The sequence below is a fragment of the Schistocerca americana genome, chromosome 5 (assembly GCF_021461395.2).
Source record: "Schistocerca americana isolate TAMUIC-IGC-003095 chromosome 5, iqSchAmer2.1, whole genome shotgun sequence".
NCBI classification, from domain to species: domain Eukaryota; kingdom Metazoa; phylum Arthropoda; class Insecta; order Orthoptera; family Acrididae; genus Schistocerca; species Schistocerca americana.
Window position 1 is genome coordinate 678,389,147 of NC_060123.1, and position 144,179 is coordinate 678,533,325.

General features: G+C 39.6%; 3 protein-coding genes across 4 annotated transcripts; 2 read left to right on the plus strand and 1 right to left on the minus strand.

The window, feature by feature from the left end:
- The first annotated feature begins 814 nt into the window (after positions 1-814).
- On the plus strand, positions 815-17,563 carry LOC124615734 (adenylate kinase isoenzyme 6). The gene is made up of 4 exons (XM_047143809.1): positions 815-983; positions 1,061-1,212; positions 4,960-5,105; positions 16,817-17,563. Exons 1-4 carry the CDS (start codon positions 941-943, stop codon positions 16,998-17,000), a joined length of 525 nt encoding a protein of 174 aa, XP_046999765.1. The 5' UTR covers positions 815-940; the 3' UTR covers positions 17,001-17,563.
- An 8,358-nt stretch (positions 17,564-25,921) lies between these two features.
- LOC124616151 (iron-sulfur cluster co-chaperone protein HscB) lies at positions 25,922-65,279 on the minus strand. 2 transcript variants are annotated; one of them, XM_047144431.1, is made up of 5 exons: positions 64,538-65,279; positions 64,165-64,418; positions 33,297-33,494; positions 26,567-26,600; positions 25,922-26,195 (listed from the first exon to the last, which is right to left on the minus strand). In XM_047144431.1, the coding sequence occupies exons 1-3, from the start codon at positions 64,886-64,888 to the stop codon at positions 33,368-33,370; spliced, it is 732 nt and encodes a 243-aa protein (XP_047000387.1). In that variant the 5' UTR covers positions 64,889-65,279; the 3' UTR covers positions 25,922-26,195; positions 26,567-26,600; positions 33,297-33,367. The 2 variants fall into 2 exon arrangements, with proteins under 2 accessions (XP_047000387.1, XP_047000386.1); XM_047144430.1 differs by lacking the exon at positions 26,567-26,600 and having other exon boundaries at positions 64,538-65,278.
- Positions 65,280-95,520: 30,241 nt separating this feature from the next.
- LOC124615577 (protein disulfide-isomerase A3) lies at positions 95,521-134,164 on the plus strand. Its single transcript, XM_047143561.1, has 10 exons — positions 95,521-95,805; positions 95,929-96,016; positions 96,143-96,263; positions 96,350-96,575; positions 96,685-96,801; positions 99,691-99,791; positions 99,954-100,149; positions 109,680-109,911; positions 133,100-133,234; positions 133,332-134,164. The coding sequence occupies exons 1-10, from the start codon at positions 95,534-95,536 to the stop codon at positions 133,434-133,436; spliced, it is 1,593 nt and encodes a 530-aa protein (XP_046999517.1). The 5' UTR covers positions 95,521-95,533; the 3' UTR covers positions 133,437-134,164.
- Positions 134,165-144,179: the final 10,015 nt, after the last annotated feature.

The window sequence follows — 144,179 nt, forward strand, 5'->3', positions numbered from 1 at the left end:
GTGAGGACAGGGCGTGAGTCATGCTTGGGTAGCTTAGTTGGTAGAGCACTTGCTCACGAAAGGTAAAGGTCCTGATTTCGAGTCTCATAGAATATCTGGGAAGTTCTAGTATTGTGATAGTACATTCTACAGTTCAACTCTAATTGGGCCTTGTTAGGAATCACGTACTGTATTATGATTTCGTTATTGTGCTTAGCCCTTTGCACTAAACTGTCCGCAACAAATTTTATTCTTATTATTAGCGATTTCCTGTTTGGCGTAGTGTGCACCACTCGTATTTCCTCTGTTAAAAAACTTAAGTAGCTGCCTTCTTACGTCGATCGCTGTATTCCTTGCTCTTAATGTTCCGAAAACATGTATGACTCCAAAACATTTCAGCATATTAACTTTCTAGACCACTGACGTGTATTTGCCACTTTAAAATCGACGGCGCACAATTAGCTTACATATGAGAGGCACGTTTCGTGCTTCAGGTTTGCGGCCTTTTCTGTTCACACGCCCCGATTTATCTGCCCAAATACCGTTGATACTCACAGATTTTAGCGATTTTTCTCAACCAACCAATTCCAGGTTTACACACGACACGTAGCGGCTTGAGCAGACATTCATGCAGACAGACCGTTGGGTGGTAAATTTCCATTGAAAATAACGACTACGTATTTCCGCGTCTTCGTAATCTGCACTAGCGTCTAGATACTCAATTAATATTTTCAATGAGGCTACCATAACAAAATGGCTAGGAAAAAGTCCTTATGCATGGAACAATCACTATCTCTAGTAATCTGTATATTAATTATACTATCTTTGCATTGGTTTCACGCACGTGTTGCGTGACGTAACAGAGGATTTGTTTTTATGTAGTTTTAGTACATGTGTCTCTATGTGGACGCATTTGTGTTCTGGAGGGAAATAGCAATAAATCTTCGAAAAGATAATTACTATGGCTAATGAAAAGAGAGCTATGCCTAATATACTTGTCACTGGTATGTGTCACTGTTTTCTTATATTAGCAAAACTGACCTCTTTTAGGAAACTACACAGTTTGTTTTGTTTTTAACAGGGACTCCTGGTGTTGGAAAGTCAACACTTTGCCAACAATTGCAGGAACGCACTGGTTTTGAATGGTTGGACGTAGGTAATATTGCGAAGGAATTTGAATGCTTTGATGGTTTTGACGAAGTATATGGATGTCCAATACTCGATGAAGAGAGGGTGAGTTTCAAAAGCGAAAAAACAACGTGAAGTGAGTTGAACAATGCAATTTAACTTTAGTTTGTGTTTTGGTTGTTATTGAAAAAAGCAATTAACGAACAAATCTTTGGAAAGCATTTTATGATGTCGCTGCGTGGAGTTCGGTTTATTTGGCTCGCTATGAAATTTTTTGTTTTGTAATTTACTGTCAGATTTCGCATATTATCGGTTTCGGTTGTCACTGTCAGCTATTTTTGTATCATGTTTACACCAGTTTGGGTTATTGCACATTGAAGAACATGTCTTGTAACACGCTACCTAGAGTAAGTTTTGACAACATGCTTGAATTAATAAATGGATACCTAGGTATTCATTATCTGACTATGAAGATTTATGATCAGCGAATATGTTGGTGTGTATATAAAGCTATACAGGAATGCATTAGCATATTATAATTGCTCTACAGTTACAACAGAATTTCCCTTGATAGGTCTAGTGTCAGAATACATAGGTGCCTGTATTATGTTATTGTCAACAGTCTAGCACCAGTTGCATCTACACCCATACTCTGCAAACACTGGGAAGTGCAATGCAAAAGGTATCTTTCATTGTACTGTAATTAGTCAAATCTTGTCTTCGCGATCCCTGTGAGAGCTATATTTGTTGTCCATGATTCACGACTTGAAGTTAGTTCTTTATACATTCGTAGCAGATTTTCATCGTATAGTCTCCGTCCTCAAAGTGATTGCTAGTACAGGTTTCTCAGCCTCTCTGTGGCATTCTCCCATGGGTCAAACAAACATATGACCATTGATGCAGCCCTACTTCGTATACATCGATATCCCCTGTTCGTCCTATTTGGTATGGTTCCCTCACACTTTAACAGTATTCAAGGATAGATTGTATGAGTATATTGTAAGCAGTGTTATTTGTAGATTAATTGCATTTCTCCTAATATTCTACCAATGGACTGAAGTCTTTCAGGGCTTTACATATGACTGACTGTGATTGTTCCACTTCATATCCTAAGTATTTGTGAGAGTTAACAGATTCATTGATTCTGTATCCATCAGTTACTATGTTTTTCCCATTTGTGAAATGTACAGTTTTACATTTCTGTGCTTTTAAAGTAAGTTTCCAATCTTTGCACCAATTTGAAGTATTTTTTTGCAGTTATTTCCAGCTTCATAATAGATGACTGCATCATCTTTGATAATTCTGACATTGCTAGTGATGATAATTTCTGAAACTTCATTAATATACAACTTGAAAAGCAAGGATCCCATCTTGCCAGGGTCGCACTTGAAGTCTCCTCCTTCTTGTGTCAATTACTACATTCGAGACAACATATGTCCTCCCTAGCAGGAAATTCTCAGTCCAGTCGCAAAGTTCACTGGATGCTCCATGTGATCGTACTTTTGATAAGTATAGTACCGAGGCAAATGCTTTTAGGAAGCAAAATAAAATAAAATAAAACTAAACGTCTACCTGAGTGCCTTGCTCCGCCGCTTTCAGGATGTGATGTGAGAAAAGTAGTTCAGTTTTGCATGACTGATGTTTTCAGAATCCATTCTGTTTGAGATGGAGGTCTTTATGTTTGAGGTACCTGATTACATTTCAGTTGAGACTGTGTTCTGAGATTCTACAACAAATGGATATCAAGGATATTGAACAGTAGTTTTGTGTGTCACTTATGCTACCCTTATTGTAGATGGGTGTGAGCTATGCTTACTTCTAAGCAGTGAACAGTTTTTTTTTGTTTGATGGATCTATAGTAGATTTTGGTTATAAGTGGGGGTAACACAGCAACAAATTGTTGTCGCTGGTACCAGTTTGTATGTCAACGTCCTCAGCAGAGTTCGTCTTTTTTGCTGCCATTGGATCTTATACGGGATGTTCAAAAATTTAGTGCCCGAACAGGGATGATGATAGTGATAAAAACAAATATGTTTTGTAAAGCAACCACATGTTTGAAATATTGCTGGAATACTGAGTATGCTGGTGGTTATTGAGTTAGATTGAGACTAAAACTGGTTTTTTTATTTATATTTTATTTATGTATTTTTTGTGACTAATGTGTTACAATATGTGTTCAAAGTGAGTACCATTAACCCCAGTGCAGAGCCAATTTTGAGGTGAGGGGCCCCCTGTTTATATGATCTGTATTTGTGTGGCTGCTGTAAGAATTCTTCAAACCAAATGTGCTTCCAGGTCAACAGGGGTAGAATACACTTCGTCTTTCAGAGAAAGAAATCTAATGGGGGTCTTGCAGGTCATTTTGCATGTTCTCCCCAGCCGATCCACTGATTGCCAGAAGTTCTGCTTATTACTGCTTAGACTGGTTCTGCGAAGTGCACTGGCCCCCCATCATGCTGAAACCACATCCTATAACGTCGGCCTGTGAGCTTCAAACAACACTCTTATACCTTGCCAACCTGAGCTGACCAGTTAACATGTAAGGCCCAAATAAGTAGTCGCCCATGATACCACCCCACATATTTACTGCAGAACGTCTCTGATGACGTTGCACAACTGCAATACATGGGTTTGTAGACGATAAGGATGAAGCAGCTGTTCACACAACACATCCCATATTGAGCTATGCTGAATACCAAGCACAGCAGCAATTCTTCGTGCACTTGCCGCTGGATTGTTCTCAAAGTGTAACAGTACTTCTACCTCAATATTATGTGTATGCACTGTCCTTAGTCTGCCTGCATCAGCTCTGCCTACCATCACTGTGCTGGTATTTCCAAGTCTAGCATGGTCTGCAGTAAATGTCTGACAATGTGGACATCTGTATGCAGGGAAACATTCATGGTACATTCTCTTGGCCTTTGGAGTTTTGCCTTCGGCTGCATCATAAAAAACAGTGCATGTTTCACAGTTCTCCCCATGTATAGTGCTGCGTGTTGACCCTGCAAGTGTCATGCAGGCACTAACACTACCCACTGTTCACTGATTGACTGTCAAAGAGCACGAGATCACAACATACTATGTATCTCAAATTAAGATTTGGTGTAAAACACTAGACAAGACTTATATCGTCTCCACTCATGAATTACCTACATATGCTCAGTGCACACGCAATATGGGTTTCATACTAACGATTACAAAAGAACTGCTCAGTATTCAGATAACAGTCGCGAGCCTTCTGTGCGAGTTTGAATAAAGTTAAACATGTCCCCACTGGTATAGCACTTCTGTATTTTGTATTTTCCTTTACTATCCATGGCCCAACAAGATGATTTATTACTTCAAAATAATGAGTACAGTTATTAAACATCTTCCACCACACTCACATTTGGATTATGCAAAAGGTGTTAACTATCTCAGTATGTGAGCTTCTTTCTACGATTTTGTCTTTGTTTCGAAATTACCGGCTGCAGTGACAGTCGCTGTTGGCAGAGCATACATCTTGATCACTGGAACATTGTATGTAGTTTTGTCTAGGCCTAAATGGATCATGTGTGCACACTGGTCGAAAAAGAGGGGTGCACAAACGTATGTGCTTCTTCCTGTACATTAGGCAAACATAGGCGAAAGGCAATGAGGCAGAGGCACACAGGTGTAAATGCACCGTAACGGTGAACTTCGGGAACACCATGTGTTACCAACTGTATAATAGAGCAGACACGTATTACTAAAAATTTTGTACCTCTAATTCATCATACTACTTTTGTCTTTTTTTTTTTTTTTTTTTTTTTTTTTTTCCCCTTCTTCTGTGAACTTCTAAATTGATAAGTAACATCTTTATTTCTTTATTAGGTGCTGGATGAAATGGAAGATAAAATGGCAGAAGGTGGAAAAATTGTGGACTATCATAGTTGTGATTTCTTCCCAGAAAGATGGTTTGACATAGTATTTGTATTGAGAACAGACAACACTGTTCTATATGATCGTTTGGTCCAGCGGTAAGTATGCAGCAGAAAGAAAGTTAGTTCTCTTTTTTATGTCATGATTTCTATATATAAATGCTGAGTAGTGGTCAATGATGACTCATGAAAAGCAGAATAATCTCTTAAGCCATTGAGATTACTACACACTACAGTGAAGAAGAGTATCTTTGAAAGGTATGGCGTGTAACTGCAACTAGAAACTCACAAATTAATTTTAATTGGGTATTTCACATCTACTGCTGGCAGCATTAATGGATTCATCTCTACCCACCTGTTCTCTGTTGTCATGTACGTACCTTCCATTAGGTCATCATCATGATCTTTTCATCTTTTGAAATTGAGTAAAGAGTTTCCTCTGTCCATTTACCATCCATTCACCTGATTACATAATATACTCACCTAAATTTCATTTTCACCAGTTATAGCTAAGTCAGGGGCATTAAACATCAAAACACAATAATTCAAGGATTTGTTGCCCTCTGTTTTAGATTTTCACAAAACTTTGCACATTTGCTGATACTTATATCATAGGAACCTCTGCAAAACCTTTTAGGTCTCAGACTACAACTTTATTTTATATCAAATTTTACATGTAATGGTATTCTGATAACTGAGTTCTGCAAGAATGTCAATGCAAAATGGTACTTATCTGAGTTACGGGCATTTATATAGATATTTATGAAGCTTTTGGTTCAGTTATTGAAGCAGTAAAGCACAAAGAAAAATTTAAAAAAATGTTAATGTATGTCAGTCTTCAATTTCAGAAAAATTATGAATGTGGAAAAATGCTTATATCACATTTCTCCAACTTGCTGGGAATCAAAATCCTTTTTGTTGTGATAGAAAAGGGTCGTTTAAAGTAAGTTCATCCACTCACTGCCTCAGCTGCAAGGGTATCAAATTAGCACATTTAAGTATAATGCATTCTAGGCAGGCAAGTTAACTTTGTGTGAAAATGTATTTCCTTTCATTTGACTAATTCAATAATTTTTTAAAGACTATAACATGTGTGATTTGTGTGTTCAGCCAATCACCTGCTCACAGTGATAAAAAAGTGTTCGTAGGCAGCAGCAGCATGTTTGAAACCTTCTTGATGTGCGACCCTATCATTCCGCTTGTGTGAAGTATGTTTTAAGTGAATTAGTGCTCAGTTAGCTGCGATGGAAAATGTGAATTCATGCAATGTTGGAAAATTGCTAAAAACACCATGTCATTTGACAATCTGTACCTTAGTAAAAACACTACAAAAAATCGAAGAGCTGAGCAAAGACCAGGGAGATTCGATATTGCTGCGATCCAGTGTAAGCTTTCCAGAAGATCAAGAAAGTGCTGCAATATGTGGACATCACAGATACTGTTACTTAAAAGTTTTTGAAAGTCATCAAAGAATTTGTTGTAATCCTTTCAAAAAGCACAGACAAACAGCTAAAAAATTCTTTGAGGTCAGTTTGCTTGTCTTATCGTGTTACATGATTGGTGGAAGTAGACGCCCAAAGCGGCCTTGCCATGTCCACTGCATCAGCCGATCATCTTTCGCCGACTTTACTATAGTCAAAAGTAGAGGTCTGTGTGGGCAAGAAAAATGCTATCTGCAGAACTCTTATCTGCATCTGCAGTTTAGTAAAGCAATTTAATCTGCTACTGCTGTGGCAAAAAGACTTGTACCTGGCCCGAATTGTCAGCTTCTGAAGTACCTGGCCCGAATTGTCAGCTTCTGAACTCTGCACTCATTTGATTGAATCAAGGCTCGACATTTTCAGTGATACATTAAATTTAAACATTCATTATTATTTCCCCTATTTTCATAAGAGTGGCACAAAGTGTATTTGTTCATTATTTACGTAGAAATCAATTTGACGAGATGAAATTTTATGCCAAATGTTTAACATTTTATGCACAGGATTCATAATTTAGATAACTATATTGTAATATCACATGGCTTGCCACATTACTGATATGGTTGGCAAGTAATAACGTACTGTCAATTATTGTTGTGACGGATTGTCACAAATGAATTCCAAACAGGTGGTAAATGATATGATCATTGCACGCATAAAATGTAAGAATTGAAATATATGTACAGTTAAAATGAACACTTACCTTTTGTTGTCTGGGTGTATACACTCAGAGACAACCAGGAAAACTCAGGAATTGTTTCATCTGAGAGAAAACTGGGAAAAATCCAGGAATTTTTCATTTTTTGAATCTTCAGTTACATTTTTGTAATTTGGCTGGTATAAGAACTGACATTCTAACCAAGAATTTTTTTGTATCCTGCTACTGCAGAACTGTGTCACAACAATAAAACTTAAAACTAGAAAAACTGAAGTTACAAAGGAAATTTGCCATTTACAACAACAAAACACAGTGCACATACAAGTATTTGCCAACAGCAAAATGTGTCAAAGGCTTTAGGACAAAGACAGTGGAATACTTCATAACAACAAACTGCTTCCAACGAGTGTGACATCACAAGTGTTTACATTAAGTTCATTTGAGCAGTTGACAGCAGGCTTATGTGTGTGTGCAGAGTTGAATTCAGGGTGTATACGACCCGGGAGATCCGGGAAAAGCCCGGGAATTTTTTAGAATTCCGGGAATTTTTCATTGTTTTAGTTTTCAGTTAAATTTTTGTAGTTTTGACTGGTAAGAACCGATACTGTAACAAAGGATGTTACTGTGTCCCACTACTGCAGCATTAAAACATGAACGAGAGAAAAAAACGAAAATAAAACTTAAATTGCAAAGGAAATGCGCCATATATAACAACACCGTGCCCATACAAGCGTCTGTGAACAGAAAAATGTGTTAAAGGCTTTCGGAAGACTATGCAATGCTTCATAACAACAAATTGCCTCCGATGAGTGAGCCGACGTAACTGTTTACATTAAACTCATTTAATCAGTTACGAGTGGGCTCATGCACACGCGCAGTTGAGCCATGTAGGAGTAGTATCTTATCCCTCTTCTGGCTACAGAAATGTGGCCGTTGGCTGAGTAAGTAGCAGTAGCAACAACCAGCCACATGGTACCCGGAAAAATTTTACTGGCGCGCCCAAGCCGCCTGATTCACGCGTGTGCAGCAGGTCTGGATCTAGTGGGGGGTGACGGCAAACCGGGGTATCTGAACCGAGTCTCCAAGTGACCCGTGTTTACATTTAGTGATTTTTGTGTTTCCTCTTTGTTTACTCATCTCACGTCAAATGAAAACAAGACGGATTTCTGTGGCTGGGAGCTATCAAGCGAAATAAAATACATTCACATAATTACGGAAGGCTAAAATATGTTACTAGTTTCAGATTTTATTTTATTTCCACCTTTCTGACAGTCAAGCATTAATGGCCTTGCACAACAATAAAGTTAGTTTTGTCGGTTTGCTAAAGAAATTTGGCTTTTATTAAGCTTTCCTGCTGAGGCAGTCTATTTATTTGAAATGAAGTGTTTAATTCCACACTATTGACTAATTTCATCTGTTCGCTGCGTTTCAAGTGCAGGTTTTCATCTTCTAGCACATATGGCATTATGCCATAATAAAGAACAAAACATGAGATAATACAGTACCGGTACTCCAAGAAAATTGACGTCCCGAAAACTACATTGAAAGCTTCATATCAGGTCAAGGCCTACGTCGTTAGGAATCTGGACATACGAATGGGCACTGCAAGGCGAACTACGCATTTTAGTATGGTTCATGAAATTCCGATGCTCTTTGAGTATCCTCTGATGTCGTATTTCTTTTATGAGATAATTTAAGATTTTTTAATGTTTTACACGTACGAACATGTGGGCTTCCTATGTCACCGTAGCTGCGGACGCTCGATGACACCTCTTATCTGGCAACTGCTGAAATGAATCTATTTCTAACAGGTCTCGGGAAAATATTGCAAATTGTTGTCCTAAAAGCGTTATTTTCAAAGTAAATTTCCTTTTACGCAAGATGAACGATGTGCGAGAGAGTACGATGAATTTCTTAAATCACAGAGAGTTTGCTCTCTTTTAAAAATCAGCTCTTTGATGACGAGCCATTTAGAAGAATTTCAAGCCCAGAAGATCAGAGATTTATGTCGGTATCAAAAATTTTACTGGCGTATTTGTGTGATGTATCTTAAAGTGTAACACGCGCTAAACAGATCAATATTATATGTGAAAGCTTAGCTTCTCTTGTAGCTTATTAATCTTAGAGACAAATATTATATGCGAAAGCTTTGCTTTTCTTCTAACGACACTATGTATGTTAATTTAAACCATTAACTTTTCCTGTTGGTGGAATTCGAGTTTATACTTTCGTAATACGAAAATATTCAGCGTACATGTTGGTGCACGTCAAAGATCTTTCCAAAACGTGCTTTTCCCCCCTGAGTTTCGTTTTCTAAAGTGCTGGGAAATTGTACGTTGCTGTATAAAACCATATTCCTTCAAAGGATAAGTTTTACAGTTCCGAGGGAAAGTATACTGTCACTTAACACGGAAAAAGTGTATTTTCACCCGAGAGAAAATGTATTTTTAACCGGGAGATCCGGGAAAATTACGGGAATTTTTTTTTCCTTGTCCACGTATACACCCTGTGAGTTGCATGTGACCAGTACCTTCTCCCGATCCTGGCTACTTTGAGTGTGGCTGTTAGCTGTATCAGCAGTAGCAACAAGCATCCAGATGTGATACAGAAATTTTTTTCTGGCATGTCCAAGTAGCCAGATTCGCATGTGTGCAGATTAGTGGGGTGTTGGTAGTCTCCACATGACCGATGTTTATGTTCAGTGATTTTGCTGTTTCTTATTTGTTCACAGTTCTCATGTCAAATGAAAACAAAATGGATTCCTGTTGCCAGGAGCTATCAAGGAAATTTAAATACATTTGTATAATTATGGAAGGCTAAAATATTTCAGTTTTCTGATTTTATTTTATTTACACGTTTTTGGCAGTCGAGCGTTGATCGCCGTGCAGAATAATAGTTTTTTTGTCAGTTTTCTAAATAAATGTCACTTTTGTTCATCTTTTCTGCAGAGGCTGTCAGTTTATCAGAAACTGTTTCATTTCTCATTGTTGGCTAGTTTAAACTGTACACAGAATTTCAAGTGCACATTTTCATCTTCTGGCGTATGTGGCATTATGCCATATTAAAGAACCAAACATGAGATAATACAGTACTGGTACTCCAAGAAAATATGCATCTCAAAATTGCACTGAGAAGCTAAATATCAGGTTGCAGCCTAATTCATTGTGAATCTGGACATATGAATGTGCACTTTAAGCTGAATTATGCATTTTAAAATGGTTTACAAAATTCTAATGTCCTTAGAGTTTCCTTTACTATCCTATTTCTTTTATGATGTAATGTAAGATCTCTTAATGCTATATGTGTATGAACGTACGGGCTTCCTCTATCATTGTAGCTGCCCATGCGCAGTAACGCCTGTTTTCTGGTACACTCTAGCAACTGCTGAAATGAAGCTATTTCTTAACAGTTTGCAGGAAAATATTGCGAATGGTGCTTTGAAAAGCATTACTTTCAAAGTAAATTTACTTTTATGCAAGATTAAATTATGTTATTGTGAGAATGGACAGTGAATTTCTTAAATCACAAAGCATTTGACTCTAATTTAAAACTTAACGCTTTGAGGACGAGCCACTTAGAAAAATTTCGAGCTCAGAAGACCAGACATCAATGTCATCATTTGAAATTTTACTGGCACATTTGTGTGAGGTATCTTAAAGTATAACACGTGCAAAAAAGACCAATATTATACGTGAAAGCTTAGCTTTTCTTGTGGATTCCCTGTGTACATTAATTCAAACTATTAACTTTCCTATTTTTATGTTTATGCTACATAACAATGATGTTGCTATTGGCTAACTACATCACGTGTCCTAAGTTCTGAATATCTGCTGTCATTGGAGGGTGATATGATGTTTTGTGAGCTATGATTGGCATAAAAAAGTGTATTGCAGTCTTGATTTCAGTGCTTCGGAAACTAACATGCTATGTTTGGTGGAATTTGAATTTATACTTTCATAAGATGAAAATTTGCAGGGTATCATAATATAAAAATATGCAGGATAAATGTGCATTTTAAACCAGGAAATCTGGGACATTCTTTTTTTTTTTCATGTCTGTGTATACAACCTGGTTATAAAACTTTTTCTTTGCCGTGACTATGGGTCAGAGTGTAAGTACATTTATAGATATTGATATAACCAGTCTAACACTTGTGATGTAGGCTGTTGTTGGGAATACAACTTGAAGTACTGTTCAGTAGAAACTCTTTCTCATAGCACTGTTCAAAGGCGAAGTTCACAGACACAAGCAAGGATTTGCTGATTAACTTGAAGAGACTAACTGTTTGTCTTTAACTTGGTTTTTGCCAGACAGGGTACTCGTCTGCTAACTGTGGACTAGGCATTAACTGGATTGTGGTCTGGCATAGAACTATCCAAATGTCCATGTGTTGGTCTGTTTGAAGACAGGCCCACTTCTGTGGGCATGTCTTGCTACTTTCGCCTCATTGATGTGGCCAGTGACGCTCTGAGAGTGAAGATCATCTTTGAGGTGTCAATAGCAAGTGCCAGCACTATGCCTATTGACTACACCACAATTACTGAAATACATTTTGCGAAGCCCCCAGGGAGCTAGCTGCTCGTGGGTTTGCGCTTGGTTACCACAGGGCCCCAGCCTTTGCAGCATCTTTTCCCTTCTGTGCTGCATGTCTATCCTCTTGCTATCCTTTTTGCCCTCCCTTTGGGAACATGTCTAGGATGTTGTTGGAAATGTGTTTTGCACATTCAGTCAATATCAGAACAGTCTTTCGCTGTCTTTCATTTCTTCTTTCTTTTTTTGTTCCCCTTATTTGTACAACTTTTTGCACTCTTCAGCAAAATAATAAAAAAAGGTGTCCTGAGCAATTTGCATGTGGATAATTTGAAGTAAAGTTGACCAAAACATAGATGTTCGAAAAAAAAAGTGAAATTCAACGTTTTATATGTCTCGAAGTAATTGCGAGATGCCCTCGATACTTGGCATGTAGTAACTTATCAGTACAAAGTTTTTGCATATAAAATTTCATTCTCCTACTGCTTGCCAAGGGTTTACAAATTCAGGGCTAAATTGATGATTTTTCTAAAGAGGCCAGAAATGTCGTCGATGATGTTGACCCACAGTCAGGCAATATTTTTTAAGAGAATAAACCGCCATGTGACTATATTACTGTATTTGTCTTCTGTACTATCTAGATTTTGCCTTTCTGTCATCAAGTACAGTACTAAAAGTTATTAGGTCATTAACATGTGCCGGCTGCTGTGGCCCAGCGCCTCAGTCCGGAACCGCGCTGCTGCTGCGGTCACAGGTTCGAATCCTGCCTCGGGCGTTGATGTGTGTGATGACCTTAGGTTAGTTAGGCTTAATTAATTCTAAATCTGGGGGCTGATGACCTCAGATGTTAAGTCCCATAGTGCTTAGAACCATTTTTAACATGTCATATATCTGTTAAGGCAGCAATACAGAGTCAAATAGCTGTTTTTATTCTCTTCAAAAATGTTTGATTTGGCTCACTTTTACAAAAAGACTTTTCTGCAAACTATTTTAAACGGTTTTTATTAGAAAGATTATGTTCTAGATCACCTGAAAAACTATATTTGGTTTTGCCGTGCAAGCATACAAGGCCCTAAAGAAGAACGACAAGGTGGAAGTGCACTGAAAATCAGCCCATATTCCGTGAGAACCTGTGGTAAAAAAAAAGTAGCCCATGGCTGCTGTTGCACAACTATCGGGCAGGTCCCTATGGTGATGGGAATGCTTGTTTTCTTATTTAAAACCAAACCAACAGTGGTTTAGCCACTATGGACCATACCAACACATTTATACGATTTTTCATGTGTACACTTATGTTCCACATTAGCAGTAAACTTTGCTAATACTAAGTATGCTATACCTTAAACCAGAATTAAATCGGTATGTATTCAATTCTACATACTGGTTGATCATGAAACTTTAACAATGTTCGTTGGAAATATGTGCAGTTGTTCATGCAATATTTCATCAAAATCCATTATGGTTATGCGGGAACCTCTAGGGCACTTGACCCTACAGGAAGATAATATTGTCAGTCTGCACTAATTTGTCTGGCAATACAGAGCTCCTCTCAGACGGTGCAGTGGATGCTGAAATATAATGTTCAGGATCTTTATAAATTATTTATACAAAAGTAACCTTTAATTGTGAAAATTGTTTGATACAGCACTGAATGAAGTAAATCTTAAAGTTTTGGTCATTCCCCCTCTCCCCACCCCCCTTTCCCAACACTGTTAGTTTCCAACATACCTGCTAGGTAGGTGGTATGCACAAATGATTTACTCCAACAGTCATCATTGAGTTGTATAACAGTGCAGAGTGTGCACAATGTTGTTTAGCTTTCTTGAAACCAAATCCACTACTACAGTTCTGAGACAATTAAAGATAGCGTGTTTATTCTTTCACTTATGGGAAACATCAGTGAGCTGCAACGTTGGAAAACACAAGCAGTTGCCACCATCTACACATAAAGATTTGCTTTGTAGGATTTGCCTTGAAATTGATTACAGGTGGGACATTTGTCATGCTACGAAAGGTAGCTACATTGAACATTGTAAATAAAACTTGGAAGATATACTGCAGTCAGTGCTGTATCAAACATTTTTGCAAGTTATTTACCTTTTTCACTATTAAAAGTTAGTTTTATATAATTAAGTTATAAACACCCTGTATAAAGCATACCAGTTTGGAAAGAGATGTATCTACGTTTTACACCACACCACCAGGCTATCGTGTTCCAGTTTTCCACAGATTAGAGTTTGCTGTTGATATATTTCAAAATTTCCTCTTCGGAAATGCCAGTGTCTCTTGCGGATTCTTCCTCCAACAAATCTTCAGATTCACCAAAAAAAAACCATAAAGTTTCTGTTCCTTTGCAGGAATGTTAGATGTGATCTACTCGTTATATTTGAGTTGTGGAAACTTCCTTGCAGCATAATTCCCAGCGTGCTTTAGAACTTAATATTTCTTGGCTCTGCCAAGAAGTTTTAAGCTTTCGTATTTAGGATTAAAAAACATTTGTTGCATTGTTATTGTTTCCCAAATGTTGATTAAATATGATTTTATAGTCTTTACACCAAAAGTGTAATGGAACAAACCACTGACTTGTAAGAGGCAGATGCCGTAAATTGCCCCAACAGTGCAATGTTCTTTTTGGTATAACTGATCAGCTTCTGCATGACCGGTATCAAAGACAGCGAGCCTAAACTCTCATAGGTTTGAAAATTCAATAATGTCACTGCAGCACTCATCTTGGACTGGAGCACCCATGTTGGTCTGTAGCTGGAGCACTTGGTAAAAAACATGCAACTTGGTAAACAACTTGGGAGAAGTCACAAGCATTGGAGACATAGTTCACGGCCACATCCATATCCTGAGCAACGTTCGGAAAATGGCACGAAGGCGATGTGGCCTTTCTTCTGACAGGCATTACAAGTAACCTAGTGTCTAGGGCACGCCAAATGTTTCTGCTGGACAAAACAGAAAGGACAAGATGAAAATGGAAGAACGTTGTTGCTGGTGCTGTGGCGGTTGCAGATGCTTGGGCTGGCCTTGCCCGTCGCTGGGCCTGCATGTTTACTGTCACCACTACCGCTTCTTTGTGCAAGCTATCTGTTGTGGTAGTGGGCACATCTTGTGACACGACTGCCACATGACCCCACGATTCAGTTTGGTCGCCCACTGCCAAGAAACTTCAAAACATTATTCTGTTTGCAAAACTTTGCAATTAGGTTTTTCATAGTGTAAACCCTTCTGGCACACTTCCTTGTCTGGAGCTAAACTGGTAATTGTGTTGCACATCATAGTCTGCATGAGAGCCATTACAGGCATCAGTAACTAATCGACACTTGCAGCTAAGGCTGTGAAGTTCAGCCAGGCCCTGTGTGACTGGTTTGGTTTTTTTGTGGCATTGGTAGGGTTCAACTCGCTCTACTATGATAGATGTTTGTTTGCGATGGTAGTTGGACAATCAGCTGTACATGTGATCAAAGTAAGAGCTGCCAGTTCTTGTAAAGGAAGCTTCCCAATCCTTGACTGAATCATCATACGGAGGAAAAGTAGATGGAGAAACTGGTAGAACAGTACCTTGTCTTTTAATGGAAGCTGACAAAGTGGTCACTGCTGAAGAAAGCTATTCAATCATGGCCAGTAGCACAGCATCCATAATGACTAAACCTGATGAAACTGCACATAAAGACTATACGGAAATCATTCCAAATTTGTCGCCAATCGTTTAGTAACCAAGTAATACACAAATCCAATCAAAGTAATACAAATACGTCGTTTTTCATAAACCTCTGAACAATAACAGAAATAAGCCTCTCGCGACTCCACATGTAACAAGAAACAGAACGACTGATGTGAGTGGTACAAACTGAAAGAACAGAGAGACCATCAGTCAGCAGTGCTCTGTGTGTGTGTGTGTGTGTGTGTGTGTGTGTGTGTGTGTGTGTGTGTGTGTAGTGGGTCATCGGCAGACGACGGGGCGCAGACTGTGCTGTGCGCTCACCTCTTACAGGTGGCCTCCAGCAGCAGGCCCATGCTGATACAGTTGGCAACTGATTCGAGCACACACACAATGTGACACCACACTTGGCACACTAACACTCACTTGCACTAGTAGCATGATACAGCACATGGCACTCACTGCACTGTACTTTGGCTTCATATCAGTAAGGAAGTGTGCCATCTTTGGAAATTTTGAAAGATAAAATGTCTTTGCTGACAAGATGCTGTAACTTTCACATCTGTCTTACTAGTCAGTTATTCACCTCTGCTCCCCTCCTCCCAGCACAGCCTCCCGATGCTGCACGTAACAGCCCTATCCTGTCACTATCACATCCCTGCATGCACTCACAGGCAGCAGTATTACGTTGTCCAACTTTACAGACTTTATCAAGTTTTAAGTCCTAGTTTTGTGTCCAGTGTAAGAATACGCTTTTTTTACGTGCATAATGAGCCACTGTATCTTTGATTTTCTTCTTGTTGTCAAATGCTTACCATGTTTCTGTCAAATCAACAATTTAAATTTGGTTTCATGGAATAGAGTGAAATCTTCTTGTCTCACCTTACATGAAATTAGGTCCATGGTGTTCATTTTACTAAAGCATACTCACCAGTGTTTGATATAGTCACTCAGTAACTGCAACGTGTTCACTGACAGCAGCAAAAGCTTGGCAAATCACAGGTAGCCAGTGGCCAGGGTTGGCATCCAGAATGTGTCCCCATAAACTGTCCGAAAGATAAGGGTGCAGCAGCCTCAGTCACTAGATGCAGCCATCTGCACAGCCATCTGTGAACACTGTGACAGTGGCCAGAAATGGATCGATTTCATCACAAGTCTGATGCTGTAGTAGTGCAGCTTTTGGATGCCCATTAGTAATCTTAAGCCAAACTTGTTTTTCAGTAACCATTAGTTATTGAGATTCTTAGGGACTCTGTCCTGTGTCCAGGGAACCTCTATTTTTTTTTATGACTTTTGAGCTTTAAGTAGCATATTAATGCCACTTATATGTGTGCCTAATTTTTATTAGCGATTATGTCCTCGAATTTTCATCATAGTTATATACAAACACAAAAGGTATTTAATTGTAGGTATGTATCACTTAACAATGTTTTCAAACCATATTGTGGCTAAGATGGCTTTTTTTGTCATGTTCTAGTGGATACAGTGGAAAGAAACTGGAAGACAATATACAGTGTGAAATATTTCAAACAATACTGGATGAAGCATTGGGTTCCTACAAAGAAGACATTGTGCATGCATTGCCAAGTAATAGTGCTGATGACATGGAGAACAATGTAGAAAAGATCTTGCAGTGGCTGGAACACTGGAGAAATAGTTGAAAGTAAAACTATGATGATGTACTGACACTATCATTTTGAAAGTGTTAGAACAGTAAGATCAGTGTATTATAGTGGTACTGTGATGACAATATTTGAAGTGCCAGTGCATACTCTGCCAGGACGTGTAATGCAAGCCATTTCAGTGTAGTTCCAGTGTTATGCTCTCAAGTTGTTCTGTTATATTCTGTGCTCTGTTTCATTCTGTTGACGTGAAATACAGTGATTATTATGATTAACTATTGTGAGAAAGTATTGTACATTGACAAATTTTAAACAGTTTATAATATTGCAGTAACCTTTTGAAGAACCGATTCTGTGTTTTAAAGAGCCATAAAACCAAGTGTGGGAGATAAAAGAATCATTTTATGTCTTGTATTGGTACTAAGCTTATAAATGTTCAGCTATGATAGTCATAATAGTGCACCCTCCCCTGAGGGGAAGGGGGAAGAGAGAGAATTGTGCATACGTCATTCTGGCATTAAAAACATTTACTTGATTTTCACGTATGTAAAACGAAGTTTTGATCAGTATACTGTAAACAATAAATTGAATCCGCATAAACATTTTAATCTGCATCAGAGCCCTCTTCAGTGTGTCTTTCAGGCAATGCTTCATGCATAGTTCCATCACTCAACAGACCATGGTAATGTTTGCCGTATTCCCTTTTGAATGTGAGCAAATATTCAGTTTTCACTGTTGCAATCTGATGTTTCTCCGTGTGTACTTTGGGCATATATATGTATGCCATAGGTGTTTCCTTTATTTTCAAGGCAACTTCAGTAATGGCTCCATCAAAATTCTGTCTTATAAAAGAGTGAGGTTTGTATCTGTCATAGTGGGGTACACAGCATAGTGTAGAGTTTGTAGCTGACCATCTGGTAACCCATAAAGTTGAGGAACATCATCTTCAGTGCAGAGTGGCTGATGAAAATAAGAGGATTCCTCCTCACCTTTCAATGATTTGTGCCCATCTTCAGGGAGATACTGTGGCAAATACTTCCATTTCTTCTATATATTAGAGTGAATAGAATCACACACTATATCTGAGAGACCTATAAATGAGTTTCATGATCTTTTTGTGTCAGCTGCTTCTCCTCCTCTGCTAGTGAATTACATGCAGAACATTTGACACCTTGTACATTGAAGTAATATTCAGGCTGGAATTGAGATACTTCTAGCTATAGTTGTGTGATTCAAGTGAAGGATAACTCAATATGTGCTGGATTCCATCTCCACTCACAAAAAATTTGTGATGTGTGAAATGTGATCAAAAATACCATCTAAGTGTTTCGAAGAAACATCTCTCTCCACAGTTTATCACATTCAAGGTAGACATGAAAAAAAAAATTACTTAAAAAAATATTTTTTCTAGATGAGGGAATAGAACTTAAATTTCTTCAATTTTATATATTCCCTGTTATTCGATCTCTGCACATGGTTTGCAACAAACTGGAGCTGTTGGTTTGAATTTCCATCTTAAAAGCAATGTGTATCTTGATTCAGTGGTCTGCATCAAATAAGAGACAGTCATTTCTTCCCGTTTTCCATTGTTCCAACTAAATCAAAGGCAGTTTACTTTTTTTTTTGCTAGATGTGTTTCACTTCTTTTGTTTATGAACATTCTTCAGTATAACAAACACAAACACACACACAAATTTCAAGCTTTCGCAACCCAAGGTTGCTTCATTAGGAAAGAGGGAAGGAGAGGGAAAGACGAAAGGATGTGGGTTTTAAGGGAGAGGGTAAGGAGTCATTCAAATCCCGGGAGCGGAAAGACTTACCTTGGGGGGGAAAAAGGGACACACACACACACATATCCATCTGCACATAACAGACACAAGCAGACGTGTGTGTGTGTGTGTGTGTGTGTGTGTGTGTGTGTGTGTGTGTGTTATACTATGATATATTTTCTCATATTATTTTGTATTTCCCACATTACAAACAAGTTTTGTGAGGTTCGATTTCAAATGTTGCTAGTCTGTCATCCTGGAGATGTGTTTATTAGGTCTCCTTAATCCAGACAGCCAATTTTAGTAATCTCCCCCCCCCCCCCCCCCTACCCCCCCTCTCCGGCAGGTGGCAGTCTGTCTTTTCCTACATTGTTGATATTCCTATCTGGAATTTCCATTGCTTAATTTATTCTTTCTTTTTGTAATTTTTATACTGAGAATTGAAATAAATTATTTATATTTTTGTATGATATAATTGTACCATTGCAGTGCAGCGACCAAATCTGAGCAGAGGTCTGGTTACTGCACTGGAAGCTATAGCACAGATAATGCTTTACAGATTACCACAGAGAGTACAGTGAATTTAGCTGCAATGACACTAAAGAGTACAGCCATCCCTTGAATATATGGGAGTTAGAACATGCCTCATCTATGATTTGTAATACAATGGGAAAGCCAGATAAAGTGCTTTTTGGTGTAGATCTTTGAACCCATAAAGTTGTCCATCACCATCAGTGTGGTTTCTGAAAGGTTCAAAAGCAATTTATGGTATAGTGTCCAGCCAGGAGCCCCTTCAATACTCCATATTTACAGACAACTTCTTAATCTGATTTTGGAATGATTTCTCAACAGCTGCAATTAATGTAGACTAGAAGTAGGATTGAAAACTGCAGCAATAATTTTTCTTTGATAAATCAAGATAGCAGAGCTGGAATTCTCAGTAAAATTTAGTTCACTGGAAAAGTTAGAGAAATTTAGGATAATTCTGGAAGACTGTTAAGGGCATTGAACTGTTTATTGTTGTGAACGTAAGTAGGCTTCCACAACCAGTGTCATTTTGAATAAAATAATTTTGTGTATTGGGCTGCATCGTCATAAAATACTAAAGCAATTGCCGAAATTTTGACTGACCTGCTGCAGTCCTCTTCAGGGTGGTTAACTGTTGGGCGCTGTTGAATGTCTTCCCATATATACTGGTTTATTTCGGTTATCTGATGTCTAAATACTTTTGCATCAAGAAAAGGAATAGCTTCATCGCTTTCCATTTGTTGTTTGAACTGTATGTTCTGTGTAAGATGTTAAGTTGCTCATAAAACCTGTGTAGTTCTATTTCTCCAGTCGACCATATGACAAATGTGGAGTCTTCGTACTACAGCCAGTAGTGTGGGTGCAGTGGCATGGAATTTAGCACGATCTGTTTGAAAGCTTTCATGAATACGTCAGCCACTACATGTGAAAGGGGGGAGGCCATTACCATTCCATCTATCTGCTCATAAAATTTTCCCTGCCAACTAAAATATGTTGCAGACGAGCACAACCACACCAGGTCGCAGATGTCTGGCAGTATTTGTTCTTGTAGGATGTTGATGGTTTCAGCTAAAGGCACGCTGGTAAACAATGATTTTACATCAAAGCTAACTGTGAGATCCGTAGCTATTACTTGCTGTGAGCTGGTTGAAATGCATAGAATCCTTAGCAAATACCTTGTGTGGCCAACCAGGCTATGTAATTTGTGGGCCAGGCATTTTTCCAGGTAATATGTGGACAAGTTGACCCCATTGACAACAGGTCCCATAGAACAGCGATCTTTGTGAACCGTCAGGACTCAAAATATTTTTGGTGGCACTGGAATTTTCGACATGAGACTCTTACCTGAACAAATTTATTCTAGAAGTCGTGAGTAGGGCTTGCCTCTTCGCTGTGGGAGGTGTCGGCAACCGTGTAGGCAAGGTTCTGCGTCACGGAGGAATCAAACCTATATTCCAGAGTGGCCACAAAATCTGAGATTTGTTTTGGCCCACTAAGGATCCCATGTATGCCCTCCACATTTCAAGCATCTACAAACTTCAGTGTGAATGCAGCATAGTTAGTGATGGTGAAACCAAGAGACCCCCTTAGCGTTCACATATTGGAGAGTGAATGTTACGTACAACTGGACAGAGCACAAAGTCAGCTATAGCTGAACATCACCAGGAATGTGGCTGTACTATCAGTTTTCGAGAAGCTTGTGTTCTTGCTCGGCAGCCTTGGATGCAACAGTGAAAAATATGACACTATTGAAATAATCAAATGCCCTAACGAGGTGTGATTGGAAAGTTTTAAGATTGGATCTGCTATTGCTTATTGGTTTGGTGGGCAGGTACACGGAGGGTGGAGAATGAGTCATTGACTTGTCCTTGAACGTCCTCTGACAGGAAACTGTTTCCTTTATTCAGTTTGTTGTGGCAGCTGGTTGAGTGTAGGTCTGTTAGGGCTTGTTGCCGGATTCTGTATGAAAACGGACATCAAAATGGAGCAATGAGTTTGTGTGAAATTTTGTTTTAAAGTAGGGAAATCAGCTTCGGACACTTATGAACTATTAAAAACAGCTTTTGGAGATAATTGTATGAACCAGTCAAATGTTTTTGTCAGGTTCAACAAATTTAAAAATGGCCACAAATCATTTGAAGATGAACCACAGTTCCACCTAAAAAACGAATGAAAATGTTGTGAAAGTTCACGACTTAGTGCACTCTGATCATAGACTTACAATTAGGGACATTGATGATGAACTTAAATTAAGTTTCTATGCAGTACAGTCAATTTTAACTGAAGATCTGAACATGCATTGAGTGTCCGCGGCAAAGTCTGTCGAAGGTGAAGACAATGTTGGTGATTTTTATTCTACTGGTACTGTGCATTATGAATTTACCCTTGGAGGACAGACAATTAACCTGTCCTTGAGCGTTTGTGCGTAAAGGTGCAGAAGAAAAGGTCTGCATTTTGGTAAGACAGCAGTTGGGTGCTACACCGTGACACTGCTCCGGCTCATTGTGCCTTTTTCAAGCAAGCTGCCACAAAAGCAAGTCTGCAGCAGACCGATGACAATCATAACGTAACACCTCAAGAAATGTTTGAATTCTGTAAAAAACATATCAAAGGAATTACCTGTGTTTTTGAACAATGTGAGGAAATACAAGAAGTCTATGACAGTGTCTTGAAGGAAAGGTACAACACTTGTCGGAATATTAAAGGCACTCGATCTTTTCATTGTTTTGTACCCCATTCACACAACTTACTGAAGTGTAAGATCAAATCAACTTCACCTGATAGTGAACTTCATCAGTGTGGAAAACTTGTACAATTGGTTCTTCAAAATAAAGACATAGTGGCTTGTGCTTACGATGAACAGTGGTGGATTGGCGAAGTTGATAATATTGACTGTCAGAACAAAGATGTACATGTTGTATTTTATTCACCCTCTACGACCAAGGACATCTTTTAAAAAATTGAGAAGGATCAAGTTTGGATGCCACTTTAAAAGTGTACGGAGGAAGCTGTCTCCCATGGAATTTACAACTGTGACTGGGCAAACTTATAATCTAACACCCAAACTGAGTGAACAAAATCCTCAAATGTTCAATGGGCAATGTACTAAAAACCAATAACAGGAGAACAATATAACTTAATTAGTAGGCTTATTTTCAATAAAAATAGTAAGTAATCCTAGATATGATTAAATTATATACTGTAACTGATATATTTTATTCCATAAGCCTTGATATCGCAGATGTTAAAAAACATATTTTTGACTCGTGTTTGTAATTGAATCTCAAAGTTGAAATTTGATATTATAAAGGTCTATTAACTGTGAAATTTTCAGATTTTTATCTGGTCCCCCAACAAAGATATTGCGGGCCACAAAATGGAAAAATTAAAAATCCACTTTTTAAAATAGTGTATTTTTAAGTGTAGCTGCTCACCATTGATACTGTATAAAAAGTAACTATACTATATAGTGTAATAGCAGAAAAAATATTAAAGCTGAGAAATTAATCTTTCTTTGGAAAACTACCATTCAAATATTGAGTTTTTTTTTTAATTTGTGGCTGATAAATTTGAACTATTAAAACTATATTAAAGAATGCATCATAATGATGTTAATTTGTAGTGCAGAGTATGTTGAAATAAATGCATTTTACCTGAAAGGCATAGGACATTGCATGCGGCCTGGAACTAATATGGCTGCCATTTAAAAAAAAATAAATTTAAAACAAAAATATTTTTGTGACTACTAAACTTTGGGGAATTCACCCAGCAAATATAAATTTTTTCTGAGATGGTCAAGCAACCAATTATTTTTTTTCTTGGACCAGTTGGATGGATTGGCCCTATTTAGATCAAGTGTGGTTGATCCGCATGGATGCAAAATGGTACAAATAACACATGGAAGTAACAAGGACTTGCAAAATGGATTATAGAGATGTTCATGTTCAGTCCCACTTGTTGCAACATTTGATATTGCTTTGAATGAGCCAATACTGATATGTCACTTCAGGTGGCAGAAATCGAAAACGGAAGATAGTCAAAGAAAAATGTTCAGATTTGTGTAATCTTTTCCAGTCATACCAACTGTACTGTTCAGTATTCACACGTGTCGTCATTTTCTCCTAAAGTGGATCTTTTTCATTATGTGCTCTCGCAATGAAAAACAAAGTATGTCTCCACTGTCACCCATTCCAAGGAAAGGTGATGTAGTTGTCCAATTGCAATACACTGCAGATAAATTTCCCTTAAAACAATGATCAAATGTAGATCACCCTAATTATCACTTTAAAATAAGGAGGCTAATTAGATAACACAAGACAACAAATTTGAACTTAGTGTCTCACTTTATTCTGTACTAAATCACAATTTCTAAAATCTAATCAGAAATGTTCCACCATGTACCAATTTTTCTGGAGAAGATACGCCACACACATCTATTTCGAGAAACTTTGAAACGACTCGTTAATAGTACAGGAGGAATATGTAGTTGATTAATATTCAGATCATCTAATAAAAGTAATTGTTTATATATAAAAACAAAGATGAGGTGACTTACCGAACAAAAGCGCTGGCAGGTCGATAGACACACACAAACACAAACATACACACAAAATTCAAGCTTTCGCAACAAACTGTTGCCTCATCAGGAAAGAGGGAAGGAGAGGGGAAGACGAAAGGAAGTGGGTTTTAAGGGAGAGGGTAAGGAGTCATTCCAATCCCGGGAGCGGAAAGACTTACCTTAGGGGGAAAAAAGGACAGGTATACACTCGCACACACGCACATATCCATCCACACATACAGACACAAGCAGACATATTTAAAGACAAAGACAAACTCTTTGTCTTTAAATATGTCTGCTTGTGTCTGTATGTGTGGATGGATATGTGCGTGTGTGCGAGTGTATACATGTCCTTTTTTCCCCCTAAGGTAAGTCTTTCCGCTCCCGGGATTGGAATGACTCCTTACCCTCTCCCTTAAAACCCACTTCCTTTCGTCTTCCCCTCTCCTTCCCTCTTTCCTGATGAGGCAACAGTTTGTTGCGAAAGCTTGAATTTTGTGTGTATGTTTGTGTTTGTGTGTGTCTATCGACCTGCCAGCGCTTTTGTTCGGTAAGTCACCTCATCTTTGTTTTTATATATAATTTTTCCCACGTGGAATGTTTCCTTCCATTATATTGATATCAAAAGTAATTGTTTGTTTTACAAAATGAAAATAGTATGAGAAAGCTGAATAAAGCTTCAAATATACTTACAGGTTAGAAACTGTTCCTGGATGCTTTCCATCTGTGGGTGGGTGGGTGGGTGGATGGATGGATGATGATGAAACTTCTTGTCTAGCATTAATATCTTGGGGAAATCGCTCACCATGTTTGTCACTCCCACAAAGAGTTCATGGGTATGCCAGTGACACAAGAAACAGCAAAATTTTGTGTAACCAGTATGCATTCCCAGTAGTAGTCCCCGAACATTGATCCTTTAATTGAAGGGAATGGGCCACTGGTATCATAGGTATCTTGTTCCCATTACATAAGAGAACAGCTTTGAGACTACTCTTTGAGGAATCTTTAAATTCCTTTACTACTTCTGGATTGTGAATCATCCCGAATTTTGTAAGCAGCCCATTTATGTCATTACAATATACCGCGACCTGTGTCATTGAGAAAGAGAGTGGATAGACCAAGCTGTCGTGTACAGAATGAAATACTAGTGTTTGGTTGTAACAGGTTCTTTTCTTGAAGATGAGTCCCAAGTAACTCTGCTTCCCTCTTTGAAAGATTTGGATCTCTTACACGGTTGTACAATTCTGCCTGCAACAGTGGCTGCAGATGGCATGTACTCAGGATCTTCATGATCTATTGGTCTATCACTAACATTGTCTGTTGGTGATTTTGAAACGGCAAATTGCAAATTTGTATAAGAAACTGTGTGTTTCTATTTACTTGAGACTTCTTTTACTTTTGTTAAACAAAAGTAGCAATCTGTAATGTGGTTTGTTTCCTCCACAACTGTGGTATGGCATAGATGGATGGGTTCCATGCAACCAGTCTCTTAAGCAGTGGAAGCTATGAGAAACAACTCTTCTGTGTTGCCCAAGAGTTTGACAGATGTCAGACTTAGTAGTATCCTTGCCACACACACACACACACACACACACACACACACACAAATATTTGGTGAATTAACACACTTGCAAGCCATCGCTGAGTGGAAGTAACGTGATCATGTACAAACAATATTCTTCATGTCAGTGGATGCACACACATCAAGAATCCATACTGTTTGATCTCACAGTGAGATACTAGATTGACAACTGCATCTTTCCTTTACCCCCCTCCCCAAGCAATAATATTCCTAAAATAACAACTGTGATAAGTGCTGCAACAAAATAAAGACCACTGATATGCAGATAAAATTGCGTTTCCAGAAGAAAGTTTAGAGGATAATGGATTTCACCATTGTCATCAGGGAACGTAACTCTGTAATCACCACATATTTTTGTTGTGTGACAAATTTCATTGTCAAACTGTGCAATGGATGATGAGGGAACTATTCTGCTAACTGAATCAATCCTAAACAACATGCAGGAAACACCACTGCAATGTGTGTCGTGTCACTTTAGAAAGTGAGGCAGACTGCTTATTAAAGAAACTTTCAAACAACTATATAGGACAAAATATTTTTATTTTCTCAGATACAAAACTTTACAAAAATCAAGAAAATGAGAAAGATAACAAAATGCACCGCTTTTCTGGACAAATCTGCTGGCAGCATCTATTAAATAACAGATTCACAATTGAGAAATACAAAATATGCCTTCAGCCACTTCCCGATTCTTATTTAGATGGCAATTATAATGCATGAATATCAGGTTAGCCTTTCTTTCATTGTGGAGATCTACAGTCTTCTAAGTGTGCTAGTTGCTGCTGTAGCAGTGAGTACTGAAAAACAAAAAAAACACAAAATTAAAATTTTTGGCATAGAGGAGGAATGTCTATTTGCTACCATATTGTAACTGCTTTGGCCAAAACACAAATTAGTATAAAATTTTGAATAATTTCAAAAGTATGGGCAATTTTAAGCTTTGAAGCTATCAAATAGCAGACAACATATGTGAGCAAAATTTATTATCCACACTGAAAACTATCATTTGCAAAATGATTTATTATACACTAAATTAACACTTCCCTTTGCCCTTGGTCTTGACCCAACTCCTGCCAGTCATAGTGACTATGAAACTGAATTTAAAAATGCTAGTAAGTTGTGTACGTAATACACATTAAGATGATACTGAATCCTTTATGGTACTCACAATGCTTTTCAGGCATAGCCCATCATTGGATAACCTGGTAACAAACAATAAAGAGAAATGCAAATAGCGCTATACAATACAGCTTTACCGAAGAAATGAGGTTATATAAATCTCTAATGAAATTAATTGTACACAATTTTGAAGAGTGTAAGTACATACATTTAAGATCATATGCACTGACAACAATGTTGAATAATATTCGTACAAATGTCAAGCAGAACATATGCTGTAGTATGCAAGAAGTAAACCTAACCAATAGCTGACTACAGTTACAGTGAGAAGACACCACTAATTGAGCCATAGTGTAAGCTCGTATCACTAGAGAGCAGCACTTTTGATGTTTAAAACAAAATGTTACTATAAAATAAAAAAAGCTCAATCAACCCTAATATGCTATGTCAAATGTACAACCATTATAATAGTAGTACAAGGCATTTACAACAATGTCACTTAGAATCACATTCGGTATGTATGATTTGTTGATAATTTCAGTAGAAGGCATTTCATATCAACACCAAGTTAATTAAAATAAATATTTTGTTTTTACCAGCAAAGTTGTGTACGAAAGTCACAAGTGTTTTAACACAATGCAAGAGTGCAGGTTTCACAAAACAAACTTACTGTTACAAGTCATCTTTACATTTGCAATATGACTTACGAACAAATCATAGCAAATCCGGTTCTATTGACATTTTAAGTCTAATGTCTTGTGCTATACTTGTTTTACAACTGATCTTGCACATTAGTGCTGACTGAGCTTTCATTTTACAGTAGCATTTTAATTTTAAATGTCATCAGAAGTGCTGCACTCTATCAATATGAGCTTAGTTATTGCACCTTTAGCAGTGCCTTGACACTAACTGTAGTCAGCTACTGGTTAGGTCTACAGCCTACTTCTTGTATATAACAGCACAAGTTTTGCTTGACACTTACAGACATTATTCAATGTGCCTGACAATGCATATAATCTTAGATTGTATGTACTTATAATGTAATTGGATAGATAAAAAGTCTACTCGCCAAGCTGCAGCAGGAGAACACACACATAAAAGGTTATACTTATGCAAGCTTTAGGAGTCAGTAGCTCCTCCTCCTGACACAAGGGGTGAAGGGAAAAGGACTGGTGAAGTTCAGGAAAAGGGGCAGATTTCAGAAAAATCACACAGAACTGCAGGTCAGGGGAGACTTAACGGACGGAATGAAAAAGAAAGACTGATTGTTGGGGACTGCACCAGACGAGATTTGGAAGTGTGATAGCTTGAGAGTGGAAGACAGAGATTAATGCAAAAACGTTGTGCACGAGTTAATAAGAGTGAAAAGCTAAGTGCATTCAATACAACGGAGGTGGGAGAGTGGTGGCAAAAAACAGACAGGTCAAAAAATGAAAGATGTAGAAAACTAAAATGGAGTAATGAAAGGAGTAGTTGTGAAGAAATGCTGAGACAGAAGAAATTAAGGCCAGGTGGGTGGTAAGAACCAAGGACATGTAATGCTAGTTCCCACTTGCAGAGGTCTGAAAAACTGGTGCCTGGGGGGAATCTAGACGGCACTTGTGGTGAAACAAGACCGAGGTCACAACTGCCATATTGTAGAGCATGGAGATAGTCATGTCGATGTAAAAGACCAGTGTTCACATAAAAGATGGTATAGGACACGTGCCATTTCACAGGCTCCTCTTCCTTTAATAGAATACATTTTGCCAACTACAAGGGTGGTATAGGTGGTAGTAGAATGGTGCATAGGCAAGTCTTGCACTGGGGACAGTGGCATGGGTAGGAGCCATGTGTGCAGAAGGAGCATAGGGTCTGATACAGACATTGTGAAGATTGGGAGGGCGACAGATAACTATACTACGTGTGGTGGAAAAAATCTCAGACGGAATGGATCGAATTTCTGGGCTTGAGTTCAGAAAGTCATTGCTTTGTTGAAGTAGCTGATTAATACATTCAAGACCAGTATAATACTGAGTGAGAATTGGTGTGCTCCAACTTGACGGATCAGCAGTACTAGGATTGGATGTGATGGCAGGGAAAATCTGCTTTGGAACTAGACTGGTGGAGTAATTCATCCGGTGAAGACTGAGGTGAAAATGGTAGTGTATTGCTGTAAAGAATCCACATCCAAACAAATATGTTTGCTTTGAATGCCAATGTAGTATGTTTGACATGGAAACAAAAGCACCCTTTCCATGTCAAACATTCCCTCTCATACAGCATTGGCATTCGAGGCAAAGGTACTGTTGTTTGTTTGTAGATGTAATGCAGACAGATGTGTGTAGCTGGCCTTCAGTACTACATACATAATAGATCTGCTATTCAACTTGATAATTAACAATTGCAATACATTTATTATCTTTGACATTTCATGTGCTTAGATTTCTTGAAGCCCTTTCTTCCTCACTGCCCATCCTATGGAACTCCTATCCCCACCTCAGCAGGTAGCGTCTTCTGACTACTATCCACTTCCAGACAGTCACTGGATTGTTAGCTTGGTACCAGCCTTTACAATTTAAAACTCCTTACCACTTATTGAGTACTCTTAGCCACAAACACCTTTTCTCTGAATATGTATTTAGGGACGGGATGTATCACTACACTTTCGCACTTATCTCTCTAACCTGTGACTCCTACCCCTGTGACTGTCCTCGTTGCAAGACTTGCCATATGCAACCTCCTACCACCACCTATACCACTTCTGTAACTGGCAAAACAAAGTTTTGCAGCACCTTGGTTCCAAGAGTACTGGAAACTGTACAGAAAATTGGAATAAAGATAAACATAAACATCATTTCCGCCGTTTTTATTGCTCATGGAAACCACACATTGCATGTTGTACCACCAGCAAGACCTTCAGAGGTGGTGGTCAAGATCGTTGTACACACCGGTACCTCTAATACCCAGTAGCACGACCTCTCGCACTGATGCGTGCCTGTATACGTTGTGGCATACTATTCACAAGTTCGTCAGGGCACTGTTGGTCCTGATTGTCCCACTCCTCAATGGCTATTTGGCATAGATCCCTCAGAGTGGTTGGTGGGTCATTTCATCCGTCAACAGCCCTTTTCAATCTATCCCAGGCATGTTCTATAGGGATCATGTCTGGAGACATGCTGGCTACTCTACTCAAGCAATGTTATCATGAAGGAAATCATTCACAAGATGTGCATGATGGCACGAATCGTCGTCCATGAAGATGAATGCCTTGCCAATGTGCTTATGATATGGTTGCACTATCTGTCAGAGGATAGCATTCACTTATCGTACAGCCGTTGCTGCGCCTTCCATGACCACCAGCGGCATACATCGGCCCCACATAATGCCACATCAAAACATCAGCAAACCTCCACCTTGCTGCACTCGCTGGACAGTGTGTCTAAGGCGTTCAGCCTGACACGGTTGCCTCCAAACACATCTCCGACGATTGTCTGGTTGAACACATATGCAACACTCATCGGTGAAGAGAATGTGATGACAATCCCGAACGGTCCATTCGGTATGTTGTTGGACCCATCTGCACCGCGCTGCTTGGTGTCGTGAATGCAAAGACGGACCTTGCCATGGACGTCGGGAGTGAAGTTGCGCATCACGCAGCCTATTGCACACAGTTTGAGTCGTAAAACGACGTCCTGTGGTTGCCGAAAAGAATTATTAAACATAGTGGCATTGCTGTCAGGGTTCCTGTGAGCCTAATCCATGGGTGGTGGTCATCCACTGCAGTAGTAGCCCTTGGGCGGCCCGAGCAAGGCATGACATCGACAGGCACTCTCTCTCTGTATCTCCTCCATGTCCGAACAACATCGCTTTGGTTCATTCTGAGACGTCTGGACACTTCCCTTGTTGAGAGCCCTTCCTGGCACAAACTAACAATGCGGATGCAATCGAACTGCAGTATTGACTGTCTAGGCATGGTTGAACTACAAACAACATGTACTTCCTGAAGGAATGACTGGAACTGATCGGCTGTCGGACCCCCTCCGTGTAATAGGCGCTGCTCATGCATGTTTGTTTACATCTTTGGGTGGGTTTAGTGACATCTCTGAACAGTCAAAGGGCCTGTGTCTGTGATACAATATCCACATTGACATGGCCCAGTTAGTGGCTGACGCTACAGATATTTATTTATGGAAATATAAAGTACAATCACCAACAAATTTTACATATTCACATACACCTTTAACTTTTATCCAAATAAATACAGATTTATTAGGATTAAGTTTTCTTTTGTTACGTGTATACAGTACAAGTGGAGAAGTAGAGTCATAAACAGATTTACCGAAGTCTTTATTAGCAATTTCAAAACATGTGATAGGTACGATACGAAATTGTATCTCTATCATTAAAACTTTCTAGTCCAGGTACACTTGGAACTCCGCTACCACCTCTTACTATGGCAACTGTGAACCATCTATTCCCACGAGAAAAAGGCGTTTATGTCCAAACTAAAATTAAGAGTACATCCAAGAAACACACATGGTCCATCAACGAGCGCGTTCGCTGCAACACTCTTCACTGGAATGCAATTTTTCTTGTTGCCTGTAGTTGTTAGTTACGAGACCGAGGACTCAAGGATGCAACAGTTTTGTTATGTAAACACTCTTATCTCTTGGTGTTGGCGGCGCGCCAGCGGGACGCGCACACCTAGTATGGCTAGTGTGCGCGTCCGGGATAATGTTCTGCTGGCCACTGCGAAAACTCTAAGTCTTTATCTAAGTTCAATGTCCCCCCACTCTATATAAGCGAGCGTGCTCTCGTGCTACGCTCAGTCTCTGTCTTGCTGCTGCACAGGCAACTGCATTGAACGCCGCCAACATGCCTTACAGGAGATAACGGCCCCATTGTCGCACAACAGTTTACAAATATATAGAAAATATTGAACTAACAACAACTATAGGCGGCAAGAAAAATCGCATTCCAGTGAAGAGTGTTGCAGCGAACGCGCTCGTTGATGGACCATGTGTGTTTCTTGGATGTACTTGTAATTTTAGTTTGGACATAAACGATACTTTTTCTCATGGGAATGAATGGTTCACCGTTGCCATAGTAAGAGGTGGTAGCGGAGTTCCAAGTGTACCTGGACTTGAAAGTTTTAATGATAGAGATATATAATTACGTATCGTACCTATCATGTTTGAAATTGCTAATAAAGACTTTGGTAAATCTGTTTATGACTCTACTTCTCCACTTGTACTGTATACACGTAACAAAAGAAAACTTAATCCTAATGGATATTCATGAGTTCTGGGAACCAGGGTGACGCATAACTTTTTTTGATGTGTGCGCTACCAATAAAACATACTATACCACCTGTGAAATGACGTCATATACCAGCTGTCACGTAAACTTTGTTCAGCCTTTTACATCGCCATGACTACCTCCGAGTTATCAGTTACTGATGAATGGGCATAGGCAGAGGATGTATTCCAGCAACACACAATATCCTGTTGCAGAGAATGCTCTACAATGTGACAGTTGTGACCTTGGTGCCTGTTTCACCACACACGCCATCTGGATTCTTCCCCCAGACACGAGTTTCTCAGAACTCTGCAGGTGGGAACTAGCACTACATGTCCGTGGTTCTTGCCATCCACCTGGCCTTAGTTTAAATTAATTTCTTCTTTCTCGGCATGCCTTCAGAATAACTACTCCTTCCTTCACACCGTTTTAGTTTGCTACATCTTTCATTTTCCGACATGTCTATGTTTCACCACCACCCTCCCACCTCTGTTATATACAATGCACTTAAGCTTTTTCACTCTTATTAACTCAAATGTTTTTGCAGTAATATCTGCCTTGCATATTACAGTGCCTTGCACCTTAAAGCTCTCAGGTTTTCAAATCTCGTCCGACGTAGTCCCCAACAATCAGTCTTTCCTTCTGATCCCATCCGTTAAGTCTACCTGACCTGCGGTTTGGGGTGACTTTTTCAGAACCTACCCCTTTTTCCTAAACCTCTCCAGTCCTTTTCCTTCATACCTCTTCCTTCCCCTTCAACCATCCTGCCAGGAAGAGGAGTCACTGGCTCCAAAAGCTTGCACAAGTATAACCTTCTTTTACGTGTGTGTTCTCCTGCCGCCCTTTGGTGAGTAGATTTTTTTTATCTATCCAGTAACATTATATTGTGAAAAATTGGTTATTTTCAATGGAATGTAGTTACATTCTTCAAAACTGAGTACAATTTATTAATTTCATTAGAGGTTTATATAACCCCATTTCTAGGTAAATCTGTATTGTACAGTACCATTATTTGCATTTCTCATTATTATTTGTTGCCAGGTCATCTGATGGTGAGCTTGGCGTGAGGCAAGTCAAAAGCACAATAAAGGATTCTATACCATCAGGATCTGTATTACACGACTTGCCAACGTTTTTAAAACCATGTTCGTTTTTAAAACCATGTTCATAGTTACTCTAATTACAGTTGCACACTTCTACCAGGATTTCAGGTCCATTTTACAAGTCATAGTGGCATTTCAGGGTACCAATAGACAGAAACTATCACAAATATTAAAATGTATAACTGCGTATGATTTATCATTTATTGTTGAAAATTCTCAATCTACACATTTTGATGTAAGATGGCAAAATAGGTATAACACATTCTTCATATTACATTAGGAGGAAAACCTCATTAAATAGACATTTCAAATGATACAATACAAATAGTATTGTTCTCTCTGTGATTTTTGAAGTTGTTTCAGTACAACAAAATTCTTATTTTCTAAATGGCTTACCTTCGCAACAGGAAGTGCTGATATTTATTACTGACTGTTTTAATATCAAGATTTCAAATAACTGATATCAGTCATTCAAAACCGAATTTTTGCCTTTTTTCCTTTATTTTAGATTCTGCTGTCGAATAATATTTCATTCTCACAAGGATGCGCTTTGCTTTCTCCATGTCTCCTTCAGCAAATGAACTTGATAAATCTCTGTAAACAAAATTTCTCAGTTGAAATACTGAGAACCTAATTATGATGTTTATTTACATTGTAAAAAACATGAAAGTTTAAAATGAAAGGTGAGAAATTCATTACATAGGAGGCACAAACTTAACTGCCAAAAAACTGAATCTTTGCCGAATAATCCATAAGTTGTTTCATTGGTGCCAGTTAAAGGATAAAATAGAGAAAAAAATTATTACTATAATACACACAATAGGGCATGGAAACTTTCAACTTCTACTTGACTATGACGCAATTCACAAATGACGCCTAGCAGTCAACGTTTTCTATGTGACCATTCCAATTTAAGCTGTTCATAATTGTAGTTCCTACGTATTTACACCTTTTAATTTGGGGGTTGATCATATAACAGATTGCTTTTAGAGCTCTCGAGATTGGTTCTGATCTTCTGATGGCTTTACTAGACCAGGATTTCCCATACTGTGTTCCATGGAATACTGGGGTTTGTGAAAAGTGAATAAGTCCTCAAAGAAAAACTATTAACAACATGGCTTTTTAAAATTTTATTATTGCTTTGTTATTAGTTAAGATTTAAAATTGAAGTAATCACAGAATAAAACAAGTTCATTTTTTAAAAATTTATTAGCCTTCAAAATAAACCAGGTGTTCCACCAAATACATCGAAGTACCAGCACTGTCAAACAGTTCCATCAGAGGAAAATTTCGGTATCTCTTGTACTAGACAGTCAATGACAGCATCCTCTGCAAACAATCGAAAGGGGATACTCAGATTTGTCCTAAATTGTTTATATACAGGGTGATTATAATTCAAGTTAAACTTTCAAAATGCTGTAGAAATAACACCACTGGTCAGAATAACGTCAAACTGCAATGGAATATTATCGGAGAGGGGGGAAAATGTATGTCAGAAGGTGGAAAAAAAATAAAATAAAATAAAATAAAAATAAAAAAAGAATAGTGCGAAAACTGATCAATAGATGCCAAACGTAAATGAAAACACCTGTCACGTGCATGACTCACTGAAGTTTTCCTCCTTTCGCGTCTGCGACGTTCATCATGACTGTCTCAATGCAGGATCACACTCTGCTTGTAAAACTGTATTACAAGAATTATGACTGTGCACATGTTGCTCTGCAGATGTTCCGGACACCGAAGGGTTTGAAAAAAGGCATTGGTCTGATGACTACCATGAGTCTGGAGAAAATGATTCGGAAATTCGAAAAGATGGGTTCTTTTGGTCTGCAACCTGGTACAGGGAGGAAACAAATTGATTCGATGTCAGTGGAAGCAGTGGCCACAGCAAAGCAGGAGGAGACGAGTGGTTGTATGCAAACATGTAGTGCATGGAGAATTGCCTGAACATTGGACATACCCATGAGTATGGTGCTTAAAATACTACAAAACATCCTTCTTTGCTATCCGTTCAAAATTACCCGTGTGCACGAGATGCTTCCTGTTTACCTGCCAGCAAGCAAGATCTTTGCTTTAGAATTTCTTGCTCACATGGAACTGGACAATGATTGGCCATGGAAGATTTTGTGGACAGATGAAGCCCACTTCCATCTGACAGGATATGTCAGTACACAGAATTGTCGAATATGGGCAACGGAAAACCCACACATAAATCACCCAGTACCACTTATCCTGAAAAAGGCCACTGTGTGGTGCGGGTTTACAGCATCATTTATCATAGGGCCATATTCTTATTGAAGTGACGACAGGTGCTTCCGGTGCTGTTACCTGTACCATCACTGGTAAGCGCTACGAGTGTCTTGTGCAACCAGGTCATTACAGCTCTCCAACAGTGTGGATGGGATCATTTTTATCCAATAGGGCACACCTCTGCACATTGTAAATCCAGTTAAGCAGCTGCTGAAGCGACATTTTGGAAATGCTAGAATTATCAGCAGCCATTTTGGAAATGCTAGAATTATCAGCAGCCATTTCCCAGCAACCTGGCCGTCCCGATCACCTGATCTTAATCTGTGTGACTTCTGGTTGTGGGGCTCTCTGAAAGATGATGTGTTCAGTATTCCGATTACAAACTTAGCTGCATTGAAGGTATGCATTGCGCAACATTCTGAATGTGATCCTGGAAAAACTTCAATCAGTTGTGGAACATGCTGTTTCTCAATTTCAACTTGTTGCAAGTCACACAGAAATTAATAATCCAATTTGATTTCGATTGATACTTTTTATGCAGTTTTTTGGCTCAGGACAATTAAAAACTGATTTTCCCATCCGATGTGATATGACCTTGCCGTGGTGGATGGGCTTACGTAACTAACAGTATCACACCTGTACACCCATGCACACTGAATAGTACAGTTTGTTTAACATCAAACGTACACCTTAGGCATTGTACGATTCATTTGCCATTCGTAGTCTACCACTATTAAATTATGATGCTTACTGCGCCATCGATTGCTACATTTTGTAACTACTTATTTTTCTTCTGCCACATGTTTTCCCTCTTATTTATACAGCGGTTTGAAAGTTTAATAATCACTCTGTAGGTTAAGAATAATACTTCCCTGGGAGACACCAGATATCATCACTTCTGCTTTACTTGAAGACGTTGCATAAATTACTATATATGATATGATCTTTCCAAAAGGAAATCGCTAATCCAGTCACAATACTGAGATGGTATTCCATAAGCACGGAATTTGATTTGAAGTCCCTTGTGAGGAACATTGTCAAAAGAGTTCTGGAAATCTATATTCAATTTGAGATCCCCTGTTGATACCACAAATTACTTCGTGTGAATAAAAAGCTATTTGTGTTTCACAAGAGCAATATTCTCTGAATCCGTGATGATTGATTGTAAGTAGATTGTTTTCTTAGAGGTAATTCATGACGTTTGAACACAGTACATATTCCAAAATTCTACTGCAAATCAAAGTCAGTGATATGGGTCCAGAATTCAGTGGAAGAGTCATTTCCTTTCTTGGGTGTTGGTGTGACCAGTGCAACTTTTCAGGCATGGATCTTTCATAAAGCGAGCAGTTGTGTATGACTGCTAAGCATGAAGCTGTTATATCAACATACTCTGAAAGGAACATAACTAGTACAAACTGAGGTGGCCAAACTCATGGGATACCTCCTAATATCTTGTCAGACCACCTTTTGCCCAGCATAGTGCGGCAACTCGATGTGGCATGGACACCAAATCTCAGGAACTCCCCTGCAGAAATGCTAAGCCATGGTTTGCAAAAGTGTTGCTGGTGCAGGAGTTTGTGCACGAACTGACCTCTTTATTATGTCCCTAAGTGTTCAATGTCGGGGGATCTGGGTGGTTAAATCATTTCCTCGAATTATCCAGCATGTTCTTCAAACCAATCGCAAGCAATTGGGACCCAGTGACATTGTTATTTTGGAATATGTTGTTGTTGTTGTGGTCTTCAGTCCTGAGACTGGTTTGATGCAGCTCTCCATGCTACTCTATCCTGTGCAAGCTTTTTCATCTCCCAGTACCTACTGCAACCTACATCCTTCTGAATCTGCTTAGTGTATTCATCTCTTGGTCTCCCTCTACGATTTTTACCCTCCATGCTGCCCTCCAATACTAAATTGGTGATCCCTTGATGCCTCAGAACATGTCCTACCAACCGATCCCTTCTTCTGGTCAAGTTGTGCCACAAACTTCTCTTCTCCCCAATCCTATTCAATACTTCCTCATTAGTTATGTGATCTACCCATCTAATCTTCAGCATTCTTCTGTAGCACCACATTTCGAAAGCTTCTATTCTCTTCTTGTCCAAACTATTTATCGTCCATGTTTCACTTCCATACATGGCTACACTCCATACAAATACTTTCAGAAATGACTTCCTGACACTTAAATCAATACTGGATGTTAACAAATTTCTCTTCTTCAGAAACGCTTTCCTTGCCATTGCCAGCCTACATTTTATAGCCTCTCTACTTCGACCATCATCAGTTATTTTGCTCCCCAAATAGCAAAACTCCTTTACTACTTTAAGTGCCTCATTTCCTAATCTAATTCCTTCAGCATCACCTGACTTAATTAGACTACATTCCATTATCCTTGTTTTGCTTTTGTTGATGTTCATCTTATATCCTCCTTTCAAGACACTGTCCATTCCATTCAACTGCTCTTCCAAGTCCTTTGCTGTCTCTGACAGAATTACAATGTCATCGGCGAACCTCAAAGTTTTTATTTCTTCTCCATGAATTTTAATACCTACTCCGAATTTTTCTTTTGTTTCCTTTACTGCTTGCTCAATATACAGATTGAACAACATCGGGGAGAGGCTACAACCCTGTCTTACTCCCTTCCCAACCACTGCTTCCCTTTCATGTCCCTCGACTCTTATAACTGCCATCTGGTTTCTGTACAAATTGTAAATAGCCTTTCGTTCCCTGTATTTTACCCCTGCCACCTTTAGAATTTGAAAGAGAGTATTCCAGTCAACATTGTCAAAAGCTTTGGAATATGAAGTACACAAATAAGAATGGTCTTCAAGTAGCCAACCATAACAATTCCCAGTCAACAATCAAGGCTTCAAACGTGGAATAGTAGTTGGAGCTAGATGTAAGGGACATTCCATTTCAGAAATTGTTACTAAATTCAATATTGTGAGATCCACAGTTGTCAAGAGTATGCCAAGAACATCAAATCAGGTATTACCTCTCACTACAGGCAATGCAGTGGCCAACAGCCTTCACTTAACAACTGAGACCAGTGGCATTTGCGTATAATTGTCCGTGCTAACATACAAGCAACATTGTGTGAGATAAGTGCAGAAACAAACCCAGTTACACCAGAGGACCCAGTCCATTCAATGTAAACAACAACCCACATCATTATGAGGCCACTTCCAGTTTGCACAGTGCCTTGTTGACAACTTGGGTGCATGGCTTCATGGGGCTTGCACCACATTCAAACCATACCAACAGCTCTTACCAACGGAAATCAGGGCTCATCTGACCAGGCCACAGTTTTCCAGTGTCCAACCAATATGGTCATGAGCCCAGGAGATGTGGTGCAGGCATTGTCATGCTGTTAGAAAATGCCAAATTTCACTTCACTGTCCTAACACATATATTCGTTGTACATCCTATGTTTGTTTCTGTGGTTATCTCACACAATGTTGCTTGCATGTTAGCACAGACAATTATACGCAAATGCCACTGGTCTCAGTTGTTAAGTGAAGGCTGTTGGCCACTGCATTGCCTGTAGTGAGAGGTAATGCCTGATTTGATGTTCTTAGCATACTCTTGACAACTGTGGATCTCACAATATTGAATTTCATAACAATTTCCGAAATGGAATGTCCCTTGCATCGACCTCCAACTACTATTCCATGTTTGAAGTCTTAATTGTTGCCATATAGTCATAATAATGTTGGAAACCCTTTCACATGTATCTCCTGAGTACAAATAATAGCTCCACTGTCCTTTTATACCTTGCGTAGGTGATACTACCACCATCTGTATTTGTGCGTATCGCTATCCCATGACTTGTGCCAATTGGACTTGCCTTTATTAACTGAATTAAATTGCTTCACTGCACTGAGGATATCTTCTAAATTACTCATAAAGGCAGCCATTCTTGGTTCAAATTCTTGAGTAATTACTTCATCCTCTTCGGTAAAGGAATTTTGGAAAACCACGTTTAGTAACTCCGGTTTAGTGGCACTGTCATTGGTAACAGTACCATCGCTGCTGTGCAGTGAAAGTATTGATTGTATCTTACTGCTAGTGCACTTCATATATGACCTGATTTATTTTATTTATTTTTTCCCCCTGCCAGATATCCAGGTAGAGTTTTGTTGTGGAAACTGAAATCTGTCCAAAAATTTGAGCAATGTTTAAAAGAATGTCTACATTTGGCATATTTTTCGTTGCTTCTGCAATAGTGTTCTGACCTGTTTAGTGTACCATGGGGGATTAGTTCTGTCTCTTATTAATTTATCTGGTATAAACCTTTCAAATGCTGTTAATACTACTTCTCTGAATGCAAGCCACATCATGTTCACACCAAGAACAAGTTCATGAACACCTTGCAATTAAGTGTAATAATGGAAATTCAGTGTCATTTTCCTAACTGAATTAATAATTCATTTAAACAGACATCGTAACTAAAGACCAGGACTGAAGCAGCAAAATGTGTTTGGGTACTAGAGGAATGTAGCACAAAGCAAGTAGCCTAGAAACAGGAAGTTCAAAGTGCAAGTTTGCACCTTAACGCAATTGGCAGGTCGAACCAGTCACTGATACAGGTGGATCATTGTTGGTTGTGTTGGAAAGTGATTACTTGCAACTTGGGAAACTCAATGAATGAATGGTAAATGTGTATTTTTACTTTATTTATTTACTTTTTTTATTACACACATTCTATAATATTTCTCTATTTGGTCTATGCTTCATCTTTTTTAATATATTTGAAGACATTAATAGCAAGAACATCCCAATACTTTTACAGTTAAAATATGTACCATTTTATGTTGTCATAATCACCATATTGGTTGAAAGCGGCACTTGTTAAAGCTGATGGGTTGGACTGTATTCGATTAGGGCTTCCCAACATGTGGTCCGCGGACCCCTTAGGGATCCGCCGGCTCTTTCTAGGGGGTCCGCGGCCACCCTTCACCAAATCGTGTAAAATAATGAGTAAAATTATTGAATAAAAATGTGAAAATCAAATTCATCACTACTTTTTTTTGTGTGTGTGAAAAAAATGTGTACTTTTACTTCAGGTCGTATTCCCAAGCAGCCTTTGCAGTTCGTAAGTGAGAACGCATACACAGTTTAGTGCCAGAGAATGCGGCTTCTCTGATCGATTGTTTCGCAACAATACAGGGGTCGTTTGAGCGCTGGCTCACGGCAGTAGATGCACTGAAACCTTTTACGCATGCGCAGAGCGAGCTTTGTCGACCAATCACAGCACTTCCTGGCACGTATGCGGCCCCAGACATAATTAAATGTTAAACTTGCTTTGACAGTGTACTACCTATTTTATGTCGATTTTTGACCTTCAAGTTGTTTTCATTCATCTCTAAAGCAAAGACTTGATACTTCGGGGGAGGGGGGTTCATTGGGAACAGACTAGGAGTCCGCCATGGATTTTCGACTGAAGGAGGGGTCCACCAGCTGAAAAGGTTGGGAAGCCCTGCTGTAATCCTACCCTTGCAACAAATATCACTTGTTCTAGCCTTGAAAGATGTCTCACATGGGAAATACTAGTTTTGAGCACGCAATACATTTTCTAGTGGCAGGTATTTGAGAACATGTATCTCTTTGATCTTAAGTACAACTCACTTGAAAACCAGTTTACACAAAAAAGTATAAAAAAGAATACACTAACTGAGGTTGAGCTATAGACCAAGTAAAATTACTTGATAGTGAACGTCTGTCACTTTCTGCTTCAGCCTGCTGCCGCTACCACTCAGGTGACACAAACATGATGCGTCACTTCACAAATGCAATTAATGTGTAATGCAGAGTAATGTTGGAAGTCACTGCTGCGAGGTGTGACGGAAATGAGAGCTGCTCTGTCAACAGCAGATTTGAAGTGACCAATGACTGAACTGCAGCAGACAACACATTTTGTAGCCCTAAATTTAAACTCATGTCCTAACTTAACCATGACCTCACAATTTTAAATGTATCCGAGAAAACAGCGATTAACAATCTGCAGCAGAACTAAATTCACAATCACTTTGTTCACAGCGGTTAAGGCTAACCTCTAAAAGCAAACACAAGACCGAAAATTTTAGTACTAAGTTTGTACAGCCCTCTTCTGCAGCAAAATTTCGGTTTCAATGGTGAAAGCAAAATGTAATTTTTCTGTGAAACTACTATCACACTGGCTACATGGTATGCCGCATTACCATCTGATGAGCAGTCCTGTTTGGCACTTGGTTGCGGATATAGGCGACATGAGCAGATTCCAAATGGGGGAAAAATGATGGAAAGAAAAAAATGTGATGAAAATGACACGACAAAGCATTAGAACTAAAAAATTACATTTAAATCAATTAACTGAATATAAATGATGATCAAAGTTCTTTGATTAGATTCCAGCATTCAACCTTATACGCAACAGGTTTATACCCTAAGCACTATGATATGCTATCACACTGCTGATCTCTATGATTATAATAACTGTTCATGTAACGCAGAATCACGCAGTGATTGGTTAATACTGCGTAAGAAATGTGTATTTCCTTAGCATTGCTTGAAGTGTGTGTGTGTGTGTGTGTGTGTGTGTGTGTGTGTGTGTGTGTGTGTGTGTGTAGGGCGGGCGGAGGCGTGCGTATTTTGGTACCTCAATAGAGGAAATGGTTGGTATCTCTTATATAGGGGGGTAGGTTGCAGGTAATAGGCTGAAGGTGTTGGTCTATAAGAGCAGAGATTCTCTCAGTGGGGGCACAGTAACCCGCCTCAATGGAGTGTCCTGGGTGTTTTGGGTTATGGATTTTACGAAGCATGCAGAAGGTAGGAATGCGGGGAGTGGTTGGGGTGAGGAGAGAGATGGACTCCAGGGAGAGCTTCTGGGATGGGCCTAAGGATTTGAGGAGAGAGTGGAGATCCTGCTGGATTTCTGAAATGGGATCACTGTGGCAGAGTTTGTCAGTAGATGACTTTGACAACTGGCAGAGTCCTTCTGCCAGGTAATCCTTGCAGTTCAAAACAACAGTGGTGGAGTCTTCTCAGTAGGTAGGATTATAAAGTTCGGATCACTTTTTACATGATGGATTGTGGTTCTTTCTGTGGATGTAAGGTTAGTTTGTATGTTGGGGGGATTTGAGGAATGATGGGGACTCAAGGTTAAGGAACTCTGGAAAGTTAACAGGGGGTGCTTTGGGGGCAGTGAGGGTGGATCACAGTTGGATGGAGAAGTGAATTGAGTCAGGGAGGGTCCAACACTGGTCTTTCGTTGAGTCTGATTGATAAGGTTGGTGGCAAAAAAGTACTTCCACTGTAGGGACTGGGAGAAGGAGAGAAGGTATTTAACAAGTCCTGCATGATTGAATTTGGGAGTGTGGCAAAAGGTGAGGCCTTTAGAATGGACTGACACTTCTGCATGGCTAAGGCTTTGTGCATTTGGGTGTGCGTGAGTATGTGCACTTTATTGGAAAAAGAGCAAAAGCTCAAAAGCCTACATAGCTTGCAGCAAAGATGAAGATGCCATATCCCTGCAGCAATCAAGCCTGTGGAGCCAGCGAGAAAATATGAGGAATATTAATTTTCTTACGTTTGTAAAAAAAAATCCTACTGGATGTTTCATCAATTTTGTACTGTCGGTCTTTTCCCATCCTTGAGAGAGAGAGGGGACGTTGATTTCCATTTAGTTTACTAATAATGTGGAATACATAAATTCTTATAGTATGAAGTCAGTTTCATTTACTGGTCACTAATTTCAGTTTATTTATCTGCGTTCCAGGTATCTGTAATGCTTCGGAGATGCAAGAAATTTAAGCAGAGCAAGCTGGATGCTGTAACACTGTCTTCAAAGATGAAGAGGTGGTAAATAAGTTCAAGGCTCTAAGAACTATTGTCTAATAATCCAATATTGTGTTTTGCAGATTTTTTGTGTATATGAAAAATCATAAACTTGACTGTCTGGAGTGTGCATCACTGTGCATAAATTAGCTGAGACACACACTCTTGGGTGAACTCATATTGTTGCGCCTCTCGTGTGGCACAAGCAAACTTCCATCGCAATTATTATTCTTAAAATTATTAATTAATCAGCAGACATGGTAATTTTCTGCAAAGTAGCATTAACATACTCTTTTCTGACATCTGGCCTCTTATGTACTCGTAGTACGATTTCACGTTTGTTTTTTTCCAGGCTGTCATGGAGAAGCTTGCATAAATTCCTATAATACTTCATCCTGTTTATATACAGATCAGTATTTCTCCTCAAACTTATTTAAAAACTCTTCTTAAGTCCCGCAACTGTCCATAGTGTGGACTACCCAGCTACTAGATTAGATTAGATTAGTACTTGTTCCATAGATTATGAATACGACACTTCGTAATGCTGGGGAACGTGTCAGGTTGATAAAAGTTGTCTATACAAGATATTACATTACACAAAATATTACATGACACTTAATATTTTTTGTGGGCGTTGGGGAAATTACCCACTTACTATATCCAAAAAGTGATCTAATGAGGAGAAGGAGTTGCCATTCAGAAATTCTTTTAATTTCCTTTTAAATGCTATATGGCTATCTGTCAGACTTTTGATGCTATTAGGTAAGTGACCAAAGACGTTTGTGGCAGCATAATTTACCCCTTCTGAGCCAAAGTTAGATTTAACCTTAAGTAGTGAAGATCATCCTTTCTCCTAGTGTTGTAGCCACGTACACTGCTATTACTTTTGAATTCGTTTGGATTGTTAATAACAAATTTCATAAGTGAGGCTACAGTGAAGATCTCTAGCTCTTTAAATAAGTGTCTGCAGGATGATCTTGGATGAGCTCCAGCAATTATTCTGAAATAATAGGCGTGGTAAGCTAATTCACTGAGATGTATATTGCCAAAATTTGCAATGACCCTAATAGTACAAGTACCTGAACTCAAACGTTTCAGCAGATCCTCAGTGTGTTTTTTCCAGTTCAACCCCTCATCAACCCCTAGAAATTTTGAATATTCTACCTTAGCTACTGATTTCTGATCAAAGTCTATATTTATTAATGGTGTCATCTCATTTACTGTGTGGAACTGTATATACTGTGTTTTGTCAAAGTGTAATGAGAGCCCATTTGCAGAGAACCACTTAATGATTTTCTGAAAAACATTGTTTACAATTTCACCAGTTAATTCTTGTCTGTTGGGTGTGATAGCTATACTTGTATCATTGGCAAAAAGTACCAGCTTTGCATCTTCGTAAATATAGAATGGCAAGTCATTAATATATATTAGGAACAGAACTAATTTTTTGCATAATTCTAATATGATCCTCTTCAGGTAATGCTGAAGAGATTATTTCCCTGCATGCATCCACAAAAATAACAGGATGACCTCTGCCTTTTGGATGGAACTTTTTGATTTTGAAATTTGCATGACTGGGTTAAGCTCCTCTTGCTCTAAATGCAGCTGCCAAATTTTTCACATTCTCATGGTTTTTCATTTGTTCTTTGGTTTTATTAGTTTCTGATAGCAAACTCACTAGTTCTTTATTTTTAAATTCCACAAGTTTGTGATTCAAGCTAACTTCTAACGTCTGAGTTTTACCCTACAAATCAGTGTTAATAGCAGATATGCTTTCTTGGAATTTGGTCTTTGTCTTGTTTTGAACTTTCACGACCTGTCCTTTAAAAGTTTTTACAGACAGATCTAGTTCGCTATGAGTTGTTCCTTGCTGATGATTTACTATTTTAATTTCCTAGTCTACCTTCGTCTTTAAATCCTCACGAATAGCATTAAGATCTTCAGCTATTTCATTGCTAAATGCATTGTACAATTCTCCTCTTTGCTTTTTGATTTCATCACTTACAGACTTCTTTAAAGCCTTCATTTTACTGTCCAATTTACCATCTAGCCCTCTTCTTTTCTTATTGTATGTTTGTTTGGTCAGAGTTTTTATCTGTTCACCAATTTTGGAGACAACGAAGTTATTTTTATTATCCAATGTCTGACTTGACAAAGATATTTCATTTTTCAAACCATTATTCATTGTTAATATCACTTGTTTCAACTCATTTAGAATGCCCAGTTGCACATCACCCATCTGATTCACTAATGGTTTTATTATTTCTGTTCTCATTTCAATCTCATGGGTATGAGAACATCTGTTCCATATTTCCCTCGTATGAATCGTCAATCTCTTGTTTTATTGTCACATTACTTAGATCTGCCATGTTTGCTGAGCTACCCTTTCCATTGTCATTAGTCAGCTTGCTGTCAAACAATTTCGAGCTCGGCTCATGCTTTTGTTGCTGCCATTCTGACAGCATTGTCAATTTCAGCATTTTTGCTTTCTCTGCCTGCTTGCTCCCAAACTTGTACAAAAACTTGCCTTATCTCTACAGTCACCCACCACCTTCTGAAGTCCTATCATCTGGCCTCTTGACTTAGTACCAGCTAGGACTGGAGCAACTGAACCGCATTCTTGCCAGGTTTTCAACTATCTGAAATGCGGAATGTCTTACCCACTATTATTCCTCCTCCCCCCCTCCAATAGTGGTATTTCGCTAACCACCAAACCTACACAATATCCTCGTCCATTCCTACACAACTCCTGCTCCCAACTCCTTGCCTCATATCCCTGTAATACACCAAGAGGAAAGCACTGTCCTATACATCTTCCCAACCACCACCACCTACTCCAGTCCAGTCACAAGATCACCTATCCCATCAAAGGCAGGGCTACCTGTGAAACCAGTCATGTGATACATGAGCTAAGCCACAACCAGTGTGCTGCATTGTACACAGCCATGACAACCAACGAGCTGTTTGTCCGTATGAACATCCACCGACAAACTGTGGCGAAGAAACAACTGAACCACCCCATTGCTGAGCATACTGTCCAACATTAACAGTCTTTAATTTCAAAGACTGCTTCACAGCATGTGCCATATGGATACTTCCCACCAACACCAGCTTTTTCTGAATTGTGCAATTGGGAACTCTCCCTGCAGTATATCTTACGTTCAAGTAACCCTCCTGGCCTCAACCTTTGTTAGCCATTGTCCCATGCACTGTTCGCACTCCAGCACTACGCAGCCCTCTATTCTTTTACACTTCTCTCCTTTTCCACTACCCCTCCCCCTCCCCCACTGTCCCTCTAACCTCCTAACAGCACCTAGCTGCCCTACTCTCTCTTCACCTCATCTCAGCACACTCGCCATCAACACTTTACCATCCCCCAACCCTACCCTGGTATCCCTCCCCCACACCACAACAGCCTCCTCCTTACCCTCACCCAGTTTCCACTCCCATCATGCACTGCTGCTACTCTCAGTGTGGTTTCAGCTCCCAGAGACTGTAGTCATGTATGTGTCTGTTGTCTATTTTTGACAAAAAGTCTTGTTGGCTGAAATATTATTTTGTGACTGTCTTTTTGTTGTGCCTATCTTGAACTCAGCATCTCCACTATATGGCGAGTAGCAACTATCCCTTTCATAATATTGTAGGAATTAGTGAAGTGTGGTGACAAGAAAACAAGACTTCCACTCAGGTAAGCATCGGATTCCCAACATAGAATCAAATAGAGGCAATGCACAAATAGACCTAAAAAGAATAATAAAATAGGTCTGTACATAAGCTACCATGAACAACATAGTGATTATATTATCATAGCAAATAGTCAACAAATTAACACCCACCACAGGAGTTCAAGTTTGGCGAGACATAAGAAGTTATTCTGACTATTAATCCTCAAGCAGATGCGCCATTCTTCATAACACAAGTGGACAAGCAGCACACTTTGTACACATGTAATAGCTGTTTTCTGTTTTCAAGGTAAACATGTAAGAACAAAATTACAGTTTAATAGTAGTTTAATTAAACAACAATAAAATGAACTAAAATGGTACGAGCTAAATAACTGTGTAATAAAACAGTAATAAAATAAACCTTTCATTGTTTCACCATGTTCCTGCACACAAGTGTTGACCCAAGTAATGAACCACTGGAAGCATTAAACAGCACAGTTGCATCAGATCCTTGCTGACCGCTTATTTAGTTATTAATTATCTTTTAGATAATTGCCTTGTTGTGGGTTTGTGTGTTTAGCTTGGAATCCAGGTCACTTTTCTGCACAGATCTTAAATTTTTGTCTTCTAGCTTGCTGTTTCTTTTATATTACTGCTGCTCACTTTGATGTATGACTACACAAGTTATTACTGTGTTAGCTGAAGTGGTAATGAAGAAATAGGTATGGACTCATCATTGTATAACAACAATGAATTACACTCATGCTCATAAATTAAGGACAATGCTGATACATGGTGAAACAACACTCTGGTGGGCAATTTGCGAGTTTAAATCACCTCGGGGTATGACCATGCAGTGCATTTGACATGCAGTCATCACACGGTGGCACTGGCAGCAGTCCACGTATGCAGAGGTGTGTTGGTGCATGTCAGAGTACGGTGCAGAGAGTAAGTGTGCAGACATTTTCAGATGTGCTAATGGTGACTGTGTTAAATGGCTCAAAGAACACATATTGATGACGTTACGAGGGGTAGAATACTAGGGCGACTGGAGGCTGGCCAAACACATCAGGTCGTAGCAAGGGCCCTCCGTGTGCCACAAAGTGTGATCAAGATTATGGCAACAATTCCAGCAGACAGGAAACGTGTCCAGGTGGTACAGTACGGGACGTTCTCAGTGTACAACACCACAAGAAGACTGAAACCTCACCATCAGTGCTCGCAGACGGCCACAGAGTACTGCAGGTAGCCATGCTCTGGACATTACCGCAGCCACTGGAACGGTTGTCTCCAGACGACTGAACAGACATGGTTTATTCACCCGGAGACCTGCAAGGTGCATTCCACTGACCCCTGGTCATAGGAGAGCTCATAAAAGCCTGGTGTCAAGAACACAGTACATGGTTACTGGAACAGTGGTCCCAGGTTATGTTCACAGATGAGTCCAGGTATAGTCTGAACAGTGATTCTCGCTGGGTTTTCATCTGACGTGAACCAGGAACCAGATACCAACCCCTTAATGTCCTTGAAAGGGACCTGTACGGAGGTTGTGGATTGACGGAGGGGGGGAGTTATGACTGGTACACCCCTGTATGTCTTTGACAGAGGAACTGTAACAGGTCAGGTGTATCAAGACATCATTTTGCACCAGTATGTCCGCCTTTTGATGGATGGTAACGCACGGCCCCACCGAGCTGCCATCGTGGACGAGTACCTTGAAACAGAAGATATCAGGCGAATGGAGTGGCCTGCCTGTTCTCCAGACCTAAACCCCATCGAGCACGTTTGGGATGCTCTCGGTTGACGTATCGCTGCCCGTCTTCAAAACCCTAAGACACTTCAGGCGCTCCAACAGGCACTGGTGCAAGAATGGGAGGTTATACCCCAGCAGCTGCTCGACCACCTGATCCAGAGTATGCCAACCCGTTGTGCAGCCTGTGTACACGTGCATGGTGATCATATCCCATATTGATGTCTGGGTACATGCGCAGGAAACAGTGACGTTTCGTAGCACGTGTTTCAGGACAGTTTTTTCAACTTATTACCAATACCATGAACCTACAGATCTGTGTTGTGTGTATTCCCTAGGTGCTTATGCTATTAGTGCTAGTTTTGTGTAGTGCCACGCTGTGTGGCACCACATTCTGCAATTATCCTTAATTTACGACAATGAGTGTAGATTAGATTCGGTTTTCATTCCATAAAGCCAAAAATGAGACGATCCTCAGGAGTGTGGAACATGTTAGCAAGTATAACATGAAAAACATAGAACATTTGAATATAATACTCACTTCCCTGATCATTTGTCAGGAGATTGTCAAAATATGTGAATACATTACAGTAAACTGGAACTGCTAATATTTGCAGAATTAATCTGTCAGAATGAAACATAGTTTTGTACTTTTAATAAATTTATCATACACAAAATACCTAATCTTGACTTCTGTGACCATGTGCTGTCAAAACTGAAATCTAACAAATGTTTTCATTTATAGAGAAGTAGAAGCTGTCTATCAAAAAGTATTTCAAAGTCTGTTTAAACCATTTTTTTATCTTAAACCAATTTTTAAAATGGCAATTTATTAAAAATGTGTGTTCCTGAATACTGGACCCCTTTTTGGACCAAAGTAAGTGATTTTAGGTCTTTATTGTTGGGGATATGTGAACAAACATTTTTCAGTATGCATAGTGGCGCACAAGATATGATGTGCAGAGTGCATTCGATTCTATGGAATATACATGTTCCGTGTTTGTTGATGGGGCAACGTAATATAATCTGGTAGTCAAATTTATTAATATGTGTTGTGCGAATAAAGCATAAGTTTATTTTGTCCCTTAAATAGTTGTTACCTGTCATTTATCTGCGTTAATCTGCATAAACTACAACAGGTTATGGGCCCAGGTACTGGGTTAAAGCGAAACAATAAGCTTTAAGGTGACGTGTATTTGCGCAAAAGGTGCGCAGAAGTTCGTATAAACTTGGATTGTGTACGCTATACAAAGAAGAAAATAACTGTAAAATGAGTACAACACAGATACCGCAAATACAGCGGCTTGTAGAGCGCGAAAATTACGTGACCTGGAAATTTGCCATTGAGGCATATTTGCACTTGGATGACTTACGGGATGTCATAAACGGTAAATTGGCACCTACGAAATCAAGCTTTGCTACTAAGGATCGGAAGGCGAAATCAAAACTAATCATTTTAATTGATCCAGTGAATTATGTTCACATAGAAAAGGCTACGTCAGCAAGGGAGGTATGGGACAAACTGAAAAACGCATTCGAAGATGGTGGTTTAACCAGGAAAGTAGGATTACTTCGTGAGCTGATAACCACAAGATTGAATAAGTGTAAAAGCGCCGATGAATATGTGAATAAAATAATTTCAATCTCCAATCATCTGAGGAATATTGGTTTTGAAATTGCGGATGAATGGATTGGAACTTTATTGTTTGCTGGACTACCAGAGAAATATTCGCCAATGATTATGGTTCATGGTAAATGATGATAGCCAAAAATCTTGAAATGGTTATGGGTTTGGGAAGTTCGGGAATATTCATTACAGCGGATAGTGTTAAAGTAAAGATTCTACAGGACGTGAAGAATGAACCAGATTCTAATGCTTCAGAAAAAGAAACAGCGTCGCCTTTATACTATAAGTACAAGGAGAAGAAGCCAATAATACGTTTCAGGTGCCAGAAAATTGGGCATATTGCTTCAAAGTGTAATGAAAAGTTAAGTATAAAAGAAAATAAGCACATTAATTTTAGTAGTCCTGAGAGAAAGTCTACCAATAAAGGTAAGGCATTTTTTTGTTTTTTACTCTTTTAATTAAGCAAGTGACGATCATGCAGAATGGTTCCTAGATTCAGGAGCATCTGTGTACATTACCAAAGCTCCGTCAGGTTTGTATGATGTTCAGTCAAGGCCCAACATTGGAATTTCTACAGTTGACAGATCTAAGTTAAGGTGTGAACTCGCAGGAAAACTGGATCTTAATTTGCTTGTGAATGGGGAAAAGGAAATTGTTACTGCTCATGCTGTACATTATGTAAAGAATATCACAACTAATTTGCTGTCAGTAAGCGAAATAGTAAAGGAGGGTAATAAAGTTATCTTCGATATAGAGGGAGCCAAAGTGATAGACTCGTGTGGTGATATTGTAGCTACTGCAAGTAATGTAAGAGGTATTTACAAAGTGAATACAGTTCAAAATACTGCTGAAACAGGAAATCACTCTGTGTATGCTGCAAAAGGTTTCTTGTGGCGTAAGAGACTTGGGTATTTGAATAGGAAAAGTATGACTTTACTGAAAAATATGGCAACTGGGATGGAAAATTATGGAATGAATAAGGTTCAATGTGAGGTGTATTTGCAAGGGGAGCAGGCTAGATTGCCATTTAAATCGAGTCAGCGCAGATCTACCGAAGTCTTGCAACTCATACATTCAGATCTCTGTGGACCTATGGAGAATGAATCCTTAGGAGGTAGCTTCTATTTCCTGACATTCATAGATGATTTTTCTAGATACATGCATGTTTATTTTATAAGTAGCAAGGATCAAGTGAATGACGTATTTGTTGTTTACTGCAAAATGGTCGAAAGACAGACTGGGAAGAAAATTAAAATCATTAGATCAGACAATGGATCAGAATATGTAAACAGACGGTATTAGGCATCAGACTACCATTCGCTACAGTCCTTCTCAGAATGGAGTTGCAGAACGAGCCAACAGAACCATTGTAGAAAAGGTTAGAAGTATGTTAAGCGATGCTGAAGTACCTAAGTGTTTTTGGGCAGAGGCTGTGTTAACAGCAGTGCATTTAATTAACAGATCACCTACCAAAGCTGTAAGACACAAGACACCTTATGAAGTATAGACTGGGAAGAAACCGGATCTAAAGCACTTAAAAGTCTTTGGATGTGAAGCCATGGTTCAGATTCCAAAACCATTAAGAGGAAAGTGGGACGCAAAATCTCAAAAATATATTTTTGTTGGCTACTGTGAGGATTCAAAAGGCTACAGATTTTACAATCCTGTGAATAAGAAGATAATAAGCAGTAGAGATGTAGTATTTTTGGAGGATTATAGACCTAAAATAAAGGAAAGTGGTCAAAATGACACAGTAATGCAACCACGCATAGTGTGCAATAGTGCTGAAACAGAGATGGAAACTGAAACAGAGGGAGACGAGAATAAAGAGGAAGCTGATGTGCTACCCAAGAATCAAATTGAGGAAGAAGATTCAACAGAGGAAGTCAGTTTAAGGCGGTCTTCACGTACAGCAAACCAAAAGAATATCCAGATTATGAAATGTATGCTGCCCAAAAAATCAACAATGAACCAATCACAGTTGATGAAGCTTTAGCAAGTTCAAATGCTCAAGACTGGAAAAAGGCTATTGAAAAGGAGCTGCAATCGTTTGTGGATAATGATACATATGAATGGGTTGACATGTCTGAAAATAAAAAGCCACTAAGAACAAGATGGGTGTTTAGTGTTAAAAACCCTGGGAGTGCAATACCAGAATTCAAAGCCAGATTGGTAGTTAAAGGATATTCCCAGAAAGAAGGAATAGATTACAATGAAACTTTCTCACCAGTGGTGAAGTATTCATGATTAAGATACCTTTTAGCTGTGGCAGTGAAGGAAGACTTATTAATTCATCAAATGGATGTGAAAACAGCCTACCTGAGTGGAAGAGGAAATATATGTGATTACACCTGATGAAGTTAAGCGACCTTATCAAGGGAAAAAGAGAATTTGGCGTTTGAAGAAAGGCATATATGGATTAAAGCAAAGTGGCCATTGCTGGAATAAATGTTTGCATAAAAGTTTGATAAAACTAGGTATGTTACAGTTAAAGGCAGATCCCAGTATATATCATAAAGGGAGCAATGAAGAAATTGCAATCATGGACATATGGGTAGATGATTTTTTTATTTTAACCAATAGTGAAAACCAGAGGAACTTTTTTAAAAAACAGTTACGGTCATAATTTAATATGCATGACTTAGGGGAAATTAATCAATACTTAGGCATGAAGATTGTAAGACGTGTCAACAGAGAAGTTGATCAATCTCTGTACACAAGAAAGATCTTAGAAAAGTTCAATATGGAAAATTGTAAACCTATTTCTACTCCTATGGAAAACAATGCAAAACTGCCAATAACTGATTATGACAAGAAATGTAAAGAAAGTGTACCCTATTTGGAAGCTGTAGGAAGTCTACTGTACTTAGCACAGACTTCCAGACCAGACATTGCATTTGCCACAAATGCAGTAAGCAAGTTTTGCAGTGATCGGAGAGAAAAGCACTGGATGGCAGTCAAGAGAATATTCAGATATTTAAATGGAACTGCTGATTATAAGTTCAAATATTCTAAAACTGGAAATGTCAATTTGGAAGGACACGGTGATGCAGACTGGGGAAATGAGTTGGAAAGCAGACACTCCATCACTGGAAGTTGTTTTAGACTAATGGGAGGACTGATATCATGGTCTTGTAAGAGACAAGACAAAGAACTGTTGCTTTGAGTACTTTAGACGCTGAATATATGGCCTTGTCCTCCACTATCCAAGAAGCTCTTTGGATCCGTACACTGATGAGTGAAATAGAATCTCCTCCAACATTAAAGCCAACTGTGATATTTTTTGACAATATGGGAGCTATTAAACTTGCAAAAAATAATGTCACCAGTGTAAGATCCAAACATATTGACGTAAGGCATCACTTTATAAGACATCATGTGGAACAGGGGAATATAATTCTCAGTTATTTATGGGCGGAAGAAATGTTACCTGATTTCCTAGCCAAGCCTCTCAGTATGGACAAATTTCAGAAGCTGGTGAAACATTATGGTTTAACCTGGGGTGAATAGTGTTGAATATCTGAAAAATATTTGTTCAAGGGGGAGTGTTGGGGATATGTGAACAAACATTTTCCAGTGTGCATAGTGGCGCACAAGACATGATGTGCAGAGTGCATTAGACTCTATGGAATATACATGTTCCGTGTTTGTTGATGGGGCAACATAATATAATTTGGTAGTCAAATGTGTTGTGCGAATAAAGCATAAGTTTATTTTGTCCCTTAAATAGTTGTTACCTGTCATTTATTTGCGTTAATCTGCATAAACTACAACATTTATGTAAACTGTTCTTATTCCTAATATTGATACTATGTATTGAGCTATTGGTTGGAAACACACATTATTTGCAACAAATTTCCCAATGGATTAAGTATACAGAGAAGCAGTCATTAAAATATTCAGTTCCGTGAACATGTCTCTATATAATGGTCTAAAATTTACATGACAAATGACATACTTTTGCACTCTTACAACTTTTTCTCGTTTTGACGAGTTACCCCAGAATATGATCCCATACAACATAATAGAATGAAAGTAAGCAAAGTATGCAAGTTTTTTTATATTTCTATCTCCTAAATCTGACATCATTTGCTTTGCAAATACAAACTTGTTTAGGCACTTCAGCAACTCTATGGTATGCCCTTCCCAACTGAGTTTATCATCATATTCTAATCCCAGAAATTTAACACTGTTAACCTCTTTCATTTGCATGTCTTCATATGTTGTGCACATGCTGGAAGGAAGTCTCTTACAGGTTCTGAACTGCATATAGCGAATCTCAAAATTTAATTACAGTTAATTAGCTTCAAACCATTTATTAATATCAGCAAAATTTTGATTAGCAATTATTTCTAAATTCATACTTGATTTGCTATTTGATGCAGTGTTGGTATCATTTACAAACAAAACAAAGTTGGCATCTGGTAATGTAACAGATGAGAGGTCATTAATGTACACAAGAAAAAGCAACTGACCCAAGATGGAACCTTGAGGAACACTGCAACTACAAAACAATGTTATTTGTGGCTGATGCAGTTATACACAGGCATGCCCACCCGAGCGTTAATGGAGATGAAAATTTAAATATGATGACATACTGTAATTTGGCAACACAAAAACAAAGATGGAAAAATATAGAACATGAATTGGTAGAAAGAAAGGAAAAAGGAGCCACAAAGAGAAAAATTTAATTATTGCCAATACTTGGTTTAAAAATCATGAAGGGCAGTTGTATACATGGAAGAAACCTGGAGAGCCAAGACGATTTCAAACAGATTACATAATGGTAAGACAAGACTTCAGATTTTCAACCATTCCCAGGGACTGAAGCAGATTCAGACTATAATTTATTGCTTATGAATGCAGATTAAAACTGGACAACGTTAAGGAGATGGGACCTAGATAAGTGCAAAGAAAGGTTACTGAGAATGTAGGAAAAGACTGATTACTACTTACCATAAAGAGGGCATGTGAAGTTCAGACGCGCGCAATTAAAAGACACTTACAAAAAGCTTTCGCCGACAGCCTTCAGCAGTAGAAAACACACACACACACACACACACACACACACACACGCGCGCACACAACCACGCACGCGTGTGCACACGCACACACGACCGCCAACTCCAGCATCTCAGCTTGGAATCAATGATGGTCGTGTGTGCATGAGGTGTGTTTGCTTGGGTGTTTGAAGAGTGTGTGTGCGCGCCTCTTTTACAGGTGAAGGCTGTGGCCGAATGCTTTGTTTAAGTGCCTTTTTAATTGTAACAATATTATGAAAAGGAACGTTGCTACTCACCAGATAGCGGAGCTGCAGAGTCGCAGATAGGCACAACAAAAAGACTGTCACAAATAAAGCTGTTGACCAGTAAGGCCTTCATCAAAAATAGAGGACAGACATATACACTCACGGAAATGCAACTCACACACACGTCTGCAGTCTTAGGCAACTGAAACTACACATTTGGGTTTTAATTCTGCCTGTCTGCAAATTGACGTGTCTTCTTTACGGTAAGTAGCAATCTGTATTTTGTTACTACTGATGATATTACTACCTGGAGATTCACTTGTTTTAAATATTACGGAGAGTCTCAGAAAGAGCAGTAGGTAATGATTAACTGAAATGGGGGAATGGGATACAATAATGGAATAAAGGGTAGATTTGACAGGTGAAATAGTGAAGTCAGTAGAGGATCAAATAGGCAAAAATGCAGGGCCTGATAGAAATCTTTGGATAATACCCAAAATACTGAATTTTAATGGTGGAAAGGGGAAAATATAAAAAAGCAGCAAGCAATGCAGGCACAATGGAATAAATATGTCTAAAAAGTGAGAATGCGAGAAATGCAAAGCAGGAATGGTGAAATGAGAAAAACAAAGCTGTAGAAGAATGCATGACAATGGAAAAAGATTTAAGCCCTTCAAAATTACCAATCAATATCCTTCAACGCAGTTTGTTGCTGAATTCTCGAACACATTCAGAGTTCAAATATAATAAATTTTCTCGAGGCAAAAGAGCTTGCGTCCCAAAATCAGCATTGATTTAGAAAGCATCTCTCATGCTAGTCAGGTCACCTTTTTCTCACGAGATATCATATAAACCATGGATGAAGGGCAACCGGCAGATATCACATTCCTACATATCCAAAAAAATGTTTGACAAGGCGTCCCACTTGTTAATAAAGGTACGAGCATATGGAATATGTTGCCACATACACTATGTGATCAAAAGTATCTGGACACCTGGCTGAAAATGACTTACAAGTTCGTGGCACCCTCCATCGGTAATGTTGGAACTCTCAATATGGTGTTGGCCCACCCTTAGCCTTGATGACAGCTTCCATTCTCAAAGGCACATGTTCAATCAGGCGCTCGAAGGTTTCTTGGGGAATGGCAGCCCATTCTTCACGGAGTATCGCTGTCGGTCAGTGACGCCTGACACGAAGTTGGCGTTCCAAAACATCCCAACGGTGTTCTATAGGATCCAGGTCAGAACTCTGTGGAGGCCAGTCCATTACAGGGATGTTATTGTCGTGTAACCATTACGTCACGGGCCATGCATTATGAACAGGTGCTCCAACATGTTGAAAGATACAATCGCCGTCCCCAAATTGTTCTTCAACAGTGGGAAGCAACAAGATGCTTAAGATATCAATGTAGGCCTGTACCGTGGTAGTGCCAAGTGAAACAACATGGGGTGAAAGCCCCCTCCATGAAAAACACGACCACACCGTAACCCAACCGCCTCCGAATTTTACCACAGGCACACACACCCTTGCAGATAACATTCGCCATACCCACACCCTGCCATCGGATCGCCACATTGTGTACCATGATTTGTCACTCAACGCAACATTTTTCCACTGTTCAATTGTCCAATGTTTATGCTCCTTACACCACATGAGGTGTCGTTCGGCATTTACCGGCGTGATATGTGGCTTATGAGCAGCCACTCGATCATGAAATCCAAGTTTTTTCACCTGTCATAGTACTTGCAGTGGATACTAATGCAGTTTGAAATTCCTGTGTGATGGTCTGGATAGATGTCTGCCAATTACACATTATGACCCTCTTTAATTGTTGGCAGTCTCTGTCACTCAAAAGACAAGGTCGGCCTGTACGCTTTTGTGCTGTATGTGTCCCTTCACGTTTCCACTTCACTATCACATTGGGAACAGTGGACCTAGGGATGTTTAGGAGTGTGGAAATCGAACGTACAGATGTATGACACAATTGACACCCAATCACCTGGCCATGTTCGAAGTCCGTGAGTTCCACGGAGCGCCCCATTCTGTTCTCTCACAATGTCTAATGACTACTGAGGTCGCTGATATGGAGTACCTGGCAGTGGTGGCAGCACAATGCACCTAATGTGAAAAACGCTTGTACGGATACTTTTGATCACATAGTGTATGAAAGTAGCTCTAAGACTTAAGTAATTGAACCCAGTACATTGTCCTCAATGTGTCAATGTGTTCACCAGAGGCAAGGTTATCAGCAAGAGTACATCAGGGAAGTGACACAGGACGACACTCAGACATCTGCAACTGTTTGCTGACAATGCTGTGGTGTATGTGAACAGGCAGCACCTGCATAGGCGCCTAACACAACCTCCAGCCCCAATGGAGTCACCATGATTGGAAGCATCTGATTCCACTCGTTAGCTCTGACCTACGGCATAATGTTGTTGTGTGTATCACAATGGTGCGGTGGTTTTGAGTTGGTTCATGTTTGTACATGTTGTGTTGTGTTGATAGTGCCCTCTGGTGGTGGATGTTGATGTACTGAGTTTAACATGTGGTATTGGGTTCATTTGAGTCTTTGTTATCATTGTGGTGACGTGGGTTTATTTGAGCCTGGGTAGTCAGTGCTGTAACATAGATTTAGAAGTGATTGCTTTGTTTTCCGTAAGGTTTTTTTAATTGTGCGTTTCACGTTTTTGTTAGGTCTGATTACTGTGTGTGTGTGTGTGTGTGTGTGTGTGTGTGTGTGTGTGTGTCCACACATGTGCGGGCCCAACTACAGAGATTTTTTTTGCAGGCTTTGGTTGGTAAGTGGTTGCTTGACTATTTTTAAAATATTTGATTACCCTGTAATTGAGAAGTTCAAAAAAGTTTTTAAAAAATTTACCTTGCATACTTACTGAACAGCAGCCATTTTTATTTGTAAGTGCAGAAGGGTTTTTCAATTTGGAGACAGCATTAATTTGAATATCTCTGCACTGGGTTAAGTTACAACATTGCAATTGACATGAATGCTTTTAGGAAAGGATCCTTTACAACATTGTTTATTACTCCAAATACGCTAAATTAAAAAATAACCAGTCAAAATGACCTCCAAAGTTTGGCATTGAAAATTTAGAAAATCCACTTTTTAGACCCAAAAATATCAACCAAGGAGTGATTTATCAGAGTGATTTTTTTTTCTGTAGTTAGGTATTGAAAACTACTAGCTTCATATAGAGCAAGAGTACTGACATGTTTCCTTAACTTTTTACAAATTTTTGAAATTTGAAAACCTTTAATTTTTGTAAAGTTTGGGGCTAGTTATCTGTGGTGTGACTGAATATAAAAATCTAATTTCTGCACATTTTGTATACCTATGCGATAAAGAACTGTACAAAATTAAACACTGCTAACCGACTGAACAAAGATATGAATTTTTGAAAATGAGGGAATAATTGACATTACACTACAGTTGATCTTACAGCTTTTGCCTAATTCATGAGGGATATTGGCTACATGTAATCAATTGTTACTGAAGTTGAGGTATTGAATTATATGGAAAAACTCTAAAAATTACTGGACAAAACATTTACATTATCTTGACAAATTTGAAATAAATATTTTCAATTAACATACTTTTGAGAAGAAGTGCTTCCTAATCCCAGTGGTGATTTTTAAAAACGCTTATTTCTCCACACAGCTTTTGTGATATAGAATAAGACCTCTTATTTGCTGTGGTAAGTTCAAGCACTGAAAGCGTCCTAAATATGTTTTTCATTGGCATCCAAAATTTGTCACTAGTAGATTTCCTGAATGCCATTCTTGGACCAGCAGGGTGGTAAAATTGCACAAAAACACCATTGTTTTCAAAACTTATTCTTTCAATATGGGCAAGTCACCACAGTCAATCATATACACATGCCACTATGTCATTCTGTGAGATTAATTTTACTGACGCAATTATCCTCGTAAAGTTTGGTGCCTGATGTTACGTAGCATCGAGCTATGTTTTCTGCAATGCCAAGGAATTTGTGGAATTGCTTTGTTCCTTTTATTGCTATACAGTTTTCATATCTGATTTGAAATGTTGTTTTGATATGAAGAACTAACTACCTCTTCTTTCTTGATGAGAAAGTAGGGGATGCCTTTAACTTTATCCTTGGGGAAGACATACATGTCCTCTATTGGAAGAATTAGATCTGTGCTCATTCTAAGTACGTTGGTTTTACTCCCTTCACATTTTGTTGTACCTGCTACTCCATCACATGCATTTTTACCATGGCAAGAGGCAAAAAAGTGTCATTCAGCCTCCAACCCGAAATCTACTTTGTGGTTGCAAAAGATCTGAAAAGGTCTCTTTGCTCTTGTATTGACTATCCCTTCCATCTGAAAAGTATGTGATATTATGAAAAGGATAGTTGCTACTCAGCATCTCCACTGTAATATGAGTAGAAACTATCCTTTTCATAATATTGTTACATTATTCCGCCCTGGATTTTCCATTGTTTGAAAAGCATTCAAGCTTCTCAACCTTGGACAACTTTCCTTTTATGTAATTTGTTACATACTTTTGAAAAACATTGATATCTGAAGTGTTGTGCTCCGAGCAGTCGCTTAGAATCCAAAATGAAGAATTGCAAACTTCATCTTCTTATTTCTGAAGTACAGAATCAATGGATGCATTGTTGCCCGTTCACTAACTCAGTGATACCCTTGTATTTCATCCTGAACCACAAATGTAAAGTTTTCTGCAAAAATAGCTAGGACTATGCATTCACTTGCATGAAGTTGTGCTTTTTTTTTTTACCTATGTTGTGCTTTTTTTGTCCTTCCAAAAACTTGCTTTCGATTTTAGAAACATAGTGGTAACTTTTGAGATTTTCTAAGTTGTCTATTAAAGATTCAAACCTTCCTGAGATTTAACCACTGTTGTTATTTCAGCCCAGTTAGTTGTGACCCACTGTTTGACAGTAACGTTAAATAATTCAAGAGCATTTTTTTTTTTCTTTTTTTTGCCAAGGCATTTACCACATAAACTCATGATGCAGCCATAATTATTAGTGTCACAAACCATTAAATCTAGTATATCTTTGCAGTTAACATCGTTAAGTTTTGCACCCACACACATCAATTTACATTCTGATGATATACACAAACGCATACAGAGTGTATTCCTGAGGAGCTGGCCAAAATACACCATTGAGGTCAAAGGTCACAAAATTCTGCATTAAGGATGAACATTTCGGAAAGCTGAGCAAGTACATTTAAATTAAACAGCACCATTCGTTCTTGCTTTGTTACCTTAACCCCATTTATGACAGCTCTTTTGTTATCTTTGTTACTTGGGCACATCCTACTGTTTCATCATCTTCAAAAAACTGCTGGATCTTTTCAGTTGTTTCTTCACTTATACCTACTTCTTTCTTCTTCCCTGAAACTGTTTGAATGCCTTCCCCTTCACTAATTTTCGGTTTAGTCTAATCGAACAATCATATACAATGAATTTGTGAACTATTTTTTCTCTTGACCATGAGACAGGAAGCAAACTTGAAATTTCAACTTTTTCCTCTTTAGGTGTCACTGAACACTTACTTTTTAATTTCTTAATCAAGCTCAAATATTCAGTGTTGGAGATTCTGGAGGTAGATAATTTTTTTAAAAAAATACTGTTGGTATATGCATTATTAAAGAATGATTCTAAAAAGCATTTTCTAATTTTGTCTGAAATTCTTTGTACCTTACTTTCAATAGCTGCTTTTCTTTTTCCGCTATACAATTTTCTTATTTTCGAAGCAGGAAATACCTCTGACTTAGAACAAATGAACTCAGATTTGCTAATAGTTTACTCATTATGAATTAACAAGATTACACGATTCTGGTTCTGGATTCACAATAGTTATTTTTTGGCACAGGGTATTTCCAGGAATCACATTAAGTTTCACTCAAGAAGCTGTTTTACTCGCACTTAACAAGGGCAGATGTTCAAGTTTTTGTGAAATTGAACTATAAACTGTTTTAAGACACACTTTTTTTACTATCAGTCCAGCAGAGCACTGTTCATCCATTTTATTGCATTCCAGTTAGTCACTCAACTTTATTTATTATTAAATTTTAAAATTATTTTGGTTAATTAAGAATTACACTCACTACAAAGGCATGAAAACTATTCTACTCTCTCAATGAAGTGTGTGCATCCACTTTAACAGAGGTTTCAGAACAGACTGACTACAACAACGCCACACCCAGAAATTGCAGTGGGGGTACACAGTTCATCTACAGACTACTGGGCTCCTGTGCAGATTTGTTACTCAGTCCACTGAGTCCATGTTCACACTTCTCTCAAAGACTAAACTCTTGCACAAAACTGTAGCCTCCTCAACAATTGAGAAATTTCACTTGTTTGCTTTTATCATATTGAACTTGTAATAATGTGCTACTTAACTGAGAGTAAGCTACATGTAAATAGACAATTTTTTAACATACAACTAAAGCAAAAGCTCCAACTGTTTAATATTTAATTGTTAAAATAAATAATACTAATGAAATACAGGGTGATAGTGTTAACTAAATACAGGTTAAAATTAAATTTCATTACAATGAAACAATAAACCACTCAAACAGGCAATAACCATAAGATCAATTGTAGCCCAATGTGAATTTTTTACTCATTTTCAAAAATTCATATCTTTGCTCACAGTTGATTATAAATGTTGAACTTTTATAGCACTTTGTTACCATACAGATGTATAAAATGTGCAAAAATCAAATTTTTATTTTCAATTCCACCAGATACAAACAGTTCCATAGCCTAATTTACAAAAAATAAAGTGTTTCAAATTAAAAAAAAAGGAAATATTTGTCAGTTTCTTGCTGTATATAAGACTAGTAGCTTAACAATATCTAACTAGAGAAAAAAAATTGATTATGATAAATTACTCCTCAGTTGTTATTTTGGAGTCTAAAAGATGGATTTTCTAAATATTCAATACCAAACATTGGAGATCATTTTGACTGGTTATTTTTTTAATTTAGGGTATTTTGGATAATAAACAGTGTTGTAGAGCAGACTTTTCTAGAAATATTCATGTCAATTGCAATGTTGTATAACTTAACCCAGTGCAGAGATATTCAAATTAACACTAATGTCATCTAATTGAAAAGCCGTCATGTGCTTAAAAAAAAAAGAAAGGAGAAGAAGAAGCCACCATTCAGTAAGGATGCAGCCAGGTAATTTTTTTAACTTCTCAATTACGGGGTAATCACATTTAAAAATATCAAAATATTTAAAAAAATGGTCAAGCAAACTTCATTGGATCACTTCATATGGATTGACACTTTTGTGTTATTCTACACTAACTGTGATGTTTTGTCTGTTTAATATTTATGGTAGTTGCTTTAACTGATGTAGTGAACATGGGGGTTCTTGAGCTATTGAGATTTTGGTTCCAGTAGTGTTTTATGAGTTATGTAGGTGTGTGAAGTTTATGGTCGGTTTTGCCAGTATGTATCGAGAGCTTCATTTGAGATGTATAAAGGTCACTGGAAAAGTCCTATTCCACTTTTCAAAGTTGGTGTTCATTTTTTGTACCCAGTATTTTTGAGCCATGAAGGTCGAGTGATGTGTAGATTCCTGTCGATTTTGTGGCTGTAGCTTTGTGTCGAATCTTGAGCTGTTGTCGTTTTTTCTTATAATATTTGTTTCAGAATGACGTGGTATTTTGTATTGTTATATATTTAGCTTGTCTCTGCCCTAAGCCCCCAATTTCCCATGGTTGTCCCATTAGCCTCATCATTTTATTGTTGGTGTGAGACACTTTTGTGTCATTTTTATGTTTGTTCACATTTGTTAGCACGAGTATGCAGTGACGACATCATCAACAGTTTGTATACGCTGGAAGTAGACATTTCCGCCATACTGATGACATCATGGGTCAAAGAAAATGTATGGAATTGGACACTTCACTAATGCCCAAGTGCCTTCTGCATATGAGGTGTTCCTAAAAAGACATCCCAAAGTGGCATCTTGTCATAGTTCTGAGACAATGCTAGTTGGCAGAAGAAGAAATGACAACAATTAGGGTTTAATACTTCATGAAAGAGACCATTAAAAACACTGCGCAAGCTCAAGGTGGGGGAGGAAATAGGTCTAGTCCCATCCAGCCACAACATCTCATAATCTGCCTTGTGACATTTCGAAAAATCATGGAACCCTAAATATGGTTGGCTGAGCAGTGAAATGAACTATCATCCTCATGAACGCCCAAGTCTCAATTGTTGGGCTACTTTGCTTGGTCAGCTGTAAGGATAGCTAGCTAGTTAGTTAGTTAGTTGGTTGCGTGTTCCACTGATCGATCGCACGGTACAGTAACCATTATGACGTGGAACGTTTCAAGTGCACACACACACACACACACACACACACACACACACACACACACACACACACACACAGAGAGAGAGAGAGAGAGAGAGGGAGATATTCATCTATGGTGTAGAAGGAGTTACTGCTGTCTGTCAGACAGACATTTTATTTCATTGTTGAAAATTTTTATGGCAGCATATTTTACCTCTTTCTGTGCCAAAGATAGGATGAATAAAGGATACCTCAAGAACATTTGAAGTAGCTTCTCACATTACATAACACGTATCATTCAATATGGGCAAGAATTTTATGGTTTTTCTAAATGGAAAATAAGCAAAAGGCTAATGCATTATGCCTTTGATTCTCCTTGCATCAAATTAGTCTGGTAGCCTAACTTTGTGTTGACTAGCATATAGTTGAATGCATACAACAAAACTCTTGCCTTTAATCATTGTATTGTCTCACCTTTCTCGTCTATTTGAGTATTAACTGTTTGAGTTAAAGACAATATGCACTACCAGTATCTAATTTGCTATATAATGGAAAGAACACATCTCATTATGTACAACTGACCTTGAAAGTTGTTGCAATGTTTCCTTATTTTGCTCCTCTATGACGTTCAACTCAGCTGCGGATGATGCAATTTCAACACTTTCGTTTAACTCCATTATTTCCATAAGAAATTCTGGATCTGAATGCTGTGTTGATTCACTGATTTCTGACCCCTGTAGTTGGAGCATGTACAAACCGCGAGACAAAGGTTGTTGCAGAGTTGAGTATGCTTTATTCACCAGTGAAGAATAGTCTTCTGACAACATACGCTCCTCCTGAAATGGTCATGCTCAGATGGAGTAACTCCAAATCTGTAATTACAAATTAGCGAGTCATTACACTCTGCCAAAGTTCCGAAACCTACACAGAAAATGGTCCGCGATTCACATCTCACCTTTGTCCTGTTGGCAAATCTATCTGGATGTAGGACGTTTTGTAACTGTCGGTACTTTGTTGTCAACTCGACTGTGTCTAAATCGTAACTAGGTGTGACTCCTATTACTTCAAAATAATTAGATTTATCGTCCGGTTGTTGGATGGTGTTACAAGAGTGGCAAAATATCTGTGCTTGTTCACTACCACATTTCCAGCATTTACGTGATACCTCGCTCATATGACGTACCACCGATGAAAGCAATTTCGGACATTTAACAGCTGATACACATTTAAGATCGTGCGCTTTTGCACGATGATAGTATTTCGCTGACAATCTCAAACCTAACCTTGAGAGCGCCATCATAAACATTACAACTCGGTACTCCACACGTAAAGTCACAAAAACGTAATCCAAAACACTTTAACCACTATCGTATACACGATCTTCTGCTCCAAAACAATATCACATAGACAATCTTTAGCTCCAAAGTTCAATCTTCGACCAGTTCGTCAACAAAAGAGTAAGCCTTCGTTTGGCAAATATGAAAGATGCAGATTACACAACTTCCTACGTCGTTACGTGGAATTTCAAGATTCCACCGATTAAACTTTAAATGCATCACAAAAATAAATATACTTTATCATCACATTTGTCTTCGTGTGCGGTTCTATTTCCATATTAATTCCGCCACTTTAAACTTCTATGAACTAAATTTAACACTTGGTAACAATGATTCAGTATGTACACAATTCGTCCAGGCAGAGATGATCAGCAACAGAGACCAGTGATCTCAATACGAAATCTTGCTACAGCAGTCCGAGCGCGCCGTGCACCGGGTGCGGCTGACTACCACAGTAGGTAAGCGCTGCCGTGTCCTAGGTGCTGCCGATTTCTGTAGAAGTTCTGAGACGTTTGTTCGCCAATTGTTTAGCTGCGCTTGAATAAGACGTCTGTTTGTTTGCAGTGCTACTGGCGGACTCTCACCATACCTTACCGCTTGCTGTAACTGCAGCAAATAGTGTTTCAATATGCGGAACACGACTGCTTTTGAAGTCGATGTCAGCGCTTTTAGCGGACCGTCACAGCACTTGAACGAGTAATTTGCTTTACCACAGGCGGCTGTGGCTTTACACAAAACAGATGACGCTACTGTGGTTTCTGTCGAACTGTAGTTTCGCGCCTTTCTGCGAGATTCTATTCTTGGTTCAGACTTCAGTCGCCTATTATTCGCTTGTGTTTGCACAGTGAATTTACTTATTGTGGTGGAATGTAAAAAGCTCCTCACCTCCGAAGAGATAATATAGATGTTGATGGAGAGCGACTCTGAAGAATCGCTGTGCTCTTCAATAGACAGAGACTCAAATGAAGAAGATTCCCTTACGAATAGTTTACAACCTACAGACATCGTTGATTCTCATTCATCTCCATCTATAATTACTAATGCTAGCAATGTACCACATAGCTGAAAAGACTTCAAACAGAGATCGGAATGGTGGTGGTCTGAAAATGAAACCGAGTGTGGTATTTGATTAAAATAAATCAGTGGGACTAGTCGACCAAAGCGACACGCAAATAAAAACGGGGGAAAGTACACAGAAGTCGTTTAAATGGTACAGGAAATTGTTTTTCCATATTTTGGACATGGCAATGTTTAATGCCTTTTGTATCTTTTTGTGTCGATCGCAAGACAGCAGGTGGTGCTAACCGTCAAGAGTGTCCTAAAAGACAAAACGTGTCGACACATTAACCAGATCAGTGGGAAAAGTGCAAGACATGCATAGTCTGTGCTCGAAATGATGTGAGGAAACAAGCTAAGTCGTGCTGTAATGAATGCAATGTAACTCTTTGTGTTTATCCGTGCTTCAAAACATACCACAAACAATTTCAGCAATAAAAAACTGTTAAGCTTCGTTTTGATTGAATGTAGAAGTATATCACTATTGTAAACGACTCTATTTGTATGTACATTATATTAAAAATGCACCTCACACGAAAATGAAGTGTAAATACTGTAAATAAATACCCCCAATTCTTCCAAAGCCAATCCAAAGACCAGAACAAAACTGAAAGCCGAAAAACCGAAAAACACCGAGCATGTTGGAAGCACTGCGCGTGGCGAGCATGCCAAAAGCATTCACCTCCCAGTGCAGGGCGAACGGCGCCACAATGCAGCGCACAAGGAGCAATATTTTTAATTTCCTTAGGCCATTAAGGCAATAGACAAAGTCATACATACAATACAACATAATTCATGTGTAAATAGAACAATAGGTTTGTTATTATAGTGTAATATTACAATTGATGAAATCCTTCGAAGTCATACTTATAACACAATATAATTCCTGTTGCAAAAGAACAATAGGTTTGTTATTACAGTGTAATATTACAATTAGTGAAATCCAACAGAGCCATACTTATGATACTATATAATTCCTGTTGCGAAACAGTAATCGGTTTGTTATTACAGTATAATATTACAATTGATGAAATCCTTTATGTCGTCGAATGCATGGGCAACTAACTAGTCATACAGCGCTTGTTTGAATGGTTCCTCTGACAAATGTTGCATAGCTAGTGGAAGTTTATTAAATAATTTGTGCCCCATTAGTTCACAACTGTTCAGTGATTTTGAGAGTCTGTGGAATGGAGTATAAATACATCTATTCGTCCTAGTCTTGTAGCAATGTATATTTTCTCTGCGTTTAGCTTCGGATAGCTTCTTTTTCGTATAGATTAAGACATAGTATATATATAGGTTTACCACTGCCATAATTTTTTGCTCAGAAAACAAAGGTTTACAGTGTGCCTTATATGATGAGCCTATAATTACTCTAATAGCTTTCTTCTGCAGTACAAGGATGTCATGCACATAACTGGAGTTTCCCCATAAAATGATACCATAGGTTATTATGCTTTGGAAGATAGAGATAGGATATTGTAACATAATTTTTAGGTACAAAATCCATTAGTCGCAGTAACAGACAGATTGCCCTAGTCAACTTACCGCTAAGACACTTGGCATGTTGACCCTAAGATAATTTGTCATCCAAATAAACCCCTAAAAACTTAACATAACTAGGATCATCAGATGGTAGCTTGTCTTTTAGGCTAAATACTACCTGCTTAATTTTATTTTCACTAAGAAAAAATCCATTTGCTTTAAACGAGTATGATGCTTGAGCAATTGTCTCTGTAACACAAATTTTAAGGCTATTTGGGTCATTACTGCTGTTCAGAATAGTTGTATCATCTGCATATAGTACAGTTTTTGATTTAATACATGAGGCATGTCGTCAATCATTATTAGGAACAGGAAAGGGCCCAGTAGAGATCCCTGTGGGACACCTACCTTAACTAGTTCTACACTGGACAATTATTTGGCAACACAGACAGCTTGCATACGGATCTGTAAAAATGATCTTGATAGTTTAAGACTATTACCACTAACACCATAGAAGTCCAATTTTTCAAGTATTAGTGTATGTTCTACACAGTCAAAGTCTTTGCTTAAGTCACAAAAATTGACTTGAGCGGAGTCTTTATCCTCAAATTCTTGATGGATGTATTTTGCAACAGCATCTATCGCATCAATTGTCGGTATGTTTTTCATAAGAATATTGAAATCCACTAATAATTTCTATATTATCAAAGTAATCAGATAATTGTTTGTAAATTGTGCATTCCAGTACTTTAGAAAATGATGGGACTATGGAAATTGGCCAGTAACTCGAGGCAGAGTCTTTATCCCCTTTTGTATAAACTGGAACTACCCTAGACAGTTTAAGGTCATCAGGAAAATATCCTTCAGCTAGACATATGTTTATACAATGTGTTAAGGGGTACACAATACTGCCTATGACTTTCTTCAGTATATTACAGGATAAATTATATATGTCTAAACTGTCTGATGATTTTAACTGTTTCACTATACTTAATACAAGATCTGGTGAGACCTCAGAGCAACTGAAGATACTTGTATTTGTTGATGATCTACAACTGTTTTTTAACAGTAACTGTGGTGAGCTGATTTCGGGTTTAGCAATACTGCTTCCTACTTCTTAAACTAATTCAACAAAATAATCATTGAGTTCTTGGGGAGAGATTGTAACATTTCTTTCATCTTTAGCAAATGGTTCAAATGGCTCTGAGCATTATGGGACTTGTCCGTGTCCAGATGTGTCTTCATTGGTAGCCGTTAAATGCAAAAATTTTGCCCAGACCGCTGCCTTCATGTCCTTTAGAGTTTTTTAGCATTCATTCTTGTAGCTAGGCCATAATATAGTTTTATTTGATTTATAGCCTCACCAGTAACGCAGCCACGACCCCCGATTGTTTTGCCGTTGGAAAGTTTTCTTTTCCCAAGTTTCTGTTTCAGTTTCTTGAGGCGACTACCCATCCACTTCTGGACGTGACCGCAACATTCCAATTTCTCAATTGAGAAGACGGGACTATATGGTTTGGCCTCACAAACCTTAAGGTAAGAAGCACTGTCCCCGTCTCCTAAATATTACTTGTACCACATCCTGTATTTTGGCAGCGATTCTCGGAACATTTCCACAACTCCTTTTACCTCAATTCCTCCACTTACTCCACAGTAGTTGGCTAGGCAATCAGCATCATGATTGTTGGTCATTCCATTTTGGCATCTGCAATACTTGGATAAAATTTTAACATCAATTACCTTGCCTGTGTTTTCTGATATTGCAGTTACAATTCCATGGAGTGAAGTGTGGCCCCTATGTTGCCATGATCCGTCAAATATTGCTGTCAAGTCTCTATTACCATCATTTTCACCGTCACTTTCTTAAACAGCAGCTTTCATACTCTCTTCACAGACCTCTTTTGCAGCATCTCGAAGCATCTTATTGTAATATTTGAAAGCTGGCGGAGTCGGCAAGTTCATTACACTGCAGAAAGTTTTCGCCGCTTCTTCACCTTTTCCAATACACCGGAATGCATAGGCTAATCAAACATTCACTTCTGATTGTTTAGAGTCTGGTAAGCATGGAGAATTAATAATGGACACTTCAAAAGAACGGTCACTGCACTTTATTACTATCGGTACTTGTAAGCCTAGCCTGGTTCCAGTAGAGAGGGTAAGCGATTCCTTACATTTTACGCACATCACAATTTGGCTAACTAGGCTAAAAAACTGTTGATATTAACAATATCATACCAACGTTCTTCTTTTCCATATATCTCATATTTAGCCAATTTACAGGTAAGCTTCTTAGAAGAAGAGCTTGTTTTAGAAGCAGAAGCTGCTTCAGTACTAGAACTAGGCCTAGGGTCACCTTCACAATGAACTTCCACTTCAGATTCACCATGATGCAAAAACTGTTTTTGTTTACAACTCCCCCCACTGAACTCACGTCATCTTTTCTTGTTTTGTATTCGCGGAATTTTTACATAATATAAACTTATTTGTTGATATCTAAACACTGAAATACGAATATTGTAAACAAACTTCACTTTCAATCATCACAAACAAAGAACTGAAAACAACAAAGTAAACTGGCATCTGTTTTCATCATTGTTGCCAACAGTATTTCATCAGTGTTACCAACTAAGCTTTCAAACAGCTGTACTGTAACAAGTAGTCGCTAGTGAGTAAAAAGAAGGTTGAGTTCATGAAAAGTGTGCGTTGCAAGGTTTTACTAAAACGCTCGTAAAACTGAAACCACTCAACATAAATTAATAAATTTGGTATCAATTTAAACCCAAATATATGCGTACAAAAAAGTGCAGAAAATCAAAATCAAAAATGTTGAACCAAACAACCATCTGAATCCCCTTAAGATAGCATATTTTAAGATCATAGCAGTCAAAGGGTTAAATACTCAGTGTGAACTAACACAGAAGTATTCACCACTGACTGCTATTGGGAAAAGGTCTCAATCTGCACTGGAAGACAGTACTAAGTTAAAGTATTTTGCTATTTACACTGAAGGAATATATTGCAATATAAACATATCTTGTTCAATGTGGTTTTCCAGTGGAATACCGAAAATAAAAGCCGGGCGTGCAGCAGTTTAAAATAAAATTCGCAATAAATTAATGATGAACAGCAGATAGCAGAAATATATATAAACATAGTTCAGGATCACATATGTACAGTCATGGGTAACGCAAGTGATAGACTTCGGTTTATTGCTAGAATATTGGGGAAGTGCAATCAGTCTACTAATGAGATTGCTTAAAAATCACTTATGCGACCAATCCTAGAACATTACTCAAGTGTGTGGGACCTGTACCAGATAGGACTAACAGGGGATATACAGAGAAGGGTAGCACAAATGGGCACATGTTTGTTTAATCCATGGGAGTGTATCACAGAGATACTGAAGGGTAAACTATGGGCCACTTGTACAATCTCCAGTCAGCAGCCAGTCAAGATCTATTCTCGGAATAGCGTCAGAAACGCATTGTACGAACCCAGAATAACGGCCGACGGGACAGTAAAGTCGCGGTAACCAACCCAGCGATTTCTGGCCGGTTAGAGAGCTTAAAAGGGGAACAAATTTTCAGTATCGCAGGAATACTGACAAATGTAGACAGCGATGACGAGGTTTTAGCAGAACTGTTCGTGAGATTGAGGAAAGAGAAGAAAGTGAGATGACGCGGATTACAAATTTATATTTCACCTGTCAAAGGAAGCTGTACTACGTTTTTTCCATCTTGTAATTGAGGAATTGGACCATATGATGGAAGGGGATACTGTTTCTCTGTTTTCTTAAATAATACTGTTTATCTGTAGTAATATGCATTTAATTTCAGTACTTTATGAATTCCATTGTGTTATTTATGTAATTCAGGCACACGAAAATAACGATTCGTGCAAAAAGAGTGTCGTTTACCTGGCGTGTTACAGTGTTTTCAGAAGTGGAAAGAATTGTTTCATTTTATTTAGCGAACAGTGCCACAGTAGACTTAACCAAATCGAAGAACTACATCAGTTATGTGTACTATCTGTATTAACAGATTTTTCTATTTTAGAGAAAACATCGCTTACAGAACGTTTTGATTAAATAATGGTGTTCCAATTTCGCTTGGCCCCATTACATCAATAGAAGTAAATATTTTCAGGTCTTATTCTTTTGTGAATTCCATTTTTTGCAAACACCAGAGCACTGTCAGAACAAATTTCTGCCTTTTAGTGAAAATCTTAGGATCACAGGGTGCTTACTCAAGCTAAGTTTAACACAGTAAGAAAAAGAGGAATGTTGTCATTTTTTCTTCTTCATTTTTGCTTTCTCTGCAATTTTAAGTGATATTTCACCAGCTACAGAACGTAGCTGTTGTGTTTCTCAATTATTTGTATTATCCACATATGCCAACCAAAATTTATCATAAAATAATAGCTATATAAATATATATGTTATTTTCTGTCTCCAGCTTTGTGTCAAATTGTATCTAGTTGACAGTAACTTAAATTTAAATATTTTGTATTGTACTTGTGTGAAGTACCATCTTTCTGAAATTGATGGCTTTTTATGATTGTTAAATGTAACAAAAGATTAGATAGTACACTAATGTCCCAGTTCACTCAGTCACATATATAGCAAAAATTCTGTTCATTCTCATCTCCCATTGGAACAATACCTTTATATCTTTCAGTGAGTGCTTCAGAGCAACAAAATTGTCCACCACCTAGCATTATTCCCATAAATATGTTAATTATTGATGCTTATCAAACTAATATTAACAAAGTAAAGTCCGCAGCTCGTGGTCGTGCGGTAGCGTTCTCGCTTCCCGCACCGGGGTTCCCGGGTTCGATTCCCGGCGGGGCCAGGGATTTTCTCTGCCTCGTGAGGACTGGGTGTTGTGTGATGTCCTTAGGTTAGTTAGGTTTAAGTACTTCTAAGTTCTAGGGGACTGATGACCGTAGATGTTAAGTCCCATAGTGCTCAGAGCCATTTGAACCATTTGAACAAAGTAAAATCAACAGGAAGGCCATAGCAGATAGCTGTTGTTTTTCTCAGTTATTAGTATTATCCACATAACCACATCCACATTTATAATAAAGTAAGTGTTATCTTTCTGTTATGAGGACACAGATATTGGTCATTCGGTTAACTAGAGTTTTTAGCTATTGAATCATAATCCAGTGGTAGAAGTGGCTGGCATATTTCGTTTTTAAATTTCCCTTGAACTGTCTCATGTCATTCTTTTCTTTCTTTCTTTCAGAAATTACTCTGTTCCACCGAAGAACCAGCTATTAAGGAAACTCAAATATTTTGCTTCTGGTGAATTTCTTCTGTCACTGGAGACTTTGTTGTTATGGGCAAGGGAACAACCATCAGGATTGTTAGAAGGCTGTGTATGACACTGGACAACATGCACAAGAGACAATTTTTTAAAATTATTCCAGTTCTCTGATGTAATTAAATGAATATAAAATAAACAAATGTATATGGATTAATATATTTTTATTCTAAAATAATTTGTTTTAATGTTTATTTTCTGATTCTAATTTTGAGCTTTATTTTCTTTTTTAACCATTGCAGTTCTTCCTCCCTTCTCTAGTTCTTGTCAAACTGCAGCACCAACTCTGCTAACCCTTTCACATTTGAGAATACGAATTTTTAATCTGGAAACAAAACTTAGAGTTCTGAGCTGAGATGATTGTAAAAAAGAAGGAAGAACGCAATGAAGTTGTTATGCTTCCAGTTATTTCCCTCCCACATTACATATAGCTGCCCTAGATGATTGAACAAACCAAAATTATGCTTGAAATAATCACTGTTCTTCAAGAGATTTACGGTGAGATACAGTAACAACAGCCACCAGTTTGATATGTGGCTTAGGTACATTGCTACCCCAGGATTGTAAAACAGATAATGGTTGCTTACTGCAAATGTTGACATCTTATTCTTCATATATACCCTCAGTGTTATTAATAATCACAACATCACAGAAATGGGATTTATATATGCATAAGAAGTGAAAAGGTGGATGTACAAACAATGTTCAGTAATTCAGCAAGGATATTTTCTGCAGAGCACTCACTTCTGCTGTAAAGCAGTAATCATTCTTAGATGTAAATACAACAGCAAACTAGCGAGTAACCCCTCTCAGAATTTACAGTCAAATCAATCTCGACAATGTCTGTGTTGTTACAGTTTGTTGGAGAGGCTGGAACGACCTACTATTTCACGGAGCAGACCGCATTACACAGTTTCTTCTGTATTAAGGGCCTACTTACAATTCACCATCTACCATAGAGCTACATTTGATGGAATACTATCATGTGTAAAAATGTTGCATCTGAATCGAACTGACTGCGTCATCCTTCTGTTGACAACTTCATCAAATTGTGTACTTAATTGTGCACAAATTGGAACTTACGTTCCACACACAGGGCGCCATCAATCTGCAGCCTCTGCTACCTTTTTAGTTAAATGTTTTGCACTAATATTTCCACTGAATGAGACTGCAGCGATTTTCGTGTTTTCTGCTACACTCGCGAACTTATTTACAGTATCTACCAACTTCGCCGGCCGGTGTGGCCAAGCGGTTAAAGGCGCTACAGTCTGGAACCCCCTGACCGCTACGGTCGCAGGTTCGAATCCTGCCTCGGGCATGGATGTGTGTGATGTCCTTAGGTTAGTTAGGTTTAAGTAGTTCTAAGTTCTAGGGGACTGATGACCTTAGAAGTTAAGTCCCATAGTGCTCAGAGCCATTTCTACCAACTTCAAAATATCCTGAAGCAAACAGTTTTGCGATCTGGTACTCTCATTACTCATGTTTCACACACGATTTCTGCAGAAAACGAGTAAGTAAATATGATATGACGTACACGAAAATACCCAGAGTGCTCTTCAGTTGTTGTTTACTTAAGTGGGTATGTACGCTGTTCCAGGAACAACTATCTGGGCCATAAAGTGGCATCATACAATGTGCACTCCAAGATAAACAGTGGTTAGCCCTTAGACCATAGATACTAGTAGACTGGCCTTGCTGTGCAGAAGCTATAGGGCTAGGTGGCTCCAACATAAACCACGTGACTGTTGGCAAAACGTGGCGGGATTTCAAGTCAGCGCTCTGCATCCTATGTTTGTATCCTATTTTCTCCACATTTCTCAATTGACTGCCAAACGCTTCCAACAAAAATTACTTTTTTATTTGAGAAAAATTATGCCAGAACTACATTTGACCTGGATTTGTGCACAGTACCATTTATAAAATCTAACAAATACATCGAACGCCACTCTGGTGGGCAGTGGGACGAAATTACTATAAACTATCAATTAAAGCAAAATGTCGTTAAAATTCTTTTAAACAGCAAAAGTGGGCTCATGTCACAACTTTAAACATTGGATTCGCCGCGTTTTGAGCTCTAGTCACTTATAAAAGAAAATGGGATATGGGAATAATGTCAACTATAGGTGCCAAAATTGTCGACTTTAGGAGCAAGTCCATTTTGGAGTATCAATTTTAGGTGCACTTCAAAGGTTCAGTTCCCACTATTTCTGTGTTGCAGAAAGACAATATACCAATTAGTACATCCAACCGAAAATAACTAATCCTCAGTGTGCATCAGAAGATCTCTGGTTTACCGAAATCCGTGAGCAGGGTAAGCCATGTGTAACTAACCACGTTACTATGGGTTATTACATTAAGAGTGGGAATGGAAATGCTTATCGATTGTGAAACTAACGTGAGAAGATTAGGGTCGCCACCGACTCTAACCATACAACTAATCAAAATTTTGGCGGAGTCGGAAAATAAATTAATTTGATCACAGACTAAAAATTCGTACGTTGTGATATCGCTCATAGGAGATGCGATGTAATTAATAGTATTTCCCGTGCACTGTCCACGAGAATCAACCATTTAAAGTAAAATAGTACATGCATGAACACTGTGCCGAAGATCACCTCCCAGCAACACACCCGAAAATAAGACTTAATCTAAAGCACATGTTTTAAAATAAAAGGGGAAACTAATCACTGGACCTGTGCGTAAGGAAACACGTTGGATGTGCAAACAGGAAAGCTACGAGGTGAATGGCATAGGTGCAAAAACGTAACCTCGGAATGTAAGAGTAGATTGTATATAAAATCATTTATTCCTAAGATATGGATGTGAGGCATGTACACAATTCCTGATAACATTAATTCCTAAAACATTAAAGAAAAGCATCGATACATACACCGTTATAATCTACACCTAAAATCATTGGTTTGAATCATTCACACAACTGCTGTTGCTTGATAACTGATCGCAATAACTTGTGAAACGGTACACGTTTCGCAGTACACCCGCATACCCACGTGGTTTATGGAGACGCAATTTCTAGGTATCGTGGCCAAGTTGCAACAATATCACATCACACAATCATGAACAGCTAACATTCTTTAAAACAAACATGAGACCAAACAGTTAGTGATGACGGTAGCCCAACAAACTCTATGTTCAACCATGAGGTCGGCTCCCCACGGACGAAAGATACAAAAAGCAAGGAAAATTTACGAGAAGGCAAAGCTATTAATATTTAGAAAAATGTACGCTTATACAGGCATAGCTGAAGGCAAACAGACATTCATACAGAGGCGACTGCTCACTTCTTATCGACACATTTGTGTGACGCTCTTCCGGCGGTTCCAAGTTTGCTACAGAAATTCACTAAAAGAAAAATCTGCCAAAGTTTTGCATTCCTTTCACATGAACTACAAAAAAGAACCATGGGGAGAATCTGGTTAGTAAGTAGAATTTATTTGTATGTTGTCAGGCAATTGTAACACATCACAAAGAAATGGATGGCGTCTTGAGGCACTGCAACAGTGGCAAAATCCTTTCTTTGCAATGTATACATTATGTAATGTTCTAAAGCTGTTTGTTTAGATATATGGTTGTGGCTGGTTTCTTTATTGTTTAAGTATTGGCTCTCTTAATTGTGTATGAAACAGTTTTGCAAGCATGAATGGCATATATTTTGTGGTTTCACAAGCTGGTCCCACTACAAATAAGGCACTTGAACTATTAAAACCCATAGCAAGAGGGAAAGAAAACCTGAACATCTTGAAGGGAAACATATTGAGGGAGATATGACTGCTACAGAAAAATTTACATTTGACTGTCAATTAAACTTAACCTAAAACCGGCCACTTTTTCATAGGACATCATGACAGCTCGTAATACTGTGTTTCTTTTAGTAATTCTGGAAGAAATTTGACATAACAAATGAAAAAACTGTGTGCTTCTGCTTTGTAGGACGCAAAATTCAGATTCTTCTTCCTCGATCTCCTTGTATAGGGTGTGATACTTCCCTGCTATACCATGTAATGACATGTATAAGCTATCCCTGCAAGCTACAAACCATTTGAATCCAATAAATGTCTTTTTCGTACAAGTATGGACTATAGTACCCACACATATGTACTACTGCGTTTTGTTTAAGCTCTTTGCTCATAATTGTTGAAAATCATCTTGCAAAGATCACAATTTCTGTGAGAAAACAGTTGCGGACATCTATGCGAGTTGAGATTGTGTGACTTGAATTGACTTGCCTCGCCATGCTGTGATAGACAGTGTGAATATACCTTCACATGATGACGCTGTGATGTTGTTGTGACAGATAGTGTGAACTGGTCTTTTGTAGACTTATTTCTTGTAAATGGTTTATTCTACAGTTCCCATTTTCTAAGACTTCTAATAAATGTGTTTGATGTACATGTCTACAAAGAACTAAACATTTAGGACTTGGCATAATGTACGCCTACCAGAAAGACCGCCACAGCTGTGTTTAGGCCTGTCCACAGCTATTATTGTTCACCTTAAGACCAATTCACATTGGCTGTCCCGCAATGTTAGAATGCACTGGATTCCAATTGCCACACTGGTGGTCCTGTCCTGTCATGTCATGCCACCGTCAAGATTCCTCAGGAAGAAAGTTCTGTTGACTGACGGCTGTTTATTGTTATCACATGACCCCAAAGCTCATTTCCTCGATATATGGCCACCTGCAGATTACCACATTTCATTTTGTTATGGTTTTTTTGGTTAATGTCTATTGTTTTTTGTTTGTAATTTGTTATAATTGTTTTGTTTTATCACTTCTTTTGTAAAAATTTATAATAAATGACGAAAGATTAATTAAAGTAGTGAGGCAGCAGTTTGAATACAAACTAGGTACAGGAATTCAATTGAAATCTGAAATTGATAGCAGTGGGATTTTTGGGGAAATATAAGTCTATATAGAAATGTTATGCAAATGGGGTGGTATTTTTGTCACAGCAGACAAGCATATAAAATCCACTGAGGTAAAAATTGAAGCTACATGTGAGGTTAACTGAGAAAGACTCACTATTGGGGTGAGCATAAAATGATTATTGAATCCTTCTATCAACCACCAGACTCATCTCCTGATATAACCAAAAATTTAATAGAAAACATAAGTTCATTTTTGAGTAATTTACCCAATCTTGCATAATCGATGGAGTCTTTAATGATTAAACAATTATTTGCAAAAATTACAGCTTTTTAGTGGTCAGCGTGATAGGACATCCTGTGAAACTTTACTAAATGCCATCTATGGAAACTACACTCCTGGAAATGGAAAAAAGAACACATTGACACCGGTGTGTCAGACCCACCATACTTGCTCCAGACACTGCGAGAGGGCTGTACAAGCAATGATCACACGCACGGCACAGCGGACACACCAGGAACCGCGGTGTTGGCCGTCGAAGGGCGCTAGCTGCGCAGCATTTGTGCACCGCCGCCGTCAGTGTCAGCCAGTTTGCCGTGGCATACGGAGCTCCATCGCAGTCTTTAACACTGGTAGCATGCCGCGACAGCATGGACGTGAACCGTATGTGCAGTTGACGGACTTTGAACGAGGGCGTATAGTGGGCATGCGGGAGGCTGGGTGGACGTACCGCCGAATTGCTCAACACGTGGGGCGTGAGGTCTCCACAGTACATCGATGTTGTCGCCAGTGGTCGGCGGAAGGTGCACGTGCCCGTCGACCTGGGACCGGACCGCAGCGACGCACGGATGCACGCCAAGACCGTAGGATCCTACGCAGTGCCGTAGGGGACCGCATCGCCACTTCCCAGCAAATTAGGGATACTGTTGCTCCTGGGGTATCGGCGAGGACCATTCGCAACCGTCTCCATGAAGCTGGGCTACGGTCCCGCACACCGTTAGGCCGTCTTCCGCTCACGCCCCAACATCGTGCAGCCCGCCTCCAGTGGTGTCGCGACAGGCGTGAATGGAGGGACGAATGGAGACGTGTCGTCTTCAGCGATGAGAGTCGCTTCTGCCTTGGTGCCAATGATGGTCGTATGCGTGTTTGGCGCCGTGCAGGTGAGCGCCACAATCAGGACTGCATACGACCGAGGCACACAGGGCCAACACCCGGCATCATGGTGTGGGGAGCGATCTACACTGGCCGTACACCACTGGTGATCGTCGAGGGGACACTGAATAGTGCACGGTACATCCAAACCGTCATCGAACCCATCGTTCTACCATTCCTAGACCGGCAAGGGAACTTGCTGTTCCAACAGGACAATGCACGTCCGCATGTATCCCGTGCCACCCAACGTGCTCTAGAAGGTGTAAGTCAACTACCCTGGCCAGCAAGATCTCCGGATCTGTCCCCCATTGAGCATGTTTGGGACTGGATGAAGCGTCGTCTCACGCGGTCTGCACGTCCAGCACGAACGCTGGTCCAACTGAGGCGCCAGGTGGAAATGGCATGGCAAGCCGTTCCACAGGACTACATCCAGCATCTCTACGATCGTCTCCATGGGAGAATAGCAGCCTGCATTGCTGCGAAATGTGGATATACACTGTACTAGTGCCGACATTGTGCATGCTCTGTTGCCTGTGTCTATGTGCCTGTGGGTCTGTCAGTGTGATCATGTGATGTATCTGACCCCAGGAATGTGTCAATAAAGTTTCCCCTTCCTGGGACAATGAATTCACGGTGTTCTTATTTCAATTTCCAGGAGTGTATATAGAACAGATAGTTAGGAAGTCCACTCATAATGGAAACTTATTGAATCTAATGGTAACAAACAGACCTGACCTCTTTGAGGATGTTCACATCGAAACTGGTATCAGTGACCACGACATGATTGTGGCAACAATGGTTACCAGAGTGTGAAGGACAACTAAAACAAGGAGAAACCTGAAACTTTCAGCACATGTCAGGAACACACAGAGGAAATATGGCTCAAGTTTAAAAGAACAGTTGACCATGCATTGTTTAGATATGTATCCAGTAGGGAAAAGTCCTTAATGGGGGGGGGGGGGAGGAGGACCTCCATGGTATACAGTCACTGTAAAGGAACTTCTTAAGAAACAGAGATTACTGCATGTTGTTGTTGTTGTGGTCTTCAGTCCTGAGACTGGTTTGATGCAGCTCTCCTTGCTACTCTATCCTGTGCAAGTTTCTTCATCTCCCAGTACCTACTGCAACCTACATCCTTCTGAATCTGCTTAGTGTATTCATTTCTTGGTCTGTCTCTACGATTTTTACCCTCCACACTGCCCTCCAATACTAAATTGGTGATAGCTTGATGCCTTAGAACATGTCCTACCAACTGATCCCTTCTTCTAGTCAAGTTATGCCACAAACTCCTCTTCTCCCCAATTCTGTTCAATGCCTCCTCATTAGTTATGTGATCTACCCATCCAATCTTCAGCATTCTTTTGTAGCACCACACTTCTAAAGAGTACTTCATAATAGGAGCAAAACAACACATAGGGCTATGGACAGAGATATGCTAAATGAAGCATGTTTGGCTGTCAAGAGAGCGATGGGTGATACAGTAAATGACCACTGTAGCAGAATATTGTCAAGAGATCTTTCATGGGATCCAAAGAAAGTCTGGTCATACATACAGGCTGTTAGTGGCATAAAGTTGGTGGCCTGTCCCTAGTGAATGACACAGGAACTGAAATTGAGAGTAGTAAAAGCAAAAGCTGAAATGCTTAACTCCATTTTCAAATGTTTCTTTACAGAGAAAAACCCAAGAGAACTGTCCCAGTGTAATACTCATATCACAGAAAAGATGAATGAAATAAGTATTAGTGTCAGTGGTACTGAAGAGCAGCTGAAATCGTTAAAACTGAACAAAGCTCCAGGGGCCAATGGAATCCCTGCCAGATTCTATGCTGAATGTATGGCTGAGTTGGCCCCTCTTCTCACTTAATCTATAATAGGTCCCTCAAACGAAAAACTGTGCCTATTTCTCAGGTCACACCCATCTTCAAGAAGGGTATTAAATTTATACGCAAAACTACCGCCCAATATCCTTGTCATCGATTTGTTGTATAATCTTGAAACATATCAAACGTAATGAGGTACCTTGAACAGAACGAGCTCCAAAAAGCATGGATTTCGAAAATTTCGATCATGTGAAACAAGTCTCACACATTTCTCACATGACATACTGAAAGCTTTGGATCAAAGCAGTCAGGTATATGCTGTATTTCTCAACTTCCGAAAAGCATTTGACTCAATACCACTCCTAGGTGTACTGCCAAAAATAAGAACATATGGGGTATCAAGTGAAATGTGTGAGTGGATTGAGAACTTTTCGGTAGGGAGGATGCAGTATGTTCTCTTGGATGAAGAGTCATCATCAGATGCAGAAATAACTTTGGGTGTTACCACAGAAGTGCATAAATATTCATCCATATCTTGATGTGGTTTCATTGTGGTGCAGAGATTGGCACCTTGCTCTAAATGTTCAGAAATGTAAAATTTTGCACTTCGTAACACGAAAAAAACGTAGTATATCATGACAATGAGTCACTGTTGGAATTGGCCAACTCATACAAATACCTGGGTGTAACACTTTGTAGGAATCTGAAATGGACTGATCACATAGATTCAGTTGTATGTAAAGTAGGTAGTAGACTTCACTTTACTGCTACAATACTGGGGAAGTGGAATCATTCTACAAAGGGGGTTAAAAATCACATATGCAACAGGTCCTAGAAAAATGTGTAAGTGTGTGGGACCCCTACCAAACAGACCTAGCAGGGGATATTGAATATATACAGAAGAGGACAGCATGAATAGTGACATGTTTGTTTATTCCATGTCAGAGTGTCACAGAGATAGTGAAGGAACTAAACTGGAAATCTTGAAGATAGATGTAGAGTATCCCAAGAAAGTTTATTAACAAAGTTACAAGATCTTGATTTAAATGATTACTCTACGAATATATTGCAACCCCCTACATATCGCTCAAATAGGGGTCATCAAGATAAGATGAGAATAATTAGTGCTGCACAGAGACAATCATTTTTCCTGAGCACCATACACGAATGGAACAGGAATAAACTCTATTAACTGTTACATGGAATGTGATTTGCAGAGTATAGATGAAGACGTAGATCTAGAATTGTGTGACGTGAATGTACTAAATTACTTGCCCTCTACTGGTTTATAAAGTGGATTTTTATAGATGCTGGTATGGTATTTAATATCACACAATCAAATGCATTGCAGTATAGATATTAATTGAAGTGAAAAAAGTAGTGTGGGTAGAACCAGATTGATTAGTAGGTGGAACTAGTTTTCATGTTGTCAGGCATTTGTATCGTTTCATACAGAAATGGACTGAAACATTCAGACACTATAGGTTGTTTGTTTGAATATATGTTTGTGGCAGGCTTGTTTATTGCTATGTAGTTCTCTGGATTGTGTGTGAAACAGTTTATCAAGCGTCAGTGGTCAATATAAACAACTTAACCTCAAACAAATCAATTTTTCGTGGGATGTTATGGCAGCTCACAATACTGTGTGTCCCGTGCCCAGGTTCCCGGGTTCGATTCCCGGCGGGGTCAGGGATTTTCTCTGCCTCGTGATGACTGGGTGTTGTGTGATGTCCTTAGTTTAGTTAGGTTTAAGTAGTTCTAAGTTCTAGGGGACTGATGACCATAGGTGTTAAGTCCCATAGTGCTCAGGGCCGTTTTAACCAATACTGTGTGCTTTTTAACAATTCTGGATTCAATCTGACATTAAGAAATGAAAAAAACCGGTGCTTCGACTTCCTAAAATATAAACTGAAGATTTCTCCTCCTCTAGCTCTTTGCATAGTGTGTGAAATTCCTCTTCTGTATCACTTAATGACTTTACCTTAGGCCTACCCACAGTCTTTTTTGCTTTTTTTTTTGTTTTTGTTTTGCACTTCTGTCTTCTTTCTCTAATATATAAACGATCCTGTAAGCTGTACAAATGTGGACTCCAGCAGCCACGTAAATGAACTATCAGGTTGTGTATGTGCAATTCTCACTCAAAAACAGTTGACAACCGACTTGTGAAGATCGCAAATAGCGCGAAAAGAGCAGTGAGGACAGCCATGCAATTTGAGATCACATGACTTCAAATGACTTGGCGTTCGGTGATGTGACGGACAGTGTGAATACATCTTGATGTGACGGTGCCGTGAGATGAAGTGCGAACTGGCTGATTGGTTTATGGCGTTCTGCAGACCCTTTTAGATGAGGAAGGAAGCTTTATTGCTTGAGTGACGCAGTTGTGCTGATCAGAATACAGTTGTATCGAAAATAAAACAGTTACAGTTGCCAAGTTATTTTTATTTATGAATAGTGTGTTTTGCTATGATTAGGCACCATCAGGTTATGTAAAACTATCAAATGAAGTTCACTGGACTGGCTACCAAACCTCTATGTCAACAAAATACCCGTCAATTCATCTGGATGAAAATCCAGTCATCAGAATACTGTAAGTAAAAGGAACTTTGGGAACAGTTCAAAGGTTCCCACTATTGCTTGCTGATTTACATCCAATCGGTTTTATGAGAATGTGGTTGACATAGAGCTTTGGTAGCTGGTGCAATGAACTTCATTTGACAGTTTTACATGATCTGATGATGCCTAACCACAAGGAAATGCGTTATTTCTAAATAAAAATAACATTGCAAGCATGGCTGTTTTATTTCCAATATAAACATGAAAACCAGTTGCTGTATCAGACAGCCAGTGATGTTGTGGAGTGAATACTAACTGTACTTCGTTTGTTTCGTAATGGCGATTCCAAAACATGGTTTGTCTGGTGCAAAAATTTAAAATACTTGATTTCAATGTCAAATGATGAATCCGAAGCAGAAGTTACTCATAATGTCTGTGAAATCGATGAATTACAAGAAAACACTGCAAACGCTATTGATAGTGAGGAATATATCCCTCCCATGGACAAAATCAGTGACTCTTCAGACAGCAACGTTGCGCCTGCTACACAGGAGCAGACCAAAAAGGGACAAACTAATGTTGATTTGCCTATAGCATGTATGTTTGTAAAGTCTTTATATTAATAATATTGTGCAACTTTATGTTTTCGCGGCGCAAACATTGTTCCGTAAAATTTTGGTTGTGCAGCTGCATAAATTCGACTTCTTCTAATATATGAGCTGTATACCGTCCAGTCATCTTCAAAGTGAACCTGGAACACAGTGAACAGAAATAGATTATGTAAAATTTTGTGGTTTATATGTTTTGATCAAATGGACACACATTCCCAAAGGACAAATTTCTTTGCTCCAGCTACCCCTGTGTGGAATTCTTTCACTGACAATTTCTTGGAGTGTTACATTCCAGGTGAAAATATCACTGTGGATGAGCAACTCTTTTCTTGCAATGCTAAATACTCTTTCCTTCAATATATGAGCAACAAACCAGACTAATTTGGAATAAAGTATTGTTGCAGTTGATACTAATTCTAGGTACCTGGGGAATGATTTTCCTTACCTAGACCAAGATGAGCAGCACCCCACAGGTATTCCTGTTGCAGAGGGTATTGTAATGCATCATATAAAGCTATCAGTTTCTGCAGGATGAAATATAATGTGTGATGGTCTTTTTGCAACCAAATACCTCACAAAAAGTTTGAAACACAAGAATCCAAGAATTGTAGGCACAGAGAAGAAATCTAGAACGGAAATCCACTGCAGTGCCTTTGCACACAACTATACTTTGTAAGTCAGGTCATGGCATTGGTGTCATTCCACTGTGAAGTATAGATGTCGCAGATAGCCCATAACTTTTTTTGCAGTGTACTGGACTTTGAAGCTATCAATACATGAGTATCCTGTAAGGAAGTAACAAGTTAAAAGGTAAGCTGAAGTCAGTTTATATACAAGTTGGCAGAAGAGTTAACTTCAGCATGTAAGGCTACAAGGAGACAAAATACAAATACTTATACAATACCGCAACATAGCAACATTTGCAAGACTTGTCAGATTGAAGGATGTAGATGGAAGGACAGTAGGAAGTACTAATGTGGAAAGTGCAACAAGTATGTTAGTGTACAATTTTTAGGCAATTCTGAATACACATTTGCAAGTATTACCATGCAGCATGTGGTTTTGAATCAATGAGATATGAGTTATGTATATTTTTCCCAACTATATATTGTGCTATATAAAATATTATATTAGAACACATATTTTTATTAAAGAAAGTTAGTCTCACGTTTTGTTATCATATATATTTGGTTTGATTATTAGGTTAAACAATCATTGCACCATGTAATTACTCAGAAAAAAGTAAAACTATCCTGGTAAAGTGTACTAATAGTATGAAATAAATTAGCATATGTCCAAATTTGTTTACGATTTTTAAAATGGCCGATTAAATTGCATACATCAAAGTGACTAACTGGTTCTTTTAGACAGACAATAATGCCCAGTCCTTTTTGTGTTGAAAGAAAGTTTCTGCCATGTCTGATATGACAACTCATGTTGAAAGTACTCCAACCTCAACTTCTGTATACTTGAAAAATAAACATAGAACTTTTAGATCATTTCTGTTTGATATGGGGAATGCACATGAAAATCCTTGCTTTATATCATCCAACACCTGAAACATTGTCAGTTCAAAATCATAATTATTGAACACATGCGCCCCATCTGTAAAAATGTAGTCCTTGTCACACTTCTTCAGAATTTCTTCCTGTGGACTGTTTATTATAACTAACACAGAATCTGCACTCTTCAACTATGGCTGCAACATCTCCACGTTGTCCTGTCATTTGTAAAAAAAACCACTTCATACACTCACTCCTCAACATCGCTAACATCATTGTAATGCCTAGTTGTTGTGGAGTACAGGTTTTAGCAACATTCACTATAATACAAGTGATTTCTTTCAAGTTCAGTCACAAACAGAGCATCATACTTTATCTTGCATAGTGTGGAAAGGAATTTTATTCGTGATACCTGCAGCTATTATTTCCGTTTCTGTTTCAGTCAGTCCCAGGTGACTTACATCATGTTTAACCAACATGACTGATGCAAATTTGACATGGTATGATTCATCTATGGCATGAGTGATATTTATTTTTTCGAGACATTAAAAAATTTATTGCTGTCTTCCGATGTGAGCAATCTAATGTCTTTACTTTTAGAGACAATATTGCTTGACAGAGGACAGGCATTATAAACTAATGTCTTATACATTTATCAGTACCAGAATGTGAGCCCCACTATTTCACAAACATCACCTGTGTAGAATTTTCAGTTCAAATTTTGCATTTGGACTTCACTCATACGTCATGTGCGATTCTCTGAGTGTTCAAAATAATTATACTCTGTAAACACTTCATAATTTCATATGCTATACTTCACTGATCTTTTTTAACTCAATGACTCACTGTGATGGTCTCGCTGACCTTTAAATTTTTTTTATGTTTCTCTGGGTTAGACTTTGACTCATGGTTCCAAAGATTTTTGATGTATTTTTACCCTTTCCTGGTTTCTGAAATGATGTATTCACGTTGAGCAGACAATACCACCAAACATAGTAACGTAAAGCTACTGCCACTGTTTACGTCACTCGCTACAAGCACAGGCAATGGTAAAATGTGAAGACTAAAGCTATGAACACTGAAGACTAAAGTTATCCCCACCCTGATGGAGAGATAAAGTGAAATAAAAACATCGCCATATTACAGTGGTACATCGAGGAGTTCATGACAAGAAACACATTTTAAAATTACTGACTCCATTGTGCTACAAGGTGATACTGTCCACCATAAGGATGACTGGTTACTCTATCCCTAGTTACTGGTCAGCAACCAATTGCAGCTGAAATTGATGTGAGTCAAAAGATCACTGTATGCTCTCCATACTTGCCTTCACAATATTTTATAGCATCTGAGTCACTGATCTTGTGGAACAATTCCCTTGGGCATTCTTCCTACTGGAGGCTTCAGTTCCCATAACGTGTTGTGAGTTCCAGACTCTACTTGATCGACTTTTCAAGGTTCTCTTGAAGTCTCATAAACTGGATATTCTTCGAATGGGTACCCTCCCCCCGCCCCTCATTTCAACGCTACTAATGGGTCATCCTCAGCTGTAGATGTCTCTTTCTGCCCTTTGGCCCTCACTCAGTGGGGACTTACTGATGACCTTCGTTCCAGTGACCACTTCCCACTCTGGATCTACCTACAAGATGAAGCAACCCTTGACGACAAGCCTCCAAGATGGAGAATCAGTAGAGAAAATTGGACATTGTTCAGCCAGGTGGCTGTGCTTGAATGGCGAGGCAGCCTCAAGGAATGGGTAGATGACATTACACATCAATCTGCTGAGCCACCGACTTATGCATCCCAAGGCCGTCAGCTCTTCTTAGAAGGTGGCTGGGAATGGGTGGATGACATTACACATGTGATCCACCATGCCACCGACTTATCTATCCCAAAGTCTTCAAACCTGTATGTTGGCAGACTGATGAGTACTCAGTACACAAGAAAGGTGATATAATGTGCTGTAACTGCACAGGAATTTGCCTATTACCTGCATCAGGGGTTCCAAAGCTTTTACTCTAGGAGAACAGTTTGAGAAACCTGGTACAGGGCTATTACAAATGATTGAAGCGATTTCATAAATTCACTGTATCTCCATTCATTGACATATGGTCACGACACACTACAGATACGTAGAAAAACTCATAAAGTTTTGTTCGGCTGAAGCCGCACTTCAGGTTTCTGCCGCTAGAGCGCTCGAGAGCGCAGTGAAACAAAATGGCGACAGGGGCCGAGAAAGCGTATGTCGTGCTTGAAATGCACTCACATCAGTCAGTCATAACAGTGCAACGACACTTCAGGACGATGTTCAACAAAGACCCACCAACTGCTAACTCCATTCGGCGATGGTATGCGCAGTTTAAAGCTTCTGGATGCCTCTGTAAGGGGAAATCAACGGGTCGGCCTGCAGTGAGCGAAGAAACGGTTGAATGCGTGCGGGCAAGTTTCACGCGTAGCCCGCGGAAGTCGACGAATAAAGCAAGCAGGGAGCTAAACGTACCACAGGATGGTGCTCCACCGCACTTCCATCATGATGTTCAGCATTTCTTAAACAGGAGATTGGAAAACCGATGGATCGGTCGTGGTGGAGATCATGATCAGCAATTCATGTCATGGTCTCCGCGCTCTCCCGACTTAACCCCATGCAATTTCTTTCTGTGGGGTTATGTGAAAGATTCAGTGTTTAAACCTTCTCTACCAAGAAACGTGCCAGAACTGCGAGCTCGAATCAACGATGCTTTCGAACTCATTGATGGGGACATGCTGCGCCGAGTGTGGGAGGAACTTGATTATCGGCTTGATGTCTGCCAAATCACTAAAGGGGCACATATCGAACATTTGTGAATGCCTAAAAAAACTTTTTGAGTTTTTGTATGGGTGTGCAAAGCATTGTGAAAATATCTCAAATAATAAAGTTATTGTAGAGAAGATTCCAGAGGAATGGAAGACAGCATTGATTCATCCGTTACATAAGAAGGGTGCCAAGACAAATGCAAATAACTACAGAGGTATCTCATTGTTATCAGTGGCCTATAAGATCCTATCCAAGGCACTACAAAACAGGATTGAAAATCAGGTAGAGAAAGAACTGGGTGAATATCAGGCTGGGTTTAGAAAAGGAAGATCATGCAGTGAACAGATATTCAGTCTACTCTCCATAATACAACTTCGCGCACGCACATCGAAAAATCTAGTAATTACATTCATAGACTTCAAAAAAGCATATGATTCTATTGATAGACCAACTCTGATTAACACATTAGAAGAATTTGGGATTGATGATAAAAGCAAAAGTCTAATCCAGGAAACCCTTACGGGAACAAAATCGCAAGTGAAGTTTTTGGGTAGATTGTCACAACCGTTTGTAATTGGAACAGGTGTTAGACAAGGGGATGGGCTCTCCCCGCTGTTGTTTAACATTGTCCTTGAAAAAGTGGTCAGGGAATGGAGAAAGAAGATGGCAGAAGCTGGAGTGAAAAATGGGATAACGTTAGGAAGAAATAAAACAAAAATTGAATGTCTGGCATTTGCTGATGACATGGCAATATTGGCAGATGACATCGAAACAGCAAAGATTCAGATAGAAATGCTGCATGAGATCGCTGAGAAGACAGGTCTACAAATATCGTATGAAAAGACAGAACTGATGATACAGGACAAAACAGACCCAACACAGACATTGCAAACTAAATATGGAATAATTAAGAGAGTTCATAAATTTAAGTATCTAGGGGAATGGATTACACCGACAGGGTTACCAAATGTTTCACTACAGGAAAGAGCAATAAAGATGGAAACGGCATACCAGCTATGCCGAAATGTATACAATAAAAAGTCGATCTCCATCAATGCCAAGCTCAGGCACTACAATGCGGTAATAAAACCAGAAAGTTTGTATGCGATTGAATGCATCCCACTGAACAGAAAACGTCTGTTGGAGAAATTGGAAATAAAAGAGAGAAAAATACTGAGAAAGATCTTAGGACCTAAAAAGGATGGACAGGATTATAAATTGCGATCCAATAAAGAGTTATACGAGAAAATTGAAAAACTGACAACATCCTTTAAAAAGAGAAGACTGAGTTTCTATGGGCATGTCAAAAGAATGGCACCAGAAAGAACGGCAAAGAAAATCCTGGAATACATGGAAAGCAGAAAGACACAAATTAACTGGCTGAAAGAAGTAAAAGAAGACATTGCAGAAATGAACATTATACCAGAGACAGTTTACAACAGAATGGAATATAGGAATGCCATCAACAAAATACAGGGATTCAAAGACCGAACGCAATCAAAGAAGACGGGAACAACCTGGTCGCAAGAACGTAAAGAAGCCCACTCAGAAAAAATGAAGAAGTACTGGGAAGAACGCAAGAAAAAGCACAAGAAATGACTGATGCTTAGCGTAGTCCAAAGTTGACTGTAACGAATAATAATAATAATAATAAAGTTATTGTAGAGCTGTGAAATCGCTTCAATCATTTGTAATAACCCTGTATATTTTGAACATCAATAAAATTTCAAAACAGGAGAAAACTTGGTTTATTTCATGATAACTTCTATTTTAAATCATAACTGATAACACAGAAATCATAAAAAATTTTGAAAAAATAGTATCATCAAAATTCAAAATTTGGGAAAAACGCCATGTTATGGATAGTTTTTTGCAGAGCTCTTATTCACTTCTCGTGGAACAACAGTGTTCTGTGGAACATAGCTAGGGAAACCCTGGCCAACAGCATATAAAATAATCCCCAACATCCTTGTTAATAAGCTATGTTGTTAATGATGTTGGTGATTATCAATGTGTATTTCGTCGAGGAAGATCTATGTTGATGAGATGCTCACAGATGGCAAATACTAGAAAAATGTAAAGAGTTTAGGATCGATACACATCATGTCTTTACAGAGTTCATATCAGCCTATGACAGTATTGACAGAAGGTTGCTGCATATAGCAATGGAAGAGTTAGAGATGAATTGACTGCCTTAGTGAAATTCAAGTTAAAATACAGGATATGTTATCAAGTGCTATGACCACAAACAATGGAGTGAGGCAGGAAGACAAATTATCCTGCCTTCTGTTTAATGTAGCGTACATTATAAGAGATGCGGGCCTCTCTACAGTGAGGTGGGGGATATCAGTTCAGGTGCTGACATATGCAGACGATACTGACATAATTGCAAGAACGTCAAGTGCAATGAATGAGGTCATTACAAGTCTAGAAACAACTGCTATAAAGCAGAGCCTATAGACAAATGAATGGAAAACTAAGTATAAGAAAGATTGTCTTATGATCCCTTATCCACAGCTATTGGTTCATATAATTTGGTTTTGTGTTTAATTTCAGCTACTTTCGATCACAAGTAAACTGTAAGAACAATACCAGCTTTGAAATCCAAAAACGAATATTGTCTGTCAACAAATGCTGCATGGCTTCAGAAAACACATAAAATCTAAGCTGCTGTTCAGGAAAACTAACGTCATGATGTATAAAGTTTTAGTGAGCCCAGCGCTGATATGCTGAAACATGGACATTGATGAAGTTCGATGGAAAGCAGCTTCGCATATTTGAAAGAAAGATGTTGAGACAAATTCTTGGGCCCATTGAAAAAACTGGTGTCTGGAAGTGGAGATGCAATAATTAATTATATAATCTATATAATGAACCAGATATTGTCATCTACATTAAGAACCTGGAATGGGCAGGGACATGTTCTGAGAGCAAATAAAACAACGATTAAGAAGATATTAAATGCAATGCCTGAAGGAACCGAAACAGTTGGAAGAACAAAGCTAAGATGTGCAGTAGGCGTCAGAGAGGACAAAAGGAAAACTGGGATTCAGAAATGGAGGAGTTTGGCACTAAGCAACGAAGAATATAATAATCTTCACAGAAGGCCAAGGCTCACAAAGGGCTGTTGTACCAGTGATGACGATGACTGTCACGGACAGCCAGGATCCAACATTCTGCCACTAACATGTGAGCGAGGAGAGGGATGAATTGTGATTCAGATGCCGCAATTCTGAGTCAAACAACTGCTCTTTTTCCATCTGGGGGCTCAATCCGGCACTGTCTGAGGCTGTGCCTGATCATGACGAAATCCAATACAGCATGCTGTGAAACTTACAAATTGCGTCAAAGAAACTTCTTCCAGTATGTTTTAATTTATTCTAGCAGACAGGACAATTTTCAAGCTCTTGGAGAGCAGTAACTTTGATACCTTTTGACAAACTATGAAAGGACCGAAAATGATCCAGTACCTACAAGAACTTTACATTAATGAGTCGTGAAGGAAAGACCTTGGAACAAGTGGACCACTGTCGACTGGTCTGGATTAGAGACTTTGCAACACCTTCGCCACTCTCACTATGGATCAGACGATGTCAATCGACTGTTGACAACCTGAGCCTGCTAGAGACAGCTATGGAGCAGACTTTCTTATGTTGAAAGCATAGTGCAGGGACAGGGACATTTTCTGACATCAATCGGGCATATGACACTACTTGGAGTCACAGTATTCTAGGGCAGCTCCACCAATGTGGTTTTTATGGACATCTACATATATTCATTTGGTCTACACCTACATTTCCATCTATACTCCCCAAGCCAACTCACAGCATGCGGTGGAGGGTACTTTGTGTAGCCCTGCTGCTTCCACTTTTCCTGGCCGGCCGTTGCGGCCGAGTGGTTCTAGGCGCTTCAGTCTGGAACCGCGCGACCGCTACGGCCGCAGGAACTGATGATCTCAGATGTTAAGTCCCATAGTGCTCATAGCCATTTGAACCATTTTGAACTTCTTTTCCTGTTCCTGTTGCTACTGGTTAATGGGAAAATGATTGCTGGTAAGCTTCTGTGTGAGGTTGACTCTCTCTAATTTTATTTTGATGGTCTTTTCGCGAGATATAGGTAGGAGGAAGTAATATATTGGTTGACTCTTCTAGGAATGTCTATTCTCAGAACTTTAACAGTAGACTATACAATGATGCACAATACCTCTCTTCTAGTGTCTGCCATAGGAGTTGGCTGAGCATCTCCCTGATACTTTGACACTTACTAAATTAATTCCTCTATCAGCTTTATCTGGTACAGATCCCACACTGACTAGCAATATTCAAGTATCAGCCGAACGACTGTTTTGTAATCTATATCTTTTGTTGATGGAGTACATTTTCTAAGAATTCATCCAGTTAATCTCAGTCTGGCCTCTACCTTATCCCCAATTAGTTTTTTGCGTTTGTTGCATTTCAAATCTCTCTGTATTCATACTCTTAGGTAGTTTATAGAAAGAATTCCTTCTCATTATTGTTCTTCAGTCGTGTAACCATATAATTACCGGCCTTTCTGTCTATGTACACGCAATATGTTACATGTTTCTATGTGGAGGGTCAACTGCTACTCCCTGCAGCAAGCGTCAATCCTCTGTGGATCTTCCTGCATTTCACTACAATGTTATGGCGTTGCATCTACTCTGTATGTGTCAGCATCATCTGTAAAAAGCCTCATGGAACTTCTGACGTTATCTGCTAGGTCGTTTATACAGGGTGAACATTAATAAAACCGACGAACTCCAGAGATGGATTCCTGACTGGCAATGGAGGAAAAAAGGTCCTATGAACAGGTGTCTGGAAATGCATTGTTGCCATGGTAGAAGTCACAAACGAATAAAAGTTCCAGTCACCAACGAATAAAAATTCCACTGATAATGTGCTGTGACTGTAGCCCACAGAAGACGATTATGCAGATTGATGCTAGCTGTAGTAAAGGTTGATTCGTCAGTAAAGAGGAATGATGACAGAAACCCCATAACTGTGATGGTCCGGTTCAAAACCCATCAACAAAGCCCTTCCCATAGTGGGAAATCCACTGCTGATAATCCTTGCACTCATTGCAGGTGATAGGGATGGTATTGGTTGTAACATACAATATCTAAAATCGTACTTTGGCTTACATCATGTTGGTGGGCCACTTGCCTGGACGTTGTACTATGATTCATATCAATATCCTGTTGAACCCTGTTCTCCAAATCTGGTTTATGCAGAGTCCGCCACCTCCCTGCACATTCCTCTGTCTGAAAGGACCAATGATCACACAAATGTCCAAAACGGGTTTGAAGTGTTGTATGATGTGGTTGGTGTCTGTGAGGGTACTGGTTTGGTATAGCTGTGCTGCCTCTCTACTGTTTTCCATCTTCTTGGCCTACACAAACTGCTACCTCGGATTGTTCTCGACGTGTATGCCAGACTGCAGCTTACAATACGCTGTATCAATCACACAGCTTACAAAATACGAGGAACCCACAGCACATGGTCAGACAAGGTTTCCTCAGTCACTGGCATCTACCGTGACAACAACGCATTTCCGCACACATATTCACAGGACCTTTTTTCCTCCATTTCCAGTCGGGGTCTGCCTCTGCAGTTCGTCAGTTTAATTAATATGTAGCCCCTTGGGGTATGCCTGAAGTTACATTTGCCTGAAGTACATTTGAAGATTTCTCTCCATTTATAATCACATGCTGTATTGCTGGACATGTCTGCTCCAGTTTTAGAGAGAGAAGGGTGCTCAGTGTATGGATCAGCGAGGCCTTCTTGCCTGAAGATCATTGTTGCTATCTAACATCAGGGGACCAGACTGGCTGTGAGTGCTTATAGGTCCAGCCCCAGACACAACCTTTGTACTGTACTGTACTGTACTGTACTGCTGCTTACCATCTGGCGACTACTCCTCATGGTGTATCAAGTGTATAGGATCCTTGCTGCACCAAATTCACCAGCATACTATACTGTTGCTCGTGCAAGTATGAAACACCGTTTCTCATATAATTCACAAGGAACGAGGCCATTTCAGTTTCGTGTGGAGTATGTGGTGGAGTCAGTTGGTGTGGGGCAAGGACAAACTCAAATCCAGGCGTGGAACTGACTGCCACCTTATTTACTTCAGAGGTCCAGAAGAATTTTAGATTTAATGGAGTCCAGGAAAGGCTTCATTCCTGCGTTTCTTTTTAAGGTATTTCTTTACTACTTTTTCAATGAACACCACAACTATATATCTTTATTCACAGATGTGTCTAAACAGGGTGACTTCCTTGGCTGCTCTGTTATTTTCCCTGATTGCGTTCACAAGATCTGACTTCCTCAAGAATATTGTTGTGTTCAATGTGGATCTGTACATGATAATCAGGGTACTGGAGCAGATGCTGAATTCCTTATCTGTTCCGATCATCTGAGTGCTCTTAATTCTTTATAACGCTTGTGCCCAACAGATAAAGTAGACCAGAATATCGAGGATGCCCCTCTCCACCTACGAGGGCTGGGAATGGGAGTGTCTGTTCCGGATGCCAGGGTACACAGATGCTAAGAGAAACTAAATGGCAGATGTAGCATCCAAGGATGCGTTGCGTAATAATCAGATAGTTCAGTATGCCATTCTCCTACATGCTATCGCCTAATTTTTGAAGTACAGAGTCGTGCATGGATGGGAAGAAGAATATCTGGAAGCGATAGACAACAAGCTGCTCCTAGTAATGTCAACAGCTTGACTATGGCGTACCTCTGTCAATCCACACAGACGTGCTGAGGTACTTCTCACTCGCTTTTGTGCAGGACACTGCCTCTTGACGCATGGCTTCTTGCTCCAGCGGGAAGACCCACCTTTACCGTTAGAAGACTGTGTTTTCGATTCAGACAAAAGGGGAGAAGCTAATGCGCGAATAGATTTGTCCTCTATTTTAACTGATAATGATACGGATATGGTACGACTCTTAAGGTTCTGTCAAATGTCTGATTTGCTACTTAAAATTTTTGGGGATAGTTTTTAACGTGTGATCAGGGTGGTTGGCTTATAGAAGTTTGTTGTAAGTGATCAGCCAGCCACATATTTCTGTGTAATTATTTTGGGTTTATTCTTGTATTACTTGAGTTTAATTGACAGTTTTATAACTCCTGCGCATATCTGCGCTCTCTTAAAGGATAGCGATAGGTAATGTGATTGTGTGAGTGTGGTTGGGAGAGAGTGAGTGTAATTATGTAAGACTTACTCTTGCTTGTTTTACACAATTGTAACCACATTCGTTTTTCTACTTTTCGTAAGGGCGCTAATAACCTCGCCGTTGAAGGCCCATAAAAGAAACACACATGCACAAGCTCTTCTCTGCAATTAAAACTATGATAAAACTTTGATTGCTGCGTAGTATAGCATCTGTGGACAGTGTGGACCAATGGGAATCCGACAACACAGAATTCCCGAAAGCCCCCGTATTGCCGGTTGTCAGATTGAGAGAAGCCACGTACGTTGGAGATTAAAACTGTGGAAGGGTGTAAGAGTAGGTGGTTGCAGAATAGTAGTGAAAATGTTGAGGTACTTGTTGTTACTTGCTCTTGCATGTGCAGTGCTAGCTACCGAAGAGGATGTCTTGGAATTGACTGACGATGATTTCTCAACTCGTGTACAAGAACATGAAACAATGCTTGTGATGTTTTATGCACCATGGTAAGTTGTTTACTATGCTGTTTCTAGGATACTAAGCAGATCATAGGGACGCACATAATTGTGTGGATGATTGTCATGTACATATGAAAATGTTGTGTAGCAATCGTTATTTTTATGCCGCAGGTGTGGTCATTGTAAAAAACTTAAACCAGAATATGCCAAAGCAGCTGGGATAATAAAAGACAACGATCCACCCGTTACGTTAGCCAAGGTAAAGTATTTGATCCGTTGTTTACTACGAAGTAAGTTTTAATCGTTGTGTATAAGCAACACCGCATATAATATTTATAATTATTTTGAAGTGATTTGCTCATGTGGCCCACATTCCAAATTACAGGTAGACTGTACGGAAGCAGGAAAAGAAACTTGTAACAAATTCAGTGTCACTGGATATCCCACGTTGAAAATTTTCCGTAATGGAGAGTTGTCTCAAGATTATAGTGGTCCCAGGGAAGCAGGTTTGTAATACACCCTGTAGTTTCTATTGCGTTAACGATTCCGTAGGTTCTTCAGTGAGTTAATTTACGAGCATATTTTTTTACAGCTGGTATTGTGAAGTACCTGAAAGCACAAGTCGGGCCAAGTTCTAAGGATTTGTTATCAGAAGAAGCCTTCGAAGATTTTATTTCGAAAGATGATGTGGCAGTTGTGGGTTTCTTTGAAAAGGAATCCGATTTAAAGCTAGCATTTCTCAAGGTAGCAGATAAATTACGCGAAAAAGTTCGTTTTGGTCATACATCAAACAGAGACTTGTTGAAGAAAGGTGTAAGGTAAATCTTAAACTTGTCAGGCGTGTCATACGTTTGTATAACATTGTCGTAACTGAACACAACGGACAATTATATAGTGCAGTGATGTTAATGAAATTATTTTTTCCAGTGATGGCATTGTGCTGTACAGACCAAAGCACTTGCACAATAAATTTGAACCAGACACTGTTACATATGATGGAGAAGCAAAGAAAGAAAATATTGAATCCTGGATAAACAGAGAGTAGTAAGTAAATCACTGGATCCCCATATTCAGAGTTCACTGTATTTGCTGATAGCAACATCAGTAGTGTTAGTTACTATCTTACTTTTCTGTACTGAGGACTCGGGGCCTCAAAAACTTGTACATCTGTGTGTTGTGTTGTCTTTACCAAGGAGTATTAAGTACACAAAGGAAAACCGCTTATGAGTTTCATTGCTGTCCTCAAATTTGAGCATAAGATGTGGTATCTTATGTAGTTTGTGCACCTCATTGCAATTTTTTTTTTAATGCATATTTGCATAATATGCATGAAAATTGTCACCGGAGACTTGTCCAGTACCTAAATATAAGTTTCCTGAATGTACCATGCGGTTTTAGTTTTTAGAAGTGCATTGGAAATGGTGGAGTGTGGTTAAATGACGTGAATGTAAATATTAGTCTGTTACAGATCAATCTTCATTGGGCATTGACGTTCGTTGGCTTAACCTACACCTACACCTCGTGGTACAAAAGTTGTCACAACAAGAATTTAAGAGGGCGCCTATCATAACACTCGATCCTAGAATGTGTGTCCAGAGCATCCCCAGCTTTAGAGAGCATCTTCTCATGAATTTACTTTATTTCTATTCTGTTACTAGTGGGTCATGTAGGCATGGCAAAAAAAATTGTGCCGTTCTCATTACATCACATTAATAATTGTTCTGTAGTTCATGAACGTGGCATTTCGAAATTATGAGGATCATCAGTTTAACATAAGGTTTCACATATCACCATTACTATTTGGTATCTTAAAAATTAATTTGAGTAGGGGTTCAATTTGTTTTTAAATGCTGGTTGGCTATCTGAGAGGCGTTTAATGCTACTTGGTAAATGATGCGACTTGTGTTGCAGCGTGATTCACCCCTTTCTGTGCCATTCGAATTGAAGACCATCCTTTTTTCTTCTAGTGTTGTAGCTATGCACTTTGCTGTTATTTCTCAACTCGAATATGTTATTAATAACAAATTTCGAAAGTGAATATATGTATTGTGAAGGTACTGTGAATATTCCTAGTTCCTTAAATCAATGCCTACAAGATGATCTTTGGTGGGCTTCAGCTATTATTCTGATTACATGCGTTTGTGCAATGGAAATTTTTTTTCTTGATAATGAATTACCCTAAAATATGATGCCATATGACAGCAATGAATGAAAATAGGCATAGTAGGCTAATTTGCTGATCTATGCTTATCACCAAAATTTGCAATAACCCTGATAGCATAAGTAGCTGAGCAGATCATCAATGTATTTCTTCAAATTAAATTTCTCATAAATTGATACACCCAAGGATTTTGAATTTCTGGTTTAGCAAGAACTTGTCTATATTTACAAATGGTGCTATACCATTTACTGTTCAGAACTGTATATACTGTGTTTTCTCAAAATTTGCTAGGAGTTCATTTTCAGAGAACTACTTCATAATTTTGTGAAAGACATTTACAATTTCCTCAGCGAGTTGTTTGTTGGGGTTGATTACAATGCTTGTATTGTCAGCTAAAAGAACTGTGCATCTTCATGAATATTGAGTGGCTAATCATTAATATATGTTAAGAACACCATTCTTGGTGTCTGCCCATTTGGAGGACTGCTGATTCTTGCAGATATTCTGTGCTGTTAATTTATCAATCTTCTGCAGTCTTCCAGTTTAATATGAATTAAACCATTTGTGCACTGTTACTCATACCACAATACTTGAACTCATCTAGAAGAATTTCGTGATTCACACAGGCAAAAGCCTTGTAGCATATTTGTATACTCAGAAAAATGCCTGTTTTCAGTGTGCCTCTACATATGTGGCTGAGAATCCTACGTATGTTGGGAACAAGGTTTTAGTACTCTGTTGGAAATGTCAATTCCATGTGAGCTTCTACATTTCAGTGAAGTTATTATTTTCCTTATTTCAGTAGGTGAGGTGGGTTGAACTTCAATTTTATCGAATTTCATAAGTAGTGCCTCTCCCGTGTACTGCTTTGCATTTTCTGATGAACAGCTCGTTTCTTTACAAAACTTAAAAATGTTATTAAAAATATTTTCTAGTTCTGGCTTTTTGTTAAGACTTTTCATTGAGTTTCATAGAAATATTTTTCCTGTGCTCTCGGTTGCCCTGTTTCCCTTCAAACTATATTCCAAATTGTTCCAATTTTAGTACCATAGGCACTAATCTTGGACATAATGCCATACTTCAGGATTTGTTAACAACTTTTCTTAATACAGTGCTATAGTTCTTACAATGTTGGGCTGTTGCTGAACCATTACTCCTTCTAGCTATAAGATACATTACCCTTATCTGTTTACAAGATACGTTTATCCCTTTATCAACTTTTTGCGTGGTTTCTTACATTTATGCTTCACTGTTTTGTTGAAGTTCATTTTCTCAAATCCTTTTTTTATTTGTTACAATGTGGCAAATAAATGAACTGACTGGGAAGCTGCTACTGTTATAGGTAAACAGCTCACTTTTCTTGAATCAGTATGTTTCTTCACACACAATTCATGTGGCCAAGTCTATTTCATTTAAGGTAACCCATCACAGTACAGTGAAGGTGTTAAGTGATGACTAGGAACATAAATAAAAAAGCTCTGAAACATTGCCTTTCAGCTACAGATTTACATTATCCCAGTCCACAGCTTCATTATACAATAAGATATAGCTGCTGAAGTAACTGAACCTAACTTACCTGCTTAGCCTTGTATCATCGCTGTTGTTCAGCATTGAGAATTCTTCAGTTAGTGGAATGTGTAACTAAATCAGTGTGACAATGACATATCTTTGCATTTCAACAATGAGTTTGGCTTCAGTATTGTAGTTATAAATTCGGTACTGCTGTAGTTGTTTGTGAGAGTGAACAATTAAAACAAAAAACTGTATTACAGCCATGGTCTTGTGGGACATCGTCAGAGGGATAATACCCAGGATTTCAAGAATCCTCTCGTGGTTGCTTACTATGGAGTTGACTACGTCAAGAATCCTAAAGGTACGTAGAACGTACCATAGTAAATTGGTGGTCATACATACAAGAACTGTAATTTCGGGTAGGTTGTCATGAGATTGGAAGAAGTTTGTAACTTCACTTTAACATTCTTTGTTAATGTTTTTGTATACCATATTTGAATGTACTGCTTTTCTTACATTTCAGGCACCAACTATTGGCGTAATAGAATCTTGAAGGTTGCAAAGAGCTTTGCTTCAGTTTTCAATTTTGCAATAAGTGCTAAAGATGATTTCCAGCATGAACTGAATGAATTTGGTTTTGATTATGTGAAAGGTGACAAGCCAGTCATATTTGCTCGTAATGCGAAGAATCAGAAGTTTGTCCTTACAGATGATTTTTCGTAAGTAAATTGCATGTTTGCTTTTGTCTTGGAACGGAAGTCTAAATGTCATTGAAAGATCAGAGTTTGTCTAGTTCTTAAAAATGCATTGTCAGCAGTGGTGGGTTGTTAACTGAATGTGTTTATTGCTGGTTTATAAGTAACCTTGTGACAAACTATTATTATGCCGTATTGGAATTGTCAGGTCTTTTTGAAGTAGGTTTTTGATGTAACACTATCTAGTAAGACATTTATATGTCTAGAATGTTGTTGGCTATGTTGATTCTTCTAAATTGTCCAACAGATGTTTTGTAAATTTGTCATGTATCCTACTGTTACATGCATATCATCTGCATGTTGAATGAGGAAATGCGTGTAATGTTTTGTACTGTGCTGTTCCTGCAAAAATCTGGTGTATTGGCTGTGTACGTTAAATGTCAGAAATGCTGGAAATCTGAGTATGTTAGGTTTATGCAGCCTGCACCACACAATAATTTGTGCTGGGTCAACCAAAGCGTCCGATCCCACGCATCGGGTTAGACCCGTGACGTAAGGCTGTTGTGGTGTGTGACGTCACGACACCGCGGAATTTAGTTTGTGAGAGTGACGTGTTTGTAGGTGTCGTTTTGATGCGATCGGTGGTGCTCTCTGGTGGTGTGTTCGGTGATGTTTTTGGTTTAGTTTGCGAGTGTGGCGTCGTGTGTGAACAGTTTTCGGTTGTTGGCTATGATGGGGGACAGTGCATTGTCTCTAATAAAATTTCTTCAACTATTCGGATTTTTGGATGAAATCGTGAAGTGTTCAGTACGTTGTGAAGAAATGAGGATTACTTAAAGTTCCGGCGTCTCGGACCAGGGACGGCTGTATGTGGAGATGTTGTAAGGATAACAGGTAAAGGGAAGTGTTCGATCCCAATGTGTGGCTGTGAATGTTGGTATTGGTATCGGGAGATGTTTTTGATCTATATAGGTCAAGGGAAGCATTAGGTCCTAATTTATGGGATCGGGAGCTGCTGTTGAGCTATATAGGTCAAGGGAAGTGTCAGATTCCAAATGATATTGTGTTTAGTGGTATTTGGGGAGTTTTGTGATGTCGTTTTTTTTTTGTCGTCGTTTTGCGTGGCTTTGTATGGGGGTGGGTGTCTAAATTTGTCCCCACCCAAAAACCCCTTATTTCCCGCACTTGTCCCGTTAGTGTCATTAGGCTTTTTGTGGAACGTGTGTGTGTTTTTCGATGTATTTTCGTCCTCATAATGTGTACGTAACGACTTTATATGCACCATATTGGAATTGTGGTTTATGGTCATTTCCGCCTTATTTGTGACGTCATGGGTTAAAGCAGACAGGCGGGATCGGACGCTTCCGTATTTCCTTTGTGCCATATCAGGAAGACAACTTGTGGAGATAAAAAGCAGCATGTGCCTTCAAAAATTAGGGCTTGCCATCTGCAGTATGGTTTTGATGACCTGCTTTTTAGTGTTTTTTAAGCAGTTGCACAGTGTTTGTAGCCTAAATGCTATCAAGGGGTACTGGGGGCCATGAAATCAGTTTTACTGTAGAGTCGTTTTGGTCAGTACTGTCAGGGCAAGACTACATGACAGATGATCACTACCCGTTTCAATCCTTTTAAAAAGTTACAGGAAAAATATGTAATTGGAAAGTTTTGGGCGATGATTGGTGTTGGTATGTGTTTAATTTTTTATTGGGATTTGGGTTGTAGATTTTTGGAGTGGTCGGGGAGGAATAGTATGGGGCAGTGGGAAGCATTTTTGTTTATGGAATATTTCAAATAGCGTTCTTTTGTTTTTGGTATTTTAGATGGCATGCTGTTTGTTCAAGAAAAACAGATATTGGTTGGTGGCTGTTGAGACTGGATGGTGCATGTATTTATCATTTTTCTTTGGTTTGCATATTCTGTTCTATGTTTCCTTTGTGATTTTTTAAAATTACGACGGTGTTTCTGAATGGTAAGTGTGTTCCTATGAATTTATCAGTCCAGAGATTTTGTGGTGTACTGTGGCTCGTTGCTTGGCTTTGAGTTTTTTAGGTGTATGAGTAAATGACAGTTAACTATTCCAGCTGTGCTCTCAGAATGACCTACTATTTGTTTATCATTGCTTCGTTGTTGGTGGGTATTGTGTAATTCACTATAGCTGTACAGATTGTGTGAAGCAAATAAAGCCAATTTTACATAGAGAAATTCACTTAATTTGCATTTATTGATGTTTTGTAGTGTTTGAGGTTATTGAATGTTTTCATACTGGGTAAGGGCATTTGACTAGTTTATTTATACCCAAAGCAGCTGAGCTTCACCAGTCACATATTGGTTTATACCGGGTGAGTTGGGAGGAAAGGTACATGCTTTGAGGGGTGATAGTATTAGTGAGTCTGAACAAAAAACTTAATATGGACATATGCCCTATTGTGAATGGTTTCAGAGATAGAACACATTTAACCCTTTGTGCATTTTTTGTGATGAATATTTACTGTATTTGTTGCACATATGCCATATCCATTGCAAAAGTTCTTTTGAAGCTATTGATTAATAATAAAATGATTCCAAATAGCATCATTGTCACATAAATCCACTGTAAGTATTACTTAGGTATAAAGTAGTCAGTATAAATACATAAACTAATTTATTTTATTAGCAAGTGTTAACAAAACAGAGTTTTAAGATATAAAACAGTGTGTTTCTTTGAACCTTTCATTTATTTTTAACTCAAAACCATGCTACAAAATTTTTTTATTGATTTATTTGCAAAGAAATTTTCTGAAACAGTTGTCTTGTTTGTTAAAACCACAATGCAACATTGCACTTGGATCATTTAACTTTTGAATATGCCTTTATACAAAGTCTGCATCTTGATTTTGACTCTAAATGCTCTGGCCAGTGTCCTGTTTGGTCAAAGTGCGTGTCAGCAACTGGGAGTATTGCCGTAGGCTTTCTTTTGGGAGCAGGTAGACTTAGAGAGTCTGTGGCTGGATGGCCCCTCTTTATTGCAGGTGTACCAATTCCTTTCTTCAGCAAGGCACTTGATATTTGTACCAATTCCTTTCTTCAGCAAGGCACTTGATATTTGTACCAATTCCTTTCTTCAGCAAGGCACTTGATATTTCTGCTCAAAACTTCAGAAGTGGTGTGTATTTCTCATTTTTCTGAGTGCAATGTCGCCTGTAAAGCAACCTAGTGTTCACACAACCCATGTCTATGAAATGGAAAATAATTCTCAGGTAGTACCTCTTGCTTTTTTTGTTTATTCTGTATATTTGGACCAACATACCATGTAGGTCCACTCCTCCCATGTGCATATTATGCTCCTGCACAATGTTGGGACAGGGAATGTCTATATACAATCTGGTTTTGTTTTACTCCAACGTTCCACATTTTCAACTGGTTCCTTGCCTTTATAAATAGAAATCAGGTGGACAGCTTCATTGTCATACTATTTCAAAATTATAATTTTGTTTTTTCATCTACATGGTAATCACACGTTCCTTTGCCTTCTTTTTTCATCTCTGCATCACTTTTCAGGCAGTATCCACCCAATCTGTTTTTTCTGATGGTTCTCATAACATATATTCCTTCATTTCTAAGCTTTACTTCTAGGTTGAGGGAAGTAAACCGGTATCCATAAGGAGTTTGAAATTGGAGTGCCTAGGCAAGTTCCCAATCAGCTGAATCACTACATTTCCAATCATTCCTAACTCAGGATTACTTGCATTGTTTGTTTCTTTCCCAACATACACTTCAAAATCATAAATGTAGCCACCCCACCAGCTCGTGCAAATACTTTTATGCCCCATTCGTGTGGCTTTGATTTTATATACTGGCACAGAGATGTGATTTCAGCGGAATGAGTCCTTCAATACTGTTGTATTCTTAAACTTCAGTTTTTAGAAAATTTTTCTGTAGTTGATGTAAAAAGGCCTGATCTTGGACAACTTGTCATGATGAGGGTCATCCCTGTGTAACATATTTACATTGTTGTTCACATGCAAATACCTCCTCAACTTGTAAAATTGGTGGAGTGGCATCACGTCAGCTATCTGATTATACCTTGTCTCATTTTCCCAATACATCTTGTAACTCGGCACACTCAAAATACCACTTAGTAAATGAATTCCAATGAACTGTCTTATTTCATTGGCACTAGTGTTTATACTTTGTCCTAACACTTGAGTAGAGTATAGATTTGTCTGTGTAACTACCGTATTTACTCAAATCTAAGTCACACTCGAATCTAAGCCGCACCTGAAAAATGACTCTAAAACAAGGGAAAAAAATTTCCTGAATCTAAGCCGCATCTGAAATTTGAGACTCTAAAATTCAAGGGGAGGGAAAGGTTTTAGGCCGCACCTGCAAATTGAAACAAAGTTGGTTCATTGTAATATGAGACACAATTTAGGTCGAATGAATGATGATACAGCTACAGTAGTTTGGTTTGAATCGTAAGCTTAGCAGGTAAGCTTTACCAGTTAGCCATTGCTATGCGTCAGGTGCTCCGTCCGTATTTATACGGTTACCCTTCCTTTTTTACGTGCCTCGTCTGGTTTGAATTGATTGCTTATTTTTCTTTGATGTGATAAGTGCCGTTCTCTTCGTTATAGGTGTTTACGTCACTCTAAGCTGAAAATGTATTACTGTACTGTGTTATGCATTGTTTGTCGCATTCTGATTGAGTGTTTACGGCCTGTCGCCGCTTGTGGCATGGGTTGCTTTTGTGCACGCTACTGCCGCTTACTATTAAAAACAAAAAATGGAGAGGAAACGTCTCATTGGCGAAACAATGGCAAGAGACTGGTATTTCTTGTTACTTACACTGCTCCTTTCTTTGACAATGATCAACAAGAACCAAATAATAGACTGCGTATGATAGATGTTCTGAACAAGAGTTTAGCGAAAATTTTTCTGTGTTTGAAAATCTTTGCAGATGCCTCTTTAGTACATTACATTCTGCACAGAAATTTGTCATCTTAGATTCAAACATCTAGTCAGTTGCCGTGCTGCATTTCTTACTGTGTCACTATTAGGCGTAAGGATAATACGAATATAAACATGACATGATATGTATATTCTTCCTTGTTTGCTGTTGTCTCTCTAGTTTTGTAGTTTATTAGGCAGACAGGATTTAAATGAGATAGCAGCAAACACGAAAGAATACATGGCAAAATGTTTATATTTGTATTATTCTTATGATTAAGAGAATACTGAATGTGATTCACAATTCATAAAATTTCCTACTAGCAACCATCTCTTCTGACAGTTAGGAAAAAATTCAGAACGTACAGTTGGCCATATTGACAAAACATCCCAAACAGTCTTGCCAGTGGGATTTTCATAGTACATTGGAATGCTGCTACATCCGAAGATGAACAATACAGAATTTGTATTTACTTCCTTGGGTAATGTATGAAAATGCAGTGGTCGAAACTCGGGGCAGAGAAAAAAAACTTTTCTTCAACCTTTTTTTTTTTTTTTAATTTATTTACTGACGCAGAGGTTTTGGTGACAGTATTTACCTTTGTGCCTGAAAGCATGCCTGTGTAGTGCTACATATATTCGATGGCAGAAGTTACTTGTGGCGGCACCTACCAACATTTTTCAGAACTTCTGCTTACTTTGCACTCGATTCTAAGCCGCAGGCGGTTTTTGGATTACAAAAACCAGAAAAAAGTGTGGCTTGGATTCGAGTAAATATGGTAAATTGTCAATTATAGTCTCATCAATAAAACTTTCAAAATATTGGAGGGGAGAACATTCTTTACTTAGTGGATCCAAACACTGCACAGCACATCCATGTATAGCTCTGGCAGCTTGCATTTCCTGCTCCTAAATTTTCAAGCGTTACAGATAGGGTTGTTTCATCATCAGTAAGAGCTTCTTCTAAACTGTCCAGTTCAGGTTCTGTCTGTAGAGGCAATACTTGATGTACTAATGGATCATAGTCACTTTCATCATCCGAAACAATTTCGTCATCTGATGTTTGTCATCACCACACAGAAGAAAAAGAATTTCATCATCCCGTAGAGCTTCATGTTTTCCACACTTAACCTATAAAGAAAATATGATGCAAGAATGAAAACTACGAAATACTAGAATAAACACAACTCACTCTTATGATACAAATTCATTTTTGCATATCTCATACATACTAATGCGTCAGTGACTCCAATGGCGTCATTAGCAATTTCGTAATAAGCACTGAAAAAAAGTATACCTAACTGTGTTGTAAACTTACTGTATTTCTTTCCCTTGCCCTTGAGGAACTAGGTAAAGTTCGTTCCATAACCAAGAATTTCAGTATACACAGAATAAAACTATACACAACAATCGTTGTTCACTCAAAAATGTAATAGCACAACTCGCGATGCTTTTTTGTGCTGCACTTCAAACAAACGGCGAGATACAAAAGCAAATGCCACTGTGATCTGTTGGCCAAACAGTATCATTGAAGCATTGGGAAGGTCTAAACAGCCAGGAATACTTAATGATGCCATTTGGAATCGCAGAAAGTTTTAAAGACTTCTGTACATTTTTCTTGAATAACTCGAAATCCTCACCTTCCAGTGAAAATGTGTTGCAGTAGAAAATTAGGCTATATTAAATTTCTTACAAAAAACATCCTATTCATTTTTTTCTCCAGTACTAATGGTTTGTATGAAGAGGGCACTAGAATGTTGGAAAAACTTGCTCGACGCCCTTGCACTGTAGATAACGTAGTTTTTGTGGGCCAGTTTGAGGTAGTTTACCGAATTGATAGACCACAAGTCTCGTGTATCAAACTGTTCGTCTCAGCTTGCACTGCACTGCTGTGGTACATTGTAAACAGTGAAAAAGTGACAGTACAGAAAATTATTTATTTTTTGTACTATCAAACATTGTCACTGTTTACAATGTACCACAGTACTGTAGAGCAAGTTAGATGAACAATTTGATATGGGACACTTGTGGACTATCAAGTCGGGAAACTATCTCAAAATGGCCAACAAAAACTACGTAAGTTACAGTACATGTGTCGAGTGAGTTTTTCAACATTCTAGCGCTCTCTTCACACAAGCTATTAGTTACAGAGAAAAATGAATAGGAAATTTAATATAGTTTAATTTTGTACTGTGACACATTTTTTGTGGGAGCATGTGGCTTATTCAAGAAAAACAAATAAAAGTGATATTTAACGTGATCTGCCTCGGAAACCATTCAGAATAGGGTGTAATTCCATATGGAAATTTTTTTTGTTGAGAGTACTATCACCCCTCAAAGCATGTACCTTTCCTCCTGACTCACCCTGTATATTGCTAATGTGTTAAGAAATGGTGTGCATATTATGGTTGTGTGTATGGCATCATTCACAATTTTGATGATGTCATGGGTCAAACTGGTACTGAACGGTTCGCTGTTCCTGCAGTGGTAGGCTATGTTTATTGACCTGGTCTCCTTATTATAATGAAATTGCATGGGCAGGTGCAATTAGGTTGTTCAGGAAAGTTACTCACTGTGTACTGTGGTTGAGGGAATGAGTGATTTGACTTGCTCAGATTTGGCAGATAATTTGTTCTTTTGCAGTAAATAAAACATGATTATCTCCTACATATTACCATTGTTGCATTTCTAGCTATCATCCAGGCATTTACTAGAGAGTTAATTTTGCAATACCCAGCAGGATAATGCACTCGGTTGTTCCTCCACTTCTGTTTAGGTTTGTTGTTTTTGTGCTTTATCAGTTACCACAGCCAATTGTGGATGATTTTTCAGCTGGTAACATTCCGTGGTTTCTAAGTTCCTTTCTGTTATGTTATGTTATTCAGTGTATAATGTTTAAACACCAGAATGTCTGGAACCAGTAGTGAAAAGGCACACGAAAGTATCTGCATAAAAAGTTTTGTATCTTCAGTTTTGATAACCTTGGATTACTTAGTTCCTTCATTAAAATAACTGCAAAAATGCATTGAATTACGCAACCATAAAATTATAAGATAGACGCCCTGGGTTTAATTTGCCTTCAGGATACTAAATTCTGTGTTATCTATACACACAAAGTTAGTGAGAACTATCCCACCTTTGGAAACTGTTGAGTCCTCCCTCAGGGAAGGAAAACGAATAGGTTGGTGATGGTTAGAAGTAGATCACCTCGGACCCCAGTTTGTAGGGGCTGCATATAGAAGACAGAGAAAGATCTCACAAGTGGTACCCTGTGAGTGACCTACCCCTCTGTTTTAACTGTCCACAATCTACCCCATTTTCCTCCCTTAGGAAGGAACTAACATTTTCAAAAGTTGGTATAGTTTTTGTTCTTTTGTGTGTGTATTGACAGTAATTTCTTTTGGAGCTAATGGATAGCATAGCTTTAGCTTTATTATTGGTTGTGTTGTTTGGAAATGGTGTTATGGGCATAAATATTTACATGTTTTTGTAAACATAACCACCACTTGTGGTTTAGGCATTAGGCCTAGACAGTAGACTTTGATGCTTACAGTGAAGGATGAGGAGCAATCAAAGATTGTGGCACAAATGATCAGCATGTTGCCAATCTCTCCAGCTGTTATTGCCAGTAAGTGAATCCTGATCATGCATTGCTGCTTTATTCAAACAGCTCCTCATTTGGCCCCACAGAGGTTGGGTGCCCCTCCTACCAGAACTCCCCACCTTTTTTTAAAAAAAAAGAAGAAACCTAATCTGATGAGGTACTAGGAATGACCCAGGTCCTTCCACACTGAAGGCAGCAAAGTTAACCAGTATTTAATTTAGTCACTGCACAGTACAGGTACAGGAAGTTAAACATACCCCTGATGGTAATTAAATTTAGGAATTAACTGATGTGCGAAGTCTTCACATTAACATTTTCCACCGGTTTGAGATTGTCAGATTTGTCACGAATGATCCTGCTTTGATCTGATTATTCAATTCTTCTTAAAATCTTTTGTCTCTGGTGTTGGTTTTGTTTTGTAAGGACCCTAAATATAATGGATCTAAGGTGCAGTCTCCTTTCTGAGTGAGTTATCATCTAAAAATAAATTTTTGTCTTGCATATTTGTCTTGTCAATGGCTGTTACTGCCACACAGTGTTTTATTCATGAGGTCTTCAAAAGTAACAATCATATTACACTTTGAAGAATGATACATGGTACTTTTACTTTGTGACTTCCTAATTGTGGCTGACATCAAATTCTGTTGAAGCTATCAGTTCCTTCATGCTTTATTAACTGTCTGTGTGGAATGGTGACAAAATATTTTGGGGTGTGATGGAAAAGTTTCATTTGGTCTTTACAGACTCCAGAAACTTGAGAATGTTTATAGAGTTGACAGTGTTTCACACGTAGTTTTGGAGAAGTGGTTGCAGTGTAATACTACAGTACGTACTGCAGCTTCTGTAAGAGACATATTCACTCCCTTCAGTCAATAAGTTGTTACTGAATGCATTTTCATGTTAATATCCCTACAAATATCAAAGTGTGATGGTATTCAGTTAATCAGTCAACATGTTTCATGTAATTATGTTTTTCTTATCAATTACAAATGTTGCCCTTATTTATTTTGTATCACTTTCGTAGGATGGAGACATTTGAAAAATTCTTGAATAACTTGAAAGATGATAAATTAGAACCTTATCTGAAATCGGAGCCAATTCCTGAAGATAATGATGGACCTGTAAAAATAGCTGTGGCCAAAAATTTTGATGAAATTGTGACCAATAATGGACAAGACACACTTATAGAATTTTATGCTCCATGGTGTGGACATTGCAAGAAGCTGGCACCAGTTTATGATGAGCTGGGAGAGAAGGTAAATGTAAACCATGTGACTTTGTTATATTTTTCATTGTTATTGAAGTTCAGAATCTGGTTGCCAGTCAGAAGGATAAAAAAAATCTCATCTTTATTTTCTCTCATGAAATTTTGGTGCATTTCATAGGTATTCAGGTAGAACTCGATGTGAAAGTAACAGTTTGGGATTTGAACTGGAGAGAGAGAGTTTTTTATTGGTCATTGGACTGGATAGATCAATTGGCTAGTACATTAAGAAAGGAACTGGAACTTCAGTGTTATGTGACAGATTTGCAGCTGAAACTTACAGGACAGTACTAATCCAGAATCGGACTGCTACTCTGGAGCTGCCTTTGCTTGTTTTATTCAATATAAACTTTTGGAAGCGACACTTCATGTTGTAAATGAGGCTTTGCAACAAGGAAGGGCATATCTGCAGAACCCATGCTACATCTTTACACTTACTTTCCAATTCAGAAATTTAAGTGTTTGGCGGCAGATTCATAGAACCACTTCGAATTCCTTGATCATTCAACCTTCAGATTAGCATGTAGCCATACTGAATAACCTGAGTCTGTCTGTGCACTCTGATTTCTCTTATTTTATTGCAATTGCTATTTCTCAGTATATAAATGGGGACCAATAAAATATTTATGGAATTGTACAAGAAAACATTGCTGCGAGGACCCGCAATAAAAGAACACAGATTTTCTGTATTTAGCAGTTGGTGCACAAAAGGATGAGGTGACAAGATAAGTGTATTACCCACCAACCATGGAGGTAAAATCTGATATTGCAGATAATCAACAGGTACCATTTGACCAGCATTATGGTCACTACCAGAAGGCTGATTTTTGGATTATGGCACATTGTTCAACATTGGTTATATGTTGATGAAAATTTTAACACTTCAATTGAATTGTCCAGATAATAATTTCATGAGGTGCAACATAGGTTGTGATACAGAAATGACTGAAATGATAAACTAGTACTGATTTGTGCACGTTTGGTATGTTCAGAATGGTGTTCAACATAGTGTATAATCTGCTGATAGTAAACACTGCCTCAGTATAAAATAATTTTATATTATTGCAGTACATATTCCGTAGGTCCATTATTGCGTGATAGTGCATGGAGGTAAAATGAGTCGCAACATTTGACAATCCCATACAGAGATCAGAAATGCAAATTTCAGATATTGTGCAGACAGACATTGAGTCATAAAATATAAAGAAGATTCTTGTGACTTCAAGAACATGAACGGTCTAAAGCAGCAACACACATTAACACAGAAATATTTGGGAAATAGTCTTATGTCTTCGTTGAAGAATTTGTTTAGAGAAAAACATTTTTTAAAACAAAAACTCCTTACTTTTAAATACAGAATAATCCCACTTCTACATTCCCAGAATTAATGTTTTCCTTCAGTTTACATTTTTTTACTCCGTGAAATTTCCTATGTTCAGTGCTAATTCACACTTTTTTTTAGTAAACGTATTTATAATTTTCCTGGGATTTGCTTTATGGAACAATGTTCAAGAAGAAAAACTGTCCTGATTGATATAAAATGATGCTGGCATGGCATTAGCTTTTGAGTTAAGACCGAAGTGTTAACAAACATTAAGTGGTTAGGTTTTTTGATACCAGGGCTCTGTTCAGCAGATTTGAATCATTAAAAGTTACAACAGTTTGTGCAAGGTCTCCTGCCATTGCCAAGCTTTACTTGGCATTGTGTCTGATAGAAGTAGGTAGGTCCGTTCGAATACGGATATCTTGACGGATCACAACTGTTTGTATTAAAACAGTCTCCACCTTGTGCTCATTGTGACATTTATGCATTACTCAAGTGCACATTTTCCGTGTTTCATTGTTTGTCCACCTGTAGCACAAGTTGACACCATTGCTCTCTTTGTGTTGCTCGGGTGTTTCTGCTTTAAATAATGTACACTGCACAAGTTACGTATTTTTTCATGTTTAGCATGATGTGTTCAGAGAATTTATCCTCATTGTCAAGTGCTAATACTCACGTAAGTGTTTTTTGTGATGTTTGACAAACAGTGTTAGTGATGGTTTGCGTATGTGTGAGAAGCACAATGGAAGAGGCACAGTATACCTTGTAACTTCAAAAAGGCAACTACAGTGGAAGAGGCAGAACACGTGCAAAGCATGAAAAAAATATGTAACCGACAGTTTTTCATTATTCAAACAGGAAATGGCACAGTCGATTATGAGGAATGAAATTAAGTCAAACATTTCTACTTCCCAGGCCCACAGAATGTTGAATTCTTCCTGTGGTGTTATTTATTCTAGGCTGCTCGACGGTCTGAGGCCGAGAACCAATCTTACCTCTCTAATCAGGGTGTCATTGCTGTCAATCATGCAACAAAAAAGGTAGATTTCTCCTTAGTGCCCACCCACACTCTTTTCCTCAGCTTTGATAGCATGGTGCTATCAAAGGTCAAAGCAGGCTATGAAATTCAGTCTGACCGTACATTCCGAACCTGATGCGCTGTTACCAGTGTCATAGTTTCAACCACACTAGAACATCTTGTCAACACCCTGCTGTATAAACTGCAATGGCGGCCATACCACCTGCTCTTGGGATTGTCCTGTGTATGTTGATGAGCGGCCTGTCACAGAGATTCAGGTACAGGAAAAAGTGTCTTACGCAGTCGCTCAAAAGTTATTGGCTACTCGCAAACCCTGCATTCTCCTGTCTGGCACCTATAGTCATGTTCTTGTTACCCTTCGCTCCATGAAGGACATGGCCACACAGACATATGACCTCAAATTCAGCTCTGAGGTTGTGAAATTGCCCAGTGTCATGGTAGCATCACCATCTCCCCATCAAGCTGTGCAACAAGCCATCAAACGCTTGCCTCAAGGGGCAAAACCACCAACTATTGGTAGGCCAGAAAGGACAGGGGTAGTACTCCCCCTTCCTCTTCACTGTCTCGAAGATCCTCTTTGACAGGGTTGCCACATGCCTTTGCCCAGCCATCCTCCGTCACCACTGCGCACCACCAACCGTTTTTCAGCATTGGACTCCACAGACTGGCAGCACACACGAGCCGATGCTGCTGCTTCTCTGCTCTGTAGCAGCGACTCTTCACAGGCTGTCACTTGGCGGCCACCAAGGTGATACCCTCTCATCTCTTCATCATGACTCTCCTCCAGTGGAGTGTTCGTAGCCTTCAGTCCCACAAAGAGGATTTACGGCTGCTTTTAGCATGGCAGCATTCCCTTGTAAACTGCCTTCAGGAAACAAAATTGCATCCTCACGACAGCTTTGAGCTTTCAGATTTCTTGCCGGTTCGTTTTGACCTTACCCCTGAAGTTGGCATTCCATCTCGTGGGGCATCATGCAACTCATACGGCATGACGTTCATAGTCAACCCATCTCCCTGACTACCCGTCTTCAAACTTTTGCAGTTTGCCTTTTCCTTCCCCACCTGACTTTTCCCTCTGTATCGTTTGTCCCTCCATCATTCTGTGTCACCAGGGCAGACTGCCTTCAGCTTCTTGGGCAGCTATCTTTCCCATTTTTTGCTACTGGTGACTTTAATGCGCATCATCTCCCTTGGGGTTCTACCAAGACCTGTTAGAGGGGTGCTGTCTTGGCTGACCTTCTTAACCATCTTAACCTCTTCTGCCCTAACACTGGAGCACACTCTTTCCTTTCTGACTTCTCGCACACCTATTTCCATTTGGGCCTATCCTTTTGCACTGCCCAGCTTGCCCATCGACTTGAGTGGTCCATTCTTTGACACACCTACTTTATCAACCATTTCCCGTGTGCTCTGTTTGCTGACTGTCTACCTGCGTGCATGCCCAAATGGCAGCTTACTAAGGCTGACTGTCAGCTTAACTCCTCCCTGGCGACCTTCGGAGCACAAGATTTCCCCATTTGTGATGACCAGGTGGACTATCTCACCAGTGTTACCGTTAAAGCTGCAGAACGTTCCATTCCTCGCACTTCCCTTTACCCTTTCTTTCCCTCACATCTTCTTCCACCTTTTTCCTGTCTTCCCTGTCATTAGTTTCTCATTTCATGGACATTGTAGTTCCCTCTCCTAGTGTGGGATTTTATCGGTTTTAGTTAATCTAAGGTTGGAGGGACTGATGACCGTGTAGTTTGGTCCCTTCTCCAACCAACCCACTTTCCTTTACCATGTCGTGACCCAGTCCCTTGGTGGACTGAGGCATACTGCATTGCAGTTTATGCACGGAGACATGTCCTCTGCTTTAACCATCATCCTATGATGGGTAAACTGCATTTGTTATCAAAAGATGGATGCAAAGTGTCATCGCGGTTTTGGGATAGCAAATGATGTAGCTGGATTTCATTCACTAGTTCTTTTAACAGTACCACCCTTTCCTCTGTTGTGTGGTCCAACCTCTGACGGCTCTCTGGGACCAAGATCCATTACCCCCATTTCCAGCCTCACGGTAGCCGACAATGTTACCGTGAATGCTGTTGCTATCTCAAACACCTTGGGCCACCATTTTGCAAAAGTTTCGAGCTCTTCCCACTATCACCCCACCTTCCTCCATCAGAAACGAGCAAAGGAGGCTTGGTCGATACCCTTTTCTTTTGAGAATCGTGAGTGCTACAATGTTGTCTTTATTATGAGGGAGCTCGATCATGCTCGCAGTTCATCCTGATCCTCTGCCCCAGTGCCAGACGCCATCCACATTCAGATGTTGCAGCACCTTTCTCTTGCGTGCAAGCACTTCCTGCTTAACACATACAACCGCATATGGGCAGAGGGCACATTTCCCGGATGCTGGTGTGAAGCCACAGTCCCACCCATAACTAAGCCCAGTAAGGACAAAAACCTTCCTTCTAACTACTGCCCTATCTCTTACCAGCTGCATTGGCAAGGTGATGGAATGTTATGATTAGTGCCTGGCTGCTATGATGGCTCGAGTTTTACAATTTACTGACGACTGCACAGTGTGGATTTAGAGAACAGTGATCTGCAGTTGACCATCTCTTTACTTTGTCCACCCATGTCGTGAATGGTTTTCTGCGGAAATCGCAGACTTTGGCCATGTTTTTCGATGTGGAGAAGTCCTAAGACACCTGCTGGACAACTGGTATCCTCTGTACTCTTTACATGAGGGGCTTCTGTGGCCACTTGCCCTGTTTCCTTCAGGCATTTTTACAAGATAGTTTTGAACGTGCATGTGGGTTCTACCTTGTCTGACAACTTAATCCAGGAAAATGGTATCTCAGGGTTCCGTCCTGAGTGTCGCCCTCTTTCCTATCGCCATTAATCCTATCATGGCCTGTCTCCCATCGGGCATCTCCGGCTCCGTTTTTATTGACGATTTTGCCATCTCTTGCAGTTCTCCATGGACCTTTCTCACTGAGTGGCATCTTCAGCAGTGTCTTGATCATCTTTACTCCTGGAGCATCAACAGTGGCTTTTACTTTTCCACTGACAAACCACTCTGTGTGAATTTCTGGCAATGCAAGTGGTTGCTCCCACTATCTTTACATCTTTGGCCTGTTGCCTGCCATTCATTAAAACTAAGAAATTCCTGGGGCTCAAGTTCGATAGGTTTGGTCCTCCCATGTATCTTACCTGTCAGACAGCTGTGTGTGATTCCTGTGTCCTCAGTGGCATTTCCTGGGGGGTGCCGATCGAACCACCCTCCCGGTCCCTTGCCTGTTTGAAACTTGACTATGGGTGCTTTGTTTGTGCATCTGCATGCCCATCCCTCTACACTGTCTCATCACTATCCACCATCATGGCATCCATTTGGCCACGGGGCGCCTTTTACACCAGCCTGGTTGAGAGTCTGTATGCTGAGATTGCTTAACTACCCCTGTCCTACAGTCTTGCCTTTCTCCTCGGTTGCTATGCATGCTGTTTGTCACCCCCTGTGGGTCCAGGGGTTAGAATAGGCCCGAGGTATTCCTGCCTGTCGTAAAAGGCTACTTAAAAGGACACTCACATGTTTCGGTCTTTGTGCGATGGTCCCCTGTAGGGTTTGACTTCCATTCTTCAAAATTTTCCCGAAGAGCGAGCCAATTGCGAAAGGGCGCCTTACAAGGTGCATCATGTCCATTGTGCATTGAGATCTTTAGCCCACTTTCTCATTGTCACATTGCACTCCTACCCATTCTCCATCTCTTGGGTGAGGACACCTTCCTGGGTGCATTTTCCATTATGCACTATGCAGTGTCGATTTCTGCGTCAATGATGACCACGGACTTCTTTGCACCTGATATCCAGCACGGTAGCCAGTCTGTTGTGGTGGGTCTGACATGTACCATGTTGGTTGTAGCCCCTGACCACACAGGGATTGCTCAGCTGATGCCTGCGCCATTAACTCCCCACGTATCCCAAGGGGTAGATGCCCATCCCCATGGGGCATTGGGACTCATGGCAATGGTCATCCTGCCAGGTGGCCTTTGCTGCCCAGAAGTGAGACCCCAAATCATTCCCCTCCCTGGCCACACCATGGGAGGAACATCAGGCTAAGGATGGCAGCGGATCTTATTTGCCCCGGTACATTGTATGTTCAAGAGCTGATGGGGAATCTTTCATCACGATGAAGTCTGTTTTTTGTTGATCATTTAGAGGACAAGTTCGAGGAGGTGGAGGGCTTGCCCAAAATGAGATCTGGGTCAGTCTTGGTCAAAACAGCATCTTCTGCCCAGCCACAGGAGTTACTTGCTTGTGACAAGCTGGGGGATGTTTCTGTAACCATAACACCCCTTAAGAGCTTAAATATCGTCCAGAGTATCATATTTCAGAGACCTTCTTTTGCAGTCCGACAATGAGCTGTGTGCCAATGTAGAGCAGCGAAGTGTACATTTTGTCCGGTGTGTCCACCGGGGTCCGAAGGATAATCAGGTTCCCACCGGTGCCTTCATCTTGGCCTTTGAGTGTGATACATTGCCCGAGAAGGTCAAGATGATGGTCTACCGGTGTGATGTAAAGCCCTATATCCCTCCCCCTGATGCGGTGTTTTAAGTGCTGGAAGTTCAGCCACATGTCTTCCCGCTGTACTTCCAGCGTCACATGCCGAGATAGCAGACGCCCATCACATTACAATTCTCCATGTGCCCCGCCTCCCATCTGTGTCAGCTGCAGAGAGCACCATTTGCCTTGCTTGCCTGACTGCTGGATTCTCCAGAAAGTAAGGAAAATCATGAAGTAAAAGAGCTGGAGAGACTGACCTACACTGAGGCTGCATCCTTTGTGTATGACATCGTCTTACACTGCCGCTATAACAGTTCTGGCACCATCAGCTCTGCCAACCCACATCACCTCTCAGAGGTGGAAGACTGCACCATCCCCCTTGATGGTGGGAGCTTGTTGCTCCTTGCTCCTGCACCACCTACTTCAGGAGCACCCCCCCCCCCCCCCCCCAACCATCGGGGATGTCTGTCCCCACTGCTAAGCTGGAGAAGCGTAATCCTTCTTCGGCTTCTCTCGCTAGGAAAGGGTCCCTTGCATCACTCCCTTCCCAGGTTTCTTCCAGTGGGAAAGATGACACCTGCCAATGGCTGAAGAGCCCAAAAGCAGCTGGTCATAGGGCTTCACGCTCATCCTCAGCCCTGGAGACTTAGCCAGTGAAGTCCTCTCAGCCAGGGAAACCCAAGGAGCAGCAAGAGAGGTCCAAAAAGAAAACCCCTAAGACCAAGGAAATTGCTGGATGGAGTGGAGATTTTGGCGTCCGCTGAGGACCTAGATCTCGCCAGACCCACGGACACAATGGATATAGACTGCTCAGACAATAAATCGGTGGCAGCAGGTGACTCTTAGGCGTAAACTGCCTCATTGAATGTTTATGCCGTCCCAGTCTCATGATGTTATCCTCCAGTGGAATTGCGGCAGTTTTTTTCCACCGCCTGACTGGATACAGCAACTGTTAAGCTTTACACGTGCTAACTGCATGCCCTCCAGGAAAGCTGGTTCCCAGCAATGCGTACCACCGCCCTCTGTGGCTATAAGGGATATTACAGGAACCGTAGTGACTATAATCGAGTGTCTGGTGGAGTTTGTGTTTGTCCTAAACTCGGTCTGTAGTAAACATGTGCCCCTTCAAACCTCTCTTGAAGCTGTGGCTGTCAGAATAAGGACTAGACAGGAAATAACTGTCTGCTATGTATATCTTCCTCCAGATGGAGCAGTACCCCTGAACGTATTAGCCACTCCGATCGATCACCTCTCCAAACCTTTCCTACTTCTGGGAGATTTTAATGCCCATACACCCTTGTGGGGTGGTACCATACTTACTGGCTGAGGCTGAGATGTCAAAACCTATTGCAGTTTGACCTCTGCCTCTTGAACACTAGGGCCGCCACACATTTCAGTGTGGCTCATGGTAGTTACTTGGCCATTGATTTATCAATTTGCAGCCCAGGACTTCTCCCATCTATCCACTGGAGAGCACATGGCGACCTGTGTGGTAGTGACCTCTTCCCCATCTTCCTGTCACTGCCCTAGTGTCAGGCACATGGACACCTGCCCAGATGGGGTTTGAGCAATGTGGACTGGGGAACCTTCAGCTCTGCTGTCACTGCTGAATCTCCCCCACACGGTAACATCGATGTGATGGTTGAGCAGGTGACTAGCACAATTGTTTCTGTGGCAGAAAACGCGATCCCTCACTCTTTAGAGTCCCCGAGGTGTAAGGCAATCTCTTGGTGGTCGCCAGAAGTCGCTGAAGCAATTAAGGAGTGTCAGTGAGCTCTACTGTGGCATAAGCGGCACCCTTCTCTGGAGTACCTCATAGCCCTTAAACGGCTCCGTGCCTGTGTTCGCTACCTTATCAAACAACGGTAGGAGTGTTGGGAGAGATACATCTCCACCATTGGGTGCCACATGGCACCTTCCCAATATCTGGGCAAAGATCAAATGTCTTTTCGGATACCAGGCCCCAACAGCTGTCCCCAGTGTTACCATAAATGGCGAGTTATGTACAGACACAAATGCGATTGCCGAGGGAGCACTTTGCCGAGCACCTCCGTTGGAGAATTACCCCCGCCTTTCACACACTCAAACGGCGGCTGGAAGGGAACATGCTCTCATTCACTACATGCTGCAGTGAATCCTGTAACACCCCATTTACAGAGCGGGAGCTCCTCAGTGCCCTTGCACATTGCCCTGACACAGCTCCTGGGCCTGATCGCATCCGCAGCCAGATAATTAAACATCTCTCATCTAACTACAAGTGACATCTTCTCGTCATCTTCAATCGGATCTGCTGCGTTTAGGTCTATCCACCGTAATGGCGGTGGAGCACCATGATTTCCAGTGTTCAAACCTGGGAAAAACCTGCCTGATGCAGATAGCTATCGGCCCATCAGCCTCACCAACGTTCTTTGTAAGCTGCAGGAACGTGTGGAATGTTGGCAGTTGGGTTGGGTCCTGGAGTCACATGGCTTGCCGACTCCATATCTGGGCGGCTTCCGCCAGGGTCACTCTACCACTGATAATCTTGTGCCCATTCAGTACTCCATCCGAACGGCCTTTTCCAGATGGGAACACCTGATTGCCGTCTTTTTTTTACTTACTTAAAGCATACAATACAACATGACTTGGTGACATCATATCCTTGCCACATTGTATGAGTGGGGTGTCCGGGGACCACTCCCGGTTTTTATCCAAAACTTCATGTTGCTCCATAGTTTCTGTGTCCAAGTTGGTGACTCACACAGTTCCATCCATATCCAGGCGAATGGAGTCCTGCAGGGCTCTGTATTGAGTGTCTCTTTATTTTTAGTGGCCATTAACGGTCTAGCAGCAGCTGTCGGGCCCTCCGTCTCACCACTGTATGCAGACGACTTCTGCATTTCGTACTGCTGCTCCAGTACTGTTGTTGCTGAGCGGCGCCTCCAGGGAGCCATCCACAAGGCGCGGTCATAGGCTCTAGCCCACAACTTCGTTTTCAGCCACAAAGTCGTGTGTCATTCACTTCTGTCAGCATTGTACCTTTCATCTGGAACCTGTACTTTACCCTAATGATGATCCACTCACTGTAGTGGAGACATACCATTTCCTAGGACTAGTTTTGACACTCGATTGACTTGGCTCCCTCATCTTCGTCAGCTTAAGCAGAAGTGCTGGCAGCACCTCAATTCCCTCTGTTGCCCGAGCAACACCAGTTGGGGTGCATATTGCTCTATGCTGGTGCAGCTCTACAGAGCCCTTGTCCAATCCCGAATTGACTGTGGGAGTGTGGTTTATGGTTCGGCAGCGCCTTCAGCATTGCATTTACTCGGCCCTGTGCACCACTGTGGGGTTCGATTAGTGACAGGAGCTTTTAGGGCGAGTCCGGTGACCAGTGTACTGGTGGAGGCTGGTGTCCCTCCATTGCAGATCAGATGTGGGCAACTGCTCGCCAGTTACGCAGCAGACATTCATAGTTTCTCTGAGCATCCAAATTGCAGTCTCCTTTTCCCACCCGCGGCAGTCCATCTCTCGCATCAGCGGCCCATATCGGGGCTAAAGATTGCATTTTGCATGTGCTCCCTTCTCTCTGATCTGGAGTCCTTCCCTTTACCACCTCTACTTGCGGTCCGTTCACGTACGCCTCCATGGTGTACACCTCGGCCGCAGCTTCGTCTGGACCTTTTGCATTGCCCTAAGGACTCCGTTAACCCTGCTGCTCTCCGCTGTCATTTCCTCTAGATTCGTGACGTGTTCCGGGTCTCTGAATTGATTTACACAGACGGCTCAATGGCTGATGGTCATATAGCCTTCACATTTGTTCATGAAGGACATATTGAGCAGCACTCCTTGCTGGTTGGCTGCAGTGTCTTCACTGCAGAGCTGGCAGCCATATCTCGTGCTCTTCGAGTACATCCACTCGTGCCCTGGGGAGTAATTTCTCCTGTGTACTGACTCATTGAGCAGCCTACAAGCTATCGACCAGTGCTACCCTTGCCACCCTCTGGTAGCATCCATTCAGGAGTCCAACTATGCCCTGGAACAGTCCCGCCATTCCGTGGTGTTTGTGTGGACCCCAGAACACGTCGGAATCCCCGGCAATGAACTTAACAGGCTGGCCAAATAGGCGACGCGGAAACTGCTTCTGGAGATAGGCATCCCCGAAGCTGACCTGCTTTCTCTTGCACCACAGGGTTTTCTGGCTTTCGGAGATGTAATGGCATGACAGCACGCACAACAAACTGCGTGTCATTAAGGAGACTATGAATGTTTGGAAGTCTTCCATTCAGGCCTCTCACAGGTAATCAGTTGTCCTTGCCGGCTCCGCATTGGCCATACGTGTTTAACACATGGTTACCTACTCCGTTGCAAGGAACCACCTCAGTGTGACTGTGGCTCCCAAATGACAGTCGTCAACCTCTTGCTTGACTGCCCACATTAAGCCGCTCTGCGCAGATTTTTAACTTTCCCTGTACCCTGCCTTTGGTGTTGGGTGACAATGCCTCCACAGCAGCTTTAGTTTTACGTTTTATCCTTGAGAGTGGGTTTTATACTTCTATGTAGGTTTTAGTGCATGTTCTTTGTCCCCCTGTGTCCTCCACCCTAGTGCTTCTAGGGTGGAGGTTTGAATGTATTGCAGAGTGGCTGGCTTTCCTTTTTTATTATCTTGGTTGGCCAGCCACTGTAATCTGCTTTCATGTTTTGCTCTCTTCTGTTTTTAGCATATCTCTGTTTTCTTATCCTCTTTTGTTCCTTTTAGTCTTCGTTGCCTTCCCTTCATTCTTGTGGCTTTTCCTTTCTTTCCGTTTTGGTGTTGTGTGTTTCCTCTGTTTTGCTCTCACACTTGTGGCATTGTTTTATTAGGAACAAGGGACGGATGACCTCGTAGTTTGGTCCCTTCTCCCACCTCCAAACCAACTAACCATACCGTTTGTCTGCAATGCGTGACCACCCATCCTATGCCTCCTCCTTTGATGATTCCTTTGATCATCAGTATGAGGTCATCCTTCTCTGTTGCGTCCTGGAGTCCGCTTTCGGCACTTGCTACGGTGGCTTAACTTCACACTACCTGCACCTTTTCCAGTGGGTGTGAACCCTTCACCACCTTGCCTTTGTGAAGGGGCCCATGTTAACCTTGGCCTTCATTCACTTCCTAAGGACACTACTCCAGCCTCGTTCTATGGCTTTCAGTTTCTTGACCTTCAGATGGAACTTCACGATAGTACCTTTGTATACACTGATGGCTCTGGTACTGACAGTGGGGTTGGGTGTGCCTTCGTCATTGGCACCTGTGTCTTTCGATGTTTGCTTCCGGCACACTGCTCAGTATTTACAGCTGAGCTCTTCACCTTGTATCAGGCAATGGAGTACATGCAGCGACACAGCCTTTTTCAATTGTGTCCTCTGCCCAGACTCATTCAGTGCCCTTCAAAGTCTATGTCCATTGTACACTGCCCATCCTTTAGTGCAGCAGGTCCAAGAAAACTGTCAGCTGCTCACTCTTGGTGGAGCCAGTCTCGTGTTCTGTGGGTTCATGGTCATGTCTGTCTGCCAGGAAACGAGGCTGTTACCGAGGCTGCAGTCCTCATGCCTCAGCCCGTGACTACCTATGTGCCCTCCGATGATCTGTGTCGCTGTCTGTGAGGAGGTGGTGGTGTCCCTTTGGCATTGCCACTGATCCTAACTTCACGGGAACGAACTCCGGCTTATTAAGCCTCTCCCAGTGGCTTGGATGACTCCTTTCTGTCTTCGTGTTCTACAGTTTTGATTTGGGTGCAGTTGTTTTTGTGCCCTAAAGCAAAACAAAAACAATTTCCAGTTACATCGGCTGTTAAACATAGTACAAAATTCAGATAATTTTTATTAGACAGCGAAAAAGTCCCTGGAGAGTATTAGATTCCTGCTATGTACATAAATAAACTGTGAAAATGAAAGGGTGGGGGGCAAATCCCCTAAGTGACTTTTACTGCTTAAAAACTTATTTCCTGCTTTTACACCATTTTTGAAAAGTGTAAAACTGGGGTTCCACTGTAATCTATCACCTTGTTAGGACTTATTACTTGGGAGTTGAAGATTTTCGTTCTTGTGTGTTTCACACCAAATTCTTCACATTGCAAGGTAAATGTCATTCCCTTGTTATGATAAGGCTCATTTGTTTCATTTGGAGAAGTATTGTGAATCATGAATATCATGATCAAAGAGATAGATTGTGGGGTTGTGATATACATTCTTGCTTGCATAAAAACATCGACATTATCTTTTTTGTAGACACTGCACAGAATTAACTTTTTCTTAATGGTATGACTTTCCAACCCCCCCCCCCCCCCCCCCCCCCCCCCTCCCCCCTGAGGTCCCCGCAGATCTTCATGCATACATGTGTGGTGTACGTGGTGCCCTAAGCTATTGCAGCCTTTCTTTTCTTCCAGGCTAAGTTTCTTTTGTCTTATCCGTTCCTTCCCTTCCTAGCTCCTGTCCCACCTCACCACAACCTATCAAGTGTTCCTCAGGGTTTGTTTTTGAAGACTTGAGCCATTCCTTTTCGGTTTTCGCTTGTGTTTCCGCTATCACTCCTTTTTTTCCAGTCCTCCTTGGGGGTTTGACCTTCATTTGTAAGTTCTGTTTCCATAGTTCTAGATATTTCTATTTGAGGAAGAACTCCCTCCCTAGTGTCTCTGGCAATGGGTTCCCCTTTGCCCCACCCCCTCCCCTTTGCCATTGAAGATTTGCTGGCAGGACTTAATCTCTGCCTCTTCAACACTGGAGACCCCCACACATTTGAATGTGGCGTACTGCACTTTCTTTGCCATTGATCTTTCTGTCTGCAGCTGGGGATTTCTCCCCTCTGTTCAGTGGGGAGTTCATGACGATTTGTGTGACCATAATCATTTTCCGATCATCTTATCTTACCTTAAACGTCACTCGCTTGGATACCCTCCCCCACAGGTATGGGCAAAGATAAGGCTCATTTTTATCTGCTGACGTTCTGCAGGTGCCTCGGGAATTTCCTGAATTGTGTTATCCTCGCCAGCCCGGACTCTGTTGCTGAGCATTGTGCTCAGTATTTCGCCCGGGCCTCAGCATTGGTGACTATCCACCTGCATTCCATTCTCACACTTTCTGGAACGACTCCACTTTCTTTTGTTCCTCACTGCCTGTAGCCTTATAACACCCCGTTTACCGAGTGGGAATTTGCCAGCATCTTTGCTCTCTGCTCCAATACGGCCCCTTGACTGGAGTGTGTGCACGACCGAATGCTTAACCATCTCTGCAGATAGGGAACTCCCTTCCCAATGGCAAGAAAGCATCATTTTAGTTTCATAACCAGGTAAACTGCCTCTTCAGATAGACAGCTATTGTTGGGTCAGTTTAATCAGTGTCCTCTGCGAGTTACTTGAACATGTGGTGAGTCAAAGGCTGTATTGGATCCTTGAATCCTGGGATCTTTTGGCTGCCGTGACTATTATGCTGCATATAGTTTAGTCCACCTGGAGTCTGTTTTTGCCCATCATCAGTTTGCTTAAGTCTTCTTTTATCTGCATAAAGCTTATGATACCACATAGCACAACTGCATCCTTACCTCCTTCATGTCCCACTTTTCTGGTACAGATTGGTCCCTCCTGTGGCAAATCCCATCAGCAGGAGAACTGAGTTCCATAGAACTCTGTTTTGAGTGGCCCCTCTCTTTTTAGTGGCTATTGATGGTCTTTTGGTAGCTGTGGAGGCTACAGTGTCCTCTTTATATGCTGACCATTTTTGTTTGTCCACGATGGCCATTGTTGAATGCAGACTGCAGGAAGCAAATCACTGAGCACAATCTGGGGCTGTCATTTGTGGCTTCCATTTCTTGGTTGCCAAGACCTGTTATGCATTTATTGTTACTGTACAGTCAATCCTTACCTGGATCTGTACCTTGATGACCAGTCCCTAAATGTGGAGGATTCTCATTGTTTCTTGGGACTTTCTTTAATGCTCGGTTAATATAGCTTCCCAATCTCAGCTGAATCTGACATGCTGGTCTCGCCTCAGTGCTCTTCAACAAGTCGGCAATACCAACTAAGGTGCAGACTGCACTGTGATAACAGCTCAACACAGCATTGGTCCAGCCTCATCTAGATTATGGAAGTGTTGCATATGGTTTGGCCTCAACTTCCACATTACAGATGCTGGACCTGATGCACCATTGTGGGGTATGACTAGCAACTTGTGCCTTCCAGACTATCCTTAATCAACCTCCTAGCAGAGGCCAGTATTCCACTACTGAGAGTTCTGCACAAAAACAGTTGATCGCTTATGCATTAAGCATTTGCTGTTCCCTGGATCACCTAAACTACCATATCCTCTTTCCAGATGCAAAGATCCAATATGTGGAACAGTGGCCCAGGCCTGGGGTTTCGCTGCCATCTGCATCCAGTCTTTTTTTCTGAACTTCAACTTTTCCCTATACCACTTCTTCTCTGAGGCCTGTCCACAGCTCTGTCTTGATCTACTACAAGAACTGAAACACACTGCTCATCCTGAGATCCTCTGATGTGAATTCTCCTCTCTCTAGGCAAGCTCCATGCTTGTGGGACACGCTGGCTCAAAATGGTTCAAATGGCTCTGAGTGCTATGGGACTTAACAGCTATGGTCATCAGTCCCCTAGAACTTAGAACTACTTAAACCTAACTAACATAAGGACATCACACAACACCCAGTCATCACGAGGCAGAGAAAATCCCTGACCCCGCCGTGGGACATACTGGCTTTACTCATGTTCATGTGGAATGTAATGAACTCCACTCCTCTGTGGATGACAGCAGTGTTTTCACTGTGGTATTGGTAGTCATCTGTCATGTTCTTGAGCATCTGTCTTCCGTTACTGGTGAGTCTTTTCTCATCGTAATAACTCTTTGAGAAGTTTGAGCTCTTGCCTGATGTTATCCTGGCCATCCATTGATCCTCACTATCCAGGTTTCCCATTTTTGCCCGTGAACAATGTGGAGGTTTGGTAGTCTTTGTCTGGACCCCAGGTCACATTGGGATCCCAGGGAATGTACTTGCTGACAGTCTTCCCAAATTGGCTACCAGGAAGCCACATCTTGAGGTCAGTTTTATGCTGTCAAGTTCTAAGGATCAAGAATACGGAGTGGCATTCTCTGATCTTGCTGCGCAAACTACAGGCATAAAAGGAGGCCATGAATTTGTGGAGGTCCTCCATGTGGACCTTATGCAAGGTCTGTCATCTTTTGCTGGCTCCACATTGGCAATACTTGGCTGACTGGTGGTGATCTCCTGTCACAGGCACCTCTCCTGTCTTTCTTCCTCCCCCCCCCCTCCCCTCTCCCCTTCTTTCTTGTTCCTTTCCTTTCTCTAGGCCTTGTTGACCAAAGCCTGTTTTGTGTATGGACACCTAAGAACTTTGAAGATCATGGCTTGCTTTGTTGGAGGACAGGTGTGGTTGTGCTTTAATCAGGGGAGAGAGGACAGAACCTTGTGCAACTCCATAATTTACCATTCACTAGTCACTCTACCTCTCTCACCTGCATGGCATTATTTTATCGTGTCTGTCCTGTAAATAGGATTTTAGCCTGTTACCCATTTGTCCTCAGGTTCCAAAAAGACTTTTCTGCAAGTATACCCCATGAAAGTCATAACACAAATCACAAAATATGCCGGCACGTAATATCTGCTCTTCAAGGTATTACAAAACGTTATTTGTAAAGGAAACAAAAGAAAAATTCAGAATAGGAATTAAAATCTATGGAGAAGAAATAAAAACTGAGGTTCGCCGATGACATTGTAATTGTACAGAGACAGCAAAGGACATGGAAGATCAGCTGAACAGAATGGACAGTACCTTGAAAGGAGGATATAAGATGAACATAAACAAAAGCAAAACGAGGATAATGGAATGTAGTCATATTAAATCGGGTGATGCTGTGGGAATTAGATTACGAATTGAGACGCTTAAAGTAGTAAGAGTTCTGCGATTTGGGGAGCAAAATAACTGATGATGGTTGAAGTATAGAGGATATAAAATGTAGACCGGCAATGGCAAGGAAAGTGTTTCTGAAGAAGAGAAATTTAACATCGAGTATAGATTTAAATGTCAGGAAGTCTTTTCTGAAAGTATTTGTGTGGGGTGTTCACTGGTATGGAAGTGAAACATAGTCGATAAATAGTTTAGACAAAAAGAGAATAGAAGCTTTCGAAATGTGGTGCTACAGAAGAATGCTGAAGATTAGATGGGTATACCACATCACTAATGAGGTGGTGTTGAATAGAATTGGGGAGAAGAGAAATTTGTGGCAAAACTTGACTAGGAGGGATTGGTTGGTAGGACATATTCTGAGGCATCAGGGGATCACCAACTTAGTATTGGAGGGCAGTGTGGAGGGTAAAAATCATAGAGGGAGACCAAGAGATGAATACACTAAGCAGATTCAGAAGGATGTAGGTTGCAGCAGGTACTGGGAGATTAAGCAGCTTGGACAGGATAGAGTAGCATGGAGAGCTGCATCAAACCAGTCTGTGGAATCAAGACAACAGCAGCATTGCACCAGTAGCAGGGCTCCAAAGCCATATAGAGCAAAACATGTATTTTAGCCCCACTGATGTATTTTTTTTATCCTCAGCCAGACTACGAATCCAATTATCTTTATACCATGACTTCCCAAAATGCTTGACAGTAATAACACACTCCCATAATATGAATATGGCACAGCATGTGTGTGAAAGCTGACCATTTGCCTTAAATCAGCTTCTGCAGTCTTAACTGCAGACTTCACTTTAACTCGCATCAGGAAAGTGATTCAGTGATTAATTTGTAAAACTATTATAAATACGAATAACATGAACTCAAGAAAATAAAGTTTGAACATAGAGCGCACCACAATATGTGATAACCGTAGGAAAGGCATTGAAAACAGGCTACGTCGGACAAGAAGCTGACAGACAAAAAGCAAGATAAAGCTGCTTCTCACCAGTCCTTCAATGTGTGAACACACACCAACTTGGAAAAATGGGTAGTGAAAAACACTTTGTCCAGACTTTCAACTGAGTTATTTCTCAGAGAAAACTGCCCAACTGTTCCGGTAAATCAAAAACTTGCAATTTATCAACAAATCATTAGATGCCTCAGTAAGAAGACCTGTGGCCTTAAAGTCAGTGTCCATGATGCATTGGCTGTACCCATATCTGTGTTTCCGTGAACACCGTGTTACTTATGGTATAGAAAAAAATTATAACTTAGCAACATCATTCTATAGAAAATATACAGAAAGAGGCAGTGTTGCCATCTGTGTTAAGATCAATGTCACTTGTAGTACAACTGATTACACACAGTTTTTGTCTAGAACAACATTTGGAAGTGTGTGCCATAGAATCATTTAGATAATTCTGTAGCACCACGTTTCGAAAGCTTCTATTCTCTACTTGTCTACACTGTTTATCGTCCATGTTTCACTTCCGTACATGGCTACACTCCATAAAAATACTATCAGAAAAGACTTCGTGACACTTAAATCTATACTCAATGTTTACAAATTTCTCTTCTTCAGAAATTCTTTCCTTGCTATTGCCAGTCTACATTTTATATCCTCTCTACTTTGACCATCATCAGTTATTTTGCTTCCCAAATAGCAAAACTCCTTTACTACTGTAAGTGTCTCATTTCCTAATCTAATTCCCTCAGCATCACCCGACTTAATTCGACTACATTCCATTATCCTCGTTTTGCTTTTGTTGATGTTCGTCTTATACCCTCCTTTCAAGACACTGTCCATTCTGTTCAACTGCTCTTCCAAGTCCTTTGCTGTCTCTGACAGAATTAAAATGTCATCGGCAAACCTCAAAGTTTTAATTTCTTCTTCATGGGTTTTAATTCCTACTCTGAATTTTTCTTTTGTTTCCTTTACTGCTTGCTTAATATATAGATTGAATAACATTGGGGATAGGCTACAACCCTGTCTCACTCCCTTCCCAACCGCTGCTTCTCTTTCATGCCCCTCGACTCTTATAACTGCCATCTGGTTTCTGTACAAGTTGTAAATAGCCTTTCGATCCCTGTGTTTTACCCCTGCCATCTTTAGAATTTGAAAGAGTATTCCAGTCAACATTGTCGAAAGCTTTCTCTCTGTCTACAAATGCTAGAAACGTGGGTTTGCCCTTCCTTAATCTAGCTTCTAAGATGAGTCGTAGGGTCAGTATTGCCTCACGTGTTCCAACATTTCGACGGAATCCAAACTGATCTTCCCCGAGGTCGGCTTCCACTAGTTTTTGCATTCTTCTTCTGTAAAGAATTCGTGTAAGTATTTTGCAGCTGTTGCTTATCAAACTGATAGTTCGGTAATTTTCACATCTGTCAACACCTGCTTTCTTTGGGATTGGAATTATTATATTCTTCTTGAGGTCTGAGGGTATTTCACCTGTCTCATACATCTTGCTCACCAGATGCCAGAGTTTTGTCAGGACTGGCTCTCCTAAGGCTGTCAGTAGTTCTAAGGGAATGTAGTCTACTCCCGGGGCCTTGTTTCGACTCGCGTCTTTCAGTGCTCTGTCAAACTCTCCATGCAGAATCATATCTCCCATTTCATCTTCATCTAAATCCTCTTCCATTTCTACAGTATTGTCCTCAAGAACATCGCCCTTGTATAGACCCTCTATATACTCCTTCCACCTTTCTCCTTTCCCTTCTTTGCTTAGAACTGGGTTTCCATCTGAGCTCTTGATATTCGTGCAAGTGGTTCTCTTTTCTCCAAAAATCTCTTTAATTTCCTGTAGGCAGTATCTATCTAACCCCCTAGTGATATATGCCTCTACATCCTTACATTTGTCCTCTAGCCATCCCTGCTTAACCATTTTGCATTTCCTGTAGATCTCATTTTTGAGACCCTTGTATTCCTTTCTGCCTACTTCATTTACTGCATTTTTGTATTTTTTCCTTTCATCAATATCTCCTCAGTTACTCAAGGATTTCTATTAGCCCTTGTAATTTTACCTACTTGATCCTCTGCTGCCTTCACTATTTCATCTCTCAAAGCTACCTATTCTTCTTCTACTGTATTTCTTTCCCACATTCTTGCCAATCATTCCCTAATGCTCTCCCTGAAACTCTCTACAGTCTCTGGTTCTGTTAGTTTATCCAAGTACCATCTCCTGAAATTCCCACGTCTTTGTAGTTTCTCCAGTTTTAACCTACAGTTCATAACCAATAGATTGTGGTCAGTCCACATCTCCCCTGGAAATGTCTTACGATTTAAAACCTAGTTCCTAAATATCTGTCTTACCATTATATAATGTATCTGAAACATGTCAGTATCTCCAGGCTTCTTCCATGTATACAACCTTCTTTTATGATTCTTGAACCAAGTGTTCAAGATTATAAGTTGTGATCATATAGGGATTATATCAAGATTATAAGTATGATTAAGTTGTGCTCTGTGCAAAATTCTACCAGGTGGCTTCCTCTTTCATTTCTTAGCCCCAATCCATATTCACATACTATGTTTCCTTCTCTCCCTTTTCCTACTACCGAATTCCAGTAACCCATGACTATTAAATTTTCGTCTCCCTTCACTATCTGAATAATTTCTTTTATCTCCTCATACATTTCATCAATCTCTTCATCTGCGGAGCTAGTCGGCATATAAACTTGTACTACTGTGGTAGGCGTGGGCTTCGTATCTATCTTGGCCACAATAATGGGTTCACTATGCTGTTTATAGTAGCTTACCTGCATTCCTATTTTTTTATTCATTATTAAACCTACTCCTGTATTACCCCTACTTGATTTTGTATTTATAACCCTGTATTCACCTGACCAAAAGTCTTGTTCCTCCTGCCACTGAACTTCACTAATTCCCACTGTATCTGACTTTAACCTATCCATTTCCCTTTTTAAATTTTCTAAGCTACCTGCTTGATTAAGGGATCTGACAGTCCATGCTCCGACCCGTAGAACACCAGTTGTTTTTCTCCTGATAACAATAACTGGTGCAATATTGGGAGTAAAATTTAAGAATATGCACAGTACTGCAATTCACATGTTCTGTGGAGCAATTTAGCAGCACTTGTGCCATTAAATGTGTGAAGCACAGCATAAGCTAGAAAAGAATTTTGCTCTCTCCACACCTCTAAACATCCATGACTTGTGACCTTATTGTCTTAGTTGATCTTCTTTTGACAAAGGCTATACTAAAACTTCCTATCTGTTAATGTTTTTGACCTGCATCAGATAAAACCTCAGCATAAATGTGTGTGTAAATCTGCCACTAATCAACGATAGTAGATTAACTAAATCTAGATCATGGAAGTTATCATGTACTCGCATCAGTCAGCTGAAAAATGATTTCCATCTTTATGTAGATGGCAGGAAATCCTAACCATCTATACACAAATTACTTTCACAACCTCTCACAGCAATATTTCTTTACTACACTACAGCACTGGCATTTATGCCATGAGAATTTGCATATGTATTTCTACTGCTGCTACAATCTTGTTCAAGGTGAAAACTGTGTTTCTGTTGGGTAAATAAGCTTTTAACAAATGTCAGTTTGTGTGTACGTCACAACTGGACATATCAAGTGATACATACATGTAGGAAATGTACATGGAATATGTATTGGTGTACACTTGGATAAAAGCTTACTGATCCAGTGCAACCATAGTTCGTCTTTGATCAATTCGTGTGATGTGTGCAGATGCATTACATTGTGAGAGACAAAAAGATTTTAAAAGTGCCACTTGAGTTGGTACACAATGCATTGTAGATCCCTGTAGCATAATTTTACAGTTCTCCTGTCTCTTGTTGAAGTGTTGGGAGTATACATGTGTACTATGAGCAGGAGGTACATGACAGTTACTATACATGCGATATAACTTTTAATTTGACATGAAGGTTACTATATATGGTGCTATCAATAGATTAGCCATTTATACCTTTATCATCCCTGTCCCCCCTTCCTTTGGCAAATCCTCACTTTCCAGCTAGGCTGTCCAAATAACACAGGCAGTAGATTTTTCAAAAGTTTCTTCTTCTGGGAGGGCAAGTGACAATAAACAATAAATTTCATAAGTCAAGTGTTGTTTACTTACTCCACTGGGACAAATTACAAGCAACTTATTAAAGTTTACTGTGGTTTTATGAGAAAGCATTGACAAATTGCAAAGTAGAGTTTCATTCAATGTTGTTTCTTGAAGTCTTCATATAGTCTTCAAGAAGTTTGAACAAGGCTTTAATTAGCCTTTTTGTTTACAGAGGACCATGAGCTAAAAGCACAATGTATGACTACAGAGAAAACAGTGGATAACTTGTTGAAACTTTGAATCAGTGGTCTATCGGATGCTTTTATCAGACAGCTGATTTTATTCATGGAAATACTGATCCAGTGTCATGTCGTGTAAAAGACTGAATGCTATAGGATGACTGTTAGAGCAGGAAATAAAGACAGAACTAAATTTGCTGATCAGAATTGTACATTGTTCAGGGTGAACTTTATTTTTAAAAGAAACAGTTCTGTAAAATATTTGAAATGTGAGAATTTAATCAGTGATAGCAAAAAGGACTCCTTCATATATACAACAGTGGAAACACTGCTTTAGATTACCATTTGCCAGTAGGAATAGGAAACAACCAACAACTATGTAATCTGTGGATCAGTATGTAGTTTCACATCTTACGGGTTTTGAATGTGGTTGGACAATATTTTTTGAAGTGTTCATCACGTATTTAAGGTTCTAGCACAATCTTTGCAATTTAAATAGCCTCGGTGTACTGTTAATCATATCTGTTACAGAGCATGTTGAAGAATTGCAAGTTTTGGTAGGTGTTCCATAGAAAAGTTGAACTTGACAACCTTATGTTTTATTATGCAAATGAGGGTGCATTAATTTAAATATAAGCTTTTTGAATGCTGTAGATGAAAACTGTCGTGATTACATCTGCCTTTAATAATGGTACTTCACCACACCAAAGTTTTGTTTTATAATATCCAAATAAGGTAATGAAGCTGTGAAAGCTATAAAACACGCATTTAATTTTCATACAGCTGTACAGTAATGTGAAGAAAGGAGATGTCAGATGTTGAAGTACGAGAAAATCTAGATCTTGTTAGAATAGTCTACCTGTATCTCACTGCCTCAGTTAATCATGGCAGTATAGGGAAGAGGTTTCACAAAATTGAATAGTTGCTGTTTAAATTCAAAAATGCCGGTTTCAGTTTCATTTTCATTTCCTCAAAAAAATGAAAACATGTGGAACCTATATGACCATGTTTATCAGTAGGGGGGCTTAAATCACAACTTTTTTACAGATGAAGGGAGAGGATGTGGCCATAGTGAAAATGGATGCCTCAAACAATGATGTTCCAGAACCATATGAAGTCCGTGGATTTCCAACTTTGTACTGGGCCAGCAAAGATGGCAAATCAAATCCTGTTCGCTATGATGTAAGTTAATTTCTCATAAATCGTGAAGTTCTTTTTACTATTTAAATAATGTCAGACTTAAGTAAGAAGTTACTAATTGGGTATCTTAATTATCCAGGGTGGCAGAGAGCTAGATGACTTCATCAAATATATAGCAAGACAAGCAACAAATGAACTGAAGGGCTGGGACCGCAAGGGGAAGACGAAGAAGCAAGAACTGTAGGGAGAAAATTGTTTTCAAGACTGTATTTGAAGCAATATGGCGGAAATTGAGAAACTGCCTAGATCAGAAGAGCCTTTGTACAAAGTTTGTACTAAACCTAAACTAAACTGAACTGTACATAGCTTGTACAAGTGTAGTTGTAACAGATTTGTATTTTCTGCATTTGATAAACCAATGGTTGTACTGTTAAAGATCTATTAAAATTCATCAGGATCCTTTGAATTTTGTCATGTGAGATGTCATGATGCTGAGATTTGGTTGTGTTTAGATGGGTGTGTGCTATTTTTATATTTATTGTATTGTTTGAAAATTTTAATCAGTGGATATGGGTGTTCCGGTATTGCATGAAATTAGAAAACTTTATCATTCCATGCGCCTTTCACTAAGTTACATATATGCAGCTGAGAATGTCAGCTCTTGATCTGAATTATAAAAAGTATGTTGTATTATACCTGTGTGCTGCAACAAGTGTTCCATGAATGAAGAATTAGTTATTTTATACAAAAGTTTTTCATTTATAGTCTTGGAGATAATAAGAACACAGATGATTTTAATGTTCCATGCTTACCTATACTATTGATTTTGTAAAACAGGTTAGAATAAGTTACACAAGATAGTGTAGGAAAACTTTCTAAGCTAGCATCTTTACAGTGGAGAATTCAAAAGTCTGATTATAATTAAAAATTTGTGCTGAACCTTTGTTTGAAAAGTAAAATGTTTTATATAAATGTCTGGTCATACCATTATTTATCTTTATTTCCTCTCTCCCCCTGTTGTTAACACACAGTGTGAGGAATAATGAATGTGACTGGTTACAGTAAGTAGTCCTTAAATTGATCTTCATTATGGTCAAATTTAACCGACAATGTTTGCATTTACAAAAATTAAAGTTGTCCACAAATCAGTTGACTCTGGGAACACGACACAGTTTTTGCACACAAGCTCTGTTCGTACTGCATGGGTGTATGTAGCTCTACATTTTCACTGGTGTAGAGTACAAAATATATGTACAAGGGTGTCCTGATAAAGTCCTTGGCTATAAAAAGAAAAGGACGCTCTTCTGGTTTGACAAAATATTAAGTACCCAACATATTCCCCCTTCAGCTCAACAGATATTTAGCATCTATGTTCTGGCTCTTTTCACCCATCTTAAAAAAGGCAGATCATACTGCAAGCTGCTCATCTGCAAACTTTGATTTCTCAGTAATCTGAAATCTTCCCTTGATGGTTCTTCAGGTTTGGGAACAGTTAAGTCTGAGGGAGGTCACATTATGTGAACGGGATGGATATTCCAATTTTTGCTGTGCTGACCATCTTGTGAGAAGGGACATTCATTGTTTTCCATGAACCAAATTCCTGTTCTCTGCTTTCCTCAACATTTGGAGAGGTGTTGCTTCAGTTGTCAAGAGATTCAGTGTAGTTCTTCACCATGGTGGTTTTACCATTTTGTAAGTAGGCAAAAAGTAGTGTTCCACCTTTATCTGAAAACAGGTGTGAGCAAATTGTCTGATCTTTGTGTTTTGAACTGCTTTGAACATGGAAAACCACTGTCTACACTCTTTGGATCAAAAATGTGTGTCCATTGTGAAAACATAATCTAAAAATTCCACTGAATCATAGTGAAATGGGACCAAAGTGGACTGTGAACCAAATACTAATTAATGCTTTTTGTGTGCATATCCGTTTGGGTGAGTGCTTTTGATGTCCAAAATTTCACGAATAATGACCTAAATATTCTCATATATTCCCAGGGCTTCTGTTATCTTTTTGGCAGTTATCAGGATCAAGGAATGAACAATCCACTGTTTCTGGAAATGTGGCTTGACTTAGTCTTCCAGTACACTATTTATCTTCAGTGCTGAAATGCCCTGTTGTAAGTGCAGAAGCCCAATGCTTGATTGTAGAGCAGCAAGGGAAATTATTACCCATTGTGCCAGACATAAATTTCTTTAGCAATGTTCAGTTTTAAAAAAGTTACTCTTTCACTGTCGGTTCAGTTTTCTTGCACCATGTTCCCTTCAGACCTGTCAGAAAAATAAAAATCATAGTTACTGCTACACAGTTACTATCACATATAATGTACAGAACAAGGTTTAATGCCAAAATGTCAGAATAAAAGGACATCCATTTTGACTAGGAAAAGGCAATGACTTGATCAGCACACTCTTATACAGTTTGTGGGACAACTAAACGTTCTTACATTCTTTGGAGTAATAAAATGATGAAATAATATTTGATGGTCCTGCAGTAACACACAGCATGATATATTTTGTCATGGTGTGATATGGTAAATGTCTGGAAGTTTTTGAGCTGTTGTGGATCAAATTTTTCAGTTAAGAACCCTTTTGGAAACACTTCTAAATACAGAGGGGTCCAAAGAAAAATTTATCCACTGTTTAAAAGTCCATAACTTGCAAACTAATTGACGGAGTTGTCTAATTTTTGGTGAAAGTGTAGCTTATAAGTCCAACTTAAAGATGTCACTGTAGGTATTTGAAATGGTCACCATTAACATCCACACACAAACAATGCCACTGAACTGCTACTGACTGCAACGTGTTCAGTTGGATATTTGCACATGAATGTACAATGGATTCTCAAAGATCATCAAATGTGTGTGGCTTTTTTGATAAACGATGTCCTTCAGCGTTCCCCATAGGTAAAAGTCCTGAGGAGTTAGGTCTGGGGAACTTGGTGGATACTACTCCACAGCACCTCTACAGCCTGTCCATCTTCCTGGTAGATTTTCGTCGAGATATGCTCTAACACAATTTTGGTAGTGTTCTGGGGCACCATCTTGTTGAAGGTAAACTCTTCCGTCTCCATACAAGTATCAGATGGCAGGTAAAATGGATGTCTGAAGCTCATTGAATGTAAGACTTGCACCAGCCATGTTTGCTCGAGTAACTGGGTGCAACTAAGAACAAAAGTCATCTTACAAAACAAAAACAACACAATACAATGCTTCTGTGGCGATTTCTGGAACTACAAACTATGGGACGACTCCGTCAATTAGTTCGCCAGTTATGGACTTTTAAACAGTGGATACTTTTTTTGTGGATCCCTCTGTGTTTCAAAAAACGAAAACTAATACCTAAAGAAAATAAAACTGGTCAGGAATTTAAGTGAATGCTGTGTTAAAGAAAAAATTACGTAGGTTAAATGAAATTTTGATTTTTAAGGGTCATGCATTTGGCTCGGTTTTCATTATAATAAAAACTGAGTGGAAGGTGAATGCAACAAAGGAAAGTAAATTGGCTGACCTGAGTAATAGATTTATTAACCAACTAACTTGCAGTGGAATGTAAAAGAAAACTGAAAAACTTAATTGTGTGGTACCAAAAGTGAGACATTAAGAAACAATGAAGTGATGTAGTTTATACAATTTCTAGTACAGGTGAGTTTAGAATGGGTTGAAGTGAGGGTCCTTCCTCATTGACAAGGATAAAAGTAGTCCAGTTAATGCAGACCAATTATTCCCCCCCCCCCCCCCCCCCCCCCCCCAAATGCTCGTAGACTAGAGCAGTGGCTGTCGAACTGCAGCCCAAGTCAAGTGTTCGTATGGTGTGGGGGTCTCATCTGTATTTTATAATAATATGCTTCTAGCCACTAAGAGCAGAATCGAAAAAAGTCATAGTTAAGAGCTTTTTAAGAGTATTTTTCTTGCTGGATAACAAACAAAAAAATACTTGAGGCAATAATATTTTATGATGTGCTGTCAATTGACGAATTCGTAGAAGTGAGAGGAGGGAATAGTGTGTCTTACATTGTTGACAACTCGTGAGCAGAATCAGCTGCTATGTTATAAATGTCAAATGGAAGTTACATGAGAATGCGCATTATAGAGACAGTCATCAATAAATGTGGTACATAATGAGATTTTTCACTCTTCAGCGGACTGTGCGCTGATATGAAACTTCCTGGCAGATTAAAACTTTGTGCCGGACCGAGTCTCGAACTCGGGACCTTTGCCTTTCGTGGGCAAGTGCTCTACCAACTGAGCTGCCCAAGCACGACTCACGCCCCGTCCTCACAGCATTACTTCTGCCAGTACCTCGTCTCCTGCTTGGGCAGCTCAGATGGTACAGCACTTGCCCGCGAAAGGCAAAGGTCCCAAGTTCGAGTCTCGGTCCGGCACACAGTTTTAATCTGCTCTAACATTGTAAGAACGTATTTTTTACCTGCTTGGGTTCTATTAAAAGGTCTCATGACATCTAACCCTAACAAAGAGAATGGTCTGTCAGCTTTTGATAGTCATTGTAACTAAATTTTCAGATGACTCAAATCTTCTTGTTGTGCGTATGGGATACAATTCATTACATATTTTTCTGCATCACTCCGACACATTTACCACCAAAATCTTTCAGTTACATGCCTATCAGCTGCCTGTTTTCCTCTGAGGCTCAATAATGTGTGTTCATGCATTTGATGTAATACTTACAGCAGTCACAGTGTTGCAGCAGCTAAAATTTGAGGTCTGCACTTTGTAGACCGGTGTAGCAAGCCGCCTTCCATTTCAAACTGAGGCTGCGCTCGAAACAATTTACATTCACTGTCAGTTGCTTGTGCCTTTATCCAAGCTGTCTGACTTCCACCTACTACTTGCAAAGCTGCTATCTTTCTGCTTTGGACATCAGCATTTGTGTGTTTGACTCCGGGCTTACGAATTACCGTATAATCAAACTCACTTAATTTTAATTCCCACCTTGCTAATTGACTTGGTGGATTTTTTTAACCCTAATAACCAGTCTGAAGATGCATGGTCTGTAACTTCTTTGAATTTGTGACTGTAAAAGTAGCAATGAAAGTAAGAGATTTCATATATTAACTGCTAACACTTCTTTTTCAGTTGTTGAGTAATTAGTTTCAGCCTTATTCAATTGTCTGGAGGCATGTGCCACTGGACATTCTTTTCCATCAACATTCTGACTTAAGGCACAGCTTAAAGCATTTTTGGATGCATGACACAAGTATGAACTCCTGTTCAAAGTCAGGGAATATTAACACAGGATCTGACATTAATATTTGCTTGAGTTTCTCGAGCGCTTCTTGGCATTTGATGGCCACTAAAACTAACACCGTTTTGTAGCTGTTGGGAATGCAGGAGGATGGCATAGGTTATCTTCAATCAGAAAGATTCCCAACAATTAGTAATAAAATTATATTTATTAAATATGAAGAAATACTCAACTTAGATGATGTTTCTTCTTGTGAAATGTCCAGCACAATTAGATGTTTGAAATTATTACAAGTCCTCCAAAATTTTAAATTCGTGCCACCGTAATTCTGAGTGATGCCTATGGAGAGCTCAGAGCTGGCCTATGATGCCTGTGGAGCCTGAGTCTCGGAGACAATGGATGAACACTGCAGCTTGCAGCCTCACTGGTACCTGGAGACTGTACACAACTTAGTGCACTGAAGAGAACTGTCTGCTGTAGCTCAGCGCTCTGGTACTTAACGAGGTATTGACCAATTGCTATCCACACGTGTCGCTCATGGGTGGGCAGCTGCAGCCCATGGTGGACCTTGGTATAGTTTGTACTGCCAATCCATATAACTGTGGCACTACAAGTGTTTCGAGTGCAACTTATTGATTTTGGTGCGGTACTCTCTGGAGTCGTGAGTAACATCACCACAGTAGCAACTTAGTTCATGGTCGTGCAATTTCAGCAAACCCCTACATGGATTGGCAATAATAATTGCATAACACAATGAACGAGTGTAATCATTTAGTAACTTATGGTGTTGCTACATAACATACAGCAGAAGTAAATCAAGGATACATCCTCACTGTGTCTTGATTGATAATGTGCTAAAGATAAGTTACTTGTGTGTGAGCAAAATGGCATTTCTCCACACTTATTGTAAGGTGCACTGCAATCAATCTACTAAACACTTCATCCAGGCATTTAACATGATCTTCTGCAGTTTTTGAATAGACAACTATATTGTCAAGATATACCATACAGATTTTTGGTTTTAATCCACAAAGTACACCATCTAATGGTCACTGGAAAATAGCTGGAGCATTTTTCAATCCAAATGGCATTCTTCGATATTGGTAATGACCTGAATTTGCTGTCAAAGAGTTTTGGGTCTGTCTCCATAAAGCATTTCTAGTTGGTAATAACCACTTGTAAGATCAGTTGCTGAGGCATATCTACATTTCCCTAGGTTGTCTAATGTATCCATTATGTTTAGTATTGGATATGCATCCGTTGTGGTTTGTGCATTTAAGTAATGATAGTCACAGCAAAACTGACATTTTCTGGTACTGCCAACTGATTTTTTGGGTACCAGGACAATATTTGCTGACCAAGGGCTATCACTATGCTCGATAATACCCTCACGCAATTGCTGATCTATAAGCTCTGCCTGTAGGTGTTTCGCATAAGCTGGTGGATTATCACCTGTTCGTATGCAGAGTTGTGTGATAGGTGTTGTTGGTAGTGGACCATCTGAATTGAACAATACTAAATATTCTAACTACAAAGCTTCCATGGGTTCTCACTCACTATCTTTCAAGTGGCAAACCTTGTCACATAGTACAGATACATTGATGATTTGTTTGATACTGTTATCACAGTGTGACCCTTTGGTACCTGATCTTTGAATATCTTTAGACTTGCTAAAAATAATCTTTTGAGAGAGATTCACTTCATCTGTCCTCAAGTTATCCAATCTTACCAGAATCATAAGCTCCCCATTAATATTGGTTGTGGATGCAGTGCTTCTTCATATAAAACACTGCATTTCATCTAATGCTTCATTGTTCTGCAGTGGCTCAACCACACACAATCTCTGCTGTGGCACATCAGCATCTGCAGATATCCAAACCAACTTCTTTATACCAGCAGGTACTTTGTCATGTGTAATCATCTTTAATGGACATATACTCAGTTCAGCTGGTGACACCTTAGCAACTGGCATACCTTGCAACATTAAAATATTTACAGCTGTTGGACCCATTGGAAACAAGTTTCCGCCAAGGCCAACCGTGTGCTGTGAAAGATTAATTTTTGCATTATGCCTATACAGGAAATCAAGTCCATGAATCACAAAATACCCTCATCTCACAGTTCACAACACTTCCATATGCTCATGAAACTCTATAGTTCCAATCATAAAAATGAGCTGCATTGTCGCCAGTGATACCAATTGACTGTTTTGCACTCCATACAATTTATGCCTTGGAGTCCTTAGTCTTCTCCTGCCCACAAGGTCTAGACTAATAATAGATACATGTGCACCTGTATCAACTAGAAATTTACATTCTCTACCATTTACAAAGTCCATCAAACAACAATTCCTCTCTTTCTTAGTGTCTGCAGTACTCTGACTTACAATGAATGTTTTCTGACAGACAAAATACCCCCATTTATGTTTAATATTTTCTGTTGATTATTTCCTTTACTTTGCATCTTATTCCCACACTTGTTTGCCTTGTGACTAAAATGCTCACAGCTTCAACATTGTGGTTGATTGCATTGCACCTTCAAATACCCTTTCTTCCCACAATGATAACAATTCTTTTCAGAATCAAAAAGTCGCTTATCAGTGCATACCCATATAGCAATATGTATCTTCTGCAGATTCACGACAGTATGCAGTGCTGCAGCCAAATCCACTGGATTTTCCATTTGGACTGTTCATGAAAACTCTTCAGGAATTCCTTGCAAAACCACAGCAAGTGATCTGTTTATCTGAGTCCCCGTGTATGATGTGATCTGCATTAGGATTTCCCATAAACTCATCTGTATTTGCATTTACTTTATGGATTCTGTCTGAAAAAAATCTCTTCAGTCTCATTTGCATCCTGCATCAAACATTCAACTTTTCCCTACAAAACCTGGCACTATTTTGCTTATGGTATCTCTGACACAAACTTTCCATTAACTGCTCAGTGTCTCATGACACGTCACATATGTACTGACTTCACACAGAAGGCATAAACTGGCAATCTGCAGAGCAATTTCATCTGGCTGTAGCCAATAAATCATTAATGAATACTTTGACACCCTCTGTTGTTTTGCCAGAGAAGGGTGTGATGATGTTAGATACTGAAGAATCTACTGAAAAGTGGGGCATTACTACTGGTGACTTAAATTCAATCGAACCCAGCTGTGAATTTCGTTTGGCCCACAAAGATTCTTATTGTTGCACCAATTCCTCATGGCATAACTTCTATTGGGCATTTTCCTCTAACAGTTGTGACACTTGATCTGTTAAAGTGGCTATACTATGCTGAAGAGCCAAAGAAACTGGTACACCTGCCTAATATCGTGCAGGACCCCACAAGCATACAGAAGTGCCACAACACGACATGGCATGGACTCGACTAATGTCTTAAGTAGTGCTGAAGGGAATTGACACCATGAATCCTGCAGGGCTGTTCATAAATCCGTAAGAGCATGAGAGGGTGGAGATCTCTTCTGAACAGCACATTGCAAGGCATCCCAAGTATGCTCAATAATGTTCATGTTTGGGAAGTTTGGTGGCCAGCAGAAGTGTGTTCCTGGAGCCACTCTGTAGGAATTTCGGCCATGTAGGGTGTCACACAGTCCTGCTGTAATTGTCCAAGTCTGTCAGAATGCACAATGGATATGAATGGATGCAGGTGATCAGACAGGATGCTTATGTATGTGCCACTTGTCAGAGTTGTATCTAGACATAGCAGGGCTCCCATATCACTCCAACTGCACATGCACCACACCACTACAGAACCTCCACCAGCTTCCTTGCAGGATCTTTTTCCAGCCACAGCGATGAAGGAGATTTGATGTTTTACTGGATTCCTGACATTACAGTACACTCATGAAATGGTTGTATGGGAAAATCCCCACTTCATCGCTACCACACAGATGCTGTGCCCCATTGCTCATGCGCAGATTATAACAGTATGTTAAAACTCACTTAAATCTAGATAACTTGCCATTGTAGCAGCAGTAACCAATCGAACAACTGCACAAGACACTTAATGTCTTATATAGACATTGTCAGCTGCAGCACCATATTCTGCTTGTTTACATATCCCTGTATTTGAATATGCATGCATATACCAGTTTCTTTGGTGCTTCAGTAATTTACCACTCTCTTATATGTATACCAATATTAGCTTCACAAACACGAGACTTAATTACTTCTTTTGCCTGATCATCACCCAGCAATACTCAGTATGCTCCTGTGCTGCATGACCATAATGTGTACAGCTATAAAAAGTTACTGGTACAAACTTCGTGCATGGTTCACTATGACCTGTTAAATTACAAATAGCACATCTCACTGGTACCAAATACATTTCTTTACAATTGCCTCTGAAGCCTGATAAAGCAACTGGCTCCATTGCTTTTAAAAAAGATGCTTTTGATATAACACATCCATCAATAATCTTACATTCTGCCATATCACAAAGAAAGAAAATTTTTTTTGATCAATATTTGAATAAAAGTTTGAAGATAACAAATATAGTAATTTTGCTGTATAGCTATCAGCTATAAACACCAACTGAATTTGTGTTTAAGCCATTGCTGATCATGTAAGATCACTTAATTGATTTTAGGTAAAATAAAGGAAAGGCAAACCCTCACCTATTGAGGACTGATGTGTAGCACATAGATACATGTAAAAGAAAACAGTGTTCACACTAGCTTTCAGCTCTTGCTCTTTTTTGAGCAAAAGTACACACATTCACACCCAAAACCCACAGACACCCAAATGCATACTTCCACACCCATGGCAAGACAGATCATTAATTGATATTCAGTCTTGCCATGGCCTTAGGAGGCTATGTCTGAGTGGTTGTGCGTGTGAATGTGTGTACTTTTGTTCAAAAAAGAGAGAGCTTGTAAGTTTGAGTGAAAACTGTTTTCTGTTGTATCTGGCCATGTGTCACACATCAATCTGCTATGGATGAGTGGTTGCCTTTCCCTTATTTCATCTACTGTTGCATCCAGGAATTTCCATTATTATTTTACTTGGTTGTTAATTATATTCTTCCTCAATAGCACTATCAATTTAAAGATTCTTGTTGAAAATGGTTTGAACAGTTTAAGTATATTGAAAAACAACTGACACAACTACATGTGTTTTATGTTCAATTCTTGGCATTTTTATTTTGATTAGAACATGGTTAAGCAATGACCAGTTCTTTGTGCAACCCCTCATACAACTATCAGTTCTTCATGGCTTGTCAGTGAATCCACCAAGTGAGCACACTACTAATTGATATAAGACAATAGAATCTTACTTTCACATTACATTGATAAATGTTCACTGAGTTCACACATGACAAAGTCAACACAAATATTTACTTACAGTGACTATTTTCGTGATAGCTTTCCCAAATAAATTTTCACCAAAAACACACATACAATAAGAAATTATTGCACATACATATCCAATTATTTCCAATACAGATGTTAAATGAATGATTACACTTCACAGACTTTTATATCAGTAGCAGCTAATCAGACGAGGCATGGGAGGCTGAGCCTCCTCCTTTTTGTGTAGTATAGGTGGAGGTAGTGGAGGAGAAAGTGGTAGTAGTGGTGGTGGTAGTACCAATAATTATATTTTTGCAATAAACTTTTATGCATTTTGGTTCACAAGCAAAAGATGTTAACTTGTGTTATTTCTTCTAAATTTCCAGCACTAGAGACCACATCAAAATGTGAAAGCTCAACCATAACCTATAGCAGATGGAGTGAGGCATACTCTATATGTTGAGGAGGCCGGGCATATGCC

What these genes read in the sequence shown, in the direction of transcription:
- LOC124615734 (XM_047143809.1), top strand. Translation starts at nt 941, where the DNA reads ATGGCTAATGAAAAGAGAGCTATGCCTAATATACTTGTCACTG. An exon ending in GCCTAATATACTTGTCACTG is followed by an intron (nt 984 to 1,060) that starts GTATGTGTCACT and finishes TGTTTTTAACAG; the next exon opens with GGACTCCTGGTGTTGGAAAG. An exon ending in TATGATCGTTTGGTCCAGCG is followed by an intron (nt 5,106 to 16,816) that starts GTAAGTATGCAG and finishes GTCATGTTCTAG; the next exon opens with TGGATACAGTGGAAAGAAAC.
- LOC124616151 (XM_047144431.1), bottom strand. Translation starts at nt 64,888, where the DNA reads ATGTTTATGATGGCGCTCTCAAGGTTAGGTTTGAGATTGTCAGCGAAA. An exon ending in GATTTGCCAACAGGACAAAG is followed by an intron (nt 64,419 to 64,537) that starts GTGAGATGTGAA and finishes TGACCATTTCAG; the next exon opens with GAGGAGCGTATGTTGTCAGA. An exon ending in ACATTGCAACAACTTTCAAG is followed by an intron (nt 33,495 to 64,164) that starts GTCAGTTGTACA and finishes TTTTGTTTACAG; the next exon opens with AGATTTATCAAGTTCATTTG.
- LOC124615577 (XM_047143561.1), top strand. Translation starts at nt 95,534, where the DNA reads ATGGGAATCCGACAACACAGAATTCCCGAAAGCCCCCGTATTGCCGGT. An exon ending in CTACGTCAAGAATCCTAAAG is followed by an intron (nt 99,792 to 99,953) that starts GTACGTAGAACG and finishes CTTACATTTCAG; the next exon opens with GCACCAACTATTGGCGTAAT. An exon ending in ATGATGAGCTGGGAGAGAAG is followed by an intron (nt 109,912 to 133,099) that starts GTAAATGTAAAC and finishes ACTTTTTTACAG; the next exon opens with ATGAAGGGAGAGGATGTGGC.